General features: G+C 45.8%; 1 protein-coding gene across 1 annotated transcript; it reads left to right on the forward strand.

Moving 5' to 3' along the window:
- Nucleotides 1–41,134: 41,134 nt before the first annotated feature.
- On the forward strand, nt 41,135–110,737 carry LOC138301781 (taste receptor type 1 member 3-like). Its single transcript, XM_069242284.1, has 8 exons — nt 41,135–41,292; nt 58,188–58,488; nt 60,912–61,697; nt 72,505–72,675; nt 85,023–85,125; nt 86,656–86,726; nt 88,854–88,879; nt 110,674–110,737. The coding sequence occupies exons 1-8, from the start codon at nt 41,135–41,137 to the stop codon at nt 110,735–110,737; spliced, it is 1,680 nt and encodes a 559-aa protein (XP_069098385.1).
- The last annotated feature ends 33,442 nt before the right edge of the window (nt 110,738–144,179 follow it).

Here is a 144,179-nt window from a genome sequence, read left to right on the forward strand (position 1 = left end):
AATTAACAGTTTGCAGATGGAAAAATCCCGTCTGCCAAAACTCCAGACAAGGTAGCTGCCGCCTTTGTGGCAACCACCCCACCGGAGTCATTAAGAGTTTCCCACTAGGTCGGTGGGCAGAAACCTCAGTTTCCACCCACCGGCCTAGTGAGAAACAGCCAACAGCATTGTCTCCGGCTTGTAATCAATCCAGCGGCAATGCTTTAGCCTGCAGGGTGCACCAGCACCCTCGCAATGTTTACTGTCTGCAAAGACAGTGAACATTGTGATGGTGCTAGGTAGGGGGGCATCCGCACCTGTTCTCCGCCAGCCTTTTCATGGTGGTGCTCTCCTCCAGCCTCGTAATGTTGCTATAGCTCGGCCCCTGTCATGCAGTTTTTTCATCAAAAATGTTACTGAAAATATTGCATTGATAGTATCAATGATGTTATCAAAAATGTCATGAGTGCCGTAAATTTTGGGTAATTAGCAGTGCACAGTGAGGGCGTGAGTTATAGTTACTTTAGAGCACGAGTTACAGTTACTTGAGATAACTCTAACTACAACAGTTGAATTTCTATGGTTTGGTAAGTTTAAAATGTAAGCTTAACTATAACTTCACTCTACCTTAGTTTTTTTAAGTGAATTTCCATGTTTTTTTTAATTCTATTTCAGTAACGTCCCAGTAAACTTTGTTTTTTTCAGTGAATTTATACTGTTTTTTTTATGTCAAGTCAGCCTTGGGCAGTGCGCAACTGCGGTTGACGAACCCCTATAACGACACAACCAAGTGCCCCATATGGCCTTGGCCATGCGGCCCCCCTCCCCAGGCTGATTTCAGCCTCGGGACCCCTTCCCCCGGAGCCCAGCCTCAATATATATTTTTTTTGGGTGGGGGGGCCGTGTGGCCCTCCTATTTCCAGGCCGATCTCAGCCCCAGGGACCCCATGTCCCAGGGCCTGGCCTAATTATTGTTTTTTTTGGGGAGGGGGCTCTGGGCCCAGCCATGTGACCTGGGAGCCCCCCAGGGCACCCAGTGACAATGTTCGGGACTGTGGGGGGAGCCTGAAGGCCCCCAGGGTCCCAGACCGCTCCCCACCTCCTGTGGGAGGCAGCATTGCTGTCACAGAGGGAGCTGCTAAAGCAGTTCCCTCTCTGTGACAGCAATGTTTCCTCTGTCTCCCTGTCTATATTTCTGCGGGTATAGAGACAGGGGAAACCTCTGCTCGCAGCGAGTGAGAGCTGTTTGACAGCTCTTCCTCGCTGCAAGCAGAGTGTTTGCTGTGACGTGACAGCATCTGTCAAAGTTGCCCCCAAGCCACAGCAAACAGTTATGTCCTGGGGGTGGGCACCACAGGACATAGCAGGAGCTGGGTCTGGGGAATGGCGGTCCCCAGGGCCATCATTGGCTCCATGAGGGGGGCCACAAGCCCCCACTCCAACAAACAACAGCCTGGGGGAGGTGGTGGTGCCTGGGGGTCCACATCGGACCCCTTTCACTTTTGTTATTGTGGCTCTGGGGAAGTGGTGGTCCCCGGGGCTACTGGTGGGGGTGCATGCTCCCTGCATTCTATCTAAAAAGTGCCTCAGGGAGGTGATAGTCCCTGGGGCTTCAGGGGGGCCAGGCAGAGCCCCCACATCAGTTTTAATGTATGTGCCTCGGGGGAGATGGTGGACCCTGGGACTGCAGGGGGATCAGGCTCCCCCTCGCATTCAAAAATTCAATGCCCCTGGGACCTGGCACTCCTGGGGACTTATAAAAAAACAAGCGCTGGAGCCCACACTAGTTTTTTAAAAAAAATTGCCATGGATTTGTGACTCCGTCGTGATTTTGTGGCAAGTTTGTTTTTTAAAAATTACTTTTTAGCCCTGGGGTGGTCCCTGTGGGACCCTTGCACAAGAGCTAAGAGGTCAGAGTGTCCCTTCCCTGGACCATTTTCTTTTGTTTTATGTTTTTTCTGGGACTTAGCTGAAGCCAAGTCCCAACATGGCTGCCAACACTTCCTTGTTGAAGTGCTGGCAGCCAATACTATCTTAACACGAGAGCGGGAGGGTTTGCGTCCCTAAATAAACAAATATGGAATTTCTTTTTTATCTCAAAAACAACTTAATGGATTTACACCAAATAACAAAATGGGTGCTTTCTGAACCAAGAGATACATTTCAGCCAAATATGGCGTAATTCGGTCCAGTGGTTTGGATACTATTGCTGTTCAAAATCCCTATAAGAATTAACATAGGAAACACTCCTTTTTTGACCCCCCCTTTTTCAATCAATCAATCAATCAGGAATTTGTAAAGCGCACTACTCACCCGTGAGGGTCTCAAGGCGCTGAGGACGGGTGGGGGGAGAAGATGGGGGAGGTGCTGCTACTGCTCCAACAGCCAGGTCTTGAGAAGTTTCCAGAAGGTAAGGAGGTCTTTGGTCTGGCGCAGATGGGTGGGAAGAGTGTTCCACATTTTGGCGGCGAGGTGCGATAATCATCTACTGCCGGTTGTAGTTCTGCGGACGCGTGGGACGGTTGTGAGGTTGGCAGAGCGGAGATGCCGGGTCGGGCGTAGAAGGAGAGTCATCTGTTGAGGTATTCTGGTCCGGTGCTGTGCAGTGCAACACCGCACAACCCTCCCCCCGCTTGACAGATCACCCTGAAACTTTCCAGACAGCAGCTGATGTGACTGTTGATTTTGTTTGGAAACTTTCATGATGATTTGTCAAGCTGCGCAAAAGACATAGGGAAGTAAAAACAGCTTTTTCTATAGACACTAGGGGGGTCATTTTGACCTCGGTGGTCTTTTTTCAAGACAGCCGGGGGACCGCCGTGCGGAAGACCGCCAGTGGTGGTGGTTTGCCGCTCGGCCTATTATGACCGTTGGCAGCTCTCCGTCCTTTTACGGACGGAGAGCCGCCAACAGCCATACTGGCGGGCGGCGGGGAAGTGGAGGTTGCTCCACCTCCACCGCCACGCCAACAGAACACCGCCGAGCGAATCGCGTCCTGTGATTCGGCGTGGCGGTGTTCTGTTGGCGGTGTGGTGTCGGCGGAGCAGCCCCCATGGCTCCCGTCCCCTCCCGGAGGATCGGCGGACCAGGTAAGTCGATCGTCCGTGAGGGGAGGGGGGTGGGGGGGTTTTGTGTGTTGTGTGCATGCATGGGGGTGGTGTGTGTATGTAGAGGGGGTGTGTGAGTGCATGTATGCTTGCAGTGGTGTTGTGTGTATGGGAATGAGTGCGTGTATGTCTGTAGGTATGTCTGTATGGATGTGTGCGTGTATGTTTGAATGTGGGTGTGCGTGTCTGACTGTGTGTGTGGATGTTGGCATGTATGTTGGTGTGTGTGCGTGTATGTGTGTTGGTGGTGCCTGCGTGCGTGTCGTGTGTGTATGAGTGATGTTATGTTGGAGGTCGGGGTGGGGAGGGGGGTCCTGCCACCTTTGGGGGTGGCAGGGGGGGTGGGGGGGTAGGGGAGGGAGTCGGGTGGGGGTGGGGGGTGGGGAAGACCCCTATCAGTGCCAGGGAAGGAATTCCCTGGCACTGATAGTGCTTACCGCCATGGATTTCATGGCGGGTTCAAACCGCATGAAATCCATGGCGGTCAGCCGGGTCCAAATACCGCCGGCGGTATAGTGACGGCCGCCGGGCTGGAGACCCTGGTCTCCAGCCCGGCGGTCGTCTCCGCCCTGGCGGGCGGAACGGAGAACCGGCGAATGACCAGGGCGGTAATCGCCATGGTCATAATACACAGAGGAAAGACCGCCAGCCTGTTGGCGGTCTTACCGCCGCTACGCCGCCATCCGCCAGGGTCATAATGACCCCCTAGGTCCTAACTGTAAATACCTAGTGGCAACCGCCACTAGATTATGTATATTGATGTATATGTCTTGCACGTTTGTCCTGAAATGTTAGTAAGTCTGGGTGCCACATTGTCTCTTGAATGCTTGTTCTTTCTGATCCTTATCTCTCTTTTCCCCTTGAATAGAGCTTCCCTTTTGGATCCCTTCTGTCCTCTGACTCTCTGTGTGATCTTGGGCAGCTCTATACCAGTATTCTGCCTCCTTTGTCTTCCCTGCCACCAGTCTAGCCAGCACCCCCATCAGTTAAAGAGAGAATGATCAACCAACATTTCCAGGATCACTTGTGAGGTTTCTCGCATTCAGTTAGTTACCATATTTTCCGTGTCTGAATTGTTGTCTGTGAAATTGTTTTGATTGTGTGTCACAATGAGAGGTCTAAGAAAGAAAACCACCAGTATTTGATTTATATTTGTGGAGGGCAGTTCCCCAGTGCCTGACAGTGCCATGACGGCGGCAGTCAGACCGCCATCGGCTTGGCGGTGGAACCACTGTATTATGATGCATGCAGTTCCATAGACCAAAGACTGCCATGGTCCCGCTGGCACCGGCAGGCAGCGCATACCACCCCGTTGGCGAGACAGGCTAATGAGGGCGTTGGAGCAACTGTTTCCACTGGACAGATTACGATGTTGACTTCTGCCAATGTGACAGTGGGGGTCCAACCACCACATCCCAGCTGGCAGAAACGGAGGCATAAAAGGCAGGAACTCACCTGCAGGCAGCGTCACACATTCTGTACTGCCATGAAGCTGATCCTTCATTTCTTGCCGCTGCTGATAGATGGAGCTGAAAATCAATGGCGCCGTGGATGCAACCGACAGTAAGACAAAACACATACCCGTGTTCCTAAATGCAACAATCGATCTACGCATTTCAATCCAGCTGGTATGTGGGTTATGCCATGTAGACCAAGTACACTTTTTTGTGTCCCAGGTCAGAGTCCTTCACAACGAATGACCTGTACACAGCCACTTGACGCTCTTTTCGGTAGGTCACTGACAACGCGCCTTCACACTCCACAAAAACACACGTCTGCTCATCGCAGTTTCTGAGACAGTGATTTGTACAAAACTTTGTGCCACACAACAGCAACACCACATCAACATCACACATAATTAAACAGACACCCTCACATTGCTCACCTGCAATGACCTGTCAAGACATTGAAGACACATATGTATGGATGTGTCATTTAACCCAAACACACCTTCCATGCAACATCTCTGTAACAGACCCACACATATCACCCATGTTGCAAGACAATGAAAGGACAATGGGATGCACAATATTTTGTGAGACAAATATCCAAAGCTCACAATGTAAACAATACCTTCACAATAGGGACGGGGCATCAGGGGCACTCCAGGAAGGATGCAGCCCTGGGACAAATATTACTTTGCACACGCCCCTAAAACACTAGTTGCACAAGGACTGGGCCTTTATGTAGCTTAAGGACAACCAACAGTAGAGCCAAGTGACATGCCAATCTGCCAGTGGTGTATATGCAAGTCAAAAAAGCAAATACAACAGCAACAGCATGAGTCACACATGTAGATCACATAGCTGCAAGCTACGCACATGAAACTGGACACATGGCCAGTCAAATGTATAGAAAGGTAGCACAATTGAACACCCTCCATGTGTGGACAAACAAAACTCTAGCATGCACACAGATTATACATGTCCAATTGACATCAGGGGGACAAATCTAATCCAATACATGTTGACATTGGCCAAGCCAAGATAAAATATTACAATATCAAACAAAACACCATGCGTTTCCACCCCATTTGGCTTACCACCCACATATCCATACAGTGAACATCTACCTTTGTCCTGGGTGATACCAGCACTGCCCCCAAAGTCAGATCTTGCCATCCACAGCAAATAAAAACAGCAATCGGTGAATCACACACAACTGTATGTATACAACCCAAATTACTCAGGACGACAAAAAGGAAGAAAAGTAATGGCAGGACAAATGTGTACCCAAAAAACACCTTGGATTTATTAACTCAAGAATGATGAGAATCAACAGCTATTGGCCAGTCCGTTAAACAGTCTCTGCACAGTATTGTGCAACAGCTTGACTCTGATCCCTGCCAAAGAAACTCCACAGGAAGGGGCATCAAGTGGAAATGCAGGCACCTCAGGGATCAGTCATCGGTGGGGTGGTTTTGGATTTGGGATGTGTGGGTTTGGGAGGAGTGGTCTTCACCTTTGGAGGGGTGGCCTTCTTCTTCTTTCGGGGTGGGAGAAGTGACAGGGGAGGATTTGGATGTGGAGGGATGGTTTGGGATATGGTTTGGGTTCTCTAGGTTTTGGGAGGGGATGGGGATCACAGGGGTAAGGGCAAGGTCAAAAAGGAAACTTTCTTTGGGAATGTAAGTAGGGTTTGTGGGTGTTAATGCTGCTGATGTGTGCATGTCTGAGGAATGTTTGGGTTTGGGTGGTGTCTGTTGCTTGTGTGATTGTGGGCATTTGCATTTCTTGGGGGGTCTGTGAGGTAGAATTGCTCGGTAATGTGGGAGTGGAAGCTGTGTGTGTGGGTGTTGAGGTGGTGTCTGGAGGTATGGTGGATGTGGAGGCTGTGTTTGTGGGTGCTGGGGTGGAATCTAGAGGTATGATGGATGAGGTGGCTTTCTGTTGGTGTTGGGGTGGTGTGTGAGGGTATGGTGTGAATGGTGGCTGTATTTGTGAGTGTTGGGGAGGTGTCTGGGGTATGGTGTCTAGGGAGTGTGCGTCTGTGACTGTTGAGATGGTGTCTGGGGTATGTGTCAGTGGGTGTTGAGATGGTGTCTGTGTGTATGGCGGCTGTGGTGTGTGGGTCGGTAGGGGTGCTGTCTGTGGGAATGGTGGTTGTTGTGGTGTGTGTGAGTGACTGTTGAGTGTCTGCATGCTCGTGTGTCTTGAGTTGATTGTATTATGTGTCCTGCTTGTGTGTGTTAAGGCGGGTGTGTGCAGATGTGTCTGTGTGTTTGGGACAGATAGGGGAATAGGGGAATAGGGAAATTGGATGGGGAAAAGGTAGGTGGTGGGGGGAAGATTGTAGGGGTTGGATGGCTGACATCAGTGAGGAGGCCAGAGTCTTGAAAAGATCTCTGTAGGCCATATATGGCACTATGAATTCCTTTCAGGTAAGGAACCATCTGCTGAAGCTGACTGCCCTATACCTGGATGGCATTCAAAATGGAATTCTGACCCACAGGCATACTCCTCAGGAGGTCAACAGCCTCCTCACTCAGCAGGAATGACGGGGGCAGGAGATGAGGTGCCGTGGGCAAAGGAGATGCCCACCCTTTTGTGCGAGTGGACATCGCCAACTGGTTGGGGAGTAACAGGGAGGGTGGCAATGGAACTGTCAATCAATCAATCAATCAATCGGTGAATTTATAAAGCGCGCTATGTACCCGACAGGGTTTCGAGGCGCTGGGGAGGAGGGGGGGTGCTGCTAGTGTTCGAAGAGCCATGTCTTGAGGAGTCTCCTGAAGGTGAGGAGGTCCTGGGTCTGGCGTAGTGAGGTGGTGAGAGAGTTCCAGGTCTTGGTGGCGAGGAAGGAGAAGGATCTGCCGCCAGAGGGCTTACGCTGGATTCGGGGGACGATGGCGAGGGCGAGGTTGGCAGAGCGGAGTTGACGTGTGGGGACGTAGAAGTTGAGTCTGGTGTTCAGGTAGGTGGGTCCGGTGTTGTGTAGTGCCTTGTGTGCGTGGGTGAGGAGTTTGAAGGTGATCCTTTTTTCCACTGGGAGCCAATGGAGGTCCTTCAGGTGGGGGGAGATGTGACATCGGCGGGGTATGTCGAGGATCAGGCGGGCGGATGCGTTCTGGATGCGTTGGAGTCGTTTGATGTCTTTCGTTGGGATGCCTGTGTAGAGTGCGTTGCCGTAGTCAAGTCTGCTACTGACGAGGGCTTGAGTCACCGTCTTCCTGGTTCCTGTTGGAATCCACTTGAAGATCCTGCGGAGCATGCGGAGGGTGTTGAAACAAGAAGAGGAGACGGCGTTGATCTGTTTGGACATGGTGAGAGCAGAGTCGAGGACGAAGCCGAGGTTTCGTGCGTGGCTGGCTGGGGTGGGTGGGGGTCCGAGGGCAGTGGGCCACCAGGAGTCGTTCCAGGCCGAGGGGGTGCGTCCGAGGATGAGGACTTCTGTCTTGTCGGAGTTGAGCTTCAGGCGGCTGTTGCTCATCCACTCGGCAATGGATTTTAGTCCCTCGTGGAGGTTGGTTTTGGCGGTGAGCGGATCTTTGGTCAGGGAGAGGACGAGCTGGGTGTCGTCGGCGTAGGAGATGATGCTAAGGTTGTGTTGACGGGCCAGTTGTGCGAGGGGGGCCATGTAGATGTTGAACAACGTTGGGATAAGAGAGGAGCCTTGGGGGACGCCGCAGATGAGGTTGGTGGCTTTGGAGCGGAAGGGTGAGAGTCGGACTCTCTGGGTTCTGTCGGAGAGGAAGGATGAGATCCAGTTGAGGGCTTTGTCTTGGATGAACTGTGGGTAGCAGACAAGGATGGAACAGGAGCAGGTCCTGATGAGTCTGCCACCACTAGGGAGTGGCCACTGGAGGAATAATCTGAAGATGATGACGTGGATTCTGTGTCCTACATGGCACTCCCCTCACACTCTGGGCCACTGGGTCCATCCGAGTTGGTTGTCTCATGACTGGAGGTACTGTGGCCAGCTGCTTCCACACTTGGTTCCGCTCTGTTTCCTCCACTTGCCTGGGATGATGATTGTAGGAAGTTGGCTCTGTGTGTGCTATTTCAAAGTAAGGAATAGCATGCACAGAGTCCAAGGGTTCCCCTTAGAGGTAAAATAGTGGTAAAAAGAGATAATACTAATGCTCTATTTTGTGGTAGTGTGGTCGAGCAGTAGGCTTATCCAAGGAGTAGTGTTAAGCATTTGTTGCACATACACATAGACAATAAATGAGGTACACACACTCAGAGACAAATCCAGCCAATAGGTTTTGTTATAGAAAAATATATTTTCTTAGTTTATTTTAAGAACCACAGGTTCAAATTTAACATGTAATATCTTGTTTGAAAGGTATTGCAGGTAAGTACATTAGGAACTTTGAATCATTTCAATTGCATGTATACTTTTCAAGTTATTCACAAATAGCTACTTTAAAAGTGGACACAGTGGAATTTTCACAGTTCCTGGGGGAGGTAAGTTTTTGTTAGTTTTACCAGGTAAGTACGACACTTACAGGGTTCAGTTCTTGGTCCAAGGTAGCCCACTGTTGGGGGTTCAGAGCAACCCCAAAGTTACCACACCAGCAGCTCAGGGCCGGTCAGGTGCAGAGTTCAAAGTGGTGCCCAAAACGCATAGGCTTCAATGGAGAGAAGGGGGTGCCCCGGTTCCAGTCTGCCAGCAGGTAAGTACCCGCGTCTTCGGAGGGCAGACCAGGGGGGTTTTGTAGGGCACCGGGGGGGACACAAGCCCACACAGAAATTTCACCCTCAGCGGCGCGGGGGCGGCCGGGTGCAGTGTTAGAACAAGCGTTGGGTTCGCAATGGAAGTCAATGAGAGATCAAGGGATCTCTTCAGCGCTGCAGGCAGGCAAGGGGGGGCTTCCTCGGGGAAACCTCCACTTGGGCAAGGGAGAGGGACTCCTGGGGGTCACTTCTGCAGTGAAAGTCCGGTCCTTCAGGTCCTGGGGGCTGCGGGTGCAGGGTCTTTTCCAGGCGTCGGGACTTAGGTTTCAGAGAGTCGCGGTCAGGGGAAGCCTCGGGATTCCCTCTGCAGGCGGCGCTGTGGGGGCTCAGGGGGGACAGGTTTTGGTACTCACAGTCATAGAGTAGTCCGGGGGTCCTCCCTGAGGTGTTGGTTCTCCACCAGCCGAGTCGGGGTCGCCGGGTGCAGTGTTGCAAGTCTCACGCTTCTTGCAGGGAGATTGCAGGGTTCTTTAAAGCTGCTCCTTTGGATAAAGTTGCAGTCTTTTTGGAGCAGGTCCGCTGTCCTCAGGAGTTTCTTGTCGTCGTCGAAGCAGGGCAGTCCTCAGAGGATCCCGAGGTCGCTGGTCCCTTTGGAAGATGTCGCTGGAGCAGAGTTCTTTGGAAGGCAGGAGACAGGCCGGTGAGTTTCTGGAGCCAAGGCAGTGGTTGTCTTCTGGTCTTCCTCTGCAGGGGTTTTCAGCTAGGCAGTCCTTCTTCTTGTTGTTGCAGGAATCTAGTTTCTAGGTTCAGGGAGAGCCCTTAAATACTAAATTTAAGGGCGTGTTTAGGTCTGGGGGGTTAGTAGCCAATGGCTACTAGCCCTGAGGGTGGGTACACCCTCTTTGTGCCCCCTCCCAAGGTGAGGGGGTCACATCCCTAATCCTATTGGGGGAATCCTCCTTCTACAAGATGGAGGATTTCTAAAAGTCAGAGTCACCTCAGCTCAGGACACCTTAGGGGCTGTCCTGACTGGCCAGTGACTCCTCCTTGTTTTTCTCATTATCTCTCCTGGACTTGCCGCCAAAAGTGGGGGCTGGGTCCAGGAGGCGGGCATCTCCACTAGCTGGAGTGCCCTGGGGCATTGTAACACGAAGCTTGAGCCTTTGAAGCTCACTGCTAGGTGTTACAGTTCCTGCAGGGGGGAGGTGTGAAGCACCTCCACCCAGAGCAGGCTTTGTTTCTGTCCTCAGAGAGCACAAAGGCTCTCACCGCATGAGGTCAGACACTCGTCTCTCAGCAGCAGGCTGGCACAGACCAGTCAGTCCTGCACTGAACAATTGGGTAAAATACAGGAGGTATCTCTAAGATGCCCTCTGTGTGCATTTTTTAATAAATCCAACACTGGCATCAGTGTGGGTTTATTATTCTGAGAAGTTTGATACTAAACTTCCCAGTATTCAGTGTAGCCATTATGGAGCTGTGGAGTTCGTTTTTGACAGACTCCCAGCCCATATACTCTTATGGCTACCCTGTACTTACAATGTGTAAGGTTTTGCTTAGACACTGTAGGGGCATAGTGCTCATGCACATATGCCCTCACCTGTGGTATAGTGCACCCTGCCTTAGGGCTGTAAGGCCTACTAGAGGGGTGACTTACCTATGCCACAGGCAGTGGGAGGTTGGCATGGCACCCTGAGGGGAGTGCCATGTCGACTTAGTCATTTTCTCCCATCAGCACACACAAGCTGGCAAGCAGTGTGTCTGTGCTGAGTGAGGGGTCCCTAGGGTGGCATAAGACATGCTGCAGCCCTTAGAGACCTTCCCTGGCATCAGGGCCCTTGGTACCAGAGGTACCAGTTACAAGGGACTTACCTAGGTGCCAGGGTTGTGCCAATTGTGGAAACAATGGTACATTTTAGGTGAAAGAACACTGGTGCTGGGGCCTGGTTAGCAGGGTCCCAGCACACTTCTCAGTCAAGTCAGCATCAGTATCAGGCAAAAAGTGGGAGGTAACTGCAACAGGGAGCCATTTCTTTACACAAGCCCCCCCCAGCCCACAGGCCAGGAGACTCAGCCAAAGCTGGGAGAGTCTTCCTAATCTGTCAGGTGAGGAAGAGTAGAGGAAATAGGCTGGTTTGTTGCAGGGCCTACTCTGCCTTACATCCTCCTGTCCAGGTCATTCCCTCTGGGGAACTGACCCACTTCCACAGTGATAGGACCTACTCTGAACTGCCTCTTGTCTGTGCTTTAATGTCTTCACCCATTCTCTCTATTTTGGGGTTAGTGGTATCCACCTCTGCTAATCTTATCTTAGCCAGGGTCACCCCTAACTTACCCAAAGAGGTTACCCAGAGCTGGAGTAACCCCACCATGACCAACAGGGTCAGGGGGCCTAACTTGCTATTTGGCATGGGGTCTGACCACCATGCCAAGGATAGGGCAGCCATAAAGGCTAACACCCAGCAGAGGCCACTGGCAGCTGTCAGTGCCCAGAACCACACCTTTAGCTCTTCACCTACAAGGGAAGGGGCTAAGTTACAGGCTTCTTTGGGTTCAGGGTGCCTGTCTGCTGTATTAGAGTGGGGGGTTACCACATCTTGTAGTAAACACCCTTCTTCCACTCTTTCTTCTGTTAGCTGAGGAGCCACCCACTCAGGCTTAACAGTTGCCTGACTAGCCAGGACTTCTTGTGGGTTAGGTTGGACTTTACCAGTGCCACTTTTGGAGTTCTCCCCTACTGGAGCAGAATCTCCTTTGCTTGCTGGAACCTTGGCTAAAGGTTGTCCACCCTTCCTACACTGTTTTCTTTTCTTTTTCTTCTGGGGCCTACATGCATTTACTGCAGAGGCAGGAACTCCAGAATCCTTGGGAGAGGACTGGCACTGGACCAGTTCCTCTCTTGGGCTCTGACTAACCTCTGGGTAGTCATTTCCAAGGAGACAATCAAGGGGGAGGTCTGTACTGACTACCACCCTTCTCCAGCTAAAAGTCCCACCCACTTCTATGGGCACAATAGCCACAGGCCTATCTGTGACCCTGTCTGGGCTAACTCTTACTCTGGCCATCTCACCTGGGATGTACTGGTTTGAGAACACCAGCCTGTCATGCACAATAGTGTGACTGGCACAAGTGTCTCTCAGGGCAGTGGCTGGGATTCCATTCACCAGTAGGTGGTGGAAGTGTCTACTTCCCTCTGGAATCTCCAACTCACCTGTTGGGCCCTTTTTCCAGTTGAAGGCTATGAAGACCTCCTCATCTGAGGAGTCATCTCCAATGGCTACACTGGTTACCCCTGGGATTTTGCTAGGAGGTTTGTTTTTGGGACAAGAAGTGTCCTTGGTGTGGTGCCCTGTCTGTTTACAGTTATGGCACCATGCCTTAGTGGCATCCCAGCTCTTACCCTGGTACCCACCTTTGTTTTGGGTTGTGTCTCTGGGCCCACCCACCTGGTCTGGTTTTTGGGGGCCTACAGGGGAATCTTTTTCTTTGTTTCTAGTGTCACCCACTTTCTCCTGGGGAGGCTTTGTAACCCCTTTCTTTTGGTCACCCCCAGTGGAAGTTTTGGTTACCCTAGTCTTGACCCAGTGGTCTGCCTTCTTTCCCAATTCTTGGGGAGAAATCGGACCTAGGTCTACCAGATACTGATGCAACTTTTCATTGAAGCAGTTACTTAAAATGTGTTCTTTCATAAACAAATTATAAAGCCCAACATAGTCATGCACTTCATTTCCAGTTACCCAACCATCCAGTGTTTTCACTGAGTAGTCAACATAATCAACCCAGGTCTGGCTCGAGGATTTTTGAGCCCCCCTGAATCTAATTCTATACTCCTCAGTGGAGAATCCAAAGCCCTCAATCAGGGTACCCTTCATGAGGTCATAAGATTCTGCATCTTTTTTAGAGAGTGTGAGGAGTCTATCCCTACACTTTCCTGTGATCATTTCCCAAAGGAGAGCACCCCAGTGAGATTTGTTCACTTTTCTGGTTTCACAAGCCCTCTCAAAAGCTGTGAACCATTTGGTGATGTCATCACCATCTTCATATTTAGTTACAATCCCTTTGGGGATTTTCAACATGTCAGGAGAATCTCTGACCCTAGTTATGTTGCTGCCACCATTGATGGGTCCTAGGCCCATCTCTTGTCTTTCCCTTTCTATGGCTAGGATCTGTTTTTCCAAAGCCAATCTTTTGGCCATCCTGGCTAACTGGATGTCCTCTTCACTGGAGTTATCCTCAGTGATTTCAGAGAGGCTGGACCCTCCTGTGAGGGAGCCAGCATCTCTAACTATTATTTTGGAGTCAGGGCTTGAGAGGCCCTGTTCTCCCTAGATAGGACTGGTGGTGGGGAATCAACCTCCAAGTCACTATCATCATCATCTGTGTTGCCACTTACAGATGGGTTGGCTCTATCATACTCTGCCAACAGCTCCTGGAGCTGTAGTTTGGAAGGTCTGGAGCCCATTGTTATTTTTCTTATTGTACAGAGTGACCTTAGCTCTTTCATCTGGAGATGGAGGTAAGGTGTGGTGTCGAGTTCCACCACATTCAAATCTGTACTAGACATTATTCTTCTAAAAGTTGGAATGCTTTTAAGAATCTAAAACTAGTTCTAGAATCTAATTCAAACTTTTACAAACTTTTAAACTCTAAAAGAAATGCTAACAGGGACTAACACAAGGCCCTAGCAGGACTTTAAAGAATTTAGAAAACTTTTCAAATTGCAAAAATCAATTTCTAATGACAATTTTGGAATTTGTCGTGTGATCAGGTATTGGCTGAGTAGTCCAGCAAATGCAAAGTCTTGTACCCCACCGCTGATCCACCAATGTAGGAAGTTGGCTCTATATGTGCTATTTCAAAGTAAGGAATAGCATGCACAGAGTCCAAGGGTTCCCCTTAGAGGTAAAATAGTGGTAAAAAGAGATAATACTAATGCTCTATTTTGTGGTAGTGTGGTCGAGCAGTAGGCTTATCCAAGGAGTAGTGTTAAGCATTTGTTGCACATACACATAGACAATAAATGAGGTACACACACTCAGAGACAAATCCAGCCAATAGGTTTTGTTATAGAAAAATATCTTTTCTTAGTTTATTTTAAGAACCACAGGTTCAAATTTAACATGTAATATCTTGTTTGAAAGGTATTGCAGGTAAGTACATTAGGAACTTTGAATCATTTCAATTGCATGTATACTTTTCAAGTTATTCACAAATAGCTACTTTAAAAGTGGACACACTGCAATTTTCACAGTTCCTGGGGGAGGTAAGTTTTTGTTAGTTTTACCAGGTAAGTACGACACTTACAGGGTTCAGTTCTTGGTCCAAGGTAGCCCACCGTTGGGGGTTCAGAGCAACCCCAAAGTTACCACACCAGCAGCTCAGGGCCGGTCAGGTGCAGAGTTCAAAGTGGTGCCCAAAACGCATAGGCTTCAATGGAGAGAAGGGGGTGCCCCGGTTCCAGTCTGCCAGCAGGTAAGTACCCGCGTCTTCGGAGGGCAGACCAGGGGGGTTTTGTAGGGCACCGGGGGGGACACAAGCCCACACAGAAATTTCACCCTCAGCGGCGCGGGGCGGCCGGGTGCAGTGTTAGAACAAGCGTCGGGTTCGCAATGGAAGTCAATGAGAGATCAAGGGATCTCTTCAGCGCTGCAGGCAGGCAAGGGGGGGCTTCCTCGGGGAAACCTCCACTTGGGCAAGGGAGAGGGACTCCTGGGGGTCACTTCTGCAGTGAAAGTCCGGTCCTTCAGGTCCTGGGGGCTGCGGGTGCAGGGTCTTTTCCAGGCGTCGGGACTTAGGTTTCAGAGAGTCGCGGTCAGGGGAAGCCTCGGGATTCCCTCTGCAGGCAGCGCTGTGGGGGCTCAGGGGGGACAGGTTTTGGTACTCACAGTCGTAGAGTAGTCCGGGGGTCCTCCCTGAGGGGTTGGTTCTCCACCAGCCGAGTCGGGGTCGCCGGGTGCAGTGTTGCAAGTCTCACGCTTCTTGCGGGGAGATTGCAGGGTTCTTTAAAGCTGCTCCTTTGGATAAAGTTGCAGTCTTTTTGGAGCAGGTCCGCTGTCCTCGGGAGTTTCTTGTCGTCGTCGAAGCAGGGCAGTCCTCAGAGGATCCCGAGGTCGCTGGTCCCTTTGGAAGGCGTCGCTGGAGCAGAGTTCTTTGGAAGGCAGGAGACAGGCCGGTGAGTTTCTCGAGCCAAGGCAGTGGTTGTCTTCTGGTCTTCCTCTGCAGGGGTTTTCAGCTAGGCAGTCCTTCTTCTTGTTGTTGCAGGAATCTAGTTTCTAGGTTCAGGGAGAGCCCTTAAATACTAAATTTAAGGGCGTGTTTAGGTCTGGGGGGTTAGTAGCCAATGGCTACTAGCCCTGAGGGTGGGTACACCCTTTTTGTGCCCCCTCCCAAGGGGAGGGGGTCACATCCCTAATCCTATTGGGGGAATCCTCCTTCTACAAGATGGAGGATTTCTAAAAGTCAGAGTCACCTCAGCTCAGGACACCTTAGGGGCTGTCCTGACTGGCCAGTGACTCCTCCTTGTTTTTCTCATTATCTCTCCTGGACTTGCCGCCAAAAGTGGGGGCTGGGTCCAGGAGGCGGGCATCTCCACTAGCTGGAGTGCCCTGGGGCATTGTAACACGAAGCTTGAGCCTTTGAAGCTCACTGCTAGGTGTTACAGTTCCTGCAGGGGGGAGGTGTGAAGCCCCTCCACCCAGAGCAGGCTTTGTTTCTGTCCTCAGAGAGCACAAAGGCTCTCACCGCATGAGGTCAGACACTCGTCTCTCAGCAGCAGGCTGGCACAGACCAGTCAGTCCTGCACTGAACAATTGGGTAAAATACAGGGGGTATCTCTAAGATGCCCTCTGTGTGCATTTTTTAATAAATCCAACACTGGCATCAGTGTGGGTTTATTATTCTGAGAAGTTTGATACTAAACTTCCCAGTATTCAGTGTAGCCATTATGGAGCTGTGGAGTTCGTTTTTGACAGACTCCCAGCCCATATACTCTTATGGCTACCCTGTACTTACAATGTCTAAGATTTGCTTAGACACTGTAGGGGCATAGTGCTCATGCACATATGCCCTCACCTGTGATATAGTGCACCCTGCCTTAGGGCTGTAAGGCCTACTAGAGGGGTGACTTACCTATGCCACAGGCAGTGGGAGGTTGGCATGGCACCCTGAGGGGAGTGCCATGTCGACTTAGTCATTTTCTCCCATCAGCACACACAAGCTGGCAAGCAGTGTGTCTGTGCTGAGTGAGGGGTCCCTAGGGTGGCATAAGACATGCTGCAGCCCTTAGAGACCTTCCCTGGCATCAGGGCCCTTGGTACCAGAGGTACCAGTTACAAGGGACTTACCTAGGTGCCAGGGTTGTGCCAATTGTGGAAACAATGGTACATTTTAGGTGAAAGAACACTGGTGCTGGGGCCTGGTTAGCAGGGTCCCAGCACACTTCTCAGTCAAGTCAGCATCAGTATCAGGCAAAAAGTGGGGGGTAACTGCAACAGGGAGCCATTTCTTTACACAAGCCCCCCCCAGCCCACAGGCCAGGAGACTCAGCCAAAGCTGGGAGAGTCTTCCTAGTCTGTCAGGCGAGGAAGAGTAGAGGAAATATGCTGGTTTGTTGCAGGGCCTACTCTGCCTTACATCCTCCTGTCCAGGTCATTCCCTCTGGGGAACTGACCCACTTCCACAGTGATAGGACCTACTCTGAACTGCCTCTTGTCTGTGCTTTTAATGTCTTCACCCATTCTCTCTATTTTGGGGTTAGTGGTATCCACCTCTGCTAATCTTATCTTAGCCAGGGTCACCCCTAACTTACCCAAAGAGGTTACCCAGAGCTGGAGTAACCCCACCATGACCAACAGGGTCAGGGGGCCTAACTTGCTATTTGGCATGGGGTCTGACCACCATGCCAAGGATAGGGCAGCCATAAAGGCTAACACCCAGCAGAGGCCACTGGCAGCTGTCAGTGCCCAGAACCACACCTTTAGCTCTTCACCTACAAGGGAAGGGGCTAAGTTACAGGCTTCTTTGGGTTCAGGGTGCCTGTCTGCTGTATTAGAGTGGGGGGTTACCACATCTTGTAGTAAACACCCTTCTTCCACTCTTTCTTCTGTTAGCTGAGGAGCCACCCACTCAGGCTTAACAGTTGCCTGACTAGCCAGGACTTCTTGTGGGTTAGGTTGGACTTTACCAGTGCCACTTTTGGAGTTCTCCCCTACTGGAGCAGAATCTCCTTTGCTTGCTGGAACCTTGGCTAAAGGTTGTCCACCCTTCCTACACTGTTTTCTTTTCTTTTTCTTCTGGGGCCTACTTGCATTTACTGCAGAGGCAGGAACTCCAGAATCCTTGGGAGAGGACTGGCACTGGACCAGTTCCTCTCTTGGGCTCTGACTAACCTCTGGGTAGTCATTTCCAAGGAGACAATCAAGGGGGAGGTCTGTACTGACTACCACCCTTCTCCAGCTAAAAGTCCCACCCACTTCTATGGGCACAAAAGCCACAGGCCTATCTGTGACCCTGTCTGGGCTAACTCTTACTCTGGCCATCTCACCTGGGATGTACTGGTTTGAGAACACCAGCCTGTCATGCACAATAGTGTGACTGGCACAAGTGTCTCTCAGGGCAGTGGCTGGGATTCCATTCACCAGTAGGTGGTGGAAGTGTCTACTTCCCTCTGGAATCTCCAACTCACCTGTTGGGCCCTTTTTCCAGTTGAAGGCTATGAAGACCTCCTCATCTGAGGAGTCATCTCCAATGGCTACACTGGTTACCCCTGGGATTTTGCTAGGGGGTTTGTTTTTGGGACAAGAAGTGTCCTTGGTGTGGTGCCCTGTCTGTTTACAGTTATGGCACCATGCCTTAGTGGCATCTCAGCTCTTACCCTGGTACCCACCTTTGTTTTGGGTTGTGTCTCTGGGCCCACCCACCTGGTCTGGTTTTTGGGGGCCTACAGGGGACTCTTTTTCTTTGTTTCTAGTGTCACCCACTTTCTCCTGGGGAGGCTTTGTAACCCCTTTCTTTTGGTCACCCCCAGTGGAAGTTTTGGTTACCCTAGTCTTGACCCAGTGGTCTGCCTTCTTTCCCAATTCTTGGGGAGAAATCGGACCTAGGTCTACCAGATACTGATGCAACTTTTCATTGAAGCAGTTACTTAAAATGTGTTCTTTCATAAACAAATTATAAAGCCCAACATAGTCATGCACTTCATTTCCAGTTACCCAACCATCCAGTGTTTTCACTGAGTAGTCAACATAATCAACCCAGGTCTGGCTCGAGGATTTTTGAGCCCCCCTGAATCTAATTCTATACTCCTCAGTGGAGAATCCAAAGCCCTCAATCAGGGTACCCTTCATGAGGTCATAAGATTCTGCATCTTTTTTAGAGAGTGTGAGGAGTCTATCCCTACACTTTCCTGTGAACATTTCCCAAAGGAGAGCACCCCAGTGAGATTTGTTCACTTTTCTGGTTTCACAAGCCCTCTCAAAAGCTGTGAACCATTTGGTGATGTCATCACCATCTTCATATTTAGTTACAATCCCTTTGGGGATTTTCAACATGTCAGGAGAATCTCTGACCCTAGTTATGTTGCTGCCACAATTGATGGGTCCTAGGCCCATCTCTTGTCTTTCCCTTTCTATGGCTAGGATCTGTTTTTCCAAAGCCAATCTTTTGGCCATCCTGGCTAACTGGATGTCCTCTTCACTGGAGTTATCCTCAGTGATTTCAGAGAGGCTGGACCCTTCTGTGAGGGAGCCAGCATCTCTGACTATTATTTTTGGAGTCAGGGGTTGAGAGGCCCTGTTCTCCCTAGATAGGACTGGTGGTGGGTAATCAACCTCCAAGTCACTATCATCATCATCTGTGTTGCCACTTACAGATGGGTTGGCTCTATCATACTCTGCCAACAGCTCCTGGAGCTGTAGTTTGGAAGGTCTGGATCCCATTGTTATTTTTCTTATTGTACAGAGTGACCTTAGCTCTTTCATCTGGAGATGGAGGTAAGGTGTGGTGTCGAGTTCCACCACATTCAAATCTGTACTAGACATTATTCTTCTAAAAGTTGGAATGCTTTTAAGAATCTAAAACTAGTTCTAGAATCTAATTCAAACTTTTACAAACTTTTAAACTCTAAAAGAAATGCTAACAGGGACTAACACAAGGCCCTAGCAGGACTTTAAAGAATTTAGAAAACTTTTCAAATTGCAAAAATCAATTTCTAATGACAATTTTGGAATTTGTCGTGTGATCAGGTATTGGCTGAGTAGTCCAGCAAATGCAAAGTCTTGTACCCCACCTCTGATCCACCAATGTAGGAAGTTGGCTCTGTATGTGCTATTTCAAAGTAAGGAATAGCATGCACAGAGTCCAAGGGTTCCCCTTAGAGGTAAAATAGTGGTAAAAAGAGATAATACTAATGCTCTATTTTGTGGTAGTGTGGTCGAGCAGTAGGCTTATCCAAGGAGTAGTGTTAAGCATTTGTTGCACATACACATAGACAATAAATGAGGTACACACACTCAGAGACAAATCCAGCCAATAGGTTTTGTTATAGAAAAATATCTTTTCTTAGTTTATTTTAAGAACCACAGGTTCAAATTTAACATGTAATATCTTGTTTGAAAGGTATTGCAGGTAAGTACATTAGGAACTTTGAATCATTTCAATTGCATGTATACTTTTCAAGTTATTCACAAATAGCTACTTTAAAAGTGGACACAGTGCAATTTTCACAGTTCCTGGGGGAGGTAAGTTTTTGTTAGTTTTACCAGGTAAGTACGACACTTACAGGGTTCAGTTCTTGGTCCAAGGTAGCCCACCGTTGGGGGTTCAGAGCAACCCCAAAGTTACCACACCAGCAGCTCAGGGCCGGTCAGGTGCAGAGTTCAAAGTGGTGCCCAAAACGCATAGGCTTCAATGGAGAGAAGGGGGTGCCCCGGTTCCAGTCTGCCAGCAGGTAAGTACCCGCGTCTTCGGAGGGCAGACCAGGGGGGTTTTGTAGGGCACCGGGGGGGACACAAGCCCACACAGAAATTTCACCCTCAGCGGCGCGGGGGCGGCCGGGTGCAGTGTTAGAACAAGCGTCGGGTTCGCAATGGAAGTCAATGAGAGATCAAGGGATCTCTTCAGCGCTGCAGGCAGGCAAGGGGGGGCTTCCTCGGGGAAACCTCCACTTGGGCAAGGGAGAGGGACTCCTGGGGGTCACTTCTGCAGTGAAAGTCCGGTCCTTCAGGTCCTGGGGGCTGCGGGTGCAGGGTCTTTTCCAGGCGTCGGGACTTAGGTTTCAGAGAGTCGCGGTCAGGGGAAGCCTCGGGATTCCCTCTGCAGGCGGCGCTGTGGGGGCTCAGGGGGGACAGGTTTTGGTACTCACAGTCGTAGAGTAGTCCGGGGGTCCTCCCTGAGGTGTTGGTTCTCCACCAGCCGAGTCGGGGTCGCCAGGTGCAGTGTTGCAAGTCTCACGCTTCTTGCGGGGAGATTGCAGGGTTCTTTAAAGCTGCTCCTTTGGATAAAGTTGCAGTCTTTTTGGAGCAGGTCCGCTGTCCTCGGGAGTTTCTTGTCGTCGTCGAAGCAGGGCAGTCCTCAGAGGATCCCGAGGTCGCTGGTCCCTTTGGAAGGCGTCGCTGGAGCAGAGTTCTTTGGAAGGCAGGAGACAGGCCGGTGAGTTTCTGGAGCCAAGGCAGTGGTTGTCTTCTGGTCTTCCTCTGCAGGGGTTTTCAGCTAGGCAGTCCTTCTTCTTGTTGTTGCAGGAATCTAGTTTCTAGGTTCAGGGAGAGCCCTTAAATACTAAATTTAAGGGCGTGTTTAGGTCTGGGGGGTTAGTAGCCAATGGCTACTAGCCCTGAGGGTGGGTACACCCTCTTTGTGCCCCCTCCCAAGGGAAGGGGGTCACATCCCTAATCGTATTGGGGGAATCCTCCTTCTACAAGATGGAGGATTTCTAAAAGTCAGAGTCACCTCAGCTCAGGACACCTTAGGGGTTGTCCTGACTGGCCAGTGACTCCTCCTTGTTTTTCTCATTATCTCTCCTGGACTTGCCGCCAAAAGTGGGGGCTGGGTCCAGGAGGCGGGCATCTCCACTAGCTGGAGTGCCCTGGGGCATTGTAACACGAAGCTTGAGCCTTTGAAGCTCACTGCTAGGTGTTACAGTTCCTGCAGGGGGGAGGTGTGAAGCACATCCACCCAGAGCAGGCTTTGTTTCTGTCCTCAGAGAGCACAAAGGCTCTCACCGCATGAGGTCAGACACTCGTCTCTCAGCAGCAGGCTGGCACAGACCAGTCAGTCCTGTACTGAACAATTGGGTAAAATACAGGGGGTATCTCTAAGATGCCCTCTGTGTGCATTTTTTTATAAATCCAACACTGGAATCAGTGTGGGTTTATTATTCTGAGAAGTTTGATACTAAACTTCCCAGTATTCAGTGTAGCCATTATGGAGCTGTGGAGTTCGTTTTTGACAGACTCCCAGCCCATATACTCTTATGGCTACCCTGTACTTACAATGTCTAAGATTTGCTTAGACACTGTAGGGGCATAGTGCTCATGCACATATGCCCTCACCTGTGGTATAGTGCACCCTGCCTTAGGGCTGTAAGGCCTACTAGAGGGGTGACTTACCTATGCCACAGGCAGTGGGAGGTTGGCATGGCACCCTGAGGGGAGTGCCATGTCGACTTAGTCATTTTCTCCCATCAGCACACACAAGCTGGCAAGCAGTGTGTCTGTGCTGAGTGAGGGGTCCCTAGGGTGGCATAAGACATGCTGCAGCCCTTAGAGACCTTCCCTGGCATCAGGGCCCTTGGTACCAGAGGTACCAGTTACAAGGGACTTACCTAGGTGCCAGGGTTGTGCCAATTGTGGAAACAATGGTACATTTTAGGTGAAAGAACACTGGTGCTGGGGCCTGGTTAGCAGGGTCCCAGCACACTTCTCAGTCAAGTCAGCATCAGTATCAGGCAAAAAGTGGGGGGTAACTGCAACAGGGAGCCATTTCTTTACAATGATGAAATCACAAAGACAAATACAGTCACTAAATGTGCCTGATCACACTTGAACAGCTGTGATTTTCAAACATTATCATGACGTACAGAAGCCACCAGCCACAAGCTCCAACAAAATGACTCCAGCATTTACCACAATATATGCATGCATGTTATATAAACTGTCAACAGTTGCCCACAGGAAATTAAGAATCACAAACAACTCCAATTACATGAGTGAAGGCGTGCAAGCACAGTTCCCATTGAACAAGTAGACCTTATCACCTTCAATGGTTTGCCTCATGTAGCATCCCTTAGTTACCTGTTGTCACACAATAGTAGGGCAATGGCAAGTTCAGTTCCATAGATCCCACACAAGATCATGCATACAGCTAACCTTCATAAACTCAATGCCAGATCAAGAACAAATGATGGCCAAATAATCCAGCCATTTGCCAAAAGAAGAACAGTAGCTAGAAGAAGGTGACATGGAAACACCAATTTCACACTGCAATATTTCAACAATGGTCACTTCACTATATGAACACTGTCTCCTGGAGGTTGTACTAATGTTTCTCAGATAGATAACACATCTTGCACAGAAATGTACACTGGAGACCAGGTAGGCAAAATGTCAGGGAGATTTGTCTACAATATCTGCACCACAATGAATCAGCTAGCCCCAGGGAAATCCCCTTTCTTGATTGGTACTCCTGACAATGCCATACTCTGATTGCATCAGTAGAAGCCAATACTCCACTGAATGTTGTAGAGGCCCAGGGATTCCCAAGTACCTGTTGAAGGCCCATAACATGCTGCTCAATGGGAAGGCATATCACTGTCTCTTTTTGTCATGCAAACACAGATTTCCTTGGATGAATGGTTGTACTCACCCACATATGATTCCCACATTACTGCAAGTCACTCCCTGGTGGACATCAAAGCTTAGGTAATGAACCTTCATCATTTAAAATGTGCTAAGCATGTTGCTAAACAATTCCACATCAATGGCATGGAAATGCACATCGGGGGTAAAAACTGTAGTCCTTCCTGTCATGTCCTTCATTGCTACTGCAGTTATACATGCCAAATTACATGGAATGACAAGTTGGGTATGTGTGAGCCACCAAGCAATGGTGACACACTCTTGTCTGTGGCACCACATGTACTGTAGCCCCATCGCATATATGTGTAATTCCAAACCTATATTGGCCTGCACACATATGTGAGGGAATCAGACATCATCCCAGAAAGACAGGTAGACCATGCATGAAACAGCAGTTAAAATGATATGGAAAAAGTGAAAGGTACACGTGCTAACTAGTAGGCACAATGAATGATGGCAATAGTGATGTCACCAAAATCATGTCACTGGACGATCACTACTACCAAGGGAAAGTATTGATCTAAGACTGACCCAAATGTCAATGTATGCTCTGTCACATGTATGATGGCAAACTTCATATGACAAACAGTAGTGAGGTCCTAGCACTCGTCACACAGTGAAGACAAATGGCCTGTGAGGGACAGATCCCAATAGACTCACAAAGCAGACACATGGATGAGTACAGTGATCTATTACTCCATGTTTTTTATGGCTGACACACAGAAGAAAAGTGGACTGCTGGGTACAAATGACACCCACAACAACAAACAACATGACCTGGTTGATCGCTGTAGCCAGCCATGTTTTGGCCCTGGAGAGGTAATTGGTTGTGGACTGTTGTGACCTAGGTCACTGGACCAACAGGCAAGGCACATCATCATGCACCAACTATCAAACCTACACAATCACTCACCTTGTGTGTCACACATGGCCCATCTCTAATCTTCAGGAGGCGATGGCAGAATCTAACACATCAACTTGGCAATGATACAGGCAGGAATATGCCCAGGACTCACCCCCTTGTAGCTGCTGTGCTCCCCTCAAACGCCCATCAAGCTCGAAGTGGGCCACCAACGGAGTGTGGGCCATTAAGGGGGGGTCAAGCTCCAACGTGCACTCCGCTCACGTTGGGAGGACCGCCCCAGCTGGACTGGTACAATTTTATGGGCCCAGCGTCTCAGGTCTCCGCCGGCTACGGACCTCCAGGGTCTGCACCTTCCAGGCAATGGCTCTCAAAATACCTTTCTTTTGATGGTCGTTGACCAGTATGGATGCAAGAGACAGATCAAAAGTTTACAAATCCCTTTTTTTGCCCTAATGGTTGTGTCAAACACATTTCAGAAATGCCAGCCACAAACTTTTGTAATTGTAAATACAATACAAGTGTAAAGCACACATGCTGATGAGTACAGGGACATGACTACACACTTTTCATGTGCAAACTAACCCATTACCCTGCTCATTGTCTACACTGACTAAGAAAGCCTACTGACATAAATTAGCCCAGGCTCAAGTAACATGCACTGTGATTTGAGCCACAATGACACACAACACATCATTGTGGCCTTCTGAAGGGTAAAATCCTTGGGCCAGACTAGACAGACACACGTAAATTCATCCACATTGATTCAATGCCTACAGTCCCACCAGGCAACTACCAAAGTACAGACTTCACACTAACACTTATCTGACAATAAAAGGGCCGCCATGGGTAGCACGGAAGGTCTCTTCCCTGTGCATGTGTGAACATGTGGGCTACCCATGTTAACTCATACCACTTCAAGGTGGGTGTGTGTGGTATGTACTTGTAGCACAGAATACACTTTTTACTGTATGTGCCAATCCTATAGAGATGGCATCCAACATACTTAGGTCAGTTTAGTCTGATTGGTTGGATGTATCCAAGCTAATGTGTCACATGCCATGCCCTCCCCGACTCAACTAACTATCTGCACTGTTGGTTTGGCACTTGTGCAATACGCATGTACTGAACAAGTATAACTTATGTAGAGCTGTGGGAGTAAGGTACCTGCCATAAGCCAATAACACACATTGACAGTGAGCCAAAATGCACAAATGTACTAGGTAATGGTGTAACCTTAGTACCCATCCCTAATGCCGTCAATGGTCAAAGGCCTTCAGACTACGTCTTGCCACTGGAGACTCATTGTGGCCAAATGCCAGGATCTGCAGGTCTACAGGGAGTGGGCCTGGTGCAACAGTAGCATAGCCACAGTTACTCAACCCCAGCCTGTCCTATGTCCCATACTGGGTGATACATATGACAGGCCCTAGTCTCTGCAGACTGACCATACAAAACCTACATGACACTCACATTTCCATCACTTCCACACATGACAGTACATAATGTACCTATCCTCTTTGTGGGTTGTAGCTTGTGTGGCACTCTGAAGGACACAAGCAGTTTCATATGGTTCTCATACATCAGTATGCCTAGGCCAGATGTGGGCTGAGTGCTCTGTGGCACTATACTCATTGCTAACAAGATCCTCAAATGACTCAAACAGCATACATACACAGCTCATTCTGTGAAGCACATATATATTTAATTTACAATTTATAATCATCAGGTCCACAGATATGTCATTGTATGACCGCAAAGTCTCCTGCCTAGATATATGAATGCAACTCAATGAGGATCTAGGCTGTATCACACATAAAACAATGTTAATCTGAAATACACAGGTATTCCTCTACACTACCTACACAACGTACATCCCATGTATTGCACAGAAAGTGTGACAACGGGCACCCAATAAATCTAACTGCCACACACAGGCACATTGTAGCCTATGAGGAAGAAAGGATGGCGTTGAACAGAGTCAAATATGCCTATGAGGTTATTACCTGCTCCTCAGTTGAGCCATAGAGCTGACCATTACAGGGGAAAGACCTCCTCAATGAGCCTCTCCAGCTCCTCTGGAGAGAAGGCAGGGGGCCTTTCACCTGCTTGGCCTGGCATTATTGCTACCAGAGGAGACACACAGTAGCTGAAATGGTGGAGGTATTGATGGCAGCAGTGTCAGAAGTCAAGTGAGTGAACAGTACCGCCTGAATAGGCAAACAATTGTGGATTTTGTCCTCAATTGGAACCAGATCTGATGCCTAAAAACAGTAATCCAACATGCATATCACCCATTGTTCAACTTATGGCTGTATTACACTACCTGGTCACAAGGTCATTCCAATACACAGTGGCCATATCTGGTGGTATGTCCCAAGCTATGTTCAGTCTTTGTGTTAAGAGATGTCCTATTAGCAATGATGAAACATACTGACAGCTATATCAGGTTTCCCCATCATGAGGATTTAGCCAAACTGAAGGCTGATTCTATGGTTTTGCTCACCTCCTACATGTGGTGGGAGACATTGATGGCACACATGCTGCCTTGGTGCCACAGCAGGCCAGTGAACAAGCCTACTGCAACAGGAAAAACTTCCATTCTATCAATGTGCAAGTTGTCTGCTTGTCGGATCTCTACATCTCAACTGTCATTGCCCAGTTCCCTGGTTCAGCCAATGATTCCTTTGTAATGCAGAACAGCGCTGTACCTCAGCTGATCTCACAAGTGCAACCAGAGATGGCCTGGCTGGTTGGTACGTCACATCTGTCCTGATTTTGTGTGAGCAATGTCAGGTGCTACAATCATGAAGTGAGTGACTCATTGTTGTACTTATGTCTCATTCCAAAACAGGAGTCTCAGCATATCCAAACCGTCCTTGGTTATGGACGCTGCTGAGGAATCCAACTACGCCAGGGGAAGTCTACTTCATTGAGGCCCATGGAATAACATTGCGAACAGTGGAGCAGGTTTTTGGGCTCTTGAAGGCCAGATTTTGTTGTCTGGACAGGACTGGTGGAGCCCTCCTCTACTCACCCGGGAAACTGTGTCAGATAACTGAGGCATGCTGCATGCTCCATAACCTCGCCCTGCCATTACATCCTATGGGGGGTTGACCTGGGGTGCCGCCGGTTGAGAATCCTGAAATGCCAAATGAAGATGATAGTGGTGAAGAGGAAGGAGCTGACTTGCGACAAGATCTCATCTCATCAACAGCTTCTTCTCATGAGTGAATGTCGGGAGATGTCATGACTTTGACTGTACAATGAACTATAATTGTGAAAAGGTGTGGAGTTAATTCTTGTAAATAGTTAGGTGGGCTGATGCTCAGGGAATCAGTCAAAGGGTGTTTGATGAGGTAACTTTTCAAACATCCACATCTTGATGATGTTGCTTTGTTTGTGTTAGATTTATTATAATGTACTTTGTTCTCCAGATGCTTGATATGTGACTTGTGTCATATGTATGGTTTCATACTTATGCTCCTTGTTTTGTTCAGGTACCATCACCATGACATCTTCATGTGGGCATTTCAGAGTTGTGACATTAGCAGGTATGCGATGCTGTTCGGACATGCGAAGTGGACATGGATTGTTCTGGGGAATGTAGGTCATAGACTTTGGGTATAGAAGACCTGTACCAAAACGGTTTGCACAGTGATAGGATGGAAGTTTAGAAGGCTCCATTGGACTTGTTCCTTGTCGTGTGGTGGCCCTGATGCATCATGTGTGTCACCATGTGGTCAGAAAATTTGTATCTGTAGGACAAAATCATGTTTTCCTTCACATTGGCTAAACCCTTTTTTTGTATGAACTAAATGTAGCTGTTGATGTGTTTCATCATTGTAGGCCAAAGTGCCTGTGGCACATCTCTGACATTAGTTTGTGTCATACCACCAGATGTAGAAGCACTGGATTATAATGACCCTGTAATCAGAAACTGCTGCATTGCCATCTGTCTGAGTCTTGCACTATATGATGTTGGATTAGCTTTGTGTGTATAGGTGATATGGCTCCAGCTGATGTCATCAACCACTTTAATGCTTGCCTATTCTACAGGACAATGTCTGATAAATCCCTTCCTTCCATGGTCTGGAGGTCTGTACATGTAAATTTGATCATTTACCCTGTATGATTCAACCATGTGTGATCTGCTATGATTCAGACATATTGACAGACTATGAGCTGAACAACGTAATAAAATTTGTTCTTTGACAAGACACCTGTATTCATGTTTTTGTGTCTAATCGTTGTAATCATGAGCTGGACACTGTGTACGTGCAACATATCCCTGTTTGCACAAGTTCCTTGTATCATCACTGTATGGGTCACATGGTCTGACATATCTACATAACTAAATGTGAAATTTAAGACAGCAGATAATGAGTTTGTGAGTGGTGAATTTATTGCAATGCAACTACACATAGAAAATATTTGTGACAGAAATAAATAAAAATGTAAAGTGAAGGGGTCAGTCATGGTGAATGAAATCATTGAAGTAGATGTCACACCACTGGTAGTCTAAAGTCCAGAGTATTCCTCCGATTGGAAATGGTTTGTAGTTCAGGATCAGTCCACAGAGTGTATGTGTGACAGACAAAGGAGGACATTAAGGAAGAGGTTTATTACTGGCAGTGGTGGGTGTCTTGCCATCCGCACCTTGTGGATTCTTTGCTGGATGTCCCTACTTGTGAGGGGTAGGGGTCAGCTGCTGCGGGGGTGTCTGTGAGTGGTTGTGCCTCTGGCATGGCCTCCTTTTCTGTGGCTGCTGCAGATGTACCTTGGTGTGATGTAGTTGCCACACAGGAAGAGGTAGATGGTGGGGTGAAAGCCCTGCTGAGGGTGGTCTCGATTTCCCTCAGCACCCCTGATAGAGTGCCCATTTCGTCGTTATGGGCATCCATTTTGTCTTTCATGACCCTCTCATGCTGCTTCATTTCCCGGAATTCAGTCAATACCTGGCCCATCACGCCTTGGGTCTCCTGATAGACCCCCAAGACGTGGCTTATGGTGTCCTGGCCAACAGCAGCCCAGTGGCCTCACTCTGCTGGCCCACAGTATCTCTCCCACACACCTTACCCTAACAAACCTGTGCCCTTGGCTCAGGATGCCCTCACCAATTGGGTCCTGGATCCTCAGTGTCGGAAGAGTTGAGTTGCACCTCAGTATCCAGGACAGGGGGGGCAGAAGATGGTGGAAACTGTGCTAGGTACACAGGTTGGGGGGAGCATCGTTGCCTGGTATGTTGATGCAGCAGGGCTGGGAGGTGACGTTGTGGCCACAGTGAGACTCACTGTTGGCATCTGACCAGGTTGCCTGGATGGACTAGTACCGTTCTCCACATCCACAAGTCCAGGAGTGTCGTCATCATTGAGGGTTTCATCCGGGGGGGTAGTGGGTGTCTGTTTGGTGGCCTCTGTGTGCCCAGCTGTAGCTCGAACTGTTAATGAAGGAAGTCTATTTTTATTGGTTGAAGTGTGACATCTACCTCCAAAGGTTTTGTGTTACATTAAGCAGAGACATTGGGCATTCTTAAGTTGTAAGTTAACCTATTGTGCCATGTTACCATGCTATTGGAGTATTTGACATGACATGTTTGAAGATTGCCTAAACTATTTCACTCAAGCCGCTCATGAGATGTTCAGATCAGTTGCACTTTGGATGATAGAATGAAAATGACATCTTAACACCATTGAAGACAGCACAGTGGAGAGGCAACATATGCCTTTGACCATTTAGAGGCCTAGTTGAGTGAAATACAGCCAAACACATAGGTTTGTTGTATATGTAACTGCAGTCATCATGTGTGCAGTGCTGTGGCAATGTGTTTGCTTCCTCTACCAAAGTGGTGATGCAGATTGCGGCCTTAGGGATACTTGGTGTACACCCTTGGCAAGGTGTTATTCCTGAACTCAATAGATTAATCTTGGGATAGCAGGTCAAGATAGAACGAGGTAGACAGACACCAGTCGCGGCTCGCGCTGTCTGAAAGGGGTGGGGCGGCGCGAGATGGGGGAAGAATTAAATTAAATACACATTTTTTTTAAACAAAACACATACCCTTCGCTCCCGCGCCGTACCGCTCCTCTGCCTCATTCCGTCTCGCTGGTGCTGCAGGCACGGGCTCCCAGCCTGCCCTGTGCCAATCCTGATGCTGCTTAGAGCAGTGTCAGGATTGGCTGGGAGCGCCCTGGCTGGGTGCTTCCAGGCAGACTGGGAGCCTGTGCAGGCTCTGTCCAGCCCAGCAACTGTGTTGCTGGGCTGGAGAGAGCACTGTGTGCATGTGTGTTTGCACTCTGAGGGGGAGTGCTGAGCACTCCCCCAAGTGCACGTCACACTAGTGGCCTGCCCCCTTTTCCCCAAAAATGATCATAAACACAGTTTATGATCATTTTTTTGGGAAAAGGTTTGCAGCTGCAGGCCAGGGAGGTGGGAGCGCGACGCTCCTCCGACCCTATGGAGGAGCCTCCCCTTACAGACACGTCTCTGGGTTGAGCATGATCTGTATAGTGCTCACTCACAAGTGAATAAACTTCAATTGAAAGTTGAAAAACAGGTGGATTTTGGCAAGTGACCACTAGGCATGTGGTTGGAATTACAGATATAGGATCTCCTGGGAGTTGCAGTCAGGTCACTCCCACTACTTCACACACTTGACAAATGGTATCCTCCCAGCTGAGTACAATTCAATTGAGAGTTAACAACCAGGGGTAAATGGGCAAGTGAACACTGGGCTGGTGGATGGAATTACAGACATAGGGCCTCCTGGGAGTTGCAGTCAGGTCACTCCCTGTGCTTTACACACTTGACAAATGGTATCCTCCTAGCTGAGTACACTTTAATTGTGAATTAACAAACAAGGGTCCATGGGCAAGTGAACTCTGGGCTTGTGGTTGGAATTACAGACACAGGACCTCCTGGGAGTTGCAGTCAGGTCACTCCTAGTACTTCACACACTTGACAAATATTGGGTATTACATATCTGTAGGCAGACTGCATTTAGGTTTGAGCATGCATTTACATGGTGAGACATACCATGATTCCTGGGATAATTTTTTGATACTGAAAGACTTACAGGCACATTTCAACTTATGGCATGTGATGAGCCTTTGTAGCTGTGATGTTGGGTCCAACAATACACACTGACAGTGTTACATCTCAGATACTATGAGGATTGAATGTAGGTGAAGTACATGAACAACACAGTGACAAAAAAGCAAAACTTGGAGCAGGCAGGACAATGCAGTTTTGTGACAGTTTTTGTGTTGTAACTTATCAGACTCCCCTCCCCCAGGTACTCCTGTCAAGCCCTCAAGACGCAGGATGGCCAAGAACTTCTCCTCCCAGGGAAAGAGTCTAAATGGGGCACTAGGAGTGCCACCATTGGTCTTGTTGGCCTCCATTTGTTGCCTGGAGGCCCTGGAACGCACCTTGCCCCTCAGGTCGTTCCCCTTCTTCCTAATGTCCTACTTTGTGCGAAGGGTGGTGCTTACACCATTCACTTTGTCAACAATCCTTGGCCACAATTCAATTTTCTGACTTAGAGGAGCATGCTAGACTTGGGCTCAAAACAATTGTGGCCCTACTGTTACGATTTCATCCGCCCTGACTCTCAACTCATCTTCAGAGAAACACAGATTTTTGGCATTGGCATGTAACATCGTGGACAAGTAAAGTGGTTGACAGGGACTTACTTAACAGGGGAAGTGCAATAGGGAGTGAATCGACACAAGTGTGTGTAAGGTGTTAAATGGGCTGGAGAAAAAAGGGGTGCCTACTCTATGGAAATTTAAAAAATGGTGGTCAGCATTCTTTGACTTCCAGTGGAGATGCAAAGGATTATGGTCCGTTAAGGGGTGTGTTTTATAGTGTGATTTGCAGGTGTGCCCACTGGACCAATGTGTGTAAGCTGTGTTGTTTTTGAATTCATCCAATGTGTACATGTCTGTTGCTTTGCTGAACACGGACGGTAGTTAGCCATTGGCTAACCACCGCAATGGGACCGCAATGGCGACTGTGTGTTTATAACAGGCTCCATGGTTGTCCGTGGTGCTGACAGCGCTGGAGGTCGGACTGCCTATATACCAGACTGCTGTGCCACCAGCAGTCTGACTTTTTGCTTGGCGGTCGACTGTTTTGCCTGTTTCCATCATAATACAGCAGGTTACGGACTGCCAGCGCATCGGTCTTTTTAGGATCGCCAACATGGTGATCTGGCGGTCCGACCAGGCCCTTTGTGTCTCATTTAAGATTTGAGGATGTTAATCCTAGTCCTGAAACAAAGAATCTTCTAATGAGAAATGGTCACCTTCGATCTGAATATTTTACTCATTCCCTCTCAAACATCTCTTTGCCAGATCCTGACTTAATTTTCTGTTCTGACCCAGATTCAATAACTGTATAAGCAGTGCAAAAGGAGAATACCATACTCAGTTCGCTAAACAAGAGTTACGATTTTTACATGTCAGCTGATAAAATACAATATTAAAACGCTACAAGAGTGCCCCATATAATCCGATGTAGCAATATCCTGTGACTCTGATCACGCTCTTGATCTAACTGTGCGACTGAAGCTAACCTCCTCACTCAGAAGGAACAAAATCCTGACCCCTTGTTTGCTCTCTCGCCTTCAAGCACACAACAAATTGAAAAGTCAGGAAATAATAGTACTCTATGCTCTCATGCATCTGTACCACCTTGTAATGCAGAAGAAAATAAAAAGATCTCGCCTGACCAAATAAACTCTCTGACTTATTTCCTCTGAATAAGAGATGTGATCTGCCAAATGGTAAAGGAAGTCTGGTCATCAGAGACTCTAAGATAAGCAGTATTCTTAGCCATCCTGATGAAAGAGCTTCAGTGTGTTGTTATATGCAAGGAACTTTGAAGATTTCACAACTGGCAAAAGGGAATCTACTGTTCATGAACTACTACCATTCCCAGGGCTTAAAGTCTGTGGACCTGCTGTCTTCATAACCAGAGTCCACAGCGGGCCTGTCGCTTTCAGAGCCAGTGTCACATGCGGGCCTGCCACCATCAGAACCAGAATCCTCAGAAACCTTCAGAGCCAGAGTCCTCAGCGGGCGTGCCTCCTGAACTTCAGCCTGCAACCTGCCTGCCATCTGTGCCTGAGCCTGCCTGCCATCTGTGCCTGAGCCTGCCTGCTAACTGTGCCCAAGCCTGCAGCCTGCCTGCCATCTGTGCCCAAGCCTGCAGACTGTCTGCCATCTGTGCCCGAGTCTCTGGATTGTGCCTTCAGAGTCCGAGCCCTCGGCTCACCTACCTACACAGCCAAACCCTCCAAAGATCCTGCTGACAGTCACAGACTCCAAAGATCCTACTTACAGAGTCAGAACCTCCAAAGAGCCTGTTTCCACAGCCAGAGCCCTCAAAAAGCCTGTTCCCGCAGCCAGAGCATCCAAAGAGACTGCTTTCAGAGCCAAAGCCTCCAGCCTGCCTGCCTTCAGAACCAGAGTCTCCAGTTTCCCTTTTACTTAGCTTCCAGCCTGCCTCCCTTCTGATCCTGAGCTTTCAGCCTGTCTGCCGATAGAGCCAGAGTCTTGAGCTTGCCTGTTTTCCACCCTGTGCTTCCAGTCTGCCAGCCTTTAGAGATTTCAGCACATATACTTTTAGGGACTGAAGGGAGGCATTACGATGCTGGCAGTCAGGAGTGCCGCGGCTGTGGTGGTCCGACACCACATTACAAGTTAGGTAGGTGGACCAGCCTAAAGACTGCCTCCCTGCCAGGATCACAGAAGCCAAACGGGTGATGGCAGTCTTGGTTATAGTCAGTCATGGGGGCTCTGAACTGAGCACCACCTGGCTGATTACAACCTTTTGTCTGCCAGCCTTTTCATGGCAGGGACCCCACTATGAAAAGGCTGCTGGAGAACAAGTGCAGGGGGCTACAAGGTGCCCCTGCACAGCACCGTTGGAATGCGCATTGTCTGCTTTGAAGAAAGTGTGCATTCTGAGGGTGCTGGAAGGCCTCCCTGTGCAATGGTATTGGGCAGGTCCAATACCGCCACACATTTTCCACTGGGCTGCCCAGCGTAAACCTTCAAAGAAATGGAAAGGAAGGTAAGGGCTAGTAAAAGGAAAATACAGAAGGAGAGACTTCAGGGGAACAAAGGGCATGCTGGTGCAGGAATCAAGGAAACCAGGAAACACTGCAGGCATATTCTTTGACATTTAACACCATTTGTTGACCTCTGGAATGGTGTGCACATTCCCTTTCCTTCAGCAGCAAAGCACTAAGGGGATAATCAGCTCCTCTGACTTCATTATGTTTTTGCCTTGAAGCCTGTAACCAATTGAAAATGCACTTTCTCTGAAACACTTGTGTTAACCCCTAACATGACATGTGGCTGTTGGTAAATTGCCAGTATCTAGCTTAGAAAGTACATGCCAGATGTGTACACCCCCAAAGTGCCCTCTAGAAGGCCCATTCCACCCATTCAAATGCCTTGTTGGCATCCACTGAGCGCAAGGTCACACGCCTTCTCTTCCTTTCCACCAGGTGATGAAGTAAAAGGAGAAGGGCCTTCTTGGTGTGGTTCTTCCTTTGATAAATCCTTCCTGATCTTCATGAATCAGGGGTGGCATAAGGAAGTCCAATTGTTCACCAAAATGTTACCGAATATTTATGCCATGCTGTATTCTCATGAGTAATAGCATAAAATGGAATGTTTGTGACATTATGTCATGTTTGCACTAGTCAGTTAAGCTCTACGTGGAACATGGAATATCGAGTTTTACCGTTGCCAAATACTAGCAAATATGTTAATCTGTGTTTATTGGTACACTTATTCCAAATGAGCTTTGCTATTGGGACACATTTCTTGTCACTGGCCTGACATAAACATATACCCAAAAAACATTTAAAAGTCATAGAGGTATGCACAGCCTGGCCCCCAATCCATAGTTGCAGGGGTCATGGTTTAATTTAAAAATATCTAAAATGTGTCTCAGGGTAGCAGATCCTTTTTAGTATATTGGCATTAAAATGGTTCCATGGATCCTGGCACTTGTTGCAGTTACAACCACATTCCCCCATTCCCCTACTCCCCCCCACTGTTTGTTTTTACCAGATATTGAAGCCGGCTTGACTTGGAGTGTGCTAGGATCCTACTAACCAGGCCCCAGCACCAGTGTTCTTTTCCTAAAACTGTACCATTGTTTCCACAATTGGCACACCTCTGGCACACAGACGAGTTCCTTGTGACATCCCCACCTCAAGGTGCCATGCCCACAAAACAATGCCTGTGGCATAGGTAAGTCGCCCCTCTAGCAGGCCTTACAGCCCTAAGGCAGGGTGCACTATACCACAGGTGAGGGCATAGCTGTCTGAGCAATATGCCCCTACAGTGTCTAAGTCCATTCTCAAGACATTGTAAGTGCAGAGTGGCCATATTAAGTATATGGGCTGGGAGTTTTCATTACGAACTCCACAGTTCCATGATGGCTTCACTGAGGGCTGGAAAGTTTGGTATCACACTTCTCAGCACAATAAACCCACACTGATGACAGTGCTAGATTTATTGTAAAAAACACACAGAGGGCATCTTAGAGATTCCTCCTGTATTTTACCCAACCCTCTAGGGTAGGGCTGACTGGTTTGTGCCAGTCTGCCACTAGCAGACAAGTTTCTGACCCCATTGGTGAGGGCCTCTGTGCTCTCTGAGCCCGAAACAAAGCCTGTTCTGGGTGGAGGTGCTTCACACCACCACCCAGCAGGCACTGTAACACTTGGCGGTGAGCCTCAAAGAGTCAGGACTCCTGTCATAGTGCCCCAGGCACTCCAGCGAGTGGAGATGCCTACCCCCCATCGGACAAAGCCCCATTTTTGGCATTAAGTTCGGCAGGAAAATTAGGTAAAACAGGGAGGAGTGACCACTCCAGCTAGGACCACCCCTAAGGTGTTCAGAGCTGAATTGGCCCCCTCCCTGCAGAATCCTCCATCCTGGTTTAGAGGACAGGGACCAATAGGCTTAGGAGTGTGCCCCCCTCACCAAAGGGAGTGGGCACAGGAAGGGTGTAGCCACCCTCTGGGACAGTAGCCATTGGCTACTTCCCTCTGACCCCTGTAACGCCCCTAAATCTAGTATTTAGGGGCACCAGGTTCCTGGTGACCTCAAGAAGAGGACAAGAAGAAAGAAGGACTGCTAAGCTGACCCCCAGCGGAGAAGAATGAAGACAGCAACTGATTTGGCCCCTGGACTACAGGCCTGTCATCAGATTCTGAAGCCACTGCTACAAAAAGGTGATGCATTCTGCAGGACTAGCAACCTCTTAAAAGCCCGAAGAGGACTGCCTGCACCCCAGAGGACTAAGATCTCCTGTGGACAGTGGCCCTGTCCAGAAAGAAACTCCAGCAAAGGACTCCAGAACCGCCCCGGATCTGTGAGTCCTTCTCACTCTGCACCCGATGCCCACGGCCTTTGGCCAGGTGGCCCCCAGTCCAGGGCAGGTCCCCAGGCGATTCTGATCTAGTGTCCACTCTGCAGTGACGCCTCCTGGCCAACACAATCTTCCCTGCAGCCTAAATCCAGAGGACCCCCCTGACTGTGAAAGAACCGGATGTAGATTCCAGGTGCCTAAAGATACCCATGCACCTGCAGCCCCCTGGCCTTGGGCAATCCGACCACCCATCCAGCAACGTTCAGCAGGCGCCCCTCCTTTTTGTCCAGCCTGTGATTTCCGGAAATGACCCCTTGGACCTAGCCTACAGCATCTTTGTGACCCCAGGGTACCGCTATTGAAAAGCATTGGTAGCCTGATGCTGTGCTTGCATCCTGCACCCACCCGCCCCTGTGCTACTGAGTGTGTATGTTTGGTGCTGATCTGTGGCCCCCTCGGTGTTCATTTAAACCCGCCAGGTCTGCCCTCCGAAGACATGGGTACTTATCTGCTGGCAGATCCAATTCCGAGTGCCCCAGTCTCCATAGGAGCCCATCCTAAATCTTGTCTCAACTTTGACCTCTACACCCGACCATATCCGTGTTGCTGGTGGTGGGTGTTGGAGGTTAACTTGAACCCCAGCCTGTGGACATCCTAGCACCTGGAGACTGGAACTGTAAGTCTTGTACTTATCTCAAAACTGTCCTAACTTTTCTTACCACCTAGGACTGTGTTTGAAAATTACACTGTCAACTTTTAAAACAGATTTTTGCTGTGTTAGACCTGACAGCCTTAGGGTGGTCAACCCTAACTTTTTGCCTGCCTCCCTCCACTTTTTGGATCCTGTTTTTGCTGGTTTCAAGACTCTACCACTGCTAACCAGTGCTAAAGTGCATATGCTCTCTCCCTTTAAACATGATAACATTGGATCATACCCAATTGGACTATTAATTTACTTATAAGTCCCTACTAGAGTGCACTATATGTGCCCAGGGCCTGTAGATTAAATGCTATTAGTGGGCCTGCAGCACTGATTGTGCCACCCACTTAAGTAGCCCCTTAACCTTGTCTCAGGCCTGCCATTGCAAGGTCTGTGTTTGCAGTTTCACTGCCAAATTCGACTTGCAATTTAAAAGTACTTGCCAAGATTAAAACTCCCCTTTTTCTACATATAAGACACCCCCTAAGGTATGCCCTCGGTAATTCATAGGGCAGGGAGCTGTGTAGGCAAAAGGCAGGACATGTACTTATGTAGTTTACATGTCCTGGCAGTGTAAAACTCCTAAATTTGTTTTTACACTGCTGTGAGGCCTGCTCCCTTCATAGGCTAGCATTGGGGCTGGCCTCATACATTGTTTGAGTGGTAGCTGCTGATCTGAAAGGAGTACGAAGGTCATATTTAGTATGGCCAGAATGGTGATATAAAATCCTGCTGACTGGTTTAGTTGGATTTAATATTACTATTTTAGAAATGCCACTTCTAGAAGGTGAGCATTTCTCTGGACTTAAATCTTTCTGTGCCTTACAATCCATATCTGGCTGGGTTTAGTTGACAGCTTCTTGTGCATTCACTTAGATACACCCCAAACACAGGATACTCAGCCTCACTTACATGCATCTGCATTTTGAATGGGTCTTCCTGGGCTGGGAGGGTGGAGAGCCTGCCTTCACACAAAGGACTGCCAAACCCACTATTGGGACCCTGACAGACAGGATTGAACTGAAAGGGGACCTGGTGCACTCCTAAGCCACTCTTTGAAGTCTCCCCCACTTTAAAGGCACATTTTGGTATATAAACAAGGCCTCTGCCCCTACAAACTCAGACACTTCCAGAGAAGAAATTTGAACTAGAACTGGCATCCTGCCAAGAAGAACTGCCTGGCTGCCCAAATGACTCACCTGTCTGCTTTCTGTGAAGGACTGCTGCCTTGCTGTTGCCCTGCTGCCTTGCTGCTCTCTGGCTGTGAAACGAAACGAAGCACAGCCTGCACCGCGGTGAAAATTTCACTGCACGCCGAACCGGAATGATGCAGCCCGACTTCACAACGAGAAGATCGACACAGCGGCAGCATAATTTCTGGAAATTTGACGCACAGCCCAGTGGATCGACGCACAGCCGAACCGGAACGACGCAGCCCGACTTCCAGGAAGAAATCGACGCAGCACCTGCCGTGCGGTAGAAAATTTGACACAACGCCCACTGGATCGACGCAGCTCCTGTGACTTCGTCCTGCCAGCGCAGGAAATTCACGCATCATCCCCGGGGCGTCTGAAAACCCTGCAACCCGAAGAGGATCCACGACCGAGTGCCAGAAATCGACGCACAGCCGTTCCTGCGTGAAAACTAAATGACGCATAATCCTGCGCGGGCCGAGAAATCGACGCACATCCCTTTGTTTTCACGCTTCTCCTCCTCTGCGGTTCTTTGGAGGGGATTTTTCACATGAACCAGGTACTTTGTGCTTGAAAGAGACTTTGTTTGATTTTAAAAGACTTAAGACACTTTATATCACTTTTCAGTGATATCTCAACATATACTTATTGCATTTCTTATCGTTTTGACCTGCATGTTATCAGATAAATATTATATATTTTTCTAAACACTGTGGTGTATTTTTGTGGTGCTATATTGTGCTATTGTATGATTTATTGCACACATACTTGACAAATTGCCTTCTAAGCTAAGCCTGACTGCTCAGTGCAAGCTACCAGAGCGTGGGCACAGGATAATTTGGATTGTGTGTGACTTACCCTGACTAGAGTGAGGGTCCTTTCTTGGACAGGGGGTAACCTGACTGCCAACCAAAGACCCCATTTTTACATTGGTGATCAGCGGTGAGGATAGGACTTGTATTTGTGCAGTGGTATACAGTAGCTAAGTATTTCACTACCTACTCTCAGTTGAAGGTCAACTTGATTTTTATCTTTTTCTGTAAAAAAAAATTCCTGACAATTTTTGACTAAAATCCTCATTCAACATGTCTCTGGCTGGGTCTTAAGCAGGAGATGAAGATTTTGATATGGCTATGCTTGAGACCTACACTGTTAAACAGCTGAGGGCGTTCTGCAGGGATATTGGTGTACCTGCCCAGAAAGCCTTCAGGAAGGACGAATTCCAAATGGCGCTGAGGGCCTGGGCAGAAGCCTAAACACAGGAGGATATTGAGGAAGAGGATCGAGAGGATGGCCCCTCAGAGGATTTTTTGCCAGACCAGGGAGCAGTATCTCTGATCAGGTCTTGACCGCAGAGGAAAGAAGAGAGGAGAGGGAATTTCATTTACAAATGGCAAGGTTGAAAATTGAGGCTCAACAGGAGGAAAGGAGGGCAGAGAGATAAGCAAAAGCAGCTGAGAGAGCCTTTGCTGAGAAAAAACTTTTGTTAACTCATGAACTGAGTCTCAAGGAGCTGGAGATCAAGGCCAGACAGTCCAAGTCCAGCAGTGATGGTGGCAGCACACATGCAGGACCTGTTGGGGACGAAAGGGTTTGTATACCCAACAATGTGGTGCCAAGTTTTGTGGTGGGAGATGACATTGGCAAGTGGTTGGCTGCCTATGAAGTTGCACTAAGGGCCCATGGGATCTCTGAGGAGCACTGGGGGCGGCCTTGTGGTTTTATGTACCAGCAGTGGGGAGGGACATACTTCTTACACTAGCTCCACAGGATAGATATGTCTATGCACCCATGAAAGCCGCTTTACTGGCCAAGTTTGGGCTGACCCCTGAGAAATACCGTCAGAGGTTTAGGGACAGCACCAAATTGTCCACACAAACCTGGGTAGATTGTTATGATTTCTCCAATAAGGCAATTGATGGATGGGTGCGAGGCAGCAAAGTAGATGATTACAAAGGGTTATATGACTTGATTCTGAAAGAGCATATGCTCAGTATTTCTTTTACAGAGTTGCGCCAGCACTTGGTACATAATAAGCTGACTGATCCCAGGAATCTTGCTGAGGAGGCGGACCTCTGGGTTAGCACCAGAGTGTCCAAGAAGGCATCTGGGGGGACACCCACAAAGGTGGTCAGGGTTCCCAACAGAAGAAAGAGAGGGGAGATAAACTTAAAGATAAGGCATTCTCTAAAGGCCCCCAAAACAATTCCCAATGGTGGGGGAAGGGGGGAAGGTGGTAACCATTCCTCTTCTAGGTTTGGGAAGATACCAGGGTTCTTTGACAGAAAGTTAGGTAAGTTCATCCCCAAATGCTTAGAGTGCTACCAGCATGGACACTCTAAGGGCGACTCCCAGTGTTTCAAGAGAGCACAGTGCACCACTGGACAGACACCTGGGTTGGCTAGTGTAGTGCTTGGGGGGGGGGAGACAGTCCCAGTTAGCTTTGGGGGGCAGACAGAGGTTTCCCTAGTGTCCCTGGGAGAGAGAGAGATGGTGCCTAAAGCTCACTTGCCTGCAAATACTTCAAAGTATAGGCAGTCGGTCACCATTGATGGGTAATAGTGGAGGCTCTGCGTGACACAGGAGCCAGTATGACTACTGTCAAGAGTCAGCTGGTGTCAGCAGAGCAGATAGCCCCTAATACAATCCACCAGGTCATAGTCGCTGACAATATTGAGAGTCACCTACTGGTGGCTCTGGTTCCCTTTGAGTGGGGGGGGGGGGGTCCCTGGTACTCTGAAAGTAGCTGTGAGTCCTACCATGCCTGTAGATTGTCTGTTAGGCAATGAGCTTGAGCATACTGCCTGGAAGGAGGTAGAGCTCAGATCCCACCTGGAAATGTTAGGTTTGTCTGAGTGGGTCTGCATGACCACAAGGTCCATGGCTGCCCAGGAAGGGAGTCAAGGACATCTGGTGCCTGGAACAATGGCCCAGACAGCTGCAAAGAGGAAGGGCAAGTGGCGCGGCAAACTTGCCTTAGATCTTCCCATGGTGGTAGATGGTGCCCCTGAGGAGGAGGTGGCCCCTGAGCCATCTGGAGAGGACATAGCTGACCTGGGCAACCTGCCTGAACTTGCTGGCTGGCAAGCACAGGGTGGGCCAACCAGGGCAGAGTTCTGCAAGGTGCAAAAAGAATGCCCCGCCCTTGAGGGTCTGAGGCAACAGACCACAGCCCAAGCAGCCGGTGACACCTCTGGCACTCACCATACCTAAAGGGAGAATGATCTCCTTTACAGTGAGCTTAACGTTCTGAGCCCTGGTCCCCCAATGTTACAGAGCCTTCCTACTGGGTCTGGCTCACGACATTCCCCTGACAGGACATCTGGGCCAAGACAAGACCTTTGACAGGCTTGCCACCCACTTCCATTGGCCTAGCATGAGGGTAGCCTCAGATAATTTCTGCAGAGCCTGCCCCACCTGTCAGGCTAGTGGGAAGACAGGGAAAAAGCTTAGAACTCCCCTGATCCCACTCCCCGTTGTTGGCACCCCCTTTGAAAGGGTGGGCATCGACATCGTTGGTCCCTTGGATGTGCAACAGGTTTATCCTGGTTTTGGTGGACCATGCCGTCTGCTATCCAGAGGCCATCCCTCTGAGAACAGTGACTGCATTGGTGGTGACCCGAGCCCTGCTGGGAATATTTACCCATGTGGGATTCCCTAAGGAAGTTGTGTCTGACAGAGGCACAAACTTCATGTCTGCATACATGAAGTCCATAGGGGATGAGTGTGGGGTGACCTACTGGTTTACCACCCCTTATCATCCTCAATCCAATGGGCTTGTTGAGAGATTCAACAAGACCCTTAAAGGCATGATCAATGGCCTAACTAAAGCCATGAGGCGTAAGTGGGGCGTCCTCTTGCCATGCCTGCTGTTTGCTTACAGGGAGATGCCCCAGAAAGGGGTGGGGTTCAGCCCCTTTGAACTTCTCTATGGTCACCCACTCAGGGGACCGCTAAGCATAGTTAAAGAGGGCTGGGAGAAAGCTCCCAAGACACCTCCCCAGGATGTGGCCAGCTACATGCTAGCCCTCCGCACCCAAACCCAACGCTTCTGGAAGCAGGCCAAGTAACCTTGAGGCCAGTCAAGAGGTGATGAAGGAGTGGTATAACTGGAAGACCACTCTGGTTGAGTTCTCACCTGAGACAAAGGTTGGGTGATGGAGCCAGTAGACCCTAGGGCTCTCCAGGACTGCTGGTCTGGCCCATTTGAGATTAAGGAGCGGAAGGGGGAGGCCACTTACCTAGTAGACCTCAAGACCCCTAGGCACCCCCTAAGGGTTCGCCATCATAACAGACTTGTCATAGTTTGGACTCTTGCTCTTCAAGACTGCTGGTTTAAGGATGACAGTACTTTTGTTTGTAGGCGACTATGCCTATCCTACAACAAGTCGCAGCTGTCGTCCCAACCCTTCTGGCTCACTAGCAGCACATCACCAATCAGAATAGTAAAAGGTGATTTGTGGCAGCCTTTACGCATGGACTCGAGAGTAAGACATCTCAGGGAGTGTTGTGGTTAAACGGAGATTACCTCTTTCTCACAGATACATTATGTCTCAACCAAACACAGGCAATGACGAAGATGCAGTAAAGTTTCAATAGTTTTTATTTAACACAACTGCAATTTGCGATATGTTGCATGGGCTGCGATGATTAGGATAATGAACAGTGCAAGAAACAGAATTGTGAAGAAAAGAGTCATTATTACAAAGACCCCCACCATCTTGCAATAGCATGTAGAAGACACAATAGGTGTAATATGACCTAATACCCTAACATGATAGGTCTAACCTCCTACCTAAAGGAGAGATGGGTTTGTTAAACATAATCTGCCAATGCCATGTCCATGAGAGGAGCCCCCAACCCTCGTTACCTTGGAATGAGGTCTCTATCTCAGACTCCGCAGGGACACGAAGACTGGGTCAGCGTCAAACGACGCGCAGCATCGATTTCAGCGATGGTGGCGATTCCCCACTGGTCGGAATCCCTCTGATTATCTGTCTAAAGTGCGATGTATTTATACAGATCTACCAGGACCCCTGACGTAGGTGTGTTCCCAAACAATAGATAACAGACATGCTTGGGACAGCAATTATATATAAACAAATCCCTCGAAAGTATAGAGAGGGAAATTCCCTAAGTGTGAACACCTACAGTTTGTTTGTCTTTGTCGCTTGATCTTGATGCCTTAGCACGGTGGAAACTGATAATGCAAAGCATAACAAGTGGCCTAACTATAAAAAAGGCAGCCATCTTAGATGAATTAAATAATTAAATGGGCTAAGACAGAGCAAGCTAAGTAGGTTAAAAGTAACTAGGTGACGGGGACACGAGTCTGCAAGCCAAAGGCTAAGCTAACTCCTGTTATCCAATTAAAACAAACTAGGATTCACTACACCCTCCCCATTGCCGTAAGAGGTATGACAAAGGTACAGGAACCCAAAAGCTAAAACTGCTCTGAACTAAAAAACTAAAAACATAAAAACTAGCTAAAAAACTCTTTAAAATATGTTTAAAAAAGGATAGAAACTGTTCAGATAAAATACATACAGAGATGTTAATGTCAACCATGACAAGCACAGCGTACCAAAGCAAATTGTCAATTTAAATGCATAATTTTAATCGGGAAATGGCAAGCCAATTCATCAAATTATTTGCTGTAAGCGTGATCTTGATGAGTGTCATCGAAGTCACCAACCAAGGACCTAAGAAATTAGTCCACATCATCTGATGTTAAGTCAAGTGCTGGGCGGACAAACGGATCCACAGAGCAGGATTCAGCAGTAGTCTCTAGTGTAGTCATCCGTTGCACTGCCGTCGTCCATGGTAGACCTTAAAACGGAAACCTCACTTTGAGAGGTCTGAGGTCAGTATGCTCCTGGTCACAGATGAGAGCATGGAAGAGGAGAGTAAACCTCTCCCGACCTCCTCTCTGCCAAAGAAGGTGATGGGTCAGTGGAGGGTGTCATTCTCTCTGACTCCCTGACTCTAGATCAGAGAGGAGACTGCTATGAGTTGTTAGAGCAGTTCTCTTCCCTGTTTTCCCTTACTCCTGGACTTACCCATCTGTGTGTCCATGACATTGACACAGGAGACAGTGCCCCTGTGAAGAACAAAATTTACAGGTTATCGGATAAGGTGAAGGCCAGCATCAAGGAGGAGGTCAAGATGTTGACCTTAGGGGTTATTGAAAAGTCCAGTAGTCCCTAGGCCAGCTCTGTGGTGCTGGTTCCTAAGGCTGAAGCCAGAACTCCGGTTCTGTGTGGACTACCGGGGTCTCAACTCAGTCACACGGACTAACGCTGACCCAGTCCCCCGAGCTGATGAGCTTGTTGACAGGCTAAGCGCTGCCAAGTTCCTGAGTACCTTTGATCTCACATCAGGGTACTGACAGATCGCCTTGATTGAGGGGGCTAAAGAGAGATCTGCATTTTCCACACCTGATGGCTATTACCAGTTCTGGGTGATGCCCTTTGGGTTGAGATATGCTCCTGCTACCTTCCAACAGTTGGTTAACGGGGTCAAAGCTGGCAAGGATACCTATTGCGCAGCCTACCTAGATGACATAGCTGTCTATAGTTCCAGCTGGGAGGAACACCTGCTCCAACTCAAGGAGGTGCTTCAGGCTCTGCAACAGGCAGGCCTGACCATCTAGGCTAGTAAGTGCCAGATTGGGAAGGGTTCCGTGGTGCACTTGGACACCTAGTAGATGGTGGCAAGGTACAGCCACTCCAGGCCAAGTTTGAAACTATCAAGGCCTGGCAACCACCTAGAACACAGACAGAAGTGTGAGCCTTCTTAGGCCTTTCTGGATACTACTGTACTTCAAGGGCTATGGTACCATTGTGTCACCCTTGACAGAACTTACCTCCAAAATGCAACCTTGGTTGGTGAATTGGACAGAGGCTTGTCAGAAAGCCTTTGATACCCTGAAGGAAGCCATGTGCACGGCCCCTGTGTTTAAGACCCCTGACTACTCTCAGGAATCTATTGTGCAGACAGACACTTCAGAGCATGGCATAGGGGTGGTTCTAGCACAGCTAAATGAGGAGGGCTCAGACCAACCAGTAGTCTTTTTTAACAGAAGACTATTACCACGGGAACAGAGGTGGAGTGCTATTGAGAGAGAAGCATTTGCTGTAGTCTGGGCACTGAAGAAGCTGAGACCATACCTGTTTGGGACTCACTTCCGGGTTCAGACAGACCACAGGCCCCTCAGATGGCTCATGCAGATGAGGGGTGAGAATCCTAAACTCTTTAGGTGGTCCATTTCCCTACAGGGGATGAACATTACGGTGGAGCATTGCCGGGGAACTGACCAAGCCAACGCTGATGGTCTCTCCAGATACTTCTGCCTTAGCGATGAGAGCTCCCAGGAGGTTGGGTAGCTCTTCCCACTTTCAGCTGAGGGGGACACGTTAGACCTGACAGCCCTAGGGTGGTCACCAATAACTTTTTGCCTGCCTTTCTCCACTTTTTAGATACTGTTTGTGCTGGTTTTAAGGCTCTGCGCACTTTACCACTGCTAACCAGTGCTAAAGTGCATATGCTCTCTCCCTTTAAACATGGTAACATTGGATCATACCCAACTGGACTATTTAATTTACTTATAAGTCCCTAGTAGAGTGCACTATATGTGCCCAGAGCCTGTAGATTAAATGCTACTAGTGGGCCTGCAGCACTGATTGTGCAGCCCACTTACGTAGCCCCTTAACCTTGTCTCAGGCCTGCCATTGCAAGGCCTGTGTGTGCAGTTTCACTGCCAAATTCGACTTGGCATTTAAAAGTACTTGCCAAACCTAAAACTCCCCTTTTTCGACATATAAGACACCCCTAAGGTATGCCCTAGGTAACCCATAGGGCAGGGTGCTGTGTAGACAAAAGGCAGGACATTTACTGATGTAGTTTACATGTCCTGGTAGTGTAAAACTCCTAAATTTGTTTTTACACTGTTGTGAGGCCTGCTCTCTTCATAGGCTAGCATTGGGGCTGCCCTCATACATTGTTTAAGTGGTAGCTGCTGATCTGAAAGGAGTAGGAAGGACATATTTAGTATGGCCAGAGTAGTTATATAGAATCCTGCTGTAAGGAAATGCCTCCTTGGCATGGTTACTCCCTGACTTTTTGCCTTTGCTGATGCTAAGTTTTGATTGAAAGTGTGCTGGGACCCTCCTAACCAGGCCCCAGGACCAGATTTCTTTCCCTAAACTGTACCTTTGCTTCCACAATTGCAAAGCCCTGGCACTCAGATAAGTCCCTTGTAACTGGTACCCCTGGTACCAAGGGCCCCGATGCCAGGGAAGGTCTCTAAGGGCTGCAGCATGTCTTATACCACCCTGGGGACCCCTCACTCAGCACATGCACACTGCTTCACAGCTTGTGTGTGCCGGTGGGGAGAAAATAACTAAGTCGACATGGCACTCCCCTCAGGGTGCCATGCCACCTCACACTGCCTGTGGCATAGGTAAGTCACCCCTCTAGTAGGCCTTACAGCCCTAAGACAGGGTGCACTATACCACAGGTGAGGGCATATGAGCATGACCACTATTCCCCTTCAGTGTCTAAGCAAAACCTTAGACATTGTAAGTACAGGGTAGCCATAAGAGTATATGGTCTGGGAGTTTGTCAAACACGAACTCCACAGTTCCATAATGACTACACTGAAATCTGGGAAGTTTGGTATCAAAGTTCTCAGCACAATAAATGCACACTGATGCCAGTGTGCAATTTATTGTAACATGCACCCAGAGGGCATCTTGGAGATGCCCCCTGAATGCCAACCCGACTTCTAGTGTGGGGCTGACCAGGTTCTGCCAGCCTGCTACAACCAGACGAGTTGCTGGCCACATGGGGAGAGTGCCTTTGTCACTCTGTGGCCACGAACAAAGCATACACTGGGTGGAGGTGCTTCACACCTCCCCCTGCAGGAACTGTAACACCTGGCAGTGAGCCTCAAAGGCTCATCCCCTTTGTTACAGTGCCCCAGGGCATCCCAGCTAGTGGAGATGCCCGCTCCTCCGGCCACTGCCCCCACTTTTGGCGGCAAGGCTGGAGGAGGTAATTAGATAAACAAGGAGGAGTCACCCATCAGTCAGGACAGCCTGAGCTGAGGTGACCGCTACCTTTAGAATTCCTACATCTTAGTTTTGGAGGATTCCCCCAATAGGATTAGGGATGTGCCCCCCTCCCCACAGGGAGGAGGCACAAGGAGGGTGTAGCCACCCTCCAGGACAGTAGCCATTGGCTACTGCCCTCCCAGACCTAAACACACCCCTAAATCTAGTATTTAGGGGCACCCCAGAACCCAGGGAATCAGATTCCTGCAACCTGAACTACAAAGAAGGACTGCTGACCTACAAGCCTGCAGAGATGATGGACGACAACAACTGCTTTGGCACTAGCCCTACCGGCCTGTCTCCAGAGTCGAAAACCTGCAACTAGCGACGCATCCAACAGGGACCAGCGACCTCTGAAGCCTCAGAGGACTGTCCTGAACCCTGGGACCAAGAAACTCCTGTGAGCAGCGGCTCTGCTCAAAAACAGCAACATCTTTGAAACAAAAAAGCAACTTCCAAAGAACTCACTCTTCCCGCCGGAACCGTGAGACTTCACACTCTGCACCTGACGCCCCCGGCTCGAGATCCAGAGAACCAACACCACAGGGAGGACTCCCCGGCGACTGTGACCCCATGAGTAGCACGAGACGACCCCCCTGGACCCTCACAGCGACGCCTGCACAGAGAATTCAGAGGCTCCCCCTGACCGCGACTGCCTGTAACAAGGGTCCCGATGCCTGGACCAAGGACTGCACCCGCAGCCCCCAGGACCAGAAGGAACCGAACCTCCATGCAGGAGTGACCCTCAAGGCGACCCTCTGCCTAGCCCAGGTGGTGGCTGTCCCGAGAAGCCCCCCCTGTGCCTGCCTGCACCGCTAGAGTGACCCCCGGGTCTCTCCATTGTTTCCTATCTAAAGCCCGATGCCTGCTTTGCACACTGCACCCGGCCGCCCCAGTGCCATTGAGGGTGTGTTTTGTGTGCCTACTTTTGTCCCCCCCAGTGCTTTACAAAACCCCCTGGTCTGCTCCCCGAGGAGGCGGGTACTTACCTGCTGGCAGACTGGAACCGGAGCACCCCTGTTCTCCATAGGTGCCTATGTGTTTTGGGCACCTCTTTGAGCTCTGCACCTGACGGGCCCTGAGCTGCTGCTGTGGTAACTTTGGGGTTGTCTTGAACCCCCAACGGTGGGCTGCCTATGTCCAGGAACTGAGACTTGTAGGTGTTTTACTTACCTCACAATCTAACCATTACTTACCTCCCCAGGAACTGTTGATTTTTGCACAGTGTCCACTTTAAAAATAGCTTATTGCCATTTTAACAAAGACTGTATATAATATTGCTTTATTTCAAAGTTCCTAACTTACCTGTGTGGAGTACCTTGCAGTTTATGTGTTTACTTCAAATCTTGAACTTGTGGTTCTTAAAATAAACTAAGAAAATATATTTTTCTATATAAAAACCTATTGGCCTGGAGTAAGTCTTTGAGAGTGTGTTCCTCATTTATTCCCTGGGTGTGTACAACAAATGCTTAACAGTACCCTCTGATAAGCCTACTGCTCAACCACACTATCACAAAATAGAGCATTAGAATTGTCTAATTTTACCACTATCCTACCTCTAAGGGGAACCCTTGGACTCTGTGCACACTATTTCGTACTTTGAAATAGTATATACAGAGCCAACTTGCTACACCTGCTGACTGGTGAAGTTGGATTTCATATTACTATTTTAGGAATGCCACTTTTAGAAAGTGAGCATTTCTCTGCACTTAAATATTTCTGTGCCTTACAATCCACGTCTGGCTGGGTTTAGTTGACAGCTCCTTGTGCATTCACTCAGACACATCCCAAACACAGGATACTCAGCCTCAGCCTAGGGCAGGGTGCTGTATAGGCAAAAGGCAGGACATGTACTGATGTAGTTTACATGTCCTGGTAGTGTAAAACTCCTAAATTCGTTTTTACACTGCTGTGAGGCCTGCTCCCTTCATAGGCTATCATTGGGGCTGCCCTCATACATTGTTTGAGTGGTAGCTGCTGATCTGAAAGGAGTAGGAAGGTCTTATTTAGTAATGCCAGAATGGTGATATAAAATCCTGCTGACTGGTGAAGTTGGATTTAATATTACTATTTTAGAAATGCCACTTTTAGAAAGTGAGCATTTCTCTGCACTTAAATCTTTCTGTGCCTTACAATCCACATCTGGATGGGTTTAGTTGACAGCTTCTTGTGCATTCACTCAGACACATCCCAAACACAGGATACTCAGCCTCACTTGCATACATCTGCATTTTGAATGGGCTGGGAGGGTGGAGGACCTGCCTTCACACAAAGGACTGACACACCCCATACTGGGACCCATAGCAGACAGGATTGAACTGAAAGGGGACCTGGTGCACTTCTAAGCCACTCTTTGAAGTCTCCCCCACTTCAAAGGCACATTTGGGTATATAAACAGGGCCTCTGCCCCTACCAACTCAGACACTTCCTGGAGAAGAAACTTGAACCAGAACCTGCATCCTGCCATGAAGAACTGACTGGCTGCCCTAAGGACTCACCTGTCTGCTTTCAGTGAAGGACTGCTGCCTTGCTGTTGCCCTGTTGCCTCGCTGCTCTCTGGCTGTGGAGAAGAAGTGTTCTCCAAGGGCTTGGATAGAGCTTGCCTCCTGTTCCCTGAAGTCTCAGGACCAAAAAGACTTCAACTCTACAAGAAGGACTCCTTGTGAGGCGAAATTCAACGCAACGAAATTCACAGCCTGCCAAAAATGACGCAGAGCCTGCACCGCAGTGAAAATTTCACTGCACACCAAACTGGAACGACGCAGCCCGACTTCGCAACGAGAAGATCGACGCAGCGCCAGCCTATCAACCGGATATTCAACGCACCGCCTACTGGATTGCCGTGCAGCCGAACGCAGCCCGCCTTCCAGAGAGGAATCGACACAGTGCCTGCCGTGCAGTAGAAAATTTGCTGCAACGCCCACCGGATCGACGCAGCTCCTGTGACTTCGTCCTGCCAGCGCAGGAAATCCACGCATTGTCCCCGGGGCATCTGAAAACCCCGCAACCCGAAGAGGATCCATGAACGAGCGCCGGAAATCAACGCACAGCCGTGAAAACTAAACGACGCGTCACCATGTGCGGTCCGAGAAATCGACGCACACCCCTTTGTTTCCACGCTTCTCCTCCTCTGTGGTTCTTTGCGGAGATTTTTCACGCGAAGCAGGTACTTTGTGCTTGAAAGAGACTTTGTTTGCTTTTAAAAGACTTAAGACACTTTATATCACTTTTCAGTGACATCTCAACATACACTTATTGCATTTTTAATCGTTTTGACCTGAAACTTATCAGATAAATACTATATATTTTTCTAAACACTGTGTGGTGTATTTTTGTGGTGCTATATTGTGTTATTGTATGATTTATTGCACAAATACTTTACACATTGCTTTCTAACAAAATATATTTTAGCTATATAAAAACCATTTGTAAGGAAATGCCTCCTTGGCATGGTTGCCCCCTGACTTTTTGCCTTTGCTGATGCTATGTTTACAATTGAAAGTGTGCTGAGGCCTGCTAACCAGGCCCCAGCACCAGTGTTCTTTCCCTAACCTGTACTTTTGTATCCACAATTGGCAGACCCTGGCCTCCAGATAAGTCCCTTGTAACTGGTACTTCTAGTACCAAGGGCCCTGATGCCAAGGAAGGTCTCTAAGGGCTGCAGTATGTCTTATGCCACCCTGGAGACCTCTCACTCAGCACAGACACACTGCTTGCCAGCTTGTGTGTGCTAGTGAGGACAAAACGAGTAAGTCGACATGGCACTCCCCTCAGGGTGCCATGCCAGCCTCTCACTGCCTATGCAGTATAGGTAAGACACCCCTCTAGCAGGCCTTACAGCCCTAAGGCAGGGTGCACTATACCATAGGTGAGGGTACCAGTGCATGAGCATGGTACCCCTACAGTGTCTAAACAAAACCTTAGACATTGTAAGTGCAGGGTAGCCATAAGAGTATATGGTCTGGGAGTCTGTCAAACACGAACTCCACAGCACCATAATGGCTACACTGAAAACTGGGAAGTTTGGTATCAAACTTCTCAGCACAATAAATGCACACTGATGCCAGTGTACATTTTTTTGTAAAATACACCACAGAGGGCACCTTAGAGGTGCCCCCTGAAACTTAACCGACTGTCTGTGTAGGCTGACTAGTTCCAGCAGCCTGCCACACCAGAGACATGTTGCTGGCCCCATGGGGAGAGTGCCTTTGTCACTCTGAGGCCAGTAACAAAGCCTGCACTGGGTGGAGATGCTAACACCTCCCCCAGGCAGGAGCTGTAACACCTGGCGGTGAGCCTCAAAGGCTCACCCCTTTGTCACAGCCCAGCAGGGCACTCCAGCTTAGTGGAGTTGCCCGCCCCCTCCGGCCACGGCCCCCACTTTTGGCGGCAAGGCTGGAGGGAACAAAGAAAGCAACAAGGAGGAGTCACTGGCCAGTCAGGACAGCCCCTAAGGTGTCCTGAGCTGAAGTGACTCTAACTTTTAGAAATCCTCCATCTTGCAGATGGAGGATTCCCCCAATAGGGTTAGGATTGTGACCCCCTCCCCTTGGGAGGAGGCACAAAGAGGGTGTACCCACCCTCAGGGCTAGTAGCCATTGGCTACTAACCCCCCAGACCTAAACACGCCCTTAAATTTAGTATTTAAGGGCTACCCTGAACCCTAGAAAATTAGATTCCTGCAAACTACAAGAAGAAGGACTGCCTAGCTGAAAACCCCTGCAGAGGAAGACCAGAAGACGACAACTGCCTTGGCTCCAGAAACTCACCGGCCTGTCTCCTGCCTTCCAAAGATCCTGCTCCAGCGACGCCTTCCAAAGGGACCAGCGACCTCGACATCCTCTGAGGACTGCCCCTGCTTCGAAAAGACAAGAAACTCCCGAGGACAGCGGACCTGCTCCAAGAAAGGCTGCAACTTTGTTTCCAGCAGCCTTGAAAGAACCCTGCAAGCTCCCCGCAAGAAGCGTGAGACTTGCAACACTGCACCCCGGCGACCCCGACTCGGCTGGTGGAGATCCAACACCTCAGGAGGGACCCCAGGACTACTCTGATACTGTGAGTACCAAAACCTGTCCCCCCTGAGCCCCCACAGCGCCGCCTGCAGAGGGAATCCCGAGGCTTCCCCTGACCGCGACTCTTTGAATCCAAAGTCCCGACGCCTGGGAGAGACCCTGCACCCGCAGCCCCCAGGACCTGAAGGACCGGACTTTCACTGGAGAAGTGACCCCCAGGAGTCCCTCTCCCTTGCTCAAGTGGAGGTTTCCCCGAGGAATCCCCCCCTTGCCTGCTTGCAGCGCTGAAGAGATCCCGAGATCTCTCATAGACTAACATTGCGAACCCGACGCTTGTTTCTACACTGCACCCGGCCGCCCCCGCGCTGCTGAGGGTGAAATTTCTGTGTGGGCTTGTGTCCCCCCCGGTGCCCTACAAAACCCCCCTGGTCTGCCCTCCGAAGACGCGGGTACTTACCTGCAAGCAGACCGGAACCGGGGCACCCCCTTCTCTCCATTCTAGCCTATGTGTTTTGGGCACCACTTTGAACTCTGCACCTGACCGGCCCTGAGCTGCTGGTGTGGTGACTTTGGGGTTGCTCTGAACCCCCAACGGTGGGCTACCTTGGACCAAGAACTGAACCCTGTAAGTGTCTTACTTACCTGGTAAAACTAACAAAAACTTACCTCCCCCAGGAACTGTGAAAATTGCACTAAGTGTCCACTTTTAAAGTAGCTATTTGTCAATAACTTGAAAAGTATACATGCAATTGAAATGATTCAAAGTTCCTAATGTACTTACCTGCAATACCTTTCAAACAAGATATTACATGTTGAATTTGAACCTGTGGTTCTTAAAATAAACTAAGAAAAGATATTTTTCTATAACAAAACCTATTGGCTGGATTTGTCTCTGAGTGTGTGTACCTCATTTATTGTCTATGTGTATGTACAACAAATGCTTAACACTACTCCTTGGATAAGCCTACTGCTCGACCACACTACCACAAAATAGAGCATTAGTATTATCTCTTTTTACCACTATTTTACCTCTAAGGGGAACCCTTGGACTCTGTGCATGCTATTCCTTACTTTGAAATAGCACATACAGAGCCAACTTCCTACACCATTGGCCTGGAGTTAGTCGTTGTGTGTGTGTGTGCTTCCTTTATTGCTTGTGTGTATACAACAAATGCTTTGCACTACCCTCTGATAAGCCTACCTGCTCCACCACACTACCACAAGAGAGAGCATTAGTAGTATCTATTTTAGCCGCTGCTAAGGCCCTGGGACCCCTGGATTGTGTTCACACTATATCTCCTTTTGATATAATATATACAGAGCCAGCTTCCTACACTTGGTCCTCGGCACTGCAGGGTGCCATTGTAGGCATCAAAGTATCATGAATCCTAAACCTGTAATAATAAGTGCACATTCATGTTTATTACTGGAGAGCAAGGCCAAATTCCATTTCATTAAATTCATACAGTGAAGCTGACAAGAGGAAAACAGTTTGCCTTAAGGACTGCATGTTACAATGACTTATTAAAGGAAACAACACTGCTAATCATCACAAGTTGTCTTTAAACTCCCTGCAAAACTTGAACACCTTGCACATAGTTTTTTTGTCAAATATATTTTCTTGAAGCAAATACACACAAAACAAAGAGTATAATCGATATATGCAGATGCGCAGCGTGCAATAGCTATTTATTGCAATTGTGGGGGAGGGCATCAGGACCCTCTCGTGAGCTGGTGTATGTCTCTCCACACCACATGTGGCGCATGGAACCTTTAAACAACGTAAAGCCCTCTAAGTGCGAGTTCCTCCTCGTTTTCCTGTGGTGTTCACAGCTAAAACAACTCGAATTTGAATGCACACATCCTGTTGCAGCACTAGGGCTGTGTTTTTTCTGCCTGTTAACTGGTCCGTGCACAACAGCTGCCTCCAGGTGTGGATAAGAACGAAGGAGGGCTTCAGAGCACGGATTCTAATATACAAATTACTCATCTACCCATTAAAATGAGATTTTGGAAGAAGTTCACGGTTCAGACAGATTGAGGAATTATTCTCTTCAGAGTAAGGTATTCCACGTTTTGACAACCCTTTCCACTCCTCAGGAGCGGGCCTTCGACCCTCCGAAGTGCAGCCATTTTCTATTTTGTTTTTGCGACGCCCTGATCCACTCTTGTAGTCGAGCGGCCCACAGTTTACGGAACGGCGTTGTTTCCCATCTTTACTGGTGCTGCTGTGCTATGTTTCTGCAGTGTGTTCATTCGATGGCTTTCTTCCTGGGAATAGGAACTCTCCCGAGACCTACCGAATACACCGACCTCCACACCTATCAGGTCTTCCAGGAAGCCGGTGACATCATGCTCGGCGGATTATTTCCCATCCACTCCAGCGTGAGTGACGTGGGTGACCCCTCAAGGCCTGAACCGCTGACCTGCACGAAGTAAGCAGCTAGCAGCCTCCATACATTTCAGGTTTGGAATGGAGGGCGAATAGTTACATGATATAAGAAGGGGGCAAGTGGGGTCAGAAGTTATAACTGAAAAAGGTAGCTTAATTAATGAAACGCGAGACACTACTGCAACGATGCATGTGTAACCTGAAGGTTGAGGTTTGAATATTGACTGGGACATCCAGTTTTGTAACCCCCTGGAGAGAGACCATAAATACTATTGAGTTGGGAGATAAAGGTACCTTTCATTCAAAGAACCGAGGAGCAAATTTCAGAAATGGGCAATGTTAATGTTATAGAAGCTGGAAGCAGAGTTTTGGCTAAGGTTTCTGTATGGTTCCATGTCTCCCACACTGCAATGCCTCAGCTCTGGATCTCTCTTGCACAAATGTTTGTCTTCAAGTGCATTAGTTCAATCGGAGCAACTTATTTGAACCTAGACTGCAACTCTCATAAAAAGATTAGGCTGTTGAGGACTCGAAATCTGTGTTCTTGTTTTATGATAACCTTAGATTTACCAAAGGTTTAATTATTTTCAAAACTGTCATTTGGAAGTACAGAGGATATTGCATAATGGCCAATTTGATTTTGAGAGATGCTGTTTCTAAGAAATAAAGTTGAATGTAGTGGCGTCTTCAGAACAAGATACCTGACAAGATCTTTGAGCGCAACAAAATGAATGTGTTGGGATAACCATATTCCTATAAAATATGCCTTAATACTCTGACAAAACCTTTAAAGGTTGCTGAAAAGGCAATATCGACTTCCCATCTTTCAATCCTTTTGCCATCAAAATAGAACAGTTTTGTGATGAGAGATCCGTCTGCATATGGCGCGAGAGCAATGCTGTACCAAACAGAATACAGTTGGGTTTTCCTCTCACACTTTGATATTTTTGAAACAGTGGTTCTCTTTTAAGGGGCTCAATTTACTTGCTTTTGGGCTGGAGAACATTTTTGGTGTGATTTGTGAGATTTGTGGGCGGTACATGTTTTGTTAAAACTGACCATAAGCCCCAGTTATAAATGATTTAGTCTCAGGTGCAGATAAATCAACTTCTAGGTTGTGTACTGCTACAATAGAAATTAATGGCGTACATGAAGCCATTGGGACTGGGAACCCAAAGCAGCCGTGGACGTCATTAAGGGGACGCCAGGGGTCGCAGCTGCGACCACTGGCTTGCCCCTTGCGACCCCTGGGACTGCCTTTGCAACCCCTGGCCTCAGAGGTGTCAAAATCAATGTCAGTAACACAGGGACAGCTCGTCCTTATGGACATTGCTTGAGGCTCCACTTTCTTGTTTTCACAAAGTCTTTCATATTACACTGATAGTTACTAATGTTATATTATTCATACGTAGTATAATAAAAATGAAGTTCAGTTTGCTTGAAGTTTGAGGTAGTAAAAACACTTGTAAATGTATGTTGTGTGCATGCTTGCAGGAGAGAGTGCCCTCATGTAAAAGAGAGTGTGTGTATGAGTACTGTGTGTGTATGGGTAAGCATGGGAGGGTGAATGAAAGTAAAGGTGAAATGACGTGTGATGTCACTTCTGCCACCCCTGTTTTTTTAGTGAATTGAAGTCCATTAAAGCAGCCCTGGTAAATTTCGTCAGCCCAGCCCCCATAGGGTACATAGCAAGCAGGCCTGACCACTACAGTACAAGGGGGTTTTGAGGGTTCTCCCCACCAACCAAATTTGGTAAACAAAATGGCAAAGGTGCATTCTATGACATATTTTAGATTATAGATTCCATTGCATTAGCTTTTAAAGAATAGTAAATGATGACCTTCCAGTGCACCAGCATATGTCAATCTTTATACGGGTACTCCAATGATTCCCTCACCATCACCCTCTAACAGTGCCTCTCCTCTCTCCATAGCCTATCCTTCACATGAGTTTAATTTCTTTCATAGCGCATCTCTTACCAGCATCGGGTGTTGGACTGCTTTACATTACACACACATACAGAGTTTCACAAATCATGCTCAACATCCTTCTTCCATCTGCATTCATTCTTGTGTCTGCAATCGTTGTTGCTAATGCAATCTATGTAGTATTTGTAACCATTCACATTCATTTACAAAAATTAAAGAATCATTGATTACCATAGGTCAGCTTCACCTCATGGTGCAGCATTTACATCCACAAAGCCCTAGTTATTCCCAAAAGTAAGGCCCTTGGTGAATGTTTCAGTGGAGAGTGTCTTCTACAGAGTACTTGATGGGGAACCAATTTAGGGTCTCTCCTATCCAATGGCACATCATAAGAATCCCCTGGGGAGCTACAAATCTGCAGTTTGGGAGGCCCCCAAAACTCAGCGAAAATGGAGAAATACAGGGAAACTCGGGGACAAAAGGAAACATGGTGAGGATGGTACAGCTGCATGGTCAGGCAGGAACATTTATCCTGTTAGAATGCTTATACTCTAACCATGGATACTCTGTAGTCAGTTAGGAAATGCCATTCTTTGTGGCTCTGCAGTGCAGTGCTTGCCTCTAGTATTTATGTCTTGTAATTCTATGTATAAACACCTTCACCACCTATTTCTGCAGTGAACCTCGCTTTTTTACAGATTGTACAAAGGTGGTCTAGGAAGAGGAAGGAAGAGTTACAGAGATAAATAAAGAGCAAGGGAGGAACCTAAGGCCTGATTTAGAACTTTGTGGATGGAATACTCTGTCACAAACCTGATGGACATTCCACCCACCATATTACGGTCCGCATAGAATATAATGATATTGTAATAAGGTGGACAGGAGATCCGTCACGTTTGTGACTGAGTAGTCCCCTCTACCAAGTTCTAAATCAGGCCCATAATGTGGAAACTTCAGTGTTGTTGGAAGAGGAATCAGATTGGGTCACCTGAAAGGTGTACGGAAATAGCTTCTGGAGCTGGCAATTGTCATTCCAATATCAGTTATTGGGAATGAGGGAACTGTTGATTGCCAGTTACAGGCGAAAGAGGCAGAGCACAAGGTATAACGTGTGTTCCATTTACAAATAGCTATAAAGTCTTAAACAATTCTCAACCCCCAGTAGCAATGGTCAAATTTCCAGTTTGCCCTGGAAAAGAGGGATATTGGTTCTTATCTGTTAGTTTGGTATACTTGTTGTACCCAGGAGTCTACTTCATCTAGTGGGACAGGATTTCAGTTGCTGAACTTTTGCATTTTGAAAGGGATCATTAAAAATTTAATCTTAACTTTACTAAGGAGAATCGTTCACAAAATACAGCTTCCGATTGTCCAATAAGCAGGTTGAACACTTCAAGGTGACCCTAAATAGAAATGATCAGTTTTTTTTTTTATGTCAGAGCAGTAGTTCGAAAAAGAGGGACAATATGTCTGATGAAAGTACCTACCTTTGTATTCTGTGTTCCTATGTAATGTTTATGGCTCTTTTTGCAGCTGGAAACATTCAGGTTTCGTGCAGGCTCTGGCTATGAGGTATGCCATTGAGGAAATCAACAACTCATCGATTTTTCTCCCAGGAAGGCGCTTGGGCTATGAAATTTATGACACCTGCATGCAGCCCAGGGTCATGATGCACAATGCCATGCTGTTCATCACCGAGAGCCGAACCCAAGATATTTCAGCCCGCTGCAACCTCACTGCGTACAGTACTCGGATCTTGGCAGTAATTGGGCCGGGCTCCTCTGAGGTCGCTATGCCAACAGTGAAGCTGCTCAGCACCTTCCTCATTCCGCAGGTTGGAAATTTGAAAGACTCAGCTCTTGCCAGTAAAAGTAAAATAATGTAAAATTTGAAAACATTTTAAAAAGGGTGTTTTTAGGGGAACTCTTGGATCTCTGGAGAGACTCAGGATAATGTGGCTTGTGACTAAACACTGGTTAAAATTACTATTTCCAAACTGAAAATTGTTTCCACTGGAACCAATTTCATCATATTTGTAGTTGAACATTGTTTTGTATGTGTTTAGCCGAAACATTCTTAGAATATATCCAGAAAAAAACAGTGTGCTGCCACCCAGAACAAATAGGAGCAGTTGTTAACTAATCAAATGGTATTTTAAGAGGGTGATTAACATTTTTCCTACAGTCCATATGGCAATTTCCAGTCTTCATGGCTTGCTTTCTCTGCCATAGAGAGCCCGAAAAGGGAAAACCGTTCTGTATTCTTCATCTTCCCCAATGAGGTATAAGTCACTTTATTTTTTTAAATTGTTGGTACCCTAAAGTGGTGGAGGTATGCTTAGTGAGCATGGCGTGGGGTGCATTTGCTACATTCTCCTTTATTTTTCATTTCTAATACAAGCATTATTGTATTCTTCCCTCTCCCAACAGAGAGTAGGGGTGTAATTTGTCACACTCCAATGTAATGGGTGGCCCAATACATGCGGAGGTAAGCCTCACCCACTTGAAGATTGACAAAGATGTCTCAACTAAGCAGGTTACATCGTCACCTACAATAATTGTCCTGCACCGCAGGCAGTGAAAACGGGAACTGAAAGGTCGGACAGATCCATTATCTTTACCCCTTATGGCTCAACCTATAGATAAGTTAACCCTGATCTGGAAGCCACTCTGTTGGAAGTGCCATGAGGAATTTCAACAAAGCTCACACCCAAGCATTAATAAGCCAGGAAGTGAGAGAGGCAATTGACATACTAGCTCTTCTGGGCTGTGACCAATGCTGAGTAAAGCAGGATCCAGAGGGCAGGTGTTAGCATTGTTAAGCCAATAATAATTTCAGGCTGCTCCCACATATCTTATGCATTTAGATGACTTCTAACCAAGTTGCCCTTGACTAAAAAAATCATGCCCCAGGAAGTAACATTAGTAATTTCACCAGCAGTCCTGCTGGAGAGAATTTCATACTTATATTTAAAAACAAATTAATTTGCATAGTGGAAATCTGCCATTGTTCTGGCGTTTTGAGGATTACAATAGCCCTGTGGTGGCTTTGCACCAGGTTCCAAAGGTTTTAACCTTATTCCAGAGGCCAGGTTGGCTTAATGTGGGCACCAGGTAAATTAATTGGTGTTTGAGTGCTTAATGCGGAGGGAGTCACCAATTTTTTAAGCATTCCCTGGGTCAATAGAGATGTCCGTTACTTGTCATATGAAGGTTTGTTTGTGCGCTTTCTTGATGGCAAGTGCCTTTGAGGTACTGTGAAAGCTAACATCATTGTATATTTGGAGTTTGCAAAATATATTATAGAAGTTATGTGTAATGTATTTTGTTGGATGTTAGTCTGTGTCATGATGGTACCTGCCATTTTGAATTTGATGATATCCAGTTACATGGAGTATGTGTGATTTGTTGGATTAATGAGGGGTGTTCTGTTCAATATAGTCTATTATTTTTTCGTGTGTAGTGTGTATTGATAAACGTGTTGTGAGCAATGTGATAGCTGGTCATACGGCATAGCTGTTTTCTGTTGGGTGTGTAAATAAAGTTCCCTCTAGTTTGTTTTATTGGTTGCGGAGTTATAGCAAACTATAGGTGTATTTGACAATGTTTTATCCCCAATATGAATTATTCTTGACCACCAGCGTCATGAAATCCTGGAAAGAAGTATCACAGGAGGTGATGTTGGTAATGAATTCGATCTTGTTACAGGCATTACATTCACACAAAATAAACCTGCCTCGCACTCCCACAACATTTCGATAAAACAAGCATGCCCAGATACGCATGACCAGAATTGCTTTACAGCACACATATGTGGCAGTGAGTTGACAGCATTTAACCCAGAATGTAGCATGGCCATCTGTCACATTTGTGTTTGTTGAATGGTATTCCTTCCTTTCCCCCTCTCCCGCCTTCCACAAATCTTTATTTCTTGACATCTTCGGTTCAGAACGAGGGACAGATTTACTGCTAAGCACAAGAGACTAGCATGAAATCAGCCCCTGCAGTGTCTGTGGTACAGATCCTATGCTAAAATCACCAGATATACCCTAATAGTGCAGTCTTTCTCAACATGATTAGTTCTAGGCTATCAATTTAAGTAAGATGAAACCAGCAATTCAGATTTACATGCGACCAAAAAGAGCAGGCATATTCCAGGTGCATTTAAGGTGCTTGATGGAGTATCATGAGGTGATGGCAGTCAGGGTAGTATTGGTATATTTATGGAACTGTATGAATATATATATTTTTTTTACAGATCAGCTATGCGATCACTTCTGACAAGTTCAGTGATAAAAACATATTCCAGTCTTTCCTACGGACAGTGCCAAGCGACGAGGGTCAGGTGCGAGGGATGATTGAGCTGGTTGCTCACTTCCATTGGAACTGGGTGGCCACACTAGCCAGCGATGATGAGTACGGAAAGGCAGCTCAAAGTCAACTGTCCACCCTTGCTTTGCAAAGCGGTATTTGCATCGCACATGAGGGCTTGCTACCAACTTACTCCACTGCTGCAGAGACTTCTCCCATCATCAGAGACATTATTAGACAAATACACCAAAAAAATGTCAATGTGATCATAGTTTTTGTCCCAGACACCATTTCTAAGACACTCTTCCAGGAGGTTATACAGATGAACTTGACCAAGGTGTGGATTGCCAGTTCCGCATGGGTGCTGTCTGACCAGGTTCTGTCCCTTGCTGGAATAGAGAAAATTGGAACCGTGATTGGCTTCTCACACAGAGGGAACCTTGTGCCCGGATTCCAGGAATATATGGCTGGGGCTATCTCTGAAATGGGACAAGGAGATAATACTCTTTCTTCTGCAATTACTACCTTTTCAGTGCGCTCGCCAAACAATTTATATAAAGAAGAAGACACCATGCACAACCCTGTTGCTGAAGGAGTGCCCTGGATCCGGTTAGCGCAGCATGCATACAGTGTCTACACGGCAGTGTACAGTGCAGCTCATGCCCTGCATGATATCCTTAACTGCAACACAGAAACATGCAAAAAGGTGGACTCCAACATCTACCCCTGGCAAGTATGTTATGAGACCGTCATTGTACACATTGAAATGTATCTACTGGCTCTGGTTGTTCTTTGTAGATATGCCCTGCCACCCATGTTAATGGATAGCACCAAATTAACCACCCTTTAGCATGTTCTAGTTCGCGGGCATACAGAATGATAGATTTCTATGGTGAAACCCTATCCATTTTACCTTTTTGGTACTTAATGGAACAGACAACAAATACTCCCCACAAACGTCAAAACCAGACATTTTCAGCTTAGATCCAAAGGACAAAATCCAGGCCACGTTTCAGGATATTATCAAAAGATGAGATTACATGCAGCGTATACATTTTAATTTGTACCTTTGATATCAAATCTTGATTTTCACAACCCATAAACATCCTCTCGTCCAACTCAAAATATATAAATCATTCTGAAGAACATCTGTGCCATACTATTGAGTTAGGATGTGGAGGCATTTCTCCACAAAATGAAGGCATCAGCAGAAGCCTCGACCTGCACAGTTCCTGATAAACAACAGTGTTTCCAGGTGAATATTGTTATAATTGAAAGACAGTGTCACGGTAGCTGTGACCTTCCCGACTAAAGATGACCATCTTGAATGAGACATCTCCCCCCTCTATGTAAGACCAATATGGATTGGTGCACGCAGACAGGGAAAAAGAGAGGGGCAGCTTCTCCATAAGGGTGGAGGAGTGTTGCCCCCTGCAAGCAGCGGCAGCTGCAAATCTTTTCCACAAAAATGATAAACAAACTTTGTTTATTATCATTTTTAGGGAAAGGGGGCAGGGCCATGGGGGTGACGAGCAATGAGGGGAAGTGCTCAGTTGAACAGTTGCTGGCTGGAGAGACCCTGCACAGGCTCCTAGTCTCCCTGGGAGCGCACTGGCTGAGCGCTCCCAGCCAATCCTGATGCTGCTCTGAGCAGCATCAGTATTGGCACAGGGCATGTCGGAAGAGGAGAGGAGAGGAGCAGCGCGGCCGTGAAGGCGGCGGCACAGGTAAGCGGTTGTTTATTATTTGTAATTTAACCCTCCTCACTCCCCCCGTGCGCCACCCACCCCTTCTGCATCACACGAGCCACGAATGGAAAAAGATATACCATGTAACAGGGAACCTGATAAAGTTTGCAAAAATATAGAGTCCATGGAAGTCTGGGGAGAGAAAGGGGGAGAGGCATGATTCTGGGAACATGTAGGTAAAATGGGCCAGTTGCATCCTTAGATAAAGGGGGAAACAAGGACACCACCAAGGCCAGGGCAATGTAATGGCACTATGGAAATAAGGTGAATATGTACATTTTGAAATCTGTGGACCCTAAAGTGATAGCTTACCAAATACTGAATAAACACAGTTTAAAAAAAAAAGATGATCATCTTTGGTAGAAATTGGGGGACATATTTCTAACTTTTGTGGCACAGGGCAGTGCAGCAAGTCACCTTGCTGCGCTACCCTGTGTCACCGGAAAAGGACAGGAATATACTGTATTTAACTAATATGATGCATTCCTAGCTTTTCCCTTGCACTGGCGTCGTTTTGGAAGTCTAGCACCAATGCAGGCACCCTTGCACCACGGTGCAAGGGTGCTGGTGTTGTAGGCAGGATTGTTTTGTGCAGGAAGGTGTACCTTTGTGTGCAGAAACAACCCTGAGAGGCTTTTCCCTCTTTCTATTTGTGCTACAGAATGCAGCACACATCGAAAGAGGAAAAAAGCACAAGGAGAGATAAAGATATTTCTCCTTGTTACACCTCTCCTGGGGAGGCATATCTTTTTGATGCATTCCCAGGTGTACCACGTTTGATAAATCTGGAAATGCGTCAAAAACCATGGGCAGTGTGTGGGAATACCCACAAAACACCCATGCAACACCTCACTGGCGCAGAATAATACAATACAGTGATTTGCGCTGTGTTGCATTCTTCCTAATTTTTGAAGCTCTTCAGAGCCTAGCAAAGTGGCTTTGTGTGACTTCAAAAATTTGACTTAAGGTTTGCATCGCTCTTGCACCACGTTGCGTGGTGCAAGAGCGATGCAAACTGGGTCATAAATAAGGCCCAGGGCTTCTGGTTGGCAAAGGTATGCACCCTTTCCAAGCAGGAACCACAATGCTAGACAGGGTAAGTCAGATACACAGCATAAATTAACCTGTGCTCACCCTCTGGTAGCGTGGCACAGAGCAGTCAGCCTTAACTTGAGAAGCAATGTGTAAAGTACATCTGCAACACTTCAAACAGTAACACAGTGACAATGCCACAAAACAACTCCACTCCAAGTTACAAATATAGATTATATTTATATAAACAAAACAGGACCATAACAACAAAAATCCAATAAGTAGAAATCGCGATATAGAATTTTTAAAGAATAAAATGTGAAAACAGGGCCTAGAAGCAATAAGCTCCTATTGGGTTAGCTGGTCACGTTGGACCAGAACAAAGTCAACAGTTCAAACCGGCCACGATAAAGTGCAGGCCGGCTACAAGACCTTTGCAGAGCCTGCTAAGCAAAAGTATGTTAATCCTTGTTCCCACATGAGATGTGTCAATGATCCTCACACAGTTGAGGTTTGGGACGTATTTCTCCATGCAACTTCAGCAATGCATTGATTCTGTTGAGCAAAGCGTCGGTTCCAAGTGCGGCAGTTCGGAATGCGCTGTGCTGGGATAATCAGCGCTGGGGTGGTGATGTGTCGATCTTCTCCACACAATGGCGGCAATGCATTGGTTCCAAAGCGGTGGGTCCGGAGACGATGCAGCAGTTCCGAGTCAGTCCCTGCAACAGCAGTGATGTATCAATCCCGATCTGGCAGCAGGTGATGTCTTGGTTCCGACCACACAATGGCGTGGATGTGCAGGTTCTGGCAGATGCAGCACTTTATACCCACATTTAAGGGCCCAGGACTGAATTGGCACCACTTTGCAGGGCAAGACTTACAGCGAGATGCTGTTTGTGGATTGAAGAGAAGTCTTTGTTGCCCCTGAGACTTCCGAACAGGAGGCAAACCATAATTCCCTTTGCGATACTTAGATTCTAGGATGTAGAGACATTCCTTCTTACGCCCAGGCAAGAGGCAGCAGGCCAGCACAGCAAAGTAGTTCAGCAATGTGGCAGTTCCTCCAGCAGAACAGCAGTCCTTCCCGGTACAATGTCCTCAGTTTCAGATGTGTTCTGAGTTCCTGACGTTTGAGGTCCAGTATGTATACCTAGTTGGGCCTTTGAAGTGGGGGAGACTTTAAAGAGAAGCCTTTGAAGTGCACAAGTCCCTTTCTTGCAACCCTTTGTGTGGAGACAGGACATAGCCCTTTCAGGTGTGTCAGCTCCTCCCTCCCACCCTCGTCAGGATGACCCATCAACATGCAGATGGCTACTCACTCACACCTACCCTGCCTTTGTGTGTGGCTGTCTAGAGGGAATAAAGTAAGCCAGCTGTCACAAATCCCAGACGTGTATTGGTGACAGGCAGAAGGCCTCGGATGGTTAAAGTAAGAAAATGCTGTCTTTCTAAAAGTGGTATTTTCAGAATCACAATTTAAAATCCGACTGCACAATAAGTTGTGATTTTAAATTATGATCCCAGAAACCTCAAACTTGGGGATCCCATTCTTTGAAAAGTGGAAATTATGCTTATAAAATGTGATAAGTTCACCCCAATGTTATCCTATGGGAGAGGTAGGCTAAACAGTAGTGAATAACACATTTAGGAGTATTTCACTACCAGGACATGTAAATCTTAAAAGTACATGTCCACTTTTTTAATACACTGCTCCCTGCTCATAGGCAGTCCAGGGCTTACCTTAGGGGTGACTTATGTGTAATAGAAAGGAATGTTTGGGCCTGGCAAGTAGGTTAACTTGCCAGGTTGACATGGCAGTTTAAAACTACACACACAGGCTCTACAGTGCCAGGCCTGAGACATGTTCAATGTTCTTCTTAAGTGGGTGCACAATCAATGCTACCAGACCACTAGTAGCATTTGTTTACTAGGCCCTAGGCCCATGTAGTGCACTTTAATAGGGACTTATAGATGAATCAAATATGCCAATTGTGGATAGACCAATGCTTCCATGTTCTAAGTAAAGAGCGCATGCACTTTAGCACTGGTTAGCAGTGGTAAAGTACCCAGATTCCTATAGCCAGCAAAAACGAAGTCAGCAAAAACAGTCAATAACAGGAGGTCAGAAGGCAGAAAGTCAGGGGAAACCACACCAAGGATGCCAGGTCTAACAATCTTGTTCACCGTTACTCAGCAAATAAAAAATGCTGAGAAAGATCAGCGTGATGTAATCACACTGATATAAAAGTAAAAACCTTGAGGGTTTGCAAAACCCACATACCCTGCTTGTTAGATATAAATTTATCCCAAACATTAGGGTACTTTTTTGCAAAGAAAACATTTCCATCAGAAATGCTGTACGCAATTACAAGGCAGTGCATGAGATTAGAGGTGTGGAGTGTTTACACAGATCAGTGATAAACGCAATTGCAATTGGCTATAAACTGAACACTACAATGACAGTGCATCACATACAAATTACATTATTGTGTTTTTTCTTCATTATAGATTTTACACTACCAGGCACAGGCGGTCATTACAACCCTGGCGGTCCAAGACCACCAGAGCTGTTTTAACGGAAGCACTGCCAACAGGCTGGCAGTGCTTCCAAGCTCATTATGACCGCCGGCGGTTTCCCGCCACATTTGCCCCGGCGGTGATAATCCGCCAGGGCAGCACTGCCCAGAGGATTACGAGTCCCCGACCGCCAGCCTTTTCGGCTGGCAGTACGGGGAGTCGCGGGGCCCCTGGGGGCCCCTGCTCTGCCTATGCCACTGGCATGGGCAGTGCAGGGGCCCCCTGACAGGGCCCCGTGCAGCTTTTCACTGTCTGCATAGCAGACAGTGAAAAGCGCGACGGGTGCAACTGCACCCGTCGCACGGCCGCAACACCGCCGGCTCCTGTGTTGCGGCCGAGATCCCCGCTGGGCCGGCGGGGATCTCACAATGACCGTGGCAGGAGTGCGGCTGCATTGGCGGCCGCCCGGCTGTCATATCTTGGTGGGCGGCTGAAGCCGCCCGCCAAGGTCATAATGAGGGCCACATTGTGTTGAAATGATCTGTCCTGTCCAGAATCGCACAATGTTTGTTCACGTCAGGATCTATAAGCACAAATTAGCCACAAGATCTTTAACCCACATAAAACAACATTACATTTCCTAAAATGAAACATTTCCAACAATATTTTTGACTAAGAGAAAAAGTGAATTGGGACGTACAGTGTAGGATGGATGCCCAATTGTTACATGTTCATCATGATCATGGATCTTAAAAGCAAAAGTGGTGTCAGAGAGTAATAAACAAGTAATAAAGTCAAGAGGGAGAATGTTCATTAGCTTATGAGTGGGTGAAGGATTTAGCGATGCCCAAGTTCTTGGCGTTCTTGAAAGACATCAGTTCTCTTCAGCAGAGTTCTGCAGATTTTGCTTGAGGTGGAGCCAAAACATATCCAGCTTCTCTGTGCACTTGGCGCCGTAGTATAGAATGGGTGCGCTCTCCCTGTTTGCACCATGGCACACCTTTAAACAGGTGCACTGGACGCAATAGAAATGGTGTGCCTTATTGCAACTGATGCCCCCTTCAGTAATACTACAGTACGTCTGGGGCACAAAAACAGGCATACACGCTAGCTGAACTCCATGGCACTGTATATATTATAACTCCTGATTTCCTGGTACCGGGTGTGACAAAGGTGGGACATCTTGGCCCATGAAATGTGAGGAAAGCTGATATAACTCTTCCTCCTGCAGGTAAGGGTAAGTAGGAGATGGAGAAAATGCCAATATGTGAAGTGAGTGGAGAGTCTGGGTTTGGGGCTCGGGTGGTGATGACTACAAAGGCAGTGGCTGCAAGTATGAGTCAGAGTGTGGGGTATTATAGTCTCCCTGCAGATGAGGGTTCAGGAACAGGGTATAATAGTTGTTCACTACAGCGGTGTCAGCAGTGGGAACAGTTTCCTGTTACTTTGGAGAGACTCTCAAACTGTCTCTCCCTTGTGAACATCACACATTATAAACCTAACAGGTGTCTAAAAAGTTTGGGACTTTACAAATTCTCATACTCCTATATTAGATGTATTTCAATGGATGGATCATCATAAACTTCCCTAACATAGAGGTTTAGTGGGGTCAAGGAGAAGTGCCAGTGACTTAGATTTGGTTTATTGTTATCTTCATGGACTGAGAAGTTATTTAATTAACTATGAGTCCATATTTAATTAATATTGTGAGGATTTATCACCAAGAGTCTCACTGGTTCTAAAATAGGTCTCAACTGATGCAGAATTTTATATATATTATATTAAATGAATTAATTTTGAACGCATTGCCATAGTAATTCTCAAATTCGGTAGGATCAAGCCTTAATGGAGTTGTTTTGGATAACGGGCATCAGGCATGTTGCTCCTACCACTACTGATCATACAGTCATTGCATACGTTCCATTCTTTCATGTAGGCTCTTTCTCAAAACAATTAGGGCCCAACTTATATGTTGGTAGAGAGCGGACTCCTTTGCAGTACAGTATCCTTTCAGTCACCATAATGGTCACACATATCAATTTAAAGGTGGGTGGACCTTTGGTGAAACCACAGCAGAGACCTTACACCCCTCAGGTGGCCCCACAGATTAAAGGCTGTCGGAGGGTGACCTATATGTCCACCCACCTAATTTAGATGGATGTAGATAAAGATCAGATTTCACTGTGCATCACCATCCAAGAAACCCTGGAGATAAGGGGAAGTGAAAATTGCAAAGTGCCCCCCTCACCATGGCAAATAACTCCCATGAGAAAGGGGGCATTGTTTTAATTTTCAAAAACAAAATCCCGCTTTTGAGTTTTGTTTTAGAAAAAAAAAAAAAAATGTAACTTAGGTGTATGGCTCTGTCATGTTTGACGGAGCAGTATGACAGATGTACAGTGCATTGAGAGCAACCGCCTTGATGAAGGTTCTGTCAATGCTACAAATGTCCATCAGCCAGATGGACATTTATAAATTTGGCAGTCAGGACCTCCGCCAGGACAATAGAGTAAAATACTCCATCGCTCTGTTGGAGGACTGCCTGACCGCCAGGCTTTAAATCGGGCCCTTAGATCCTGTGACTAGCTGAGCTTGGTCCCAGCTTATATCTAAATCACAGACTTCCATGGTTATCCTCTTGCCACTGACAGGGATTTTCTGACCGAATTTAGAGTTCCGTGGATGGGTTACTCCGTCACAAACGCGACAGATAGTCCGCCCAACCTTTTACAAGTGCCATATAATATCTGTCACATATAGAAGTCATTTAGGACTCATCAGGTGTCACAGCTGCAACCCCTGGCTTGCTCCCTGCTACCCATGGCACTTCTTTGTGACCCCTGGCCTCAGAGGTGGCAAACGCTGTCCCAAAAAGTAGGATAAACATTCCTGTGATTGAGCCCCCGTCCCTTGATGCTGCTCCCACTGGGATCCAATTCTTCAAAATAGGTAAATTCAGCAGAAGACTGCCACTCTTCTGAATAAAAAACTTACCACATTTCTTTATTATGAATACATGAAAAATTATGTTACAACCATACTTTCACATTTGTGCTTAGAGTCATCAAGTGATTACGAATAAAAATGCTTTAACAATCTTAACAATGCTGTAAGCCAATAACATTTTAGTTCTATAGCAAAATATCCTTTAGTTCAAAAGCAAATGTGTAAAGTTTCCCCTACATATTATGTCAGCACTCTAATTATAATAGAGCTGCATATAAAAGAGGCATGATTTATGTTAGTAACTGCTGTGTTATACTAACTGTTATCTTATTAGGGGTTCTTAATCTCAGGGGCAAAGGTCATATGATTTAACTGCCTATGATGTTATAAATCAAATGATGTGTGATCTCACTTCCGCTCGTTCTAGCATTCTCGTGAATGACACCCATGCCATCACGTTTATTACAGAATAACCCACCTGCCAAACTCTCAATTAGGCCCTGTGTTATTAAAATATTTGCTGTACATAATATTGTGAACCACTAGATTTAATGGAGGCCACGCCAATCTTGTGGCCTTTAAATTCAGCAGTTTTGGGGCCACGTCTTTGATGCTGGGTGCTTTGCTTTTATTGTAGGTGCACGTCATGTAGCTCGGTGTCCAGTGGAACAAATGCTGCTTAACCTGCAGCTCGATATGCAATGTAGGGTTGGGGGGGGAGTGGGGCCGGGAGAGGAGTTAGATTGGTGGTCTACAGCTTTGATCAAAGTTATAATTTCCATCTGTAATGCATGCATTATCTTAATAGATATGGTGCATAGTGCTGAAGGAGATAGGTGACAGAGGAAAGCATAAATGGTGAAATACATAGGTTAAAAAAGGTCTTCACAGCCTTTCTGCCAAAATATCTGTGATCTTCCTTTTGTCTCTTCTATGGTAGCCAATAGTAATGTTAGTAACAGTAATGACAGCATTAAGTGTTGTCTCAATATGGGGCAAAGCAGACTGTCCAGGGTGTTAGGATATTTGATGTGGGCTCTAGTTTGGGCTCAATGACTTACTCTAAGCTGTCCTCTTCGGCACCCACTTAGGTGTCTCTCTCCTGTCTTGTGTTGGGCATATTTACCCCTTTAGTGTCCTTGTAGTAGTAATGGATGGTAATACATGCTTGCGTTACGGTATGAGCTCACTGGTCTCAGTGACAGCTGAAAGCAACAGATAACAGGAAGGGAATGAAGGGAGTAGGAATATCCAACTTGTTGGATGTTTTGTTGAATGACACCACTCTTACTTGCTCGCCTTCTGCCTTCCTCACTCCAGTCTAATTCCAGTCTTGCCCACATACACTAATAGATCCGTAGCCGCAGAAACGACATGTTGGGGCCCAGTGCTCCTACACGACTCCCTTCAATGGCTTCAGGAAGGTTCTAAGCCTTTATCTATCTGGGGACTGTAGGGCTTGTCAGCTTTCTAGGATATGGTGTTCTGCTGTACTAATTTGTCAGAACCACAGGCATTATCAAAGGCATATTGTACATTTTCTGGCTGCCTATCTGTATTTCTATGTTAATTTCTCATGCTTCTATCACACAAGTACATTGCACCTTCGGAGATGATGGTCTGTTGAGCACCCATCCCCTCTCCCATCAGCTCACCACTTACCACTGACCAGGAAATGCATCGAAAAATAAAGTATACATAAAGAGAAAGAGGTAGAAGAAGCCTACCTCTCTACAAGATTGGTAACTATGGAGATTTCGGCTTGATTGACTGAACTCTCAGCGAGTGAGATCTCTCCTGTCCTCAACTGCATCATTGTCTCCTTAAACCGTGAGTTACCGCACTCTTGACTGAAGAAGGTTTCTGCCACACCCTCTAAGAAAATTGACAGATATAAAAGTGGGCAGAGAGCGCAATCAGTAGTACACTGAGGCCCTCATTAGGACCTTGGCGGCAAATGCCGCCTACTGACACGGTGACAGCAGGCAGCATACAGTCGCTGTGGCTACCAACCATCCATGCCATTATGACCGTAGCTGGAATTCCGCCAGAAGGCTGGCGGAATTCTGGCGACGGTCATGGCGGCAGACGGCGGTAAGGTGGCGCTGCTGTCAGCAGCAGCACTCCGCCAGAAAAACACCGCCTACCGTATCATGGCCTGGCGATGTTTTGCTGGTGGACGCTGCTGCTGGCGGACGCTGCTGCTGGCAGCAGCACCGCGTCCCGTCTCCTGCCAGAGGACCCCCTGCAAGCAGGTAAGTCAGGTTCTACGACAGGAGCGGGGGTGCTGAGTAGTGTTGTGTGCGTGGGGGTATGTGACTCTGTGTGAATGCGTGCATGCATGTGTAATGCGTGTGCGCATGAGTGGGTGTGTGTGTACATGCATGTTGTGTCGTGTGCTTGCATGTGTGCCTGGATGTATGTTCGTGAGTGTTGCTGTGAGTGTGTATGAATGTATGCATGCATGGGTGAATGTGTTTATGAGTGTGTGTATGGGTGTGTATGTATGTGCGTGCATGTGTGTATATGTGGAGTGGGGGCTGGGGTGGGAGGGGGAGGGGGATGATGGGGGAGCACTCTATGGAGGGGGAGGGGGGCGGAGGAGACCCCATCAGTGGAATTCCCTGGCACTGATAGTGCCTACTGCCATGGTTTCCGTGGCAGTACAGAAACCACGGAAACCATGGCGGTGGGCGGGGTCAAAATGCCATGGGCGGCCTAGTGACGGCTGCCGGACTGGAGACTAATGTCTCCAGCCCGGCAGTCATTACCGCAGTGGCAGTCCGTGTGTTGACTTGGCGGTTTGGCTTTGGCCAAACTGGCAATATCATTATAGTGGAGGTAGGTACCACCAGCCTGTTGGTGGTAATACCTCCACTATAACACCGGCCGCCGGGGTCATAATGACCCCCTGAGTGTGCAAGCTACCCCGTCTGATTGTCCGCCTAGGAAGTGTTTGTATCTCTGTGGTGGCTTCCTCTGCTTCCCCAGTTCATTGTTGTCGTACACCAACTCGTATGGTTGAGTGTCCCAAATGCTTGAGGTAGATACTCATTAAAAGCCTCTGAAAAATTCTGAAACAGTGCCCTCATTGGCTTCATTCTACCAGTCAACTACTCACTCACCAGCAAGTACAAAAGTGAAAGAGCTCCTAAGGGAATTGTTCTCAATAATTAAAATAATTAGATTATTGCTGGTTGTAACATAAGTGCAACATATTGATGTAGATATGTATGAGTAATATTTAGTAAAGGAGTTAATAAGCAATTATTTAACATATCTTCTTTCTATGTTTAGTTGCTGGAGGCAGTGAAGAAGGTGAATTTTACAATCCTCAATTCCTCCTTCTACTTTGACCAATACGGTAACCCCAATGTTGGGTATGATGTTGTGACTTACAGCACAGGTGTAATGGGGTTCAGGAAGATCGGAGAGTATAATGGAAAATTGGATATCAATGACTCACTGGTAAACTGGCGGACACAAAAAAATCAGGTCTGTAGGGTGGATATATATTTATTCTTACCATAAAACTTCAGTTGTTAAATTGTTTTTTGCATCTGTGTACCATGCACCTATATTTGCCCTATGTTCCTTCTTGGGACTCTATCACAGTGAGCATTGAAAGTTCCAATTTAAGATCCATTTGCCCTGGTTTGGAGCTGAGCATCATTAGTTTATCCCCTTTCACAGTGGTAATGGTGGTTTGTCACTTGGACTTCAAATGCATGTGGCCCATTTAGCTGGAAATATAGATGCATTTACCAACATCTCTGAGTTACTAAAGAGCACAATAAAACACAGGACAATAAATATAATGCAAAGTAAAATAACAACACACAAATCATAAAAGGGCACCACACAACACAACAAAACAGTGAAAAGTGAATGCAACACACACCCCATAGTAAAACACAGCAACACAATGCAATAATGCTGAACAACAGAACAGTACCACAAAAACAATTCAGCACACATCACCACAGCAACAAAACACAACACAGCAAACATGCACAAATGATCTTGCCACATACTACCACTTTCACAAATCTGCATTCATAATCTAATGTTAAAAGTTGTTTACACTAAGCAATGCATTGATTACCAACAAGAACATTTAATAGCTCCAGTGAAAATTGTTTTGTGATCCGGCACTATTTGTTCAACGTACAGTCATGATTACTGTGTAAGAAAACAGTATCCATTCTAACACCCAACATCACAAACTGTAACTGATTCAACTTTGCTGCTTATTTTATGATATTATCTGATTATATTATTAAATGCAATATGATTTTAAAATATGTTAGAATTCATGTGCAACCTTCAATGTGCAATGGAGAAATGTGTTATTTGAAAACATAATGCAAAACTTGAGAGTAACTTTACCTCTCATTGCTCCCAAGATCCCCGGTGTGTAGTTTAATGTCTAGGGCTCGTTGACTTAAACTTGGAGCAATCAAAACCATCATCCTATCACCCATGATTTGCGAGTTTTCCTGGTTACGAGATATGCTATTTCAAAAATCCTTGTCTATGGTCCTCTCTGTGACAGATGAGTGCAAGCCAATTCCTTGAGTAATCAAGTATTCACAAAAATTAAAAATGCTTTAACAAAGAAATGCAACAATGACAAACACAAATGAAATGGTAAATTGGAAATTACAAATTTAACATATTTAACAGGCATACATTTCCGTATTTGAAAATGAGACATACAAGTGCATTTGCACTTGAATTGTTTACTTCATTGGGAAATATTGGGTGATATTTTCTCTAGTAATGCACATCTTCCCTTACATCTCAATTCGCAGAGTATTCCCTTTCCCCCACAGTGTACAGGAGCAAATCTACAATGTGTCTAGGAACCAGTCTGGCACATTGCTGTTCAGTACCCACATTTCTATGGTTGTTTGACAACCTTTGTTGGTGGACCCAACCTGCAATCGCACTAGGGATCAGATTTGGGATCAGATTCGGTCACGTGTAAATTCCACCACACTCATTTTATTAGCAAAGGTCTCTCTTGTGGGGGCAAAATTCACCCACTCTTGACTCTGTGGAGGACATGTGTATTTTCAGAATTTATGTAGTGAATTCAGAAGCAAAAAAAAAACCTATGTGATTTGGCTCTGAAGAGATAACAAGAATATACAATAAACACATCTCTAGATCTTAAGGGATAGGAGGAAATATTAACTACATGCAAGAGTGAAAGTCTTCCTGTGTAGTTTAGTTTAGGTGTTTTGTAAAGTATTGCATTAACCCCAAAGCAATATCATGGAGCTAAGAAACTAACTCAGAGCTCGAAAGACATTACAACCAAGAAAAAGCCATAAAACAATAGATGAAATGACAAATATAACACCACATCTTCAGGGCAGGCAATTCCAGTCCATAGCCACTGAAACTGAAAATGTTTTGGAAGTGAAGTTTAGGACCAGAGAAGAGCTGTTTATTATGTGATCTTAATTATTTGATTGAGTCAGCAGCCCAAAACAGAGCTCGACGATGAGAAGATGGCTCTGTGCACCAGACACATAGATTTAAAGAGGATGCATGCTTAAGCAGGCAACCAATGTAAAGAAGCTAGTGCTGGAGATATGTGGCCTCTCATCTTCAATCTAAGCACTCATTTAGTTGCATTATTATAAATGAGGTGAAGCTTGAGCATGAAATGCTCTGAAAGACCAAGGTAGATTGAACAATAAGCAAGACACAATCAAACAAAGGGTTAATAACCTAGACCTCGTGAGAAAATGAAACCAGATATAAAATATGCTTCCAAAAGCAGAATTGCAAACAGCATTGACTTGATTCAATAGGGAGAGATTTTTTCCATGCAAATTGTTTATTGTCCAGAAGGATAGACAGACCCAAGAATGGTGGCCAGAACGAGAGGTCCCAGAGAACAGAGTCAGGGGCTGGACAAAGTATCTTTATCTGGTCCCCATGCGACATAAAATGTCAATCCTACAAGTTTGGACAGACAATTGTAGAATTCAGACTTTGGGCCTGATTCCGAGGCCGGCGGGCGGCGGTCACCGCCCGCCTGGCGGGAACCGCCATATGGCCGCTCCGCGGTCGAAAGACCGTGGAGGCCATTCAGGCTTTCCCGCTGGGCTGGCGGGCGACCGCCAGAAGGCCGCCCGCCAGCCCAGCGGGAAAACCCTCCCCACGAGGATGCCGGCTCCGAATGGAGCCGGCGGAGTGGGTATGTGCGACGGGTGCAGTTTGCACCCGTCGCGTATTTCAGTGTCTGCATTGCAGACACTGAAATACACAGTGGGGCCCTCTTACGGGGGCCCCTGCAGTGCCCATGCCATGGGCATGGGCACTGCAGGGGCCCCCGGGGCCCCGCGGCACCCCCTACCGCCATCCTGTTCCTGGCGGGAGACCCGCCAGGAACAGGATGGCGGGAGGGGGTGTCAGAATCCCCATGGCGGCGGAGCGCGCTCCGCCGCCATGTAGGATTCTGCAGGGCAGCGGGAAACCCGTGGGAGACCGCCGGTTTCCCGCATCTGACCGCAGCTGAACCGCCGCAGTCAGAATGCCCTGCGGGGCACTGCCGGTCTGTCGGCGGTGCTCCCGCCGACCCTGGCCCCGGCGGTCTGAGACCCCCTAAATGATAAGAGAGAATAAGTCGAGATGCAGTTGCTAGGATATAATGAAACATCCTGGAAATTTGATTTTAATAAACAATACAATTATACTATAAGACAGGCAATGAAAGAGAAAGATTCTACAGCCTTACAGGATTTACACAGCTTTTGCCAGATGAAAATGCAGCAAGAGTCACTGAATCAATCACGTGAAAAATAAATATGTAAAAAGATAAAACAAAATTCAAGATTAAAGAAATAGAAAATTACCTTTGTCCACGTATATAAGGACAAAACTAAACTTTAGCACGAAGATTAAATTGACAAAAAATAATAGCTTTCCCAGCTATCACGGCTAAGTGTAATAATCAACAGTCATATGTATTATTGGTCTGGTTGCATTGAAAATGCTGTGTTTTCACTACGTCTGTGATATAACCTGGCCAGTTCTTTGCATTGGGACGGAGGTATCAATTGGGCACTGCTCCAAATAGCACGTCACAAGGATTTGCAGAAATCATGTTTTACCAACACTTTTGATAATATTTGCAGTCAGCTGCAAACGCTTAGCAGGAGTTCTGCAAGAGACAGCAAAACCAAATGTAAAAAATGCAAAGATTACAACTCCTTGATGAGACAAAGTTTGCAATGTCAATTAAGTAGTGTTGTGTAAAATAGATAATTGAGTCATCATATGTTCCAAATGCCCACTTTGTGATCCCATCTACACTCACAGCTGTAATTCACACTTGTGGTGCTGGCTCACATGGTACTGCATAGCGCCAAATTGATGAATCATGATGCAGTTTTACTTTGTCAGTGACGTAATATAATCATAACCTACCAGAAGATTCATCACTAATTTTAATATGCATGGAGATGGGAAAATGTGTGATAATCAAGCTAGTGGATGTATTTCCACAAGAATCACAAGAACACAGCCTTATAAACAAGCCCAAGAGTAAGTTTTAATTCAGGAGTCTCCAACCTTACATGTAAGAAGAATTGCTTATGTTTAATGAAAACCTTCCCAAGCTACCAACTCTGTTGTAATAGTGACCATATCAGACACAATTACATTACTCGACATCCCCCTGCCATGTCTTTGTACGCCTCTATTTTCTCAATAGCTCTTTCTCTAACTCTTCTTATCACTCTATCTACATATTTGTTTCTCCATATCTCTCTTAACCTCTCTCTCCATAAATTTCAAGGGAACATACAACATAGCTCAGTGATTTAAGGACTTGCTGATGAGATATGAAAATTCCACACCTTACTTAAAAATAAAAGCTCTGGCACTCCAACAGGTTGATGCTCCATGTATTTATGAAAATATAAAGTATACAAGAATTTGATGCATTTTGGCTCTGTAGTCACAAGCTTGAATCTAATTAAATCAGAGTAGCTCATGAGCTCCTGGTAGCTCACCAGCAGCCTCAAAGTAGAACTCCTATGTGCAGCACAGATTATTAAAGTAGAAAATGTGTGCACTTTCAGATGTCACCAGCTGTTTGGAGAAAAGAATGTAACAATTTACAAACATTTCTTAAAACTGATATTTGAATGATAAATCATGAACCTATCTAGCTGTAGAGTGAAGAGATTTTAAGTATAGAGGTGTAGCACCCGTGATGATATGTAATCATGAAGTGCACTCCATAAGTATTTTCCACAAACATTTACTTTACTTGAAATATTGTGTTAACGTAGGTTATAAAAAGGAGTAATTCATGTGTTTCAGAAATGTGATTATTGGCATTTTGGAAATATAAATAAAAATGTCCAAAATGTATTTTCTGGTTTGCAGTACTGTACTGAGGAGATTATATATCTTTTGTGATTTATGATGATTTTAAGTTTTAGACACCATATTGTGAAATTAGTATTTCGATATAAAACATTTCATAAATAGGCTTGACCTATTAAATGTCTGGAATTACATAAATCCCAGGATTCCATGACTTAGGGCATCTTTATGAGTTTTTCGGGCTGACCGTCGGCCCACCAGACCAGCGGAGCGACAACCGCTGCAAAGCTGGAGGTCTTCCCCCAGCCCTATTAAAATGTTTGCACCATGCTGAATGGCAAAAACCTCCATATTAGGAGGTGTTTGCCGGTCAGCCTTATGGAAACAGAGCAACGGCCTCAGGGAGCCAAGGCCAATGCCGTCACACAGAGTCTGCCCCCAGCATACTCAGAATGCTGAGGGCCACAGGAAGAGTGCTGGGCAGTGCAGAGGTCTCCCTGTGGCCCTCAGCACTACCTTTCTGCCAGCCTTTTCATGCCGGGGTCCCCGCCATGAAAAGGCTGGCAGAAAGGGGAGCTGTGATCACGATGGTGGTGCTGAACTCAGCGCCTTTGTGGCTGACCACGACTTTGACTGCCGCCAACCAGTCGGGATCTGTGATCCTGGTGGTGGCGGTGGTCTCCTGGTGGTCCGACCACCAGGGTTGTAATCTGGCAGTTGGACCGCCAGTAGTGCGGAGGTCTGACAGTGAGTTTGGGGGTCTCATGACTGCCAAACTCATAATGAGGCCCTTAGTTTCAGGACAGCAGGATTCTCCCAACCAAATAAACATTCAAGTATTTCATGAACTAGATATTTTAAAGGTATAATTGTACTTACATTTTTATTTGGTTCACTACTTATTGATTACCGACATCTTTAATGAGTATTTATTAGAGTCAACTTATTTATACACCGATGGTAGGGCTCACTTAAGCTTTGGCTAATAGCCCACCAGGTGAGTGGAGGACTGGCCTCCACTCCTCTGCAGTGGACCCAACTTCCTTCATATTTGGAGGGGATATCTATGCACTCAGTGCATCTCGTGGTGCAGAGGATAAACTGAAGAAGGAGAAGAACATTGAGCAGGTACCCAGCTTGTTTATGAGGTCAACGGTTTCCACCAGGGAACCACTAAATGATGCTTTAAGAGAGAACTGCTGATTTTTGCCAGCTGTCCTGTTCCACCAAATTCTAAGTGAAGCCTGTGGCTTTAAGGGCAGAGCTCTTTTACATGTAAGTGCTTATTTGGAACTACAATTTCATTTTCCCTAAAATGCCTCTCAACTTAACCTTTCCTATTAGAAATCTACCTAAATCTTTAATTCAAAGAATAGGAATTTTAAAAATGAAACAACTTAAGTCATTGTTGGTTGTTGATTTTTAAATACACATTTACGATTATTTTTTATACACTATAGGTTTAATTTAGGACCATGCATTACTCATGGTATTTGAGGTCCTTTTCTTTTGAAACAATCTCAATGATGAACTGGAGGAACAAATAAAAGAGTACAGAACTCTACAAGCCACTCACTTGCATTGGTGGTCCGTTGGTGGCACATAATAACCGTAGTGGTTCGACCGACAGCTCCGCCAGGATCTTGGATCCCAGGGGACTGGCAGTGGTGGAGATCCTAATCCACCAGGGCGACTTTGTTCTCTGCCAGCCTTTTCATGGCAGTAACACCACCATGAAAAGGCTGGTGGAGGACAGGTACAGGGGACCAAAGGGGGACCCCTGCACTGCCCATGCACTTGGCATAGACTGTGCAGGGGCACCCCTGCCCAGCACTGTTGCAATGTTCACTGTCTGCTTTGCTTTGCAGACAGTGAACATTGCGAGGGTGTTGGTGCACCCTGCTGGCTACAGCATTGGTGTTGGCTCGATTACGAGCCGGTGACAATGCTGTAGCCTGTTTGCCACTAGGCTGGTGGGCAGAAATCTAGGTTTTGGCATGCCAGCCTATCGGGAAACTCTTAATTGGTACAGAGGGGGGAGATAGCCAGTGTGGCGGCAACCTCCCTGTTGGAAGTTTATCAGACAGTAAAAAACATCCGCCGAACTCCTAATGAGGCCCTGTATGTCTTTGGAAGGGTTAGATGTACTATTCTCTCTTTGATGTATGCCACAGTAGGAAACGTGTTGAAATTGGCAGTGATTTTGTTTACTCTTCCCACTCCAACCTGAGCAACACTGAGGAAAGTGTTGTACTTTGGAGGAGTCAGATTTACTACTCCGACTCCAACCTGAGCAATAGTAGGGAAAATGTTGGACTTTGGAGGGGTCAGATTTACATTTCTCACACTAACGTTAGCAACATAAGGAACGTGTTGGACTTTTTTTTGAGAGGTCAGATTTACTATTCACACTCCAATCTGGACAACAGTTACTCCAAAGTAAGCAACAGTTGGGAAAGTGTTGGAATATGGAGGGTCAGGTGTACTATTCCCAGTCCCAAGTAAGCAACATTAGGGGAAGGGTAGGACTTTGTAATGGTTAGATTTACTATTTTCACTTTGATATAAGTGTTGGTTGGGAAAGTGTGACAGGTTGGAGGCATCAGATTTACCATTCCCACCATGATATATCAAACAGTAAAGAAAGTGTTGGACTCAGGAGGGTTGAAGTTCATTATCCGCACTCTAACCTGAGCAACAGTGGGGAAAGTTTTGGGCTTTGGGGGAGTCAGATTTACTTTTCCCACTATAACCTGAGCAATAACAGGGAAAATGATGGATTTACAATTCTCATTCCGAAGTAGCGATCAGTAAGGAAAGTGTTTGACTTTGTAGGGGTTGTATTTACTTTTCCCACTCAACAGTAGGTAAAGTGTTGGACTTTAAAGGGGTAAGAGTTGCTATTTCCACTCTGTAAGCAATAGCAGGGAAAGATTGGACTCTGGAAGGGTTACATTTACTATTCCCACTCCAAAGTAAGCAACAGTTGGGAAAGTGATGGACTTTGGAGGGTCAGATTCACTGGCCCATTCCAAAGTAAGCAACATTAGAGGAAGGGCTGAAATTTGTAAATTTTAGATTACCTTTTCCGCTTTGATATAGGCAACAGTAGGAAAAGTGTTGTAGTTTGTAGGGATTACATTTACTATTCCCACTATAACATAACTAACAATATGGAACCTTTTGGAGACTGGACGGGTCATATTTATTATTCCCACTCCAACAAGAGCAACGGTAAGAAAAGTACTCGAATTTTGAGGGTCCAGATTTACTATCCATGCTCCAACCTGAGCAACTGTAGGGAAAGTATTGGCCTTTGGAGGGGTCAGATTTTCTAATCCCACTCTGACATAGCCAACAATAGGGAAAGTGTTGGATTTTGGAGGGGTTAGAACTACTATTCCCACGCCAGTTTATACAACAGTAGGAAAAAAATTAAATTTAGAAAACTCTGACTTTATTTCCTCTGTCCTAAATTAATTCAAAATATCACCCATATATGTATGATAAATAAACATAAATGAATTTCATTAAGCAAAATAAGAACATAATTTTAACAGAAAATGACTTATTTAAAGTATACAAAATGAAATGAATATATAAAAATTTAATTAATATATAAAAATAGGCATACAATTATATTTAAATACATACATACATTATATTTAAATCCATACATATCAGTTAAAAAAAATAAAAAAATGAAAATAATTCCCATTGTATTGTTCTAAAAGTTCAATAACCACCAAACAAATTGAACTGAAAAACACATTACACCTTATTTATAAATATAATAACGCCATTATATTAATCATGATACAGAAAACCCCCTTAAACTTATTTTTTTACTAAATATCCAAATTAATAAAAGCAATCAAATATAACGATTTCATCAAATCAACCACTATTAATAAATATTGCCATATTGTTCTAATTATATTTTACACTACTAAAATACATAATTAATTATCTAATAATCTAATTAAACACCCTATACAAAAATGTATACTAGGTTAACAAATAAATATTTAAAATGTTTCCTATGTTATTCTCCATCAAACTAACCCCCTAAAAACATATTCACATAAAAGAAGTTATCAAATTAGTTAAAAAAATAAAACCACACTAAAATATAATATAAAATATAATTAAACATACTTGACATTAAATGAATAACAACCTGTAACAAAAATGACTAAATCTCAACTAAATAATTAAAACACAGTAATACATACAAGTATATTAAAATAACAGACATAAAAGACTTTAAAATCCATATTCTTACCTTCTTTATTCTGTTCCACAATATTTTTGACATCACAATAATTTTGGCATGGTATGTGTGTTTCATGATATTTTTTAAACAATCTTTTGGTCAATTACTGTTCAACTACTAACATGTTTAGCATTCATCAATGTTTAGGGACCTCTAATGCACCACTGTATTTTACCATATGAGCCCGTCATCCATTGTTGATACTTGAGGTCCTCTTTTTACTGCAGCCTGCTGAGTGATTTAACACTCAGCAGGATGCTGTTTCTTAGATCAAGGTTTGCTGCTCTACACATAAGGCATGGCATCCTACATATGTACTTCTTTATGGTTCTGTGGTTTCCTTTTTGACACTATGGACTGATGAGGGTAACCCCGTTCTCTTTCTTCGCTCTTCCCATATTTTAGCCTTTTAGTAAGGGCACCACCAGGAGTAGCAAAGATAGGTTTGTGTGTCATCCAAGTACCTGGGTGTGCTAATGTTCTGGTTGGGTAGGAGTGCAGAGGGTGCTTTCAAGTATGTAGAGGCTAGGGATACCCATCCACAGAATGCAACTGGCCCCTAGGAGGTGGATGCTACTGTCAACATACTAAGTAAAACAAACAAAAGGGTGGGCGTGGAGGATCGTGGCTGTTTGAGTCTTATAACATTGAGCTCAGGACCTTTAAGTGAAACATCCACAAAAGACAGGAATTCAAGTCAAAACCATAAGGGTTTATGCAAAATTGTTTATTACAGAATGAACAAAAAGTCATTCGTTACATCATGGGGAATCATCAAAATGAAAATATGCAAGACAAGTAATAAGATCACTCTGTAGACACGTAGCAGCCAGAAACAATGCATGGTTCAGCAAGAAACCCAACACAAACCCTGCCTCAATAGAAAGTCCAAAGACGCCTAGCCCAAATCAAATGACAGACATACGTAGAGTCAGCGCAGTTAGAAGAGAAGCCTAAGAGCATACGTATAAATTAACATTAACAGACAGGCCGACATAGAGCCTACACCGTAAGAAATCAGGAAAATGTCTGGCACATATCCCAAAAACACCATATTTCATAAGGTTTTACACCACATACCACAGTCTTAGGGCCTTATTACGATATTGGTCATCCAGCACGTGGACAGCCAAAGCAGTGGTGATGAGACCACTGTCATACTGGCGGCCTCACCCCCTGCCGTATTACAATTTTTCCACCTGGCTGACCGGAAGAAACATCATATTACTACATTTCCACTGGTCCGCCCAGATGAAACAGTGTGACAGCATTGGCCTTGGCTCCCGATGATAATGCAATCTCACAACAGCAACCTTGGAATGGACACTGTCTGCACTGCAGACAGTGCCCATTCCATGGGTGCTGACAGGGCGGCCCCTGCATTGACCATCCCATGGGCATAGCCAGTAGAGGGGCCCCCTGTGATCCCCAGCACTGGCTTTCTGCCAGCCTTTCCATGGTGGTAAAACTGCCATGGAAAGGATGGCGAAAAGTGGACTAATGATCAGCACAGCAGTGCTGCCACGGGCACCTCCGTACCTGACCATGACTCCAACCGCCAGCACCCCTTCAGGATCTGTGATTGTGGTGGTGGTCCCCTGGTAGTCCGACCACCAGGGTTGTAATCTGGCAGTAAGACTGCCAGGAGTTCAATGGTCCAACCGCCACTGTGAGTTTGGCGGTCTTAAGACTGCCAAAGTTGTAATGAGGCCCTTAGTATGGTTTGCCATGACATATTAGGATTGGATTAACAATTATACATTCACATAAACCCATCATTATTCAAATACACAGAAAACGTGCATATTAATGAATGAGGTATGCATCGGAAAAGAAGTGTATGACAGGGTGTTTATGTAACTTAACAAAACATTAAAATTTAAGTGAGGGAATGGTCCTTACATTCAGACCTAGGAAAAGGGCAGTGAAAACCTCAAAATTCAGGAACATCATAAATGTGTCTTACTTCACAGAAACAGAAATTAATATAATTATATTTGATTAAATTCACGACACTGCCAGCAAAATTTTGATTTTCCTGAAAAGCACACAGAAAACCACGTGCATGTTGGCGACGTGTGTTCACATAAAATAAAGGTGGACTTTCTGCCTGCGACAGGGATTAAAGTCAGTGCAAGTTGGTTGCGGTCTAGTCGTGCTAAATTAGACACGTCTAAAACAGGCATTATTTTTTAATGATTAAAAATGCTCTTACACTAAAGCTGTAGACCCTGAGCAATATATACAATTATTTACATTCCATAGCAATATGGCAATATTAAATTAACAAAATCTGTATGCTTTTTTGTCAGTGTCTTTTGTAGCCTCAGGGCATCTTGTAGCTCAGAGTGTAAAGCCAGATTCTACTTCAGATTTGAATTTGTCTAAAAAGCACACACATTGCAGAATGCACCACAGAAGGCTACTTCATACTGAATAGAATCCCTTTTAGATTCTGGATAATGCTGCCAGACACTGCCACCTACTGGGCAAAATCTGAATCCTGCAAAATTCCGCAGACTATCCTCTAGCTGCATGGTATGCTTCTAACTTTTACCGTTCAGTAAAAATTAGTTACATTGAAAGTATTTTTATTGAATATGAGAAGCTTATTTTCAGTGTACGTTTATAAATAAAAAACTCGTTTACTGTATAGTGTCTTAATTAAGTTGAGGCTTCTTTTAACAAATGTATCAAAGCACTAGGACGCAATATAAGGCTGGTGTTTGCTCTATAATACTTAACTATAAATGAACATATGTAGCTTGTTTAAAACTCCTGGTTTTAAATTATGGTTTTATGATGTATGTTTTATGAGGTGAAACCTGCTAGATGTGATCAAACAAAGGAAGGACATGTGAATTTCATACTGCTGTTCCGAGGGGAACATTGAGAGATACATTTGGTAATGTAAAAACACACAAAAATATCAGTCATAAAAACATATCACAAATGAAATTGAAGTAGAGCAACGTCATTCTAAGTTGGTTGCAGTATTGGACAGAGGGGAGAAGCTCTAGCTCCCATTGAGGTAGGGAGTCAAGATACCAGCATAATTTCCCTCACAAATATGTTTACTGAAAGTTAAATCTATAAAAAAAGATGCAAGCCTAAAATGCCTAATGGCTGAGGCGATGCAAAATGTGTGCTATTTGAAGGAAATCTTGCATAATTCTTATATTTTCAGATATGCAAGTTGAGTGAATTTTTTCACATTTTGCGATTGCACGAGGGACTGGTCCGAGCAGAAAAAGGTATTTGGGAGCTGCAAAAGTTGATGTGCGCCGCAGGTGAGATATGTTTCCGGCTCGAGACAAGTTTCCTTCTGGTATCTGTGAGTCAATTCTAAATGAGGTGTTCTCTTGCGATCATTTTTCACTCGAGATGTGGGCCTTCTACATTTCATGTACTATGCATAATTTTGTGTAATTTCTATAAAAAAGTTTGCATTTAACGACAGAAAACTTCACCTTTCAAACAGCATGATGCAATTAAGTTAGCAATGAAACTAACAAAAAACCCTGAAGGAGGTTTATGAAAAATGGGCAGCCTACATTAAGATTTGACCTAGAAAAAACGGAAACTTCTGAGGGATAGATTCCACAGGTAATTTGGTCAACAATAATCCTTTCATTATTATTGAACTAGGATGTCTACTATTCACAGTGCTTTAAACTTATATTGCCAAGCACAAGGACCTTCTAGACATTGGTGTCAGATTTGCTCAGTTGAATAATCGAACAATTACACTTCGTGGTGCTCATGTATACTGTATACAAAGGGATGGTATTGTGCCTGCAATGGTATATTGCATACAGGACCCTGTGTTCCATTTTGGGAACTCCAGGCCTGCCCGGTAAAGACATGAGGAGAAGAGAATTGTGTTGTGGATAGTTGACTTTGAGTTGTGTCTGCTGTGACAGACATCTTTCATGAAATTAAATAAAAAGGAGAAGTGCCCACTTCAAAAGAAACAGAACCTCAACACAAAACTTCAAAGACACAGACCCTAAATGACAATTAGTGTCTGGAAAAGTAGTCCCCAACAATATGTCATCTGCCAGTCAGCCAGATGGGCTGTGTGAGAAGGGGAAGACTTCTGCCTATGAACTGAAGGCCATGGTCTGCTAGTCTCCCTGCTTGGTGAGGTGCTATCACCCAAGGAATACTGTGAAGACTCACTGGAGAAGGTGTGAAGATTCTGCTGTGCACCGAATGGGCCATAGCCCATGTGCAAAACTGTTTTCGGCAACCTCTGAATGCCAGGAGAGGGCCGCTGTAGATTGTGCCACGTAACGAGCACTATGTTGAGGGTGCCAAGTCCACACTGCCTTGCTGCAGTGACCCCGTATGCCAGAAGGGGTCACAGGTGAAGAAGTTGTGTGACCAGCCTGCCAGGTCTTGTGAACGCCTGAGCTGCAACACCATATGCCAGGAGAGGCCACTGTGGTAAGGGTGATTGCACCGGAGGAGTCTATGTTGCAGCCGAAAGGTATTGCTACAACCCTTTATGCCGAGGGGTGCTGCCAGGACCAAATCATCAAAGACTTTGGGCTGTCTCCCAGGACTGAAGTGAGGATGTGACTGGCGGGACTATCTGCACCAAAAGATCTGCCCTGACTGACCCCTGTGGATAAGGAGGATGCCGAAGACGATAACGTACCCTCGCAGGACGTTAGAGCAACATTTGCCCTTTGGGAAGAACTTGACTTCCTGCATTGCTGTGAGCTGGAAGCTGCTCTGATTGCTGGGGAGAGTGGCCGTGACACTTCAGAGAGTAAGTCTGTACCTGCCAACTCTGCTGTGTAATCTCCGAGCAGGATTGGGCTTTTCAAGTGTCCATGCTGAGATCACCTGCTGTAATCCGAATGCCTCTGTGCTGCATTTGCAGGTAAGACTTGAACTAGGGCCTTTGGAGCTCCAGGGGATTCACTGCTAGAAGTGCTGCACCACTATAAACACTTCTGACTGAAATCATTAAGAGTCAAAAGGGAAATCTTAAGTCTGGCCTAATAGTTTTCATTCCCTGATGTGGCCACAGTGAAGGGGGAATAATGCTGAATATGTTATACGAAGGAAGGTGGGACAGGGAATTGCCTGACAACTGCTAGAGCCATAGCCTCAAGGGGATTATGTTTTTGATTCTGACTGTCGTACTTTTCTGCATGTGCAGAGTTAGAAATAAAATACAACTTTTCTTACAAAAGCCAGCATTATTTGGACATTGATTTATTGTTTGTACTGTTTGCACTTTGAGTTATGAATCATGTTCACTGACCTGTATCCACACACCCCAGTGAGCCTTGACTGCTTGACCACAGCTACAAGTAAGAGTCAAGTGCAGAAGAGCTAATAGGGCCAGTTGAGCAGGATCCATAGAAGGCTGGGTCCCAGGACATCAGTAGTAAAAGGCCTCATGACAACGGTTGGGCCCAGTAATTCCTCCTTGCCCTGTGACCCCAAGAAACTGATTCTGACAAGGACTGCCCACTATGTTTGGAGATCCACATCTGCCTGGAGATGACCTGTCTACATTCCGTACATCTGCCTTTGTGCTGGACACACATAAGCAGATCAATATTCCAAGTGGGTGCCATGTTTTCTGAATACTTTTTTCCTATCTTAAAGCAAATTCATATGGCCGGAGTTAGTCCTCTAAAACAAAAATCTGACAACCTTACCCTGCAGGGTGGTTTTACTCCTGTTCATGGGGAGCATTTTAAGTTTGCTGTCTGAGTCACGGAAAAGGAAAAATAGTGACAATTGTCTTGCCGTAAGTGTGGCGGAGCGAGGTGACAATGACTGTGACCTAGTGACCGAGAATTCATTAACATATGAAAGTTAAGTTATTGGTCTGTTGTGGGACATTGGGGCTTAGATATTTTAAGACCATCAAAACTCCTGAAGCCATATTCTGGAACCATTGGTTATCACTACGTTAAGGTACACAAGGGTTTTGCACTTCCACTGCCACTTGACTGAATATTATATGAAGAAACTGTGCAAGAATATTCTTGCTGCACTGGCATCCAGTATATAACGCCAAGCAAGACAGTACCAAATATGTTGATTGGTAAAATTGGGAAGATTAATTAGTGTCATGGAGTATTAATAGAAATTCATATTTGCATTGGGGACAGGCATGTATAGCTACTCTGAGCTACACGGCGTGGGTGGCAACCTTCAAAATATAAGTAGAAAATTGATTTAAGTCTTTATTTGAGCAATGTGTGTCCTCAACGTTTTTATTTTGCAAGTACTACCACTGCAGGCAAACTGTAACTATATCTTGAGTTTATAAAATCTTGTGAAGCTAGTTTTACTTTTTAGATTTGAACCAGGGGCCATAGTATCAAGTAATAGTGCACTTCCATTCTGAGGAAGAGTTTAGATACAGCGTTAAATACAGTTGGTGATATAAGAAAATGCAGAATTTGATATTGTTATAAATGATATGGAGGTATTTGCTAGAGGTTATAGGTGCCTGAAAATATATCCTGTTGAAGGAAAGATTGCTCTTTTTAAGGAGGCTGCACTATCTGTTTCTCAGGTATTATTATTCCTCAGAGTCTTAAGAAGATAAATACATATTATGTTCCAGCTTACCTTTAGTAATTCAACTACTCCTTACAGTAATTGAAATAATGTGATAGGCGATGCCATGTGAAAATTATGGTCTCTGTTTGAAGTGGCACAAATATTTTAAAATGTTTGATGAAATATTGCATAATCGAAAACAATATGATAACTTGATAACAGTTATTAGGAGAATGTACACTTTATGGAGTGGAATAGTTGGTAACATTATTTTAAAATGTATAATAATGTGATCAATGTTTGCATATTAAAATGATGTAGTAAAAAATATGACAGCAAATATATTTGTACTTTTATTTAAAATTGTGTAAGTGCTTTAGATCACTAATTTTGTGTCTTCCATATAACGTTTTAGAAACTTTGAAACTTTACTGCTTGTTGTGGGCTAGATATAAAACCTGATCTATTTTCCTTATTGCAGGTTCCAGTATCCAAGTGCTCAAGCAGGTGCGAGCCTGGACAGATGAAGAGGGTGAAAGGATTCCATTCATGTTGCTTTGACTGTGATGACTGCTTAGAGGGGACATTCCAAGCACCAGGTGGTGAGCAGTTGAAAATACCCTGACAATGTCATGAAATATTTATTATGACCAGGCATGTTGTACGTTTTTACTGGTTCCTGCTCAACAACCACCAAAAACGGGGCACCCCACAGTACAAGGGCTTGTTTTAAAGACTAAAAAACATCTTGCAGGGGTACAGAAATACAGCAGATCCAGACTTTGATGCTTTCTAGTGGTATAAGCTGCCTTGTCATCAAAAAGTAACTAGAGCAGCTTTACTTTAAAATATATAAATAAATGTTGCTCCATGAGCGTGGCGTCTGAACAACCATGGGGCCTAGATAATATTACTCTTCAGTCCCTTGCTTCCTTCTCACAAGCTTGATTGAGCTATGTCCAAAGGCTTTCCTATCTTCTGAGTACTGCTGCATGGCCACTTGCTGGCTTGGCTGTCGAGCAATGCCGACAAAGACACATGAATTGATGGTTCTCAGTGTTAGGACATCGATACATGACATGTGGCCATCCAACAGTCTAGTGGTTACACCATGTCTAGCCACTAATGTATGGAGGTGTTCTTATTTCTCTTCCACCACGTGCCCGGGCTGACAGCATCACTGCATTCACACTTCAGCAGGCTTAGAAAGTGATTAATTTGTGCCAGTGGTTGCACGGCGTGGGCCCCTGCTTTCATTTGTGAGTGCCAGGACTTATTTTCCATCACCAAATTGAGAGAAATATACAGAAAAACAAAAGATTACAAGAAGAAGGAAGAGAAAGATAAGAAACAGCGACAAAAGGAGAAAGCAAAGGTGGAATGTGAAAAACAACTTTATGGAGTGAAGTGAAGATATATGAGGTTTAGGATTGTCAAAGAAAGAAGAATGAGGTAGAACCAAAACTAGGCCATCATAGCGACAAGTTCTTAAGAAATCTTTAAGCCATGTATTTTTTTTTTAGAAATTCAGCCCTTCATAAAGGGACAAAATATATATCCTTAATGGTGCTGTTGTTTACGGGGCCCCCTTCACCAAGGTCCCCATGTCAGTAATACAACTCTATATAGCTAGACACTGGCAGGAACTTTGAACAACCTGGTAAGAATTATCGAGGCGCCCCAGATACTGGCAGTAGGTTACATCCTCATGGGTACTAAACTGAGAGCTCATGATAATAGTAGCAACTCTGAACTACATTGTCATTAAAGCTACACTTTTATTTGAGGGGATGGCATATTTATCTTTCGGCATGTCTCCTTTCGGTGGTGGGAGTCTCACATATTCTATACGGCTGACCCAAATTTATTCCATCTTAATACTGTGGATCTTCCAAAAATATTTACTTACCTGGAAAGTGTGTACAAGCAGACTAACCTACAGGATTCTGGAAGACTGGCTAGTAGTTTGGGGGAAATATCAGTGACTTGCATTGCATTGAGGTTGGGCAGAGAGTGGATAGACAAATTAATTCCATAAGATACATTTGTAGTCCCCCTATCAAATTAGGCCCTGTTAGTGAATAATAGGGAGGAAAGCTCAGGGTACCGGGAAAGTCAGCAATGCTGGCATGTGTCTTGCTTTTTTCTACATGCTCGGTGTTGGACGTTTTCTCTTTTGCAGGGTCATCCCCAATCTTTTTGCCTCCTTCCTCCCATTTTTTTCTGACCTGTTTTTGTTGGCTTTAGGCCTCTGAGCACTTTACCACTGCTAACCAGTGCTAAAGTGCATATGCTCTCTGTATAAATTGTATTGATGATTGGTCTGTTCCTGATTGGCATATTTGATTTACTAGTAGGTCCCTAGTAAAGTCGACTAGAGGTGCCCAGGACCTATAAATCAAATGCTACTAGTGGGCCTGCAGCACTGGTTGTGCCACCCACATTAGTAGCTCTGTAAACATGACTCTGACCTGCCACTGCAGTGTCTGTGTGTGCAGTTTTAAACTGCCAATTCGACTTGGTAAGTGTAGCCACTTGCCAAGCCTAAACCTTCCCTTTTTCTACATGTAAGGCACCCCTAAGCTAGGAACATCACAAAACAAAATAGAATGATGGACGGAGTGTTGAAACTTTTCAAACTTTCACCCCCAGTCATAGATCTGGGTTTAATCCATCGTTATTTTGCTCACCACATCACCCCAGTTTGGACCCAGCCATATGCAAATCAGTCTTGACCCTGTTCCCCATGGGAACAGTCCAGCCCGAACTGCTAGGCCAGGACCTCACTGGACAGGAAACAAACATACTGGGACCAGTTTCAGGGTATCACCCTTCATCAGCCAGGCTAGCTTGAATCCAGAGGCGCAGCGAGCATGGGTCCCACGTCTGGGCATGGAGGACCTGACTTGGCAGTTTGGGCTGGACTGTTTCCATGAGGAACAGGGTCAAGACTGATTTGCACATGGCTGGGTCCAAACTGGGGTGGCATGGTGAGCAAAAGAACGATGGATTAAACCCAGATCTGTGACTTGGGGTGAGTGTTTTCATTGTTCAGCACTCTGTCCATCATCCTTTTGTGTTGCTAAAGTACCCCTAAGGTAGGCCCTAGGTAGCCCCATGGGCAGGTTGCAGTGTATGTTAAAGGTGGGACATGTACTGATGTGTTTTACATGTCCTAACAGTGAAATGCTGCCAAATTTGTTTTTCACTGTTGCAAGGCCTATCTCTCTCATAGGTTAACATGGTGGTTGCCTTTAACTATTATTAAAGCGCAGGTTCCCTTTGGGAGCAGATAGAAATTTAGAGTTTAGGGTCTCTGAACTCACAATTTAAAATACATCTTTTAGTAAAGTTTGTTTTTAGATTGTGTGTTTCAAGATGCCACTTTTAGAAAGTAGGCGTTTTCTTGCTTAAAAGATTCTGTGACTCTGACTGTTTGTGGATTCCCTATCTGGGTCAGTTTGACAGTTGGACTGCTTGCACCTCCCTCTAGACAGTGACACAAAGGGAGCTGGGATGTAGCCTGCATATCCAGATGAGCCATCTGTGCTGCGAGGGAGGGGGTGAGTGGCCACTCACACCTGAAAGGGCTGTGCCTGCCCTCACACAATGCAGTCTCCAACCCGGTGGTTTGTGTTTGAGGCCTGGCCTGGGCAAGGCAGGATCTCACGAACAAGAGGGACTTTCCTTTGAAGTAGGCTCACTTCAGAGGCAGAAAGGGGTAAAAGAAGAGCCTCCAAAACCCCTGAAAATTAGATCACTTCTGGAATCAAGAGAAACCTCAGCCAAGGAGAAGAGCTGCCCTTCCTGTGACTGTGCTTTGTGGCGCTATCCTACAGTTGCTGCTTCTGCCTGTGAAAGTGGACAAAGGCTGGACTTTGTGGTATATTCCTGCTTGAGAAGAATCTCCAGGCGCTTGGACTGAGCTTGCCCCCTGTTCTGAAGTCTCAGGGCCATCAAAGACTTCCCCTACCAGCACCTGGACTCTCTGCTGAGACTCCTGCCCTGACAAATGATGCCCTATACAGTCCCTGGGCCCTTGAAAGGAGAAGCTGGTGAAAATCCAAGAAAACCGACTTTGGACGACTCCAGACCGATGCTGCTGCCGAAACGCGTGATGCCACCTGCAACCGACTCTGTGGGCCTCGCTGGAGTGCGACGACCCTCGCAGGCCCGACATCGCTGCAGCCCCGCAGCAGTCCACGACTCCGTGGATGTCACTGCACCACGTCATGACCGCCGGATATCGACTCCGCGGAAGTGCGCGGATTCAACGCTTTTCGTGGCCGCCGCCTCACCTCCACCGCTCCGCAGCAAGGACCCGACTCCTCTTCATGACGTATCCACTCCTTCGTCCCCAGCACCGGATCCGACACCGCCGCGATCCCCGACTTCGTGCACCAGCTTGTTTTCACATTTCACTAAGGTACTGTACCTGGGGTCTACGTGACTCCATACCGGGAACCATCGGCGTCAGATTGTTGGGAATGACTCCATCATGAAGCTGTATTATCACCTCATCGAAGCATTTTGTGTTTCTAAGCTCTATTTTTTAGTTTAATCTTTAAAAATTCATAACTTGACTTGTGTATGTAGGATGTTTGTCATTTTGGTCTTGTTTTGTTTAGATAAATATTGGCTGTTTTTCTACACCTGTGTTGAGTCATTCTGTGGTGTTCTACTATATTACTGTGTGGGGTGGTACAAATACTTTACACCTGGTCTCTGAAGTTAAGCCTGCCTGCTCGTGCCAAGGTACCAAGGGGGTGAGCGGGGTTAACTGAGGGTGATTCTGCTTTACCCTGACTGGAGTGAGGGTCCTTGCTTGGACAGGGGGTAACCTGACTGCCAACCTAAGACCCCATTTCTAACACTCGGATATCAAGTTATGATTGCATGGCCTCCATAAGCTAGGGCATGATTTAGGGAGTCGCTACTATCTTACACTGAATGACAAAACACTCCTGAAAGATACCTTTTTCTTAAGGCATGATGAATGCTCCTAAATGCTAAGTGGCATGGAGAGTTGAACTGCCATGAACAATCCCTGGGTTGATAGAGGTTGAGAATTTCTGAAATAAGTTGTTGTAGCTCCCTCTCTCTCCTTCTATATCATTGGCTTGAAAGCTGCAGTGCAAAGACTATTGTCTTACAGTAAATACTCCCAGCCCAATGTGTCTCTCTGGGTCATGGGACTAATGAAGGGGTCATGCCAGTGGCTTCCAAGACCTTGGAACTCTGAGCAGGCTGTCAGGAAACCAAGACATGTAAGAATGTTGTTGTGTGTGAGCCACTACAGATGGAACAGACTAGATAGGTCAAACCCGATAGGATGGTTGAATGAAACATTGACTGTAGTAGAAAAGACTAGACATATGTGCAAAGGAACAGATTAAGTAGAGATGAAGGGGGTAAAAGAGCCTGAATACTTGCAATCTATGGTAAGCTGTTTGCACAGACGCAACAGTAGGTTCTCTTTCTAAAGCTCAGGGCTTATAAGGGTACCACTGAAAGGAATTGCATACTAACAAAGGAAATGTGAACTGAAAAAGCATCTTCCCAAAAATGCTTAGTAGAAGATTAATGTTTATGTGGATCTAGAACTGAAGACAACCCGAAAACGGCTGAGAATCATACATTTTTTTACACTTATTCAGGATACCTTTGTAGCATAAACAGATGTACTGATTTAAACTAATGATAAGGATCAGCCAGTTTGGATGAATGAAAGACAGAATGAATGTTCCAAATGAGTGGCAAATTCAATTAAAAGGCCACAGGATTGATGTCATGAGTTATAACAAAAAGGCAGAAAAATGGTGGCTGAAAGTTAACTGGCAGCATATGAACAGAAAGAAATTATAAGATAGCCAACCCTTCCCTCCAGGAACAAAAAGGGAACAAATTGATTGAGTTATTAGCATGTTTCTTCATCTTGACCTTAGAGTCACAACACATTCAGAAACAAGTTTCCTCTGCTTCTTAACAGGAAATTTCCAGCACCACTGACAAGCAAAGGATCAATATGACAAGAAGCTTAAAGTTGTGGATGCATTGCTTGCATGCAAAACAAAAGTGAACACCTGGTGGCATTACTAATTGCATTATTAAAAGAAAATCCAGCAGTTGGTAAATTAGAACTGTAGAAATAGCTCCAAACCGGAAAGTTTTGATTAGTTTGCCATTTGCTCATTTGGCAAAGGCTCATATCCAGAAGAATGAGCTTATTCATCTCTCAAGGAATGACTACACAGAGCCTTCAAAGAAATTTAATATCTCTATCAGAAATGTTAAATTAATATGAGGAAATCCGTGAAGATGAACATTATCAGCCAAAAACAATGGGTGATTTCTTCAACTATTGGTAAATTGCACAGAAGACAAAAATGGCCCTTCTTTGAAAATTGCCTACTATACTCAGTATTACACAGTAGCCTTCTGAAGATGGAAGAATATGTTCTTGTACATCAGAATGAACAGTTGACAGCCAAAAATATTGTAAAACAAAATCTAGCCCGGTCTACCACCCTTATCTCCAGAAATGGCTGTCTTGACAATCAATCATCAATCAGGAATTTGTAAAGCTCACTATTCACCTGTGAGGGTCTCAAGGCTCTGGTGGAGGGGGGGGTGTTGGAGGGGAGAAGGTGCTGCTGGCTGCTCGAACAGCCAGGTCTTGAGAAGTTGACACACTCTCAATAAATTCAACTGTACCACCTTAGTTGGCACAAGGATATCGTCTTGGATGAAATACAATTCACTTAAATGTGCTAAAGAAAATATTTGATAAAGATCTTCAAATTCCTTTGGATCCATAGATTGTGGAGCAATCAATATTTTAAACAAAAAGACTGATCTATTCCAACCACACATTAAGAGGGAATTACAGGCTGATCGTAAGTGATTACTCCAGATGACAACGGAATATAGAGTCCAGCAAAACATTTTTTTAACTAGGAATATAACTGATACTGAAATTATAATGTGCAAAGAAAAATGCCCTTCTAGCTTGATGACTAATCTTGCAATGAAGAATTTGCCAACACTGTAACTTCTTATGATCAGTTAATATTTAAAATGGTTCTCTGGTGCCCATCAAAAGATATGTCAATTCAGTTCTTGGCTTCATAGCTACAAGTTCTCTTCAAGAACTGAGTAGTTTCATTCAGACTGTCAAAACATGACATAAATAAAAGATAGGATGTTCTTGTCCTCCATCTTATTGCTCTTGTAACAAAAGTACAGCGATTGCCCTTTTAGAGGGATCGGCTTCACAATAAACTTCTTTGATGTATCTGAATGGCAAAAGATTGGTGCTTAAGTAAAACGCTGTTTCTGCTCTTTCAGCTTGATCGTTCCATCCTGTCTTCATTATTGCTTTTGCAAAATATTGGTGTTGTGACTGGTTATTAATGAGAAATTCTTAATAAATTGACAATGCAATGACATTTTGTAAATCTAAGGAAAGTTTATCTTTGCAGTTCACAGGTGAAGGCCAAACCGTAGTAACTGAAACCTTTTTTTGGTTCATTCAAAGGCCAGCATTCAATTGAAATCGAAGATATCAATATTTTCCTTCTCAAACACACTGCTCAGATTTGCAGACAAATAATGCTGTTGAAGCCTAGATAACAAAAACTCACATGTACTTTAAGTTCCAGAAGAGTCTTTTAAAGCACAGTAATAACATCCAGATAGAGGAATATAAGCTGAAGACAACAGAAAATATTGAATCCATTGAACGCTGAAAACAGCCGGAGCGTTGCATGATGGTCAATATGCCTGAGTGGGTGTAGAAAACAATCAGGCCGCTTCCCGTATATGCAAAAGATGCCAATCACCTCATAAATCAATAAGCTTAATTAAATGTGGTCATGGCCTGATTCCAAGACGCCTTCATTAAGAAAAAAAATAATAATCAACACAAGTTTTAAAATATTGATTTTTCTTTGATGCAAGAAAAAAGTGCTCCAGCAGATAATAATGATGGGACAAAATAAACCATTTTGAAAGTCCTCCACCGCATATTCTTTCACTAGCTCATATTCTTTCACAATTAAGAAATATGTCCAAAAAGAACAATAGATATAGCACTGTCATATTCCCTATGAGGGTAAAGTAAACAGACTTTAGGCTTTGGAGAAAAAGCATGTCAATAGATTGCACTTCAGTTTGACCTCGAATGAACTTGCAATGGACAGAAAAGCTGTCTTATTCGGCCTGAAATTAATGGTGAGCCAATGGCAATTACAATTGCTTCAGAAGTGTTATTAACTGCTTTAAGAATATTAGTCTTAGGGCCATATTTATACTTTTTTAGCGCCGCATTTCTGCCGCTTTTTGACGCAAAAACAGCGCAAACCTACAAACTACAACTCTATTTTGTAAGTTTGCGCCACTTTTGCATAAAAATATGACGAAAATGTGATGCTAAAAAAGTATAAATATGGGCCTTAGTGTCTCAGTCTTGATCCATCAGCATCTCAAGGAGCCTTTATCCAACGATATAAAGCTATTAACAACCTTTCCTTATTCTGTTCTCATAGAAATTGGTATAAGGAACAAATGATTATCAGTATTATTAATAGAAGATTAAATGTATGGAAGCCAACCCACTCCTAGATTCTTTTCTTTCTCAGGAGGTGATTGGGTTCTTGCAACATTCTTCTGACATATAGATAGATAGATAGATAGATAGATAGATAGATAGATAGATAGATAGATAGATAGATAGATAGATAGATAGACAGATAGACAGACAGATAGATAGATATCTTGGGAAAGGGCAGTTTATAAAGCTTTTCCACACCCTTTTCCCAAAACTCATTGAGCCGACTTGACACATGAAGAACCCATTTTTGAGATTCACAACTCTGCAGTTTCACAGCCACACTTCTCATCCAACCCTCTGTGCTGCTCGCGGAACTCCCATCCAGGTGACTGGGAGCACTAAAACACACTGGCCCATATTAATACTTTTTTAGCACGGCATTTGGGTCATTTTTTTATGCAAAAGCGGCACAAACTTACAAAACACCATTATATTTTGTAAGTTTAGGCCTCTTTTGTGTCAAAAAATTACGCAAATGCGGCACTAAAAAAGTATAAATATGGGCCACTGTGTGGTCCAGGTGACGAGGACTCAACCATGGCCTGAATGTGGCATCCAGCAAAATGCTGCCTCAAAGAGAGCAGCACTGTATTAGTTTAATTGCTTGTAATCTCTGGTAAACTTTTGGCACAGTTGTAATACTCTGGTACGAAAAATCTACATCCCAGCAAAACAGCTCCTGGAGATGATGTAGGAGATGGCCTGACACTTAGGCCCATATTTATAGTTTTTTAGCGCCACATTTGCGTCATTATTTGACGCAAAAGCAGCACAAACTTACAAAATACAATTATATATTGTAAATTTGCGCTGCTTTGCGTAAAAAAAGAACGCATATATGGCGCTAAAAAAAAGTATAAATATGCGCCGCATGTGCATCAAAAAGCAGCGCAAATGCAGCACTAAAAAGTATAAATACGGGCCATATTGTTTCCAGTGGATAGCAGCCTTTTCCATTAGAAATATGTAATTTTGCACAAGATGCAGTTTGTGATTATCGAAGTGTAAGCCTAATGACAAGTGCAGCGTAGGTAAACATAATGATTAATTCATGTGCACTTATTTTGGTTTTCACAATAAGTAATCCATTCACAAACTTAAATCAGCATGAACATATCTTGCGCACACAAAAAAATTAAATAAATGTGAATCTGGCCACTGTTTCCAGAGGTCACAAGACTTCACTTTGCTCAGTTAGGCAGCCAGATAGCTCCGCAGAGTGAAACTGTATTCCAAAAAGCATAAACCTCCGCTACCAAAAAACACCTATCGTGATGATGTCATGGAAGGTCACCCCGTAAACCATGTGGAATGGGGAAATACTTTCGGGGCACCCACCCCAGACAAAACTAAGAGACAGAATTTTTGTTCTGTGGGACCCTTGGATCTGGGCCCTACTGAACAGAACCAAAAAGACAATATAAAGCAGTACCAAACATCACAGAAATAAAGTTGAAAATATTGAGATGAGGCAGCTGTGAATATTTGTCATCGCAGTCCCAATTTCCATTAGCAGTGTAGGAGGCTGGCCTGGCTTATAGTGGGTACCTTGTGGTACTTACACCTTGTGCCAGGTCCAGTTATCCCTTATTAGTAAAATAGAGGTGTTTCTAGCACCTTAGGCTGTTAGAGGTAGCTATAGCTGAGCAGCTTAGGTTGAACTAGGAGACATGCAAAGCTCCTACTATACCACTTATATCATATAGCACTATATCACTAGAAAACACAATACTCAAAGTTACTAAAAATAAAGGTACTTTATTTTAGTGACAATATGCCAAACGTATGTCAGAAGATACCCTCACTTAGGAGATAAGTACTATACACAAAATCAGGTAAGTAACAGTAAGAACAGTAGTGCAAACAATGTAGAATCACAATAGGATGCAATAGGTAGAAATAGGCCTAGGGGCAACACAAAACATATACTCCAAAAGTGGAATGCGAACCACGAATGGACCCCAGGCCTATGGTAGGTTGTAGAGGGTCGCTGGGACTGTGAGAAAACAGTAACGGTGTCCAAAATACCCCACCCCAAGACCCTGAAAAGCAGGAGTAAAGTTACCCTACTACCCCAGAAAGACAGTATAGTCGAGATAGGGGATTCTGCAAGAAGAACAACTGCTACCAAAACACTGAAGACGGATTCCTTGACCTGAGGACCTGTAAAGGAAGGGGACCAAGTCCAAGAGTCACGCAAGTGTCCGGGGGGGGCAGGAGCCCACTAAACCCCGGATGAAGGTGCAAAAAGGCTGCCTCCAGGTGGAGGAAGCCGAAGATTCTGCAACAAGGGAAGGTGCCAGGAACTTCTCCTTTGATCAGAAGATGTCCTGCGGCGGCGTGCTGGAGGATGCAGAGTTGTTTCCACTCAGAAATACCGCAAACAAGCTTGCTAGCTGCAAGAATCGCGGTTGAGGATTTTGGGTGTTGCTACAGAGGAGGCACTAAGCAACTCAGAGAGCCCCCACAGAAGCAGGCAGCACCCGCAGAAGTACCGGAACAGGCACATAGAAGATCTGAGGACAGCGGTCGACTCAGAGTCACAAAGGAGGGTCCCACGACGTCAGAGTCCAACTCAGCAAGTTGGGCAATGCAGGACGGAGTGCTGGGGACCCAGGTTAGGCTGTCCACAAAGGAAGTCTTGGAAAAGTGCACAGAAGCCCGAGCAGCTGCAGATCACACAGTACACAGGATTGCTGTCTGACGTGGGGAGGCAAGGACTTGCCTCCACCAAATTTGGACAGAAGGGCCACTGGACTATGGGAGACACTTGGACCCAGCTCCTGTGTTCCAGGGACCACGCTTGTCAGGATGAGAGGGGACCCAGAGGACCGGTGATGCAGAAGTTTGGTGCCTGCGTTAGCATGGGGAAGATTCCGTCGACCCACAGGAGATTTCTTCTTGGCTTCCAGTGCAGGGTGAAGGCAGACAGCCCTCAAAGCATGCACCACCAGGAAACTGTTGAGAAAGCTGGCAGGATGAGGCGCTACAATGTTGCTGGTAGTTGTCTTGCTACTTTGTTGCGGTTTTGCAGCTGTCCTGGAGCAGTCAGCAGTCGATTCTTGGCAGAAGTCGAAGAGGGAAGTGCAGAGGAACTCTGGTGAGCTCTTGCATTCGTTATCTGAGAAATAGCCCAGAGGAGAGACCCTAAATAGCCCTCAGAGGAGGATTGGCTACTGTGAAAGGTAAGCACCTATCAGGAAGGGTCTCTGACGTCACCTGCTGGCACTGGCCACTCAGAGCTGTCCATTGTGCCCCAACACCTCTGTACCCAAGATGGCAGAGGTCTGGGACACACTGGAAGAGCTCTGGGCACCTCCCTTGGGAGGTGCTGGTCAGGGGAGTGGTCACTCCCCTTTCCTTTGTCCAGTTTCGCGCCAGAGCAGGGTTGGGGGATCCCTGAACGGGTGTAGACTGCCTTATGCAGAGAGGGCACCATCTGTGCCCATCAAAGCATTTCCAGAGGCTGGGGGAGGCTACTCCTCCCCAGCCCTTCACACCTATTTCCAAAGGGAGAGGGTGTAACACCTTGTCTCAGAGGAAATTCTTTGTTCTGCCTTTCTGGGACCAGGCTGCCCAGGCCCCGGGGGCAGAAACCTGTCTGAGGGGTGGCAGCAGCAGCAGCTGCAGTGGAGACCCCGGAAAGCAAGTTTGGCAGTACCCGGGTTCTGTGCTAGAGACCCGGGGATGCATGGAATTGTCCCCCTAATACCAGAATGGTATTGGGGTGACGATTCCATGATCTTAGACATGTTACATGGCAACGTTCGGAGTTACCATGGTGACGCTACATATAGGTATTGACCTATATGTAGTGCACACGTGTAATGGTGTCCCCGCACTCACAAAGTCCGGGGAATTTGCCCTGAACAATGTGGGGGGACCTTGGCTAGTGCCAGGGTGCCCACACACTAAGTAACTTGGCACCCAACCTTCACCAAGTGAGGGTTAGACATATAGGTGACTTATAAGTTACTTATGTGCAGTGAAAATGGTTGTGAAATAACGTGGAAGTTATTTCACTCAGGCTGCAGTGGCAGTCCTGTGTAAGAATTGTCTGAGCTCCCTATGGGTGGCAAAAGAAATGCTGCAGCCCATAGGGATCTCCTGGAACCCCAATACCCTGGGTACCTAGGTACCATATACAAGGGAATTATAAGGGTGTTCCAGTGTGCCAATGAGAATTGGTAAAATTAGTCACTAGCCTGTAGTGACAATTTTAAAAGCAGAGAGAGCATAAAGACTGAGGTTCTGGTTAGCAGAGCCTCAGTGATACAGTTAGGCACCACACAGGGAACACATACAGGGCATACATTATGAACACTGGGGTCCTGACTAGTAGGATCCCAGTGACACATAGGCAAAAACAAACATACATACAGTGAAAATGGGGGTAACATGCCAGGCAAGATGGTACTTTCCTACAAGCGGTCCTTGGTACATCTTGCACTTAAATCCAGTGTTGATCAAAGGGCATGTATTGGGAGATACCTGCCACATGTCCTCCTTTTTCTACCACTTGTCCAATGTTTCTGACTGATGGTCATACCGTAGTGTACAACACATTAACATCACTATGTGCATCGATATGCCTTGCCAATTAATTTTTTTAATGTTCCCTTCCAGATGACTTCCAATGTGTTCCATGCCCAGAGGGTCATTGGTCCAGCAAGAGAAGTACCCAGTGCACCCAGCCAACTTTTTTGTTCCTGCAGTGGAGAGACACATCTGTCATCATCCTTCTCATCTTTAATGCTGCCCTGCTCATTCTGATTGCAGCCGTGGCCTTCCTTTTCTTCAGACACCACCACGGGCCCATTGTCCAGGCATCTGGGGGCAGCATGAGCTTTCTGACACTGTTTGGCCTATCTGCTGCATGCTGTAACCCCTTTGTTTTTGTCGGTTGGCCGACCGATACAATGTGCCGCATACAACAGCCTTTTCTGTCCATCTGCTTCACTGCCATCTTGTCTACTTTTCTATTGAAGTCTCTCCAGGTTGCACTTGTTGTGGATTTCAAAACTGCACCCAGCATTGCTTTTAGTTGGCTAAAAACTAAACGGAAATGGACTGTGCTGACTCTGCTCATCTCACTCGAAGGCATTTTCTGTGTGTGGCACATGTGCAATGTCACACCCTTGTCTTTAGCCAACAAAGAAGTCAACTTTCTGTCCAAACATCTGGAATGTGGTATCCAACCAGTGCAAAGCTGGGCATTGATGTTTGGGTACAATTCCCTGCTTGCACTCTTTTCTTTCATGTGCAGTTGTATGTCTCAGAAACCCCTCAAGCAGTACAACCTTGCCCGGGACATAACATTCTCTATGTTGGGGTATCTCATCATCTGGATTCTGTTCATTCCAACTTATGTCAAAGTACCTGCAGAAATAAATAACCTCCTTCAGTTCACCACCACAATGATCAGCACTCTGTGGATAGTTATAGGTTACTTTCTCCCAAAATGTTACATTCTGCTCTTTAGATCTAGTCTAGAAATAGAAGAGTCTTTCAAAATCTATTTAAAGTAGATTACCATTGCAGCTCTGCGTGGCCCATCAAGGATTCCAATTAGATAAAACTAGTAAAGAAATAATTGCAGTCACACTTAATCCATCCCCATCCATTAACAATAACTCTGCACCAATTTCTTAACTTTTTGTTTGTGAAAGGTGTTGACACACAACTGAACACCAAGGTTCAGCTGAATCTGCCCCTTCTGACACACAACACACGATTCAACATTATCCTCCCAGGCGTCAGCCTAAAAAACATCTCATCGGCACGCTCTGTTCGCAGGTTCCACCCTATGAGCCTACCTTACTAGAGAAGATCCCACCATTCTTGCAACTCGATTGACTGATGCTGCTATCTTCTTCTTTGTCCAACAGTGTGAATCCCCAGATCTTTACATATTGTGTGAAACTTTACATATTGTGTGAAACTCCCGTTCTCCCTCTTCTTCTAAATAAAGCTTCTCTAGGCCCCACAAATCATGTAAACCACTGCTCTTCAACGATGAAGTTTGCTGAATGTACAGTATAAGTAATATAAACAAATAATGTACATGCGGGTTGGTTTGCTGCCAGTCGCATGTAAGTAGTAAAGATGTGAATCAAGTCAGTTTATGAATAAAAAGGTTTCATTCCATTCAAGCATACCAAGTCAGGAAAGGACCAGATGCAGTTAGAGACAACCCCCACTGGCCTTAATTCATGTCAGGGTGAGCCAACATAAGTCAATAGGCAATAAGGGGCATATTTAAGATCCCCTAGTACCACTTTAGCTCATTCCCAGTCAGGTATAGCAATATCGACCAGATTAGAATTACATATATGCAGGTGCTTTTGCTGCACAACGTTCTCCATAAAGCATATTTGGGAGAATGCTCCTGTTAGTAAGAGTGGGAATCGGAGGGCGAGGGAGAGCTATGTTTTATATGTTATTGTTCAGTCAATCGGTGGGTTAGTGAATTTTGCTTATTGTTGATTTAAGGGTGCATGGACTCTTTTTCTACATAGGGGGCATATTTACAAGCCCCTTGCGCCTCCTTGTGCCACATAAGCATCATTTTCTTGACGTTAATGTGGCATTAGGTAGACTTTTCCAACGCACCATATTTACAAAGTGGTGCAATGCTTGCATTGCGCCACTTTTACAACACCCGCCCTAAATTATGCCTGTGTCAGGTATAATGTATGCAATGGGGTGTTCTGGCGATGGGAGGCTAAAAAAAATGACACAGTCAAATTTACATTTGACTGCACCATTTTTTGTGTCCTTTTTAATGGCTGTTAACACAAGCGTTAAAATGGCGTATCCATAATGTCCAATGAGCCTCCCTGTGATTTTCTGCCCTAGCATCCAAATTTTTGATGCTAGTGTAGCAGAGCGCCACCATAACGTAAAACATTTTGAACCCTATTGTGCTAACGACCACCATGGTGCGCCATATTGTAAATATGGCGCAAGCATGGCGTCATTAGGTACCAGTAGGGGCGCAAGAAAAGTGGCACATCACCTATGATGCACCACTTTCTTGTAAATATGCCCCTAAGTTTTTAAATGTGAGTTTGCTTGCTTAATGTGTTAGACTTGTGGTCCAATAAAGTCTAGTTGTGTGTCCAACACCGTATAAAACCAGATTTCAGTGATACACAGGTTTCTACTACATTTTGAATTTATTTAGCGTGGTTGGTACTTGTTCTGCATCTCAATAGGAAGCCTCTCAGGGCTATGGTTGGCAGGCTGCAGTTTGAAGAAAATGTATCAATGCTTCAGATTAATTTTACATTTCTGGAGATTTCAAGTTTCGACTGTGTGATTCGGTGCCTGCTTAGGCAGTGAGCATTGCAAAGTGGGGTACAGCACAAAACAGCTGAAATATTTATCTGTGATGTGTGATTGAAACATCAGGGTATAGATATAGTTTGGGGGTGATTGTTTAAACGAGTTAATGAATTATCTAGACAGTGACAACTCCAGGATTAGGAGCACTTTAAGGCTGAAGAACGTTGTGATATATAATCATCTTGTTTTATGTCCTCCGATTAGGGAGTTGAGCCTTGCGTGAAGTAACTAAGGCCCAGATTTATGAGAGTTTGGTGCAGGGCAGTGCAGCAGGCCACCTTGCTGCTCTGCCCTGCAGTCAAAATGAAAGGGCAGGAATGCACTATATTTAAGCAATACAGGGAATTCCTGTCCTTTTCCCTTTGATGGCCCTGTTTTGGCAGCCTAGCGCCAACCCAGGGACTCTTGCACCCTGCGTTGCATGCAGTATTTTGTTTTGTGCAGGAAGGGGCAACGTCCTGCACAGAAACAATCCTGGGAGACTTTTTCCTCTTTGTATGTGTGCTACAGAATGCAGGTCTGGCAGACTGAACCGAAAAATTTAACTTGTCACAGTATAAGGAAACCTTTACAATCGCTGTGCATAATGTTCTTTATTGTCTTTGGAAGATGGGTAACCCTAAGTCGAGATAACAAAGTACAAGGTATGTAAAATATTCAGCAAGAAAAAGGTTACCCATTATGTACATACCTATCATTACTAAATTGGAATTACTGCTTAAAAAAGGTTTGTAGAATTATTTTGGAGCATAATGTGCACATAAATTAAACTAAGAAAGGATAAAAATTGTGGCATTTGTGTTGTAAAAATTACATTAATAGTGTTGCGCGTGCTTGAAATATGCTTTAAACAACCTTTCAACACAGACCATCTTCTATCACTACTATTTAGGGCACTGGACCCAGATCTTGTACAAACAGAGCATATAATGTTCTAGCTAGCCATGGAACGATTAAAACGATACTTTTTTAAACATTGTTTGCATCTCAAGGTGTGCCGCATAACCTCTAAAATAGATCCGGATTGACTTTGAAATCGACAGCACAACCTCGGTTAAGTTGTTTGTTTTTTCACAACTTATTCACAGGTACCAAAAAGTACATCTTTAGGAAATGAAAAATAAAATTATTTTTATGATTGCAATGTATGAACCAAGAAAACTCCCTCTATGGATTCTCGATGTGAACATTGAATGCTTGTCAATAAAACCACAAGCACAAAAAACTCAACGAGATGTGGTGTAAGGGCTAGATTTTCCAGTTTGGCAACTGGGTTCCAATCCTGGCCTCCCCTTAACAATCTGTGATTTTAGGCAATTCCCTTAATCTCCCCACAACTGTCGGGAGTTTTTTCCTGGGTAAACAACAGCAACTTGTCCCTGCCAAAATGTACCAGAACAAAGCTCCAGTAAATACTGATACATGTGAATTTGATATATAATGTTATTCCCTCTCGCTCTAAATAAAATTTGTAATAGGTGCTATTTATCTCTTTGGTTAAATTCTGTACATACCCCAGAGTATCGGTATTTAACAGGTATGATCAACAGCGCTTGGTTGTCCAAGGCAATTTTAATAGGGGCCTAGGTATTTGTCCTGGAGGAATCCCATAACCTATCTGTAGATCATCACAGAAACAGACCAAAAGCAGAGACTCTATCTACTATTTCATGTAAAGCCCATATTTGTTCATGCCCCCACACACATTTTAGTAATACTTTACACCCAACATGAGGTTATGTAGAACAAGCTATTGATTTATATGCATGCATATATAAGCTGTAGAATAGAGAAAGTTTTTATTATTTTTAGAGACTAATTTATTGCTGAAGAAAGTTAATTTTGATATGATATGAGGAGATGAGTCTATAAGCAATACTTTGTTGACTCTTGACTGTTTCTCAAGTCATTTTTGAACAGAGACAGGGAGCCGTGCTCAATAATATTTTAGAAGGCAGTGTCTCGGTCACATCTGGTCTAACTTGGGTTGGTATACTCCTCTTTGCAGACTGTGTTGGGATGTTCAGGTGAATAATTTGCTGGAGTTATTACACATTAGAAAAATTACTTATCTTACGGTAATAGTAACGTTCTTTGTGAAGGATATGAAGGCACCCACAATTGACTACCAATCTCCCATTGTCCTCTTTTGAGTGTTGTTTTGCTATTTGTTTGTTCTTTTTCCATACTTATGTCTTTGACGGACTTATTGGAGCTGATGACATCAATGCATGTGTTTCCTTATAGGTTTGGTTTGCCCATACCAGTCCAAACCCCAAATGGATTTCTTCACGTAGTCAAATAAGAAACAATAGTTAAATCAGTAGCAAGCAAGGTGGATGCTTTCTTTGCCTAGGTTCCACTGCACAATTACATCGCTACGTTAGCAACAACTGGTGATTGTCACGGCCAAATGATGAATATTCTTCATATTCATCATCTTGATATGTACGACATTCATCATCTCAGTATTCACCATATTCATCATCTCAATATTCACCATATTATTCATTTCAATATTTACCATATTCATCATCCCAATATTCACCATATTCATAATTTCAATATTTACCATATTCATATTTCTCAATATTCACCATATTCATAATTTTAATATTTACCATATTCATCATCTCACTATTCACCCAACACCGCCGGCGGTATCACAAGTCCCCTTTCCGCCAAGGATTTCATGGCAGTAGCACCACCACAAAATCCCTGGCGAAAAGGCTACCGGTGACAGGAGTTTGCATTCCTGTCCCCGGTAGACGACTCCCCCACCCCCCAATCTACCCAAGAGCCCCCACCCCCTTACAAAATTCCCACCCACCACCAACCTGAGCCTCCCAACCCCTGTTCCCAGTAGCAACCCACCCACCCCGGCATACATGTACTTACTCACCCACCCCGATCCCCGTACTTACCCCGCATACACACATGCACCGACATGCACACACAGATACGCACACCCTGACACTCTCTCGCTCACTCACAACACCCTCACATGCACAAACACACGCAACACCCCCCAAATCCATACACATACACACACAACACCCCCACTCACACAAGCACTCACATCATTCACCCCAATTGACACGCATACAAACTCCATCCCCCACCCCCTCCTTTCCTCAACATACAAACACACACAGCCCCCACCCCTGTCTACATGCTTGCACACACGCACCCCAAACCAGCATTCACATTCACCCACACACACATCAGCATCACCACATTTACACACAGACACATACGCATGCACGCACAAACACTCCCCTCCCTCCGCCCCCATTCATGACACTTATACACACACTCACACACATCCATTCACACACCTCACCCTCCTCCCCTTGCAGTGGACACTTACCTCGTCCGATGAGGTGCTGCTCCCTGAGGGGACAGGACCAGGTGCTCCCTCCGCCGGCAGAGCCCCACCATCAGGACACTGCCAGGCCGGAATACAGGTCGTAATACAGCAGGCAGAGTCCATTTGGTGGGACGGGACGGCGGTGGAACCGCCTCTGCGCCTCCAACCACCAGCACAACTACTGGAGGATTTCTGCCCAAATTGTGGTGGAAATCCTCCAGTACTCGTAATATGGCAGTCACATACAAGCAATAAGTGAAAACACACACTAAGGGGGTTATTCCAACTTTAGAGGAGGTGGTAATCCGTCCCAAATGTGACGGATTCACCACCAGCCGTATTACGAGTTCCATAGGATATAATGGACTCGTAATACGGCTGGTGGTATATCCGTCACTTTACCGTCACTTTTGGGACGGATTACCACTTCCTCCAAAGTTGGAATAACCCCCTAAGTGACTTAACTCTAGACCAATAGGTTTTTGTATAGAAAAATATTCTTTTGTTAATTCATTTCTAGAACCACAAGATTCATTTAGCAGGAAAGTACATTAAATGAAAGGTACTTTGCATAGTAATACTTAGAACTTTGAATGGAATCAACAATGTACACAGTTTTCTTCAAAATGGCAAAAAGCTATTTTAAAAGTGGACACTGCAATTTTCAACAGTTCCTGGGGGAGGTAAGTAAAGTACAGTTTTTGAGGTAAGTAACAAACTTACGGGTTCAATGTCTGGGGCATAGGTAGCCCACCGTTGGGGGTTCAAGTTAACCCCAAACACCTAGCACCAGCAACACAGGGCCGGTTAGGTGCAGAGGTCAAACAGTAGCCAAAATAACCTGGGGCCTATGGAGACAGGGGGTACTCCGGTTCTGGTCTGCTTGTCGGTAAGTACCCGTGTCGTCGGGCGTCAGACCAGGGGAGTTTGGAGGAGTACTGGAGGGGCCCCAAGTGGGCACAAAAACCACACCCTCAGCAGCACGGGGGCGGCCGGGTGCAATGTGTAAACAGATTGGCGAGTTCTCAATAGAACTCGATGGAGGGACCGGGGGTCACTGAGGCGCTGCAGGCAGGGCACGGGGGTGCTCTCGGGCAAGCCACCGACTGGGCAAGGGTGAGGGCTGCCTGCCGGTCGTTGCTGCATCGGTGGCCGGTTTCTCTTGGGCCTGGGGGCTGCGGGTGCAGTGCTTCTCCAGGCGACAGATATCTTCATCTTGGGCAGTCGTGGTCATGGGGGTCCTCGGGATTCCCTCTGCAGGCGGCGTCATGGGGGTGTAGAGAGGTCAGCACAGGGTGGACACGTAGTCAGAGTTGCATGGGGAATCTCTCTGCTAGTTAGTTTCTCTGGACACGGGCCGGGGGCATCTGGTACAGAGTAGTTGGAGTGAGGTGAGATTCTTAAAGATGGTTTCTTTGTTTTCTTTTTGGACAGATCCGCTGTCCACAGGAGTTTCTTGGTCCTCGATGGTGCAGACAGTCCTCTGGAGGCTTTTCAGGGGTCACTGGTCCTGCAGAACGTGTTGCTTCTTTTTTTGCAGCTTTTTGAAGCAGGAGACGGGCCGGTAAGGCTGCGACCGAGTCAGTTGTTGTCTCCTTCTCCTCTCTGTGGGGTTTTCAGCTCAGCAGTCCTTCTTCTTTCTTGAGGTCATCAGGAATCTAACTAGCTTGATTCAGTGAGCCCCTAAATACAAGATTTAGGGGCGTTTTTAGGGGTCAGGGGGTAGTAGCCAATGGCTACTGGCCCTCGGGGTGGCTACACCCGTCCTGTGCCCACTCCCTTTTGGCGAGGGGACACATTCCTAACCCTATTGGTCCCTGTCCTCCAAACCAAGATGGAGGATTCTGCAAGGAAGGGGTCACTTCAGTTCTGAACACCTATGGGGTAGTTCTGGCTTAGTTGGTGACTTCTCCTTGTTTTTCCTAATTATCCCTCTGACTTGCTGCCAAATGTGTGGCTTTGTCCGAGGGCTGGGCATCTCCACTGGCTGGAGTGTCTTGGGGCATTGTAACACGAAGCCTGAGCCTTTGAGGCTCACTGCTAGGTGTTACAGTTCCTGCAGGAGGTGGTGTGAAGCACCTCCACCCAGTGCAGGCTTTGTGTCTGGCCCCAGAGAGCACAAAGGCTCTCACCCCACAGGGTCAGAAACTCATCTCTCAGTGGCAGGCTGCCACAGACCAGTCAGTCCTGCACTGAAGGATTGGGTAAAATACAGGGGGCATCTTTAAGATGCCCTCTGTGTGCATTTTTTAATAAATCCAACACTGACATCAGTGTAGCCATTATGGAACTGTGGAGTTCGTTTTGACAAACTCCCAGACCTTATACTTAATATGCCCACACTGTACTTACAATGTGTAAGAATGGACTTAGACACTGTAGGGGCATATTGCTTACGCAGCTATGCCCTCACCTGTGGTATAGTGCGCCCTGCCTTAGGGCTGTAAGGCCTGCTAGAGCGGTGACTTACTTATGCCACAGGCAGTGTTTTGTGTGCATGGCACCCTGAGAGCGATGCAATGTCGACTTTGCCTTTTTCTCCACACCAACACACAATCTGCAATGGCAGTGTGCATGTGTTAGGTGAGGGGTCCCTTAGGGTGGCACAACACATGCTGCAGCCCTTAGGGACCTTCCATGGTCACAGGGCCCTTGGTACCATTGGTACCTTTTACAAGGGACTTATCTGTGTGCCAGGGGTGTGCCAATTGTGGAAACAATTATACATTTTTAGTGAAAGAACACTGGTGCTTGATTAGCAGGGTCCAAGCACACTCTCAGTCAAGTCAGCATCAAGATCAGACAGAAAGTGTGGGTGGGAGGGGACTGCAACAAGGACAATTTTCCCACATAGGTAATTTATGGGATTGTACCATTAAAAGTCACTGCAGGGTTCCCTCTTTGCAGGCACTCTCACTTGTGGCTGGAGTGTTATGGCACGCTTATTTGTTTTCTGGTCTTTTCCCTCGGCAGCTATGAGGGCTCCTGTCACATTGAGGAATTTGATTACACCAGGCTCTACTATGAGTCTCGTTAACCATGAATCTTTGCTTTGTAGGGAAATGCCAAGTGATGTGCCATGAAATGCAGATACATTCAAAAGGTCTACTTATTTGACCTTATATGTGGGATACCTTGAATAGATGTGCTCCAATAATTACCATGGTATTGCCGTTTATAATCATTGTTGTCAGGTGTTTTACTAAAATTACTTCAATAGAAGAGGGAGAAATACGACTACACGTCATAGAATGCACCAATGTGTGAAATAGCAGGCCTTGCCTAGTAAAGTGCTGTCCAACCAACGTGTCGAGCTCTTGGAACAATAATGATGTGTGCATAAGGCAAGTAAATGTTTGTTTTGTGCAGATGGAAAGTGCTTTTAAACAAAGCCCTGGGAGCAAACAGTTGCTGATTTGGATCGTCTGCATTCGTGAGCACCTGGCGTGCTTGCAATGCCTCCCATGGCAAGGGCTTAGAGGGTGCCACGCGACATGCCAGGCTGGGGGTCCCTGGGCATCCTTCTGATCTCTATCTTCCAAGTGGTTCAGTGTGGATCGGAGACCTGGGACCTGATCAAAGATGAATTCTTCACCCTTCCCGGCCACATTAACCTGGGGGGCTTGTTCTCTATCCACACCAAGGCTGATATCATTTACAACCGGATCCAGCCAGGCCCACTAACCTGCCACAGGTAAAGAGCGCATCCTCCCAGCATTTGTATAAAATACACTATAGTCTATTTTGAATGCATGAATGGTGCCATTTTGAAAGCCCTTAAATACCAGAGATGTAGAGGTGTCATAGCCCTAAGACGATGCAAAACTAAATGAGAGGGGAAAGGAAGGGAGAAAGGGGCAGTGAGGAAAAGTGCGAGAATGAATGGGAGAATGAAAGAAAAGGTGAAGAAGGGGAGAGGAAAAGGCTTGAGGGAATAAAGAGGGGGATAGAAGGATCAGAGAAAAGAAAAGAACGAGATGAGCGAAGTCAGAAGGGGAACAAAAAAGAAAGAAATGGTGGAAGACAAGGATGATGGACAGAGCTAAAAGAAGAAAAACTAGTAAGAAGGAAAAGGATGGAAAACACACATAATGGTAGAGAAGGAATGCTGGAATGGAAAGAAGGAATTAAGAAAGCATCGTAGCCAAGGAAGGACAGAAGAGAAGGAAGGGTGCGGAAAAAGGAAATAATAATGAAAAGTACAAATCGATAGGAAGGATGGAAGGGAAGGAGGTCGAAGGTGGGCTGGGGAGGTTGATGCAATGCCAAGGAAAGAAGTTATAAAGTGTAAGGAAGGGGTTGAAAGGACAGCAAATGTGAAGGGTATCACGATATAAACGGGAAACGCAGAAGAAGGTAGAGAGGGAGAGATGGAAGAAATAAAAAGAAAATATAAAATAAGTTTCTACTGCTAAATGGGAGGAAGCGCATAGGAGATAAGGGAAATTCCTGTAGAATGATGCTATATATTGTGAATAATGTTTTGAGTTAATTATATCCCCCTTTGTGTAGCTTCAGTCCACAGGGGTTTGTGGAGGCCCTTGCCATGAAGTATGCCATAGAGGAGATAAACAACTCTTCGTCCCTCCTGCCTGGGGTCAGGATGGGATACGAGATTCACGATACCTGCATGGAGTCCCTGGTTGTCCTTCAGTCGGCCATGCACTTTCTAGGAGAGGGAAAGAGCCCCACAACCCAGGTGCTCTGCAACTACACCAACTACAGGACGCGCGTGGCGGCGGTCATAGGCCCGTCCACTCCAGAGATGGTGACAGCCACTGGGAAGCTGCTTGGCTTCTTCCTAATACCGCAGGTAGGTCGCTGGCAAATGTCTTTTTTTGTTTCAAGGGGTGAACAAGAAGTTCCTGATGCACTGTGGCAAGCAGTGCATATCTCTCACTACTGATGAAATCCCCAAACTATGCAGCTAATAATTTACAAAAAAAAAGAAAATAGCGCGTTACAACCCCAATCTGTAAAATGTGATCCTGCTCAAACCCAACTGATTTTCAACATACTTTTTGAAAAGAAAGATATCGATAATCAAACTTTTCCACTAAACTCCGAGAAAAGCTAGAAGTCGCACCACAGGGCAATTCGGATATATTCTGTGGCAAGTAAAATGTTGATACACTCGGTAGTCTGCAAAATGTTACTTGTCTAGTTAAAAGGTAATACAAAGAACATTGCTGAAAGTAAGGCTAGGTGAAATTCAACAAAATACTTTGGTAGAAATTACGTAGCACAACATATGTCCTCGTGTTCCTTTTAGACACGAGGATGTATTTCGTGCTAAAAAATAAGTGCATATTCATGTGTGATGTGAACTAAAGCTGCTCCCACTGGGCCTGATTCACAGAGGTAAACTTACACTTACACTTTTGTGTAAGTTTACGATTGGTTGCTACTCACTGCAGAGTCTCCGCACATAAAAGGAAACGACTGCTCTATCTTTTTATGTGCAGAGACTCCACACTCGTAAAGATACTGCTAGTAAAATACCTTTGTGACTAGCAAAGAGTCCAAAACTTACACAAAATTATAAGTTTACCTTTGTGAATAAATCCCATTCTGTTTGTTTGTCTTGTTCCCTTGCTCCTGTGAAAGGATTTTTACCCAAACTAAGAGCCTGATTTAGGTTTGGCAGGTGGTACTTTGTCCATCAAGGTGGCAGAGGACATTACCTCTGCCACTGTGACTGACTACCACCCCCCAGATGTCCTCCAGCTTAGCTGTTATCTTAGTACAGGTTTCTGAAAAACAAAAACAAATAACTCCTACACCCTAGGATTATATTAAGGGTGTGGTGGGCATTATTTGGGTTTTTTCTGTCCTGAGGGATAGAATAAAGGACATTACAACGTCCACCCCAAATAGGGCTGCCAGGTTAATGCCCTTCCACCGACTGTCCCTACTCCATCGGACAAACAGAGGATGCTTGCCCCAAATCTTAATTTTGCATTTTGGTGTAATGGCTCAATGTTGGCCATTTTGCATAGCAAGCATAACTTGGGATGCCAGAAATGGTGTGGGCATACACTTGTGTAAACAAACTTTCACCCACGATTAGCTGATACAACGTGGCAAAGGTTCTGTCTACTACACAGAATAATTCCAAAACAATCTGCGAACAGAGAAATGTAAAACATTTAAGGCCAGGCATTTTACTCGACTGTGTTCTTAAAAAAAACCTAATTATGATGCTATGTGTCTACCCCCTAATTTCTATCATCTGTTTAGTCTTATACTGATTGTGCACATTTTCATTCTTTGGAGAACTGGTTGTAACATAAGATGTATTGTGTAAACTATGAATGTAGATGTGTGCCCTGTCCTTTTTCACTGCACTAGCAATGATCAACATGCCTGAGTATGTAGAGCTGGTATCTCTGCAGCCTTTTGTATGCAAGGGTCTGCCTTATGTACAATTTTTACCCAGCAACTACCCAACTGTAATGAGGATAAACCATACGTAATGCATAGTTTCGCTGACCATTACAACAAGAAATACTCCTACCATATTCTGCGAATAGTTTCTTCATACTACACATCATCCCCACACACAGGACATTCTGTCCTATTCCGAATATCAATTTACATGGCATTCTTTCAACATTTTGAAAAGTGTTACATGCCTAGATAAGTTCTACAAATCTTAGCAATTGTATGAAAAGGGCATTGTAGATACATTTTTATTAATTTTTATGTCAATATAAAGGACAGTACTTATAAATTCTTTAAAAAATACTTTTTCAATAGACTGGATATTTCACATTCTTTGAATAGTTACCTGTCGATGCATAATCATTATGTGCAAACAGTGCTTAATTTATTTGTGATTATGGTTGGAGTGGGCACCACTGAAACTTTATCAGGGCACTGGGACTTTCTGCATCCTTTTTTTTTTTTCCTTTTTTTAATTTATAATAATTGATGAAGATACACGCCAGATTAAAAAAAAAACACAGAGGAAAAAAGAAGGCATATAAATACAAATACATATATATACAATATCTCATCCATATATAAAAGACAGCAATTAATAATTAGATTCGATAAAACCATCCTTACAAAGTAGAGAAAAGAGGATAAAGTGCAAGTAAAGTGCAAGATTAGACCTAGTACAAATCGCCTGCAACCCGTACTCACCTATAATCAAGCCACTGTGTGCGTGGGGCCCAGATAGAATTACCAATCCGCCTTCAGGTGGAGCCCTTAAACGCATAGGAGCTCATCTCAAGGTAAAACGTTGAGCATAGCCGGGCCACCCATCGGTTAAATGATGGGGGTATTGGATCCAGCCAATCAGACGTAATACAGCAGCGAACCACTGACATAGCTAAGAAAAGAAACATCCGTAGCTGAACCAGATACACAGCTCCTTCAACTCCGAGTAATACAGGTTGGGGCGTAATCACCACCTCCTGATGACTGAGCCTAGAAACAACGTTAGCCACATCCTTAAAGAATTCATTAGTCTACAACTGCTAAAAAACATATGCACAAGTTCAGCCATTTCACTCTTGCAGTGGGGGCATACCACCACCCTCAAGTTACCCCATTTAGCTAGCTTGGCTGGTGTGTAATATAAATGAAATACTGTTTTATAATGTTGTGCTTGTGGGGCCAGCCGCAAGCAAAAATCTCTGACCCATATCTAAAGAGGCCAGAAATGTAGCCTCGACAGCCCCAGTGCTCCGGGCTCACCTCTCAGCATGATTACCCAGATCATCTAGCAATAAATCCAAAAAAAGAGGGTTTAAAGACCGAACCTGCCATTTTGTATATTTATGTAATGCCTCAAAAATAGGTATTCTGTACCCCGATGATCCATGTACAGAGGTAGAAGTTTTCAACAAAAAATCCCTTATTTGTAGGAATTAAAAAAAATCTTTACTATTAACTTTAAATTCTTTCATCAGCTCCTCAAAAGATTTAAGATGAGCACCTGCATAAAAATCACCAATATACCAGACACCCCGCTGTGCCCATTTGGCACATTGTTTATCCTTAAATATATCAGGAAGTATGGATTAATTCATAATTGGGGTGTAAAAATGTATTTGTTCTGTTCCCATACGGGTTTTAATGCTGGCCCACACCTTAAAGGCCAGACGGTCTTAAACTTAACTTTTTTTAAATAGCTAGGCTCAACATTTCTCATAAAAGCTGCATTAGCATGACTTCCCCAAATCATATTATAAATAGAAGGGCACATCTCCCTGGCACCTCCATTATCCAAATCTTGAGTAATTAGCGGTTGGATAAATTGCAAAACGGTTGCCCAGTAATAAAAAAAAAGAATTAGGAGCAGTCCACCCACCTGTCTCTCTTGGGAGCACTAAGTACTTAAATGCCCGCCATGTTTTGGAGAAAGACCGTATAAAACTATTTGCTAAGTTCTCCATATGTTTAAACCAATCCTTGCTAATTTCCAATGGGATGGTACGAAAAAGATACAAAACCCTAGGTAAAAATAGCATTTTAATTATGTTACAACACCCAATAATCGTTAAATGTAGATTATTCATGCAAAACAACTCTTTCCTAGTTTTAGCAAGTACGGGGCAACATTGTTCTCAACAATCTGCTCCAAGTTAGCCGTTAATCTAACTCCAAAGTAGGTCACTTGTTCAACCCTTCTGTTATCAACTATGGAAATCCATTCATTACCCAAAATTTGACTCTTAGCCCTGTTTAATAAATAGCCCGATACCACACCAAATGCCACCGTTAGCTTCTCTATCTCTTCAATAGCCAGCCGGGGTTGGGTGTGGTAACGGCTATAAGCGGAAGCCAGAATTTTAAGCGTACCCTCTACCGTTGCCATGGGCGAATCAAGTTGCTATAAAAAAGCCTCCTAATTAAAGAATCGATGTAAAGGGCAAAAAGTAAAGTCGAGCAGGGACATCCCTATCTAGTACCCCTTGTGATAAAGATAGTGTCAGATGGTACCCCGGATGAATACATTTGTGCCGTGGGTTTCTGATATAAAGCCTGTATGGCCCTAATGAAGCCAGGACCTATATTGGCTTTAAGGAGCACTGCCCAGAGATACTCCCAGCTCACCCTGCCAAAGGCTTTTTCAGCATCAAGCAGGATTAGTGACATAGGGGCCACCGAAACCTGGAATGCATCCAACATGGCAATAATCCGCCTAACATGGTCAGCAGTCCCCCGCCCAGGAATAAACCCATGCTGCCATGGGAAAACAAGTCCACCAATTACTCTACTCAATCTGGTTGCGAGGATTTTCGCATACAGTTTGACATCTGCGTTTATTAACGAAATAGGGCGGTAGGAGCCTGGTAGGAATGGATCCTTCCGTTTCTTAAAAAATACAACAATATTAGCATCTAACCATGAGCCCGGTGCCTCCCCTCCATCCTGGACTGACACAAACAGTGCCAGGATGTCATCTTTCCATTCCTCAAAAAAAGGTCTTAAAAAATTCCTGTGGAATCATGTCTGGCCCGATAACTTTCCGATTAGGCAGAGAGGCTAAAGCTGCTAGAATCTCATCTATCAAAAAAGGGGTGGCCAATTGGCGGCTCTCATCTATTGATAATCTGGGGCCTGGAATTTCACTCAAGTACTGACTAATCTTTACTCCTAGATCGCAAAAGGGTTGATTTTCCTGCTGATACAGCACTGAGTAATAATCTTTAAATACCTCCAGTATTGCCAGATCCCCCCGTACGGTCTGCCCCTGACTGTCCTTAAAAGCAGAAATAGTATCCAGAGTCACCCTCTGCCTAGTGTTATATGCAAGCAATTTGCCCACCCTCTCGCTGAACTCGTAGCACTCTTGTCTGCGCGCCTGGGCCTTAACAATATCTTGATCTAAATACATCTGCGTAATCCCAGCTTTCATAGCGGCAGTCTTATCTAAAGTGCTCTGCAGAGAGTAGCTATTCATCGTCAACCCCACTATCTGCCGTTCCAAAGAGGCCAGTTCCTTCAAAGCCACCGATATAACTGAACTACGTTGTTTTTCACCGTTTAGAGCATAGCTTACAGTTTCCCCTCAAACAGCTGATTTTAAGGTGTTCCAAAGCATCCTAAGCGGAACCGTACCCCTATTAAAACTTAAAAACTCCGGTATCCATTTTTTCATTCAGTGATACATAAGCTAAAAGAAGCCCCCAGTCAAAAGATCAGGGTCTACGACATCGCTCTTTTCGCAAGACAGAAAATTGTGCCACCGGAGGATTATGATCAGACATAACCCTGGGAAACTTTTCAACAGAAGGCCCTTCACACAGAGAGGGTGACAACAAAAGATAATCCAATCGAACAGACTTCCTATGCGGGTAGGAGAAAAAGGTGTACCCCGGACCAGCAGGCATTCAGTGCTGCCAGGCGTCCACAAGGCCATGGCTCTGCACTAAAGTTTGTAAAGCACGATACACCTTCGGCTTCTTCCCCGCATATGAGTCCTGATTCTGCAAGAGGGTACCAATCTCAATATGTATACTCAAGTCACTACACACAATAAGCGATAAAGGCCAAGCAGCAAGCTCCACATTCAAGCTATTAATATTATCCGGATCATCTAAATTAGAGCCATAAATAGAGCACAGGGTAAAACTAAATTCCCCCGATATGCATTCCAATATAACCCAGCAGCCCCACCTATCAACCCTTTTTTTTAGCGACCATAAGAAGGTCTCGTCGTGCGAGCACTGCAACACCTCTTGTTGTAGTGGCTTGGGTGGTATAGGTATCCTGAAAATCCAAAAAGTGTTTTTTAGTTGGGACAACATGCGTCTCCTGCAGGCAGATTACATCTGCCTTTAGCATTTTTAAACCGTGATTGACAAGACACCTTTTCACCAAATCATTTAGGCCACATATATTTATCGTGGCGATCCGGAGAGTATTACAGTGTCCCATTTAAAGATCTAACACATACTCCCGTAGTTAATCTGAACCTAATCATACATGCAGAGAAATACCTTCTTATACATCGATTTGTGCATCTTCATTACATTAATACTACCCTATCCCCACCCACCACCCACAAACCCCCCTGAACCAACACCCAACTCAACTCCCCTCGCCCCCCATACCCTACCAAATGAGGCAACCAGACTGGAAGTCTGTAAGATGGACAAGGCACCCTTCCCTCGAGAATTCCAGCAGCCACACCTAGAAAGAGGAAGGTAATGACTTCTAAATTGAACCCCATAAAAATACCACAAAAATAGATCTCATCCAAACCAATAAACACCAGGCTATTAACCCACTAAGCCAACAATGACATTTCTCTTCTTCTCAATTCTTACCCGCACCTCTCCCCTTCTTTCCCTTCCTCCTTCTGCTCCCCCACTATTCCACCCTCCTCAATCCTACCCCCTCCTTTTACATACTTTCCCTTTTATTCTTTTTATTTTTATTAAATTTGTCCCCTTTTTTCCTCCTTCCCCTTCCCTCCCCTTATGAAATTTCTCAAAGTTCAATTAAGTCTAAGATTGCAAATATTCCTTAGCTTTGATTTCTGACCAAAACACCCGGACCGTGCCTTTGTATATTGTCTTAAGTCGAGCGGGGGACAGTAAAAATGCTTCAGCTCCCCTCTCCTGAAAGGGACTAATCAGTTGTCTCAAGCGCCAATGTCTCTCTACTGTAGCATGACAGAAATCGGGGCGAGAAAAAAAGGTGCAACCCTCACAGCTGATCTTGGAGTCGGGGCGGGCCTTTTCAAAAATTATCTGGCGCAACAAGTAGTTACCAAAGTAAACAATAAAGGCTCTACGCTGCTGCAGACCCGCCCCGGCTCCAACTACTGATGTCTGTTTCTTCAAATACAGTGGGAAACGATGGGCTCTTTGAATCTCCTTCTTCCAGTCCCACCGAGACTGTTCCAGAAATGCTGCCTTGAACAATCTGATTATATAGGCCCTTGGGTCTTGCCCTTCTGTTCCTTCTTGTATCCCCAGTATAAGTAGATTATTACTACGTTGCCGGTTTTCAAAGTCCTCTATTTTCCACTGAATGTCAGAGAGCTGAGTATCATGCATGGCGGCTTGTCGCGCCATCGCCCCCAAGTCTGTTTCCAAAACGTCAGCCCGACCCTCAATTGTAGCAATCTGTTCCCCAATTTCTGAACAAGTCTTTTCAATCTTACTGACTGCTACTTGTAATTGCTTTGTGGCCACTCTGGCTATTTTACTGTCCCCCTGCGTCTGTTTGTGGTGTGCCACGATAATCTGATAAATAAGGCCCAGTGATGGGGGAGTCGCCTCTGACTTTGTAGCATCAATCTCAAGGCCATCTGGGTTCAGCAAAAGATCATCCAGCCTATGCAGAATTTGCTGTATTCCTGAATAATCCCATGACATTGCTCTCGCCCCCATGCCTTTTTCTCGGCTCCAAACTGGGGCCATCACCTCGCCTTTCATGACACTTAATTGCAGTGCGCCTCAACGTGGAAGATCTATTTTCTGTCTCTGTGCCCGTAGAAGAGCTGTTGCTGGCATCATCCGAGTCCCTAGATTGATCCGAAAGGGAGTACAAATTCTCTCCAGCCTCACCTACTACATGATAATCCTCTTTTCCATGCCAGGAGTTACGGATAGCCTTGCACGTGCAAGCTGGGGTTAGCAAGTCCGCATCTGCTGTTGAGAGTCTTGCCACAGACAAATCATGATACTCAATCTGAGGATTTTGGGCATGGTTCACATTATCTGAAAAGGAGAAGCCTTGTGACGGCTGTTAAATCTTTCCCTCAGGCAATACTTGCTGATCATCACTGCTAGCACTGGGTGCAGAGAGACATAAAGATGCCATAGACAAACCCCCAACGAGATTACTTATGTCCAGGGGTCCATTATTGTCAGTGATAGCGTCAATCTGAAGCAGCACTTTATTTTGGGTGGGAAATACCGGAATCGCTAGATTGCTGCTGACAGCCACCTCAGCTACAACTACTGCCCGATCCTGGAGAGGCTCAGGATTAGAAGACTCTATTGGCACGTTGCCCGCTGATGATTCCAGAGAATGAGGGGCTTTAAACATTGAGGGTATTATACCCCCCTCCCCACCATGTGTACCATGTGCACCAGCCAGGTTAACATCACTAACCAACTTACAGTTTTGATCCAGAGCTGGGTTTATCTTCCATGGCCCCCTGGGCTTTTAATGTAGCTTGCCTCCCAGCATTACCACTACTGCCACTCCTGGAAGCAAAGGCGGGGGTGAGAAGAACGCCAATCCTGTAGTCCAGGTTTTGGTCTGCTACCACATGTGACCTTTGGGGCCATCAGCACTTGAAATCCACCTCAGGGTAGAGAGGAAAAGGAAAAGGAAAAAAAGAAGAAAAAAAACCCTCCAAAATGCAGCTGTTGTGACCGCTACGGCCGGAGCTGTTTACACAGCCGACACGGCTCGTCAAGCAGCACCAGAAAGCACAGCCACGAAGAAACGCGGCATTGACACCTCCGGAAGCTGCAGCACTCGTCTCCCCCGCATTAATATAATTTCTGCCTTCAGCGCAAAGCACAAACGTGAAACTGGAGCCGCGAGGGGGGAAGAGAGCCCTCCGGCCGCTAACACCTCACAGCTGCCATCTTGCCTCTGGAACAATCCCGACTTTCTGCATCTTTTCGCGGTCACAGGGAAAGCTGCAGCAGCCCTGGTGCAGTTTGTAGTGCTGGTCAGGTCGGTGATTTGGAGTCTTTGTTGCCAACCTCTCAGAAAGAGCCATTACTGGCCACTGCCGTTCCTTCCTCTGGAACCAGACCAGAGGGACCTCATGCAGTTCGGACTGCAGTGTTTAGTTCTTCTGGGTGTCATCACACGTAGTAGCATTGTCTCTGCTAACTGACTCTGTGTCAAGCGCAAAATGATGATACATTTTGATTAGGCCCTCTATTAGCCCTCAATGATGAACTGTAAGCCACATGGCTGTATGAGTTATGCCATGGTTTTCTTGTACTACTAATTCATTTGTTTCTTTGCAGTGTTCAAACAGGCATTATAATAAGCAGAGTTCCAGTGTTTCTGTATGAATGAATGAATGTGTAGGCCATACGCTCCTTTAATAGAAAAGCTAACATGAGTACAAATCCTATGATAGATGACCACTGTTTCATGAACTGCTGTTTACTTTTTGGGGGAGTCCTACACAATGAGCAAAACAAAGGACAGTAAATTGTCTTCTATTTGACATGGCATGGATTATCATACCGCCACTGTCAAATGACAATGACACCAACACCTATATTCTAACAATTTGCCAAGTTTTCTGTTCAATTCTTCCAGAATGTTTGCAGCCAAATGTGCTTTCTCATACTGAAAATTGCAATAGTATGCCTGTATGCCTTATATGGCAGAACAGGTGGTTCGGATAGCCCTAGGGACAAGTGCCTTGAAAGATACTCAGTGGGCAATAATGTACTTGACTTCTGTAACCTAATCTTTTCTCCACGTCTGCTGTTCGGTGGGTGTTTTGGATGACAGTCTCCATCAGTTCACGTTTGATGTAGTGTAAACTAGTTCTGCACCAGATATTTTGGAAAGATGGTCACCACAAAGAACCTGATTTAAAGTATGGTGGGCTGCCTGTCATTAGTTAGGGTGGCTGAGGCATATCATCCACCACCCTGCTGGACTACTGCCCGCCATATTTAGAGTTCTCCTCCAGTTTCAGGTGGCACCCACTAATCCTTTCTGTTTTCCCAAAACCCCACAATGGGTGTTTGTTTTTAAAGACCCCCAAAAAATGACCCAATTTTGTCAGGCCTTCGTTGTGTTTCTGACAGAATGCCAGCAGGGGCACAGCTGCCAGAAAAATGACAGTCCTCAGGACTCCCAGTAGGGTTGACAGATCATCATATTGGTGTATCTTGTCTGTCAGGAAAGTTATTTATTTTCCTGCTCTGACCTATAGAAGAATTGAGAGTGCACAACTACTGATTCTTCTTGTTATTTGGAGTTCTATGAAGCCTGTACAGATATCTAGGCTGTGCAGTGGGAAGGAGAGGGGGTTCCACTAGGAATTTGTATACTACAAGCTTTAAACAGCTAGTTCAGAAAACTGAACTCTGATAATGAGAATGTTGTGAGGTGCAGGAACACCTGTGTTTGTTGAAAATGTCTTAATAGATGACACATGAAGCCACTTGGTGCTCTACTCACAGATAACAGCATCATGATTCACCAATAGGCCAATAATACACAACTGTACCCGAAAGTCTCCTTTGCTTCAGACATCCACTGCTTCGAACTCTCCTTGCACATTTTCCAGATCTGAATGTTCAGCCTGAACCTCCACCCAACCTACACAGAATTCATTTTGTTTGCTAAGAAAAACAAACAAGAAACAGTACATACCTGACTCAATGACAAGATCCTTGATGGCCTTTAACCCTAACTTCCATTGCATTCCGAGTGACCTGGGTTCATTCTGGACACCAACCTCACCCTCAAAGAACACATTGTCAGAAGAGAACAAAAATGGACTGGTATCAGCTCTGTCTTCTAAAGAAAGTGTAACAATTTCTTCCAGAAAGTGACTTCAAAACTACCAATCAAGCTTCAATACTCTACACCTGGATGGTGGTAATGCCCTTCTTCAAGGCCTTTCAGACTTCACACTGGCACACCTTAAGGGCATCCTGCACTTCACAGCACATCTTATCCAGGGCCTGGAGCTGAAGAAACAGGATCACATCACTCTCATCCTGATGGAACTCCATTGTCTCCCCTTTGCCAGCCCTCACCATCCTCAAAACCAGCTGCTTCGTCAAGGCCAGCACCCGCTTATCTGCAGATAAGCTCACCATCATTCTGGTCCTTGGCATGCTCACAGACAGAACACTGTCAGACTGCAGACTGAGAAACAGAAAATAAGAAAAATACAAGTCAGCATGCCTTTTCCATCTATGCAATCAGGCCCTAGAGCAACATCCTTGTACCCATCAGGAATGTTCCAATGCTGCTCCAATTTAGGGAAGAGTGGAAGATGCATTTCTTTAAAGAGGAATACATCACAGTGCATTACCAGTCCACAAACCAGCTACCTCTCCTATCACTTATTGACTTTACGCTTGTCTTTGACCCTGTACAGCTCTCCCCTGACATTTTGCTATGTTTCTGCTATAGGAAAAAACGTATACATACATACATATATACTGTAGGAAAGTGCCCCTTTTTGTATGGGCAGACCTGGCTTGCTAGCTCGATTATGGTACTGCCTACATATGTCAAGTTTGGTGCCTGACAGTGTGCCTCCTCTCTCCCCAGGATAACTCTGCACTCGGACTCCACAGGCTAGGTAAAATTGAACTGACTGTTGTGGCCTGGTCCCAGGTCCGCACTACCTTAGATCGATTGTCACTAGTGGTTTTTCTCATTGACCACAATCGTGTACTTTCCATATACATTTTTGCATTGATTTAATATTGCTTCTACAATCTATAGCTCCAGTTGTACTGATGCTATTCTGTTCATTTTGGTGTCTAAATTAAGATAAAAATAATCTCTATTTTTAGAAATTGGTGTTAGATTTCTTTCGAATTATGTCAATGACATATCGTCCATGTTGGTGCTCTGAAATGCTTAACACATGTTCCTCTAGTAAAGCCTGACTGCTCTTTTTGCAACACTATCAGGACTGACCTAAGGATTTATCAGAGTGACTCCAAGGACCATCTTTGGGGTATTGTGAGAGTATTACATGGTGAGGACTAACCCCCACACCACAGAAGACTTCACTTTCCTACACGTGTACATGCACAGAAGCAAGAATTTGTGAGAAGTGATAAATAGATGATTGTTATTAAACTAGTCTGGTGAACCTTTAATATGATTTCTCAGTGACAAGTAATGAGAGATACATCTTAAAAGTCTCAAATGGGTTATTGTGTTGGGAACTGTGAACTCTTTCTACAAATGACCTTGGTTCACTGATACTAAGTGCATGGAAAACTGAGATAAGAATTTACTTTCCTTTGCAAGTAAAGACTTACTGAGAGTATTTTCATGTAATGCTAAGTAATACTTTTTCCGCAAAAAACTCATTTTGTGCATCTCATTCTGGGTCTCCTTTCCCAGTGCACCCTCATGAAAATTCTTCCCTCGTCTAGTGACTCTGATCCTCCATACCTCTTAAGGTGGAATCAGAGCTGTTAGATGAATAGTTTATAGAGATGTGTTATTCCAGAGAATCAGTGACTCATCATTCATACTCGGTTTTTTAATCCAAGCTGTGCTAATTGTCTGCTTTTTTGGCTGGGAGCACATACAACTTTGTTGAAGTTTGGTGACTGATTGTAAATCATTTGGGGTGATATGTTCCAAGATAGACGTTACAGATGAAGCAGCTAGGCCCAACGTGGATTGGCATTTTCCTGATAATGGATGAGTAAAACAGGAACCCTGTGGCCGCTTTTGTCAACTATTTCTAAAAGCAGCAGTCACCTTTTTCTACTGGTATTCACACACACATATATCTGGCTCTCCTGTGAGTCAATTGGCCCCCAGTGACAAGATGATTTGGCAGAGATTTGCTGGTATACCAAAGGTGGTAGTTTCTGAGGTTATGTTGTCTGGCACCTTGGTACTACTTAACCTCTTGGCCACCTTCAACAGAGTCTGCCACAACATTCTTCTTTTCTGTCTTAAATCATCAGGAGACCATTACAAAGTTCTTGCCTGGATTCCGTTCAATCTGGTCAACCACTATCAATCAATCCATATACTACCTTCCTTCTCCCACTTTTGATTTGTTACCTTTGAATTTTCTCAAGGAGCCTACCTTAGTCCCATGTTCTTTAACATCTATATTTCCTACTCTGCTCATCTTATCAGTGTATCTCTTGTCTCTAATGCTGATAATACCCAGCTCTTCATCCAACTGATTGTGCCTCCTCTGAAGTTTGCAACAACTTCACCTTTTCCATGAAAATGGAGCCCCTCCCTCTGTACAGGTTCTTAGGAAGCCAAGAAGCTTGCGTTATGACTTTTAAAACTTCCCAAATTTGGAAGAACAAAACTACAGAATCCGTAGGAATGAAACCAGCAGAAGCACGTGAAATACAGAAAATAGAAAATTGATAAATCTAGAACTTCAAAAAACCCTCAAAATGCTGACATGCACCAAATACTACAAAAGGAAAACAGAAAAGGTGACAGAAAAATTAAAGAAAAAATCAGAGGCACACGGCTAAAAGGCAATAAAACTCACAAAGAAAACTGGAAAAACTGGGAATTCTGAAAGAACTGGTGAAAGAACTAAAACCTCATGAAGACCATTAACACAGAGGCACGCCAGTGAGGAAATTACGAAAAAGTGAAAGGTTTAGGGAAAATGCCACTATTATCCAGAAAGCCCAGCACTGACACACCCAGAAGACCTGCTAAGGGACATGCCCAAAAAAAGCAATGAAATTAGTGAATCTATTGCCCCATATTTTGGAAACACATCATAAACAAGTGCACAAAATGGCAACCTGCTAGGGCAGCAGATAAAGACACGTGAAGGGAAGGGATTGCACAGGATTGCTCAAAGTGTATAATATGGTAGAAAAAGATCAATTACATTTCACTCTTTCACCAAAGCCTGATAATGACTGTGCTTACTGTGGGGCCTAATTCACTGCTGTCCTTGCGCATGAACAAGGTTGTTAAAAAGGAAAAGAAAAACAATGTCCTGAGAGACATTTCGAGCAAGCACCAGTATACACACACACACACACACACACACACACACACATATGTACATATAGATGCGGTCGCCACTAGGTAATTAAAGTTAGGGCCTAGTTTCTATAGAAAGAGTGCTTTTTGTTTTGCTAATAACTATGACGCCGTTTGAAGAATCTTCATGAACGTTTCCAAGAAAATATGATGTTTCCAGGTGATCTATCGGGGGGGGGCTGAGAAAAAGGGGGTGGGGGACATCCCAAAACGTGTTTTCCCCATTCATTTTTCCATAGGGATTTTGAACAGCGATAGCGCCAAAACTACTGGTCAAAAGGACACAAAATTTGGCAGAAAGGTAGCTTTTGGTCAAGAAAGAGCATTTTTTGATGTAAATCAGTTCAGTAGTTTTTGAGAAATTAAAGAAAATTCAAATTTGTATATATAGGGGTGTGAAGGATTCGCAACCCATCTCGATCTCGTGCTGAAATCTGATTAGCTGTCAAGACTTCTACAAGGAGGTGTTGGCAGCCATGTTGGGACTATGCTTAAGTCAAGTCCCTGACAAAAATGTAAAAAAGAAAAGGAAAGGGGCCAGGGTACAGACACCCTGATCCGTTAGCTCTGCACCCTCACCCCAGGAGTTGCGTAAGTTAAAAAAGAAAACCGAAGAGCAGGTTCGTCTTTTTTACACCCCCCGGAGCACTGTTTATTTGTAAAGGGAGCACCCATTCCCACCTCCTCGTAGCCTTGGGAACTACTACCTCCCTGGTGCTATATGTTTTTTTGGTGTGTGATGGAGGTCCTCAGCCCCCCGCAGCCCTGGGGACCACCAACTTGCTGGGTCTATATTTTTTCAGTAATCTTTTTATTATTTCAATTATACCATAACAGTTTGACTCTGTGATGACATTGATACAACAGATATTCATAAATGGTTGACGTTATGCATAGTTATAAGGATTAACAGCAAGTAAATCAGACATGCGTAATGGTATTAGCTAGAGCGATGAGTGAAGTATTCAAACATATACATTACATTTTGCAGTCGTTGGGGTTCGTCTGAGTTTAAGTACGGATGTTCCGTGTAAGAAGAAATTGGGTCTCTAGGGTTAAATACAGAGTGGTGGACTTCTTGACTCTTCCCTAGCCCTTTTGTGCAAGTTTATGCGCGTTTACAGAAGTATACATATAAACGCAGATCCTAAATTAGCAACAAATAAAAACAGTAACATTCTTAAACAATGGAGTACTATATCTTCAAGTATTTGATGACTGCATGATTATGCCTTCAAGTATGTGGAATCCCCTCGGTGCCGTAAGGTGTATTAATGTATTTTGGGGCCGTGTTTTAGCTCCAGACGCCTTGTCTTGGCTTACACGTTTGGGATGGGAGTGCAACAATCGGTAAGCGTTCCGGTGACCTCCTCAGTGTGCCCCTGATTTTTGTTGGGCGCAAGGCCGTCCTAAATGCTAGTCCGATTCCTCTAAATCAGAGCCTGCGCCTGGATTTTTTAAGTGCGCCAGCATCACCTCCCAGCTGTCTGATAGTGGGTATTTGCGCAGCCCAAGTGCATCTTCCCGCTTCAGCGCCGCCCCCTCCGCACCCGCCCAAATTGCAAATGACTGTTTCCAAGCCAATTCAGTAGGTGCCTCTGCAGATTTCCATCTGCGGGTTATCAGCCTTTTGGCCGTCACAAAGCTCAAATCTAAAAATCTTGTGGTGGCCCTGTGATGCGTGCCTCTGGGGAATAAACCTAGTACGCAGACCTCCCATGTGAACGATATTGTGCGTGTTGCGCATGCTGATAAACAGTCTACCACGGCTCTCCAGTAGTTATGCAAGGAAGGGCAGGACCATAACATGTGGGTTATATCTGCATTGAGATGTTTGCAACGGAGGCAAGCTGCATCGCAACTAGAGAAATATCTGTTAATGCGAGCTGGCGTAAGGTATGCCCTATAGATGATGTAAAATTGTATAAGTCGAAATCTGGAGTTGCGAGGTATAGTAGTATGGCTAGAGAGAACAGATTTCCACTTTCGTTCTCCCAGGCAGCACGCAGTGCGGCATGCTCCTGGACCATGTGAGTTCGCAGTGCATCCGTAAACCACCTAATCAGGTGTCTTCCCTGCCCCATCACCTGTATGTATTGTATTAGTAGATGGGTCGGGGGGCAATCGTTAAGTCTCCCCATTCTGTTGATAAAGATCGCAATAGTGAGTTATACAACAGAAACTGTCCTGCAGGAAGGCCTGCTTCTGCGACCAAATTGGGGAACAAAATCAGCTTGCCATCACTGTGCAGATCGCCTAACGTGCGCAGTTCCACAGCATGCCACACCTGTAGTTCAGCTCTCGACGTGACCGGAGCCACGAGGTGTTCCCAGTAGGGCCGGGGCGAACGGGACAGTTACCCTTGTGAGACGCAGGGACCTGCGGTAGCAGCTGTGGGCCACCTTAAGGAAAAGCTGCTCCGGCGACGCCGAGCACGTGAGTGGGTGAAACAAATGCGCAACCAGTGCAAGGGACCAGGGTCCCGCAGTAGTTGCCGTATTGGGGAGATGAAGGTCCGCCAGCCATCTGGACACCCATTGGAGCTGGGATGCCAAATAATAATGTTCCAGATTAGGAGCCGAGAGACCGCCTTGCTCCAGTGGTTTATAGAGTTTCTTAAGCGCAACTCTGCATAGCCCTTTACTCCAAATAAATTCTCTCAGCTTGGGTTCCAGGTCCCTAAAAAAACTGACCGGTATGTAGTAGGGGAGGTTGGAAAAGTAGTATAATAGTCGTGGTAGTAAAATCATTTTCAAAAGGGCAATCCTGCCTGCCAAAGATAGTGGCAGCGTTTGCCAAAAGGCCATCTGGGATCTAATGGAGGACACCGCCCTCTTAAGGTTACTGTCAAATAAGTCCTCTTTATGGTGGTAGATATGGATGCCTAAATATCTAAACGTGTGTGGTTGCGAAGGAACAGCAACTCCAGAGAGGCACAGCCCTGGGTTTGGGAGTGTAGGATCGAAGGGGAAGAGGCAGGACTTAGTCCAATAAACCCTTAATCCAGAGAGTGAGGCAAACTGCTGCAGTAATGTCCCGACCACCGAGGGAACCTGCGTGACTTCCCTGAAGTACATTAAGAGGTCATCACCATACAGTAATACAGTGTGTAAACCATCTCCTAGGGCAATGCCCCAGTGGGGGCCCTGATCGCGTAGTACCGCAGCCAAGGGCTCCATGGCGAGGGAGAACAGCAACGGAGAAAGGGGGCAACCCTGTCTCGTGCCCCTGTGCACTTCAATCGGCTCCAAAATACTCCCCCCCATTTTGACCCGGACCTGGGGATTAGTGTATAGCAGCCTAACCTTGCGGAGAAAGCGGGGTCCAATGCCAAAACGCTTCAGGACCTCAAAAAGGCATGTCCATTCCAAGGAATCAAAGGCCTTCACCAGGTCGAGAACCAGGCATCCCGCCAGTGGCCAATCCTGTTTCCAATAGTGCATAGCAACCGCCTAATGTTGTGTGATGTATCTCGTGCAGGCACAAATCCGTTCTGGTCTGGGTGTACCAGGTCCGGCACCATGGGCGCCAGGCGCGTTGCTAGGGTCTTGGCCAATATTTTATAATCTGTGTGGAGCATTGCTAATGGACGATATGAGCCAAGCTCCATCGGGTCCTTGCCTGGTTTGGGAAGGGACACCAACAGGGCCTCATTCTGCGACACCAACAAAAATCCTATCTGCACAGACTCTTCGTATATGCGGAGGAGTTGAGGCGCAAGGATAGAGGAGAATGTCTTATAATAATCAGCTGGTAGACCATCTGGGCCCGGAGTTCTACCCCAGGATAGTTTGTGTATACTAGCCTGGATCTCGGAGAGCTCTAGAGGCTCCTCCAATGCGGTCCTTTGGGCCACCGTCAGGCGGGGCAGCGCAGTTGCTGAGAGGAATTCTGCACAGGTCTGCTGATGTAGAGATGTAGCCGAGTTATATAGAGTCCCATAGTGCTGTGTGAACGCTGAGTGTATCACGATTCCTGCCTCCGAGTGAATCTCCACAATTGTGCCATGCTCTAGTTCGCTCCTGGACAGCCAAGCTAAGAGTTTGCCCGACTTATACGCCGAAGTATGTGTGTGCGCCGAGTGAGGGGCATAGGTTAAGCAACGTAACTGCTCCAGGAGAGATAAGTGCTCGGCCCAAGCCGTTGCCAACAGTACTGTCTCAGTGGACCTTCAAGGCGTCCCATTCCATCAGGCCTGAAGATACTGTACCTTTCGTTATGTGCAAAGTATTCAGGAATTGCCTCAGCTAATGATGCTTTAAATGCTGCATCTTCCAGGAGCTCAGGCCTAAGTCTCCAAGTGGGGACAGTCGGGGGAGAGACATCCCAGCCCAGACGCACCAGTTGCCGGTTGTGGACGGAGTGTGTGTGACCCAGATAGTCCGTGTCCAGTACTGTAGGGTATAAATTCTGTGTGCATAGTATTCTATCAAGGTGCACATGTAGGGAGTGCGGGGCAGAGTAATATGAGTAAATTCTATCTGTAGCGTTGCGGTGGCGCCATATGACTAGCAGGTGCCAATTTTTAGTCCAGGTGGTCAGTGTGCCTGCAGCTGACACAGTGGGCGATGTGGACAGCAGGGGGAAGGAGTGGTCCAAGTCTGGATCCAGCACACTATTATAGTCTCCTCCCAGTAACCAGGGATAGTCGCTCCACCCCGACAGCTGGTTAGACAAAGTATGTAGGAAGGAGGCCTGATCCACATTCGGAGCATATACGGAGCCCAGTACTATGGCCCGACCAGCAAGTCGCCCCCGCACCAACACGTACCGCCCCTGATTATCTATTATTTGGTCTTCTGCTACAAAGGAGATGCCCGGTCTGATCCTAACCAGGGCACCCATAGCATAGGTAGAGTGACCTGTTGCATATAACTGACCTCTCCAGCGCCGCTGCAAACGGGGGATCTCCGGGAGCACCAAATTAGTTTCTTGCAGAAAGGCGATGTCTACAGAGTGTCTTTTAAGGTAGGAGTATATAGAATACCTACGTTTTGGCGTTTGTATACCGTGCACATTCCACGTAAGGGCGATGTAAGTATTCATGGTAGTGTTTGGTTGTTGGAGCAGCAAACGATCTGCGCGGCCCACAAGTGCAGGACTTTACATACAATGACGGGGCTCCAGCACTCAATCAGGCAACTTATGTATAGACTCCGTATCAACAGTAACAAACAGAATACCATCAGAGCAGAGGAACAACCGGATTCCGCCCAAACCAAATAACCCTTGAGGTCAACAAAATAGTTATACATGATAGTTCTCCACTAGTAGGAGTGTGGGGAAGGCCGTGCGACGTAAAGATGAGCGTGTAGTGAGTTGTGCACCCCGGCTTATGTGGATAATTGAGTGGGGGGCCAGTAGCAGTTAATGCCTGTGAGCAGCTGGGGCACCAGCGCAAGTTGGGCGGCCTGTTAATCAATTTCCCTGTGAGTTCGCAGGTGCATCCCCAGGTGATTAGTGCAATATTACATGGCATATCTGTAAACAAGGTGCGCATTATGTACTGAGGAAAAAAACTGGGACTGTAAAGGATATGACTGTGGGGCTGCTAAGTCGCCCAGACAGGCACCAAAGGGTTCTAAAGCAAGTCATCTGCTGTACCGGGGCTCACCCCCAAGCATGCCGGACAACTTGACTCAGAGAGTTGATCTGGTGTAGCAGGACGGTCGCCTAGGGGTCTCTCGTTGTTCCTGGATGATTTGTTCCAGATAGGGGGCATGTTTCTCGCTCTCCGGAGTTGCACTACCCGCTTTGCGGCCGCGTCTCACATGGGTGCGCTTACCTCGTGGCACTGGTGGGTTCCCCTCGAGGTCCCGGCCTCTGATACGGCCTGTTGACTCCAGCCATTCCCACGCCGCTTCTGGCGTGGTAAAGAAGTGGGATTTGTTCTGAGATATTATGCGGAGTTTGGCCGGGAATAAAAGAGAGTACTCAAGATGCAGTGTCCGGAGCTTGCATTTTAAAGGTAAGTAGGAGGCGTGGTCTCTTTGCACAGGTAATGCGTAGTCCGGAAACAGCATGACCTGTGCGTCATCGACTCGATGCGTGATGATGATCTCATGGACCTGAGGATAATACCCCTGTCTGCATAATGAAGCAAACGAATTATAAAGGGACGCGGGACGCTTCTCGGGGGTCGTGGTCTTGAAGGAATCCGATGTGCACGCTCCACTGAGAAGAAAGGTGTCAGAGTTCCCTCCGGTATCAATCCCCAGAGCCAGGCTTCAGAGTAGGCCACAGCATCACGACCCTCCACACCCTCCGGCAGGCCAATAACGCGTATATTGTTTCTTCGGGTGCGACCTTCTGCATCCTCAACACGACGCTCCAATTCTCCTACACGGGTCAATGCTTCTCCCATTTTGGTCTCTAGACGGGATGTCGCGGGCGCCAATTCGTCTATTCGTGCCTCAATTGTGCCTATCTTTTCCGCCAAATTGCGGTGATCTGCATGTAACAAAACGAGATCGCTGGCCACCTTGTCTATTTTGTCTTCCAGAGATGTGTGGGCCCACTCCAGCGAATCGCCGATGCGCTCCACCACTGCTAATACGGCATTGAGTTTTTGGCTGTCTTGAGTTGCGGTGTCCTGTGGATGCTTAGCACCGGTTCCAGAACAGAGGCGGCCAGTCCCAGCCATACCCAGAATCTTTAAAAATGTCAGTGGTAGTATAGGTCATTTCTTCGCTAACAAGGTAGCACACAGGGGATTCCGTCCCGTGGGGCCCACCAGAGCACCCAGTCAGGCCAAGGGGACCTAACAGCGAAGGCCGTTTCAGATTGTGTCCCAGCTGCGCAGTAAGGTGAACCCGCTAAGACGCGTGCCCATGTCCTCCCATCTGGCTGAACCGCATGGCTTAGCTTCCCCCCATGCAGCCCAGCGAGGGCCGGCTTCCAGCTCCCGGCACAGGGACCAGAGGTAAGGCCACTTCCAAGTCACACCATCAGCAGGCTGAAGCGACGTTTCATCTATTTAGGTTGGGTTGGGCCCGCTTGCATGCACTCCAGGAATGGCGTTGCGCAGCAGCACGAGCAGCCCAACCGACAAAGTCTTTTGTTTCTGCTAGGTGCTCTGTCCCCCGGGCCGCCCCGTCCAGTCCTGCAGCCGGGCGCACCCCGAGCCACGCCTCATCCACGCTGCGCAGGAGAAGGCCCATGTCTCCCCCGTAGTGCCCACAGCACTGCGTCAGACAACCCGGCCCTCCGCACTTCTGTGCACTCAGGTGCGTCTGCCCCCACCGCGACTCACTTGATGTTGGCACACATCTTGCCCCAGCGACTCCACAGGTGCCGGCACCCTCACGTGCCAGACGCGGCAGCAGCACACTCCACCAATACGGCCCCCTCTTCTCGTCTCGCCCTCGCAGGCCGCCGCCCGCAACTGCGTGTGGCCCGCTTCTGTCCAGCCACTGACAACCCTGGAGACCACCACCCACCAGGGTCAGCTCCTGCTATGTCCCAGGGTGCCCACCCCCGGGACATAGCTGTTTGCTGTGCCTTGGCTGCAGCTTTGACCGCTGCAGCAAAGTCACAGCACACATAACTTCGCTTTCTGACAGTGGGATCTGTCAATCAGGACTGTTGTCATAAAGCAGAGTTAGAGAAGGCAGAAGAAAACATTGCTCCACCAAGCAGGGAGCTGATATTAAAAGCAGCTCCTTGCTTGCTGGAGCAACGCCGGGTCACGCAGGAGGTGGGAGCCAGCTGGTACGATGGGGAGGCCTTGAAGCTCCCCCCCGCAGTCCCAGATAGCCCATAAGGGGCACAAAATAAAATAAATTAGCAATGACCGTGGGAGAGGCCTTGAGGCTACCCCCGCGGTCCCAGATAGCCCGTAAAGGGCGCCAAATAAAAATTTAAAAAACTAATAAAACATTGGCCTAATGGTTAAGACCTCAGACCCTCACCCAGAGAGTTGAGGGTTCTAGTACAGATGTGTCTCTGGTTATTTCCCTACTTCTTTTTAACTTTAAAAGCTAAAGATTCATAATGAAAGATAAAAGTTTAAGATTTATAATGAAAGGTGCTCTTTTTAAGTGACAAAAACCTTTTTCTTTTCAATTTGTCCAGAAATATCTCATTCTAAGTGTAACATTCATCAAAGCCTAAAGAACTCTCTATCGCTCTCTCTCTCACTCTTTCTCTCTCTCAATTATCTTTTTCATTCTTTCTCCCACTCGCATAACCGCTCAGACCTTATGCACCCACTCACATACCCACTCAGACACTCACACACCCACTCACAAACCCACGCAGAACCTGGTTCACCCACTCACAGCCCTACTCAAACCCTCACACGCCCACTCACAGACCAACTCAGACACTCAGGCACCCACTCACAGACCCACTCAAACTCGCACACACACCCTCACAGACCCACTGAAATCCTTGAACACCCACTCATAGGCCCGCGCAGACACTGACGCACCACAAAGAAACTGATGCACGCACTCTCACACCCAGCCAGACTCTCACAGCCACTCACACCCCCAGATACACCCTTAACTCATTCTCACACCCAGAGAGATATGCTTCGGGCAACTCCTGACGCCGATGGCCAAAGGGCCATGTGCAGAGTAGGGTTGGGTGGTTGGGGGTGTGGGCAGCAGGGACTGCTTACAGGCCATGTCTTGCGGGAAACCCCTGCTGTGCATGGGCAAAGGCAGTGCATGGTGCAAAGTTGGGTGCTTATAGGGGGTTGTATGATGGAACCACGCATGCCGGAACAACCCACGCCTTACAATGCAGTCAGAACCACGACCGCATCGTTTCCACTCATGCATTTACCACGCACGCCTTTACAATGAATTTCGTTGTAAAAGCATGCCTAGTAAAAGCATGTGTGGAAAGGCAGGTGAAACAGCATGCATGTTTCTGTCATGAAACCCCCCACGTCCTGAGGCTCAAAACTACCCCACAATGAATACCTAAACTACCCCTACCCCCACTCACCCTGAGCCAGTAAGAAAACTATCCAAACCCCCCACCCCGCCTATATAAACAAAATTACCCCGACCCCCCCACCCGCCCTGAACACTTCTACAGGGAGTGCAGAATTATTAGGCAAGTTGTATTTTTGAGGATTAATTTTATTATTGAACAACAACCATGTTCTCAATGAACCCAAAAAACTCATTAATATCAAAGCTGAATATTTTTGGAAGTAGTTTTTAGTTTGTTTTTAGTTTTAGCTATGTTAGGGGGATATCTGTGTGTGCAGGTGACTATCACTGTGCATAATTATTAGGCAACTTAACAAAAAAAAATATATACCCATTTCAATTATTTATTATTACCAGTGAAACCAATATAACTTCTCAACATTCACAAATATACATTTCTGACATTCAAAAACAAAACAAAAACAAATCAGTGACCAATATAGCCACCTTTCTTTGCAAGGACACTCAAAAGCCTGCCATCCATGGATTCTGTCAGTGTTTTGATCTGTTCACCATCAACATTGCGTGCAGCAGCAACCACAGCCTCCCAGACACTGTTTAGAGAGGTGTACTGTTTTCCCTCCTTGTAAATCTCACATTTGATGATGGACCACAGGTTCTCAATGGGGTTCAGATCAGGTGAACAAGGAGGCCATGTCATTAGATTTCCTTCTTTTATACCCTTTCTTGCCAGCCACGCTGTGGAGTACTTGGACGCGTGTGATGGAGCATTGTCCTGCATGAAAATCATGTTTTTCTTGAAGGATGCAGACTTCTTCCTGTACCACTGCTTGAAGAAGGTGTCTTCCAGGAACTGGCAGTAGGACTGGGAGTTGAGCTTGACTCCATCCTCAACTCGAAAAGGCCCCACAAGCTCATCTTTGATGATACCAGCCCAAACCAGTACTCCACCTCCACCTTGCTGGCGTCTGAGTCGGACTGGAGCTCTCTGCCCTTTACCAATCCAGCCACGGGCCCATCCATCTGGCCCATCAAGACTCACTCTCATTTCATTAGTCCATAAAACCTTAGAAAAATCAGTCTTGAGATATTTCTTGGCCCAGTCTTGACGTTTCAGCTTGTGTGTCTTGTTCAGTGGTGGTCGTCTTTCAGCCTTTCTTACCTTGGCCATGTCTCTGAGTATTGCACACCTTGTGCTTTTGGGCACTCCAGTGATGTTGCAGCTCTGAAATATGGCCAAACTGGTGGCAAGTGGCATCGTGGCAGCTGCACGCTTGACTTTTCTCAGTTCATGGGCAGTTATTTTGCGCCTTGGTTTTTCCACACGCTTCTTGTGACCCTGTTGACTATTTTGAATGAAATGCTTGATTGTTCGATGATCACGCTTCAGAAGCTTTGCAATTTTAAGAGTGCTGCATCCCTCTGCAAGATATCTCACTATTTTTGACTTTTCTGAGCCTGTCAAGTCCTTCTTTTAACCCATTTTGCCAAAGGAAAGGAAGTTGCCTAATAATTATGCACACCTGATATAGGGTGTTGATGTCATTAGACCACACCCCTTCTCATTACAGAGATGCACATCACCTAATATGCTTAATTGGTAGTAGGCTTTCGAGCCTATACAGCTTGGAGTAAGACAACATGCATAAAGAGGATGATGTGGTCAAAATACTAATTTGCCTAATAATTCTGCACTCCCTGTATAGCAGGATCATTTTATAAGATGTTCTTAAGGTTTTGCTATTGGGGATTGAAAGCAGTCTTAAAACTGAGAGAAAAGCAACAATACTGTCAAGAAAACACCGATTTTGGTGAACCAGGATGTCCCTAGTGAGAAGGTTCTCCAACCATTTCATGGTTTGAAGGCTAGTGGTTGTCCGAGAATAGTGATAGTGATGTACACCAGACAGTGGGCATGATTTAGATATTGCCGGACGAATTTCTCTGTCACCTGTGTGATGGATATCCTGTCTGCCGAAATCTAAATCCCATAAGATATAGTTGTGTATAGATTTCAGCGGATGGGATATCCGGAACAATTGTGACGGAGTAACTCGTCCATCAATATCCAAATCAGGCCCATTGTGTATTAAATCTTTCAAAAGGTGGGCAGTAACAGAGGATTCCCCTGGTGAGTTTGGAGGGTTTACTATCATTGAATTAGGGAATTTTGTAGTGGAGTATGAATTTAAAAGTAGAAGGTAATAGGCCACGTTTATATGACAAATAAAGGTGTGTAATACATCAGTCTGATAAGCAGTATTTGTTTCTCCCTTATGATCCCACAATCAGGCAAATGGTGCTATGTCACACGGATAACAGATAATGTGGGGATTGTAGAACAGACATGTTCACAAGTTCCAGACCTTCAAGTGCTCCATGAGGTTTCAGCAATTTTCCCTGTTATATAGACATGTTTATTCTTAAGTTAAGCTTAGGAAATGAATGACACCTACAATGAGTAAAGGCACACATATTTATGAATTTGAAGAAAACTTTCAATGAAACATAACAGGTCTTGTGGAGGTGTATGCTAATGAGGCATTGAAGTGGATGGCTATTACGGTGGTTACTAAGAAGTCCTATGAGGGCTGTGGGTTGAGACTTGATTTGAATGGGAGCATTGTGATGGAAAGGTTTCAGTTGCCAGAAAAAGGAGAGCTCAGAGCACTGAAGGGTAATGCCGCTATTTTTCCATTTGTGGTTGGTCCAACACCTACCACCAGGTCAAGAAGCATCTATCTGCCTACGATCTGATAGCCTTTGTGGCCCCTCCCAGTGGTATGTGTTTTTTTTTTAGGATGACGTTTCATCTAGATTTGGAAGTGTCTGTTTTTCAACGATTCTTGAGTGTTGTGTATAAGGATAGTGTTGCATAATGAAATTGAGATACATTGAAAGGAACAATGAGCAACACAATGAGATGGTTAGGATGATCTAATTTTTTCCACAACAGAGTAGCCTGCATTTCTGTTGGAAATGCCCCTTTTTGCAGGGTTTACCTGTCTTTTTGGCTTCTGACCTCCTGTTTTTGATCCTGTGCTGAATTTTGTGTTTGCTGATTTAGGGCTCTGGTCATTTTACCACTGCTGACCAGTGCTAAAGTGCAAGTGCTCTTTGTCTAAATTATATTGGTAATTGGTTTACCAATAATTGGCATATCTGATTTACTAATACAACCCTGATTTACTATAGTGCACCCTGTGTGTCCAGGGCCTGCAAGTCAAATGCTGCTAGTGGGTCCACAGCACTGATTGTGCCACCCACGAGTAGCCCGGTAAGCATGTATCAGACCTGCCACTGCAGTGTCTGTGTGGGCAGTTTTAAAATGCCAGTTTGACTTGCCAAGTGCACCCACTTGCCAGGCCCAAACCTTCCCTTTTACTCCTCACTAAGGTAGGCCCCAGGCAGCACCATCAGCAAAGTGCAGTGTATTCAAAAGCTAGGACATGTACTGGTACGTATTACATATCCTGAAAGTGAAATACTGCTTGTTAGAAATTGGGTCTTTGGTTGGCAGCCAGGTTGCTCCCTGTCCAAGCAAGGACCGTCTAGTCAGGGCAAAGGAGAATCACACTCAGTTAACCCCTGCTCACACCCTTGGTAGCTTGGCACGAGCAGGTAGGCTTAACTCAGAGACAATGTGTAAAGTATTTGTACCAACACACACAGTGATACAGTAAAACACTACAAAATAACTCAACACCAGGTTAGAACAATAGCCAATATTTATCTGAACAAAACAAGACCAAAACGACAAGAATCCAACATACACAAGTCAAGTTATGAATTTTTAAAGATTAAACTACAAAATAGCACTTAAAAACATAAATGCTTCAATAAGGTGGTACCACGTGTCGTGACGGAGTCGTTCACAACAACCCGCCGCCAATGGCACCGGTCACAGAGTCACGCAGACCCCCAGGTACATTACCTTAGTGAAATGTGAAAACATGCAGGTGCACGGAGTCTGGGATTGCAGCGTCACTGAATCCGAGGTGGCATTGCTTCTGGTGCTGTGGGACGATGGAGCAGAGGTGTCACGAAGAGGCGTTGGGTCCTTGCTGCAGAATTGTGGAGGTGAGGTGGCGTTGGTGCGAAGCGCTGAATCCGCGTACTTCGGGCAGAGTCAATATCTGGCATCATAACGTGTTGCGGTGACTTCTACGAAGTCGCGGACTTCAGCGGGGCTACAGTGGAATTTTTCTTGGATTTTAGTGGTTTTTCACCAGCTTCTCTTTTCAAGGGCCCAGGAACTGGATAAGGCACCACTTGGCAGGGCAGGATTCTCAGCAGAGAGTCCAGGTGCTAGCAGATGAAGTCTTTGATGTCTCTGAGACTTCAGAACAGGGGACAAGCTCAGTCCAAGCCCTTGGAGATTCTTCTTAAGTAGGAATATACCACAAAGTTCAGTCTTTGTCCCCTTTCACAGGCAGAAGCAGCAACTACAGGATAGCCCACAAAGCACAATCACAGGCAGGGACAGCACTTCTCCTCAGCTCTTCGGCGCTTCTCCTTGGCAGAGGTTCCTCTTGAATCCAGAAGTGATTTCATTTTCATGGGTTTTGGGTCCAATACTGATACCCCTTTCTGCCTTTGAAGTAGGCAAACTTCAAAGAAAAGTCTCTCTTGCTTGTAAGATCCTGCCTTGCCCAGGCCAGGCCCCAGACACACACCAGGGGTTGGAGACTGCATTGTGTGAGGGCAGGCACAGCCCATTCAGGTATGAGTGACCACACCTCCCTTCCCTTCCAGCCCGGATGGCTCATCAGGATATGCAGGCTAAACCTCAGCTCCTTTTATGTCACTGTCTAGAGGAGAGGTTCAAACAGCCCAACTGTCAAACTGACCCACACAGGGAATCCACAAACAGGCAGAGTCACAGAATGGTTTAAGAAAGAAAATGCCTTCTTTCTAAAGGTGGCATTTTCAAACACACAATCTAAAAACAAACTTTACTAAAAGATGTATTTTTTAAATGTGAGATGAGAGACCCTGAACTCTTCATTCCTATCTGCTCCCAAAGGAAAACCGCAGTTTAATAATATTTAAACATAGCCCCCATGTTAACCTATGACAGAGAGAGGCCTTGCAACAGTAACAAACAAATTTGGCAGTATTTCACTGTTAGGACATATAAAGCACATCAGTATATGTCCTACTTAAACATACACTGCACCCTGGCTATGGGGCTACCTACGGCCTACCTTACAGGTGCCTTACATGCAGAAAAAGGGAAGGCTTAGGCCTGGCAAGTGGGTACACTTGCCAAGTCGAATTGGCAGTTTAAAACTGCACACAGACACTGCAGTGGCAGTTCTGAGCCATGTTTACATGGCTACTCATGCCTGTGGCACTACCAGTACTGCAGACACACCAGTAGCATTTGATTTACAGGCCCTGGGCACCTCTAGTGGACTGTACTAGGGACTTACTAGTAAATCAGATATGCCAATCATGGAAAGCCAATTACATATACATTTTACTTAGGAGCACTTGCACTTTAGCACTGTTTAGCACTGCTAAAGTGCCCAGAGTATTGCAAACAGCAGAAACAGAGTCCAGCACACATCAACAACCTGGGAAACAGAGGCAAAATGTTAGGGGAGACCATGCTAAAGATGCCACGTCTAACACGTGTCCCCCCAGCTGAAAGTGGGGAGCAACTACCCAACCTCATGGGAGTTCTCATCACTAAGGTGGAAGAATCTGGACAGACCATCAGCATTGACGTGTTCTGTGCCAGGGCAATGTTGCACCGTAAAGTCCATCCCTTGTCGGGAAATGGACCACCTCAACAGATTTGGATTCTCACCCATCATCTGCATTAACCATATGAGGGGTCTGTGGTTGGTCTGAACCCGGAAGTGAGTCCCAAACAAGTAGGGTCTTAGCTTCCTGGGAAACAGAGGCAAAAATTTAGGGGAGACCACGCCAAGGATGCCAAGTCTAACACTGCTAAATTTGTTTTTCACTACTGCAAGGCCTATCCCTCCCATAGGGTAACATTGGGATTTCCTTTACATATCTTTCCCATTGTGAGCAGATAGAGATTTGTAGTTTGGGGTCTCCGAGCTCACAATTTAATAATCCACCTTTGGTAAAAATATTTTTACATTGTAAGTTTAAAAATGTCACTTTTAGAAAGTGGGCCTTTTCTTGCTTAAGCATTATGTGCCCCTGCCTGGCTGTGGAATCCATGTATGGGTCAGGTTGACAGTTAGGCTGTTTGTGAATTCACTCTAGACAGTCACACAAAGGGAGCTGAGGTGTGCCCTGCATATCCTGATGGGCCTTCCTGGGTTAGAGTGGTGGGAAGAGCTGACACTTGCACCTGAAAAGGGCAGTCTCCAACCCCCTGGAGTGCGTATGGGGCCAGGACAGGAATAGCATGCTCTTGTGCACTACAAAGACTTTTCTTTGAAGTTTTCCTACTTCAGAGGCAGAAATACACATATGTATAAGGCCTCTGAGACCACAACTTCAGGACACTTCTGGACTGAGGACATTCTGCCAGGAAGAAGAGCTGGATGCTGTAGGAGGGACTGCCACTCTGTCTGTTGCTTTGTTGTCATGGCCTGCTGCTTGCTGCTTCTGTCATGTGAAAAAACTGGACTTTGCTGTCTACATCCTGCTTTCCAAGGTTCTCCACCGGCTGGAATTGAGCCTGCCTCCTGTTTGAAGTCTTAGGGCAACAAAGACTTCATCTACTAGTGCCTCGGCTCTTCTGCTGAGTGTGCTAAATTGGCAAGTGGTACCAAAATCAGTTCCTCTGCCCTTGGAATTGGAAGCTAGTGGCCGGAAGAAGAAAATCCTCACATCAGCACGCCATGGCTGAAAAATCGTTGCAGTGTCGGTTTTGCAGCAGAATTGATGCAGCGCCTGTTTTAGCACGGATCCATCAACACAGCACTTCTGGATTCTCCATGCATCGTCCCTGGGCGTCATTTTCTCATCTACCCCGCACTGCAGTAAGAAACCGATGCATTGCCTTACTTGCGAGGAAAGAGTTATTGCATCACCTCACCTGCGAGGAAAGAATCAATGCATTGCTTGCTTTTTTGGCGCATCACCTTCTTTGTGGCCCGCAGCGTCTTTGTTTTTTTACGCATCCCAGGTACTGTGTGTTAAAAGGATATAACTATTGATTCCTATGGATTAAGACTCTTTAAACCTTTAAAAAGTGATATCTTTATTATTTGTGTATGTTGGATTTTTTTTCTTGTTTTGGTCTTGTTTTATTGCGAGAAATATTTTTTTTAACTGTGTTACTGTGTGTGTGTGTGTGTGTGTGTGTGTGTGTGTAAAAATAATTTACACATTCCCTCGGAGTTAAGCCTGACTGCTCATGACAAGCTACCAACGAGGTGAGCAGAGGTTATCTTAGTTGTTCGGCTCCCTTCCCCTGGCTAGAGTGAGGGTCCCTACTTGGAGAGGGTACAAACCACTGCCAACTAGAGACCCCATTTCTACCGATGCCATAGTAATGATGCCATTGATAAGAAGGAAGGATGAATCATATATTGTGGTGTAGAAGTGTAATTTTTTGGTTGGGCTTCAAACTGGACAAGATAAAAAACTACACCCAAGAGAATGTATGCAAGCCCTAGGACACACTGCAAATACAACCATTGTGGCCATTATAACTCTTCTATAAGAGGAGAGAACGATATTGAGTTCAGTGTGCAATACAGTATAAAGGTTGGCAAGATCAAACGAAAACTTTGTTGACAGGTGGCTTAATAAATGTGCATGACCGTGCTCTGGAATGGTAACGAACATTTGTATTGCCATATAGCTGACAAATCTACATATTATTAGAATCTTGAAAGTGAAAGTCCCAGCTGTGCAATCAGATGTCTTGCAGAGGTGAAAGGGAGAAGCAGCATGTCAACAGATGAGAGTGATTGCAGTTATAGGCAATTTGGTAAAACAAGCATAAAATAAATCTTTGTCCCTGGTGTACATGCTCAATCATACACTGTAGAATCGGTCACAACATTAAGTACTGAACAAGAGTGTACGAAAAAGATGAAACGAAGGCATTGGCATCTGTGAAAAAAAATCGAAGGAATCCTACACTCAGTTACCGCTTATCTATCAAGAATGCACCACTATCAGGAAAAGCAAGACCAGCGAATTCATAAAGCCAGGTAAGAAGGCTCCACCAGCATAGGACAGCAAAAAATGCCATATTACAGATGGGACCTGCAAATAAAGCCCGTTTGCTGGAGGGGGAGCACCATGGGTAAAACGTCATTTTGCCTGTAGTGGATGTAACTCGTTCACTGTTCCTGAGGAGAAGTTTAGAAAATCTCAGAAAGTAGAATAGCAAATCACAATATAATATACTTCTTGAGCAACATTCACCATGAAAGGTCGACTAAGACCTTTCTGAATGAAGTGAGCGGGCGACTCAAAAAAGCAACACGTGGCCAAGTAAAGATGCTGCAGTTGTTGAGACAAGAGGCAGGGGCCATAACAGCAAAACTGCCATTTTCTGAAATGTCCAATAGAGATGATACTGATGCATAGAAATAGCATTAACTGGATGTTGTGTTTTAAAAGTTCTTTTTGAAGAGAGAGGGGTGTGGTCTAGTGGGGAAGCAGCTTTTTGTAACCAGGTACAAGGGTTGTAATCCAAATCACGTGATTCTGGGCAAAACACTTAATATACCTCTGGCCAATAATATACATTGTGAAAGGCATTTGCACACATGTCACATGTAATAAAAAAAATATAAATCTTACTCGACACACAAAAATTGTATTATCTCCGCCCCCCCTCAATAATGTACATAATTCTCTAGTTATACATACTTTATTGCTATAAGCTAGAGATGCAGAAATCTCAAGCCGCACATTACCGGG

This window comes from Pleurodeles waltl, chromosome 6 (genome assembly GCF_031143425.1).
Source record: "Pleurodeles waltl isolate 20211129_DDA chromosome 6, aPleWal1.hap1.20221129, whole genome shotgun sequence".
Classification (NCBI taxonomy): domain Eukaryota; kingdom Metazoa; phylum Chordata; class Amphibia; order Caudata; family Salamandridae; genus Pleurodeles; species Pleurodeles waltl.

Coding starts and splice junctions, on each gene's coding strand:
- LOC138301781 (XM_069242284.1), top strand. CDS start 41,135: ATGGCCCAGACAGCTGCAAAGAGGAAGGGCAAGTGGCGCGGCAAACTT. Junction 41,293..58,187: donor CTGCCTGAACTTGCTGGCTG/GCAAGCACAGGG, acceptor CTCTTTTTGCAG/CTGGAAACATTCAGGTTTCG. Junction 88,880..110,673: donor GTATCCAAGTGCTCAAGCAG/GTGCGAGCCTGG, acceptor TTCCCTCGGCAG/CTATGAGGGCTCCTGTCACA.